The sequence below is a fragment of the Schistocerca gregaria genome, chromosome 2 (assembly GCF_023897955.1).
Source record: "Schistocerca gregaria isolate iqSchGreg1 chromosome 2, iqSchGreg1.2, whole genome shotgun sequence".
Taxonomy (NCBI): Eukaryota; Metazoa; Arthropoda; class Insecta; order Orthoptera; family Acrididae; genus Schistocerca; species Schistocerca gregaria.
The window spans coordinates 657,579,459-657,701,354 of NC_064921.1; the positions used below are offsets into that span (position 1 = coordinate 657,579,459).

The following is a 121,896-nucleotide window of genomic DNA, read 5'->3' on the forward strand; positions in this document are numbered from 1 at the left end:
TCTCTAAACATTCATGGTGGTGTCTGTTTGTCGTATATCGTGTCTCCCTACCACTTTCGCGCAACGACGCTCTGAGCGTGTTTTTAAGGGAATTGACTAGTTTGAACCTGGGACCTGTTGCTGGTAAGGAGACACCAGACCACACATGACATATAGAATTCAGAGGAGTTCAGTGAGACTAGCGATGATATAACCAAATACTAAATGATCTCGGCGTCAGCTCCACTGCACTCCCTGTAAAAGAATCTTAATACTAACTAAATTTAGTGGAAAGGGTTCAAGGCTTTCTTATTTTTAGTTAGCTGGTAAAATGACGTCGAAAAAGCAGTTAAGTTTACCATTGGAAATTTTATTCCACTCACAAAACATCGTTTATAAATTGCACTATTGATTAAAGGAAATGTTTTAATACAGGATGGTAAAAACCAACTGTGTTCAACAAAAATGTGAACGAATATTCCTTGAATGGGTTTACAAGTTCTACAATCGATCGAAGGATGACCTATGCCATATCACATCTATAATCTATGTTTAATTTAAGTTTCACAAAAGAGAAAACTATCAAAGTGGTCTACAGTGACCCTCAATTATCTTTAATTACTTATCTAACTTGTCGTAAATTAAATTACAGTGGCTGATGTGGCTTCTCAATAACTATATAAAAGAAAAATCATCGCGCTTCAGATCTGTTCTTCAAGTAGCAAATGTGAACACCATGAGTTTTAATTATCGATCGACACTAGTATTACGCAAAAAGGGGTTGTAACTGATGAGACTTCTGCAGTTCTGAGTGAAGCCTTATGCGCTCAAGAATGCGGCATCGCGTGCGTTCATTACCTTGTCGGTTTTTAGGCAGCGTCAGGGCAGCGGCGGGCAGCACAGCTCCGCTCACCTCGCCATCTCGGAAGCAACTCTTCTCTAACTTCTCCTTAGTACATTTACCGAAGTTGGTTTAAAAAAACTATCTGGTTGTGTTTTCATCTGACCAATCAGGTTCTCAATGTTAACCTTAAGCTCCTCCTACAAAAATTCTGTTTATCCAATGAGAAACGTTATACTTTTCGTGGTGGGGAAATGTTTTTAAAGTTGGCAACGTAACAGAGACGCGAAAAAGTCACACGCTAAAGCCTGCAGCTGGTGTGGTCCTTTTAGCCTTATCGTGAGATCTATACTGTTCTTCTGGAGGGCTCTATCTTTTAACATGGGCTGGGGGGTGGTCCTAATGTAACAGACACGCGGAAAGGCTCACGCTAAAGCTTTCGGGTGGTAGTGGCCCTTTTTGTGTTATCGTAAGATCTATACTGTTTTTCTGGAGGGCTCTAGCTTTTAACATGGGCTGGGGGTTGGTCCTTGACGTAACAGAGACGCGAAAAAGTCTCACGATAAAACGTGCATGTGGTAGTCTTAGCGGTAGATTGCCGACGTGGGTGTCCAGTCCGTCCCTTATCGTAGGGCCTTCTAGCTTAACACGGTTCTGCTCTCGGCTTCTGTTCTCGTTTCTCCCCTCGGAACTGCGTCGGTCTCACGGTGGGAAGGTACGACATGCATTTAGGCATTCTTGTGTTAGTCTGTGGTATTCCATTTGCTCACTCGTTACTCGTACTACTTTGGTTAATTTAATGTCACGATTTATTTGGAGCTATGTGACATACTACTGGATTTGCTTATCATGTCAGTGTTTTCATGGAAGGTGCTGGATTTGCCTGACACCTTACAGGTCCAGAGAACGGGTGCATGCTGCTTATCGCCATCGTTTCGATTGACTTCGAAACAGGCCGAGACACATAGCAGAGGGCCATACGAGTAGATCCATCATACCGATGTATCTCACAGACTGCTGGCTTTGGTGAACTAACTGCTGAACGAGTGGTGACGAGGTGCACTCAGGACACAGTGCGACAAGGAAAGAAAACGCAGGTGCTTTTTGCTATGAGACTGTCAGCGGAATAGTCGGTAACAAATTGCTCGGAGATGGGTTGAGGTCTGAGCTGCCATGAGTTATCTATCGCTGCCACCATACTACAGACGGCAGAGAGAGAGGCAGGGTGTGGATCCAGAGTCAACTAGGACACTGATTGGCATTCTGTGGTGTTCAGCGATAAATCTTGCTTATCTTTGTGACGGCCAGATCGAATAGACGAGCTGCTAACAACCAGTATGTGACAAGAATGGTAAACCCTGTTGTCATAGGATTCATCTCCATGGTAGAAAATGGCATATTCGGAGAGGAAGATGTAGAACGACAGACTGCACTTAACACCACAAACGCCTTACCGAATGTACGGATCGTTAAATGGTCTGCACAGTTCACTGATTTGTTGATACTAAAGAGCATGGCCAGTTTTCTGTGTGAAGTCATGTACTTTCATACCAGTCCTTAGCTGCATTAGCCGTCACAAAATTAGACACCTCAAGGCCGCACCCGCTCTTCGCAGTCCATCAGCATCAAGCACTGTAGTTCGTCCGCCTCATGTACGCTGTTACTTATGTGTTAGGTCAGCGCCATCTCAATATTCTGTTTTCCCCTGCGATCTTCTGTGTTCACGTTTCAGTCTCCCGTGGAACGGTGCACTGGTGTGTGTTTGGTACTGAGCGAAATGCAGGAGCAAGAACCTACGTGTACTGCTATCCGATAGTTCTGCGTAAAGGACGGAAAGACTTTCGAAAACAATATGAAATTGTCCTGTCGAACGTACTGGAGATTTTTTTTCTGCTCTGTGGCACAATGAAGAGGCCAGGAGTAATGTAAATTTTCTGCAATTTCATAAAATTACAACAGAACTTTCTGGTACTTCCTTACAAACTGCGACTCGTATTAACATTACCGGAACATCGGCGGAATCTCTAGATGGGAGCAAATGTTTTGATTCTCCAAGAAAGCGGTAAAAAATTTCTCGATTTTGACAAAATGGTTAGTGAGTATCTCTGTACTTCGATATTACGGCAGAGGAGAGTATTCGACGTCTAGAAAAATACAGAGTAATGTCCGTGAAAAGTTGCATTTCACATAATAACAAGCAAAAATACATTTTACTCGACTTCAGTGGAAATACTGGCCTGAAAGAACAGACAGTTTTTTTTCATATGGTATATATCAGTGGTCTTGGTGATGCGTGCAGTGACGAAGAAGCAGCAAGAGGTGCCATTAAAAAAAAAATTCGGGAAGGAAGGCAATATTCTCGATCCTATCAAAGCGAGCTGTATAAGTACTCGAGTGCTGCCGCTCACGGCGTCTCTCGTAAATAAAATACGTTTATACGTGGCACGATAAAACAATGGCTTGTCAGATATTACGAAAACTCATTTTCTTTACACAGACGGAACATTTTCACACCGCTTACGGTATTTTTTTTATCACGAAATGCTTTTACGTTTACACGCTAAAATGCACTCCTGGAAATGGAAAAAAGAACACATTGACACCGGTGTGTCAGACCCACCATACTTGCTCCGGACACTGCGGGAGGGCTGTACAAGCAATGATCACACGCACGGCACAGCGGACACACCAGGAACCGCGGTGTTGGCCGTCGAATGGCGCTAGCTGCGCAGCATTTGTGCACCACCGCCGTCAGTGTCAGCCTGTTTGCCGTGGCATACGGAGCTCCATCGCAGTCTTTAACACTGGTAGCATGCCGCGACAGCGTGGACGTGAACCGTATGTGCAGTTGATGGACTTTGAGCGAGGGTGTATAGTGGGCATGCGCGAGGCCGGGTGGACGTACCGCCGAATTGCTCAACACGTGGGGCGTGAGGTCTCCACAGTACATCAATGTTGTCGCCAGTGGTCGGCGGAAGGTGCACGTGCCCGTCGACCTGGGACCGGACCGCAGCGACGCACGGATGCACGCCAAGACCGTAGGATCCTACGCAGTGCCGTAGGGGACCGCACCGCCACTTCCCAGCAAATTAGGGACGCTGTTGCTCCTGGGGTATCTTCAGGAACCATTCGCAACCGTCTCCATGAAGCTGGGCTGCGGTCCCGCACACCGTTAGGCCGTCTTCCGCTCCAACATCGTGCAGCCCGCCTCCAGTGGTGTCGCGACAGGCGTGAATGGAGGGACGAATGGAGACGTGTCGTCTTCAGTGATGAGAGTCGCTTCTGCCTTGGTGCCAATGATGGTCGTATGCGTGTTTGGCGCCGTGCAGGTGAGCGCCACAATCAGGACTGCATTCGACCGAGGCACACAGGGCCAACACCCGGCATCATGGTGTGGGGAGCGATCTCCTAAACTGGCCGTACACCTCTCTGATCGTCGAGGGGACACTGAATAGTGCACGGTACATCCAAACCGTCATCGAACTCATGGTTCTACCATTCCTAGACCGGCAAGGAAACTTGCTGTTCCAACAGGACAATGCACGTCCGCATGTATCCCGTGCCACCCAACGTGCTCTAGAAGGTGCAAGTCAACTACCCAGGCCAGCAAGATCTCCGGATCTGTCCCCCATTGAGCATGTTTGCGACTGGATGAAGCGTCGTCTCACGCGGTCTGCACGTCCAGCACGAACGCTGGTCCAACTGAGGCGTCAGGTGGAAATGGCATGGCAAGCCGTTCCACTGGACTACATCCAGCATCTCTACGATCGTCTCCATGGGAGAATAGCAGCCTGCATTGCTGCGAAAGGTGGATATACACTGTACTAGTGCCGACATTGTGCATGCTCTGTTGCCTGTGTCTATGTGCCTGTGGTTCTGTCAGTGTGATCATGTGATGTATCTGACCCCAGGAATGTGTCAATAAAGTTTCCCCTTCCTGGGACAATGAATTCACGGTGTTCTTATTTCAATTTCCAGGAGTGTATAAATCACATACATCTCTAAATTTAGAGATTTTTCATATATTATTTTCAGTACAAATATAGCAGTGTTTCTGTTGTTTCTTTTTTTTTCAGAATAAAGCAACATGCAGCAACTGGGAAGATTTTCTTTTGGAAAATACTGCATAAATTTGTAAACTAAAAGCACAGATATTTGACAGTTTTTTCGGTATTTTTTACTAACTTTTGAATTACCACTAACTGGTCGTGGGGTAGCATTTTGAGATGGCCTTGATGGGCGCTGTATCTCAGTGCACTGCGACAGTGTGTGTGTTTCAGCAATGGCACGAAATTCCTCAAGATGAGCTTCGCAGGGGTATTGATTCTATGGCACAACAAATAGAACGTACTCGGGTCTGTGGGGGTCACACTTCATACCGATACTGACAATGGACACAGTTTTGAATAGCATGAAAGTTTAATCATTTTCTCCATTAAGTTTCAGGCATGCAGCCTCGCATACAGCCAGCCGGTGTGGCCGAGCGGTTTTAGGCGCTGCAGTCTGGAACTGCCCGACCGCTACGGTCGCAGGTTCGAATCCTGCCTCGGGCATGGATGTGTGTGATGTCCTTAGGTTAGTTAGGTTTAAGTAGTTCTAAGTTCTGGGGGACTGATGACCTCAGATGTTAAGTCCCACAGTGCTCAGAGCCATTTGAACCCTCTCAAATAAAATTTCTTCCTCTGATATTTCGGCAGTGTATTGTCCAGCCATCCTCAAAGTGAGTCAAAGACTGACGTCAAGACGCCAAGTGCCGTCTTATGCTCCACCGTGGCAGTACTGCGCGTGCGGGTGACAGATGCTGGTCGGCGGCAAAGAAATACACTTAGACATGAGGCGGTTGTGGCGAAGGGGTACAGACATTCGATCCGCTTGTAGATGTATGTTCCTCGGCGTTGATACCATGATGACTTCTCTGCAGTTTAATTACCCCAAGAGCCAGTTTCCATGCTTTGTCCAAATTAAAACAGTTATCTCTGTTTATTAAATTATTAGCTAATCTAATCTCTATAGCTTCCTTGAAAACAGATCCCCCAAAAAAAGAGGTGGATGTTAAAATCTTCACATCACTGAAATTAATGGAATGCCTTGTATCAATACAATGTTCGGCCTCAGCTGACTTGTCTGGCTGTAATAAGCGTGTGTATCTTCGATGCTCCACACATCTCTTATGAACGGTGATTGTTGTTTGACCTATATGACTTCTCACAATTTCCGCAAGGAATCTGATACACACCCACTTTACGAATCAGTAAACCGTCGTTTACAGTGCCGAGTAAAGCTGCAATCTCCGTGGGGAGCCGGAGGATCACCTTAACACAGTGTTTCTCAAGAATACGGCCTATCTTGGAGGAAAGAGCCCCCACATAGGGCAAAATCCCACTTAATCTGAAGGAATAACTATCTTCTCCTCCGTAACGTACCAGAATTATAGATTTTGTGTTGAATATTCAACGAATTTGTTTCTGAGAAAATTTATTCGCTTTATAAATGCTATTGAGGTATGTGAGCTCTTCTTGCAGATTATCATACAGTGCGCCCTATGCGCTAAGGTCTTAATGACGGACACCTTCGGTCTGTGGAGAGTGATGGCAGCTACTGGCATATAGATACAGATTTGTATGTATTGGTTTCCGATATACGGCATGTCCTAATGTGCCATCAACTTTACAGCGAACGACAACATCCAAAAAGGGGAGGCAGCCGTCTTTTTCTATTTCCATAGCAAATTTGATACCAGCATGGATAGAATTCCAATGCTCAAGAAATCTATGTAATTTTTCTATCCCGTGCGGCCATACGACAAATGTGTCGTCCAGGTACCTCCACAAGAGCGTTGGTATAACACTTGCTGAGTCCAGTGCCTTGTCTTCGACGTTTTCCATAGATAAATTAGCTGCTAGAGGAGAGAGGAGGCTTCCCATAGCAACGTCATCAATATGCTCATAAAATTCACCATTAAATTGAAAATAAGATGGTAAAAGCACATGTTCAAATAAGGCAGTAATGTCCTTATCCAAAAGTTGGCCCATAAGAGTTAAAGAGTCATTTAAATGTACCTTGGTGTTTATTGATAACATGTCAAAACTAACAAGCACATCCGTACTATTTAGCCTGACATTGCTAAGTATCTGAATATAACCCATAGAATTACGAGTGTGGTGACTACATTTTCCTATCGATAACGTGACGAAAGCCTCTTCAAAATTTCGTAAATATCGGATAGGTAATTGATGGTGTAACACTTGCAGTTTCCTAGAGTGCAACTGAGCCGTCGTCGTATCCTGCAAGACTGTTCAACAGAATCTGTAGGGAACTTAAACCCGTAAGCCTAAAGAAGTAACGTAATCTGTACCCAAGACTTGCGGTCCGCATAGCTGAGCGAGGCCTCGGCCCGCTGCCAGGTGTCCGGCGCGGCGAGGGCGGCGCCTTCTGAGTGCGAGTAGATCTTGCAGTCTCTGGTGACCCTGAGGAAACGGCCTGCCTCGGGCACCCAGCTGGAGGGCCGCTCGCAGACGAGGGAGCCCGCGCTGCTCGCCAGACCCTCCTTGTCCAGCAGCACGCGCTCCTGTCCCTTGCGCTTACTTGACTAACCCTTGGGCTATGGCAGGCCGGACGCTGTCTTCCGTGCATACAGTGTTCAAGAGTGCATCATCAGTACAACAAATAAAGTAGCGCATTGCTGGACAATACGTAAAGAAATATTAACAAGACATTATTTAGTCTAAATTCTTCACTACACAATCAGACCACCCATGAATACATAGAAAGATACATAGAAAGATAGTTCCCTTATCATTTAGCTGCAAAATAGCAGGGCAGCAACTGGAAGCAGTTAATTCCATAAATTATTTGGGAGTTTGCATTAGGAGTGATTTAAAATGGAATAATCATATAAACTTGATCGTCGGTAAAGCAGATGCCAGACTGAGATTCAATGGAAGAATCCTAAGGAAATGCAAATCCGAAAACAAAGGAAGTAGGTCACAGTACGCTTGTTCGTCCACTGCTTGAATACTGCTCAACAGTGTGGGATCCCTACCAGATAGGGTTGATAGAAGAGATAGAGAAGATCCAACTGAGAGCAGCGCGCTTCGTTACAGGATCATTTACTAATCGCGAAAGCGTTACGGAGATGGTAGATAAACTCCAGTGGAAGACTCTGCAGGAGAGACGCTCAGTAGCCCGGTACGGGCTTTTGTTAAAGTTTCGAGAACATACCTTCACCGAAGAGTCAAGCAGTATATTGCTCCCTCCTACGTATATCTCGCGAAGAGACCATGAGGATAAAATCAGAGAGATCAGAGCCCACACAGAAGCGTACCGACAATCCTTCTTTCAATGAACAATACGAGACTGGAATAGAAGGGAGAACCGATAAAGGTACTCAGGGTATCTTCCGCCACACATCGTCAGGTGGCTTGCGGAGTATGGATGTAGATGTAGATGTAGATGGAGCATGGATCTTGCTGCAGTGGGATGTTTTACTTACCTCAACGACGCAGAAAGTCATAGCGCAAGTGCCGAAACGTACTTTTGGAAAGGGTCGGTTAATGTATGGTTCCTGAAGACGGGCAGCACGCTTTCCAGTAGTTACTGCGAATAATTGACATATCTAGGAAAACCTCCGGGATAGCAGTGCGCGCTAAAGCAGCGCTTGCGAGACAGGTAGATGTGCCGCCCCTGGTTCGATACCTCCTGGTAGATGAACGACAATGATTGTGTGCCTTTAAGCCTGGATGCGGTGTATGTGGTGTACAGGCGGTTTTGTACATACAAGAAAGGCTTCCACGATCGTATGTCACAGTTGGTGACGAAGCCACTTTACTTGCAGTAGGTTCCAGTCGGACGATTAAAAAGGAGCAAGATGATGATTTCACAACGGGTAACCCAATAGGTCTTGCGATAGCTGATTTTTATATGGAAAAATTCGAACAATCTGCTCTACAAAATGCAAATAACGAATTCTGGCGATGGTATCGGTTTACATCCGTGGTTTTCTAATTTGATAAAGAAGCTTTAGAGGACTTCTTTTGGTATGTGAATGGTATAAAACCAATGATCCAGTTTACCATTGGATGGATGAAGACAACGCAATAGGGCTTATGCTTCTTGGATATTTTAGTCATGAGACAGACTGATGACAGGTGAAAAATAAACTATTTCGTAAGGTCTCTCATACTCATAGATATATGCGTAAGATTTCCGATCATCATCCTCAACAAGAAAGATGTGCCATTAAAAGCTTTGTTGATAGACACGAAAGAGTTTTCACGCCCGAACACCTGCACGCCAAATTAAAATATCCGAAACAGGGCTGTTTGTGTCACCAAACCCTGAACGCCTGTATCATATTCATTCACCTCTGATCTTGCTTCTCTGAGTTCTGAATTTTTTGCCAAAAACTTCTTTCCTGTTTTTCGTAGGTGCATGAAGCTCTGGTTTGTGTCGCATGCTTTTTTTCTATGTTATTTACTGCTCACTTTTTGCCAGAATTTACTCGATCTTTCGGCGTCCACCTGCCTCCTCGATGGTGAATTATGTGTCTTACACAGACAGCACTACACTGAGACTCTAGAGTGCTCATTGCTTTCTAGTGTTATGAGACGTTCTTAAAATCTGCCTTGTTAGAAGGATTTGATACGTGTGGCATTCATCTCTGCTCCCTATAAACTTTTTATCCCTATATATACATGGCAAACACACACTGCCGCTTCTGTGATTTTATTGCAACCGGCTCTGATGTGGCTTTCTTCCCCACAACGTCCACATATTACTATCTGTTTAACACAACAACCAAAGTCTTGGCATTGAACGAACCGCGCCAGTACTGGACTGTGTGTTTCTCTGAAAGCGATCGTAACCCAACATATACTTTTTGTCCATGTGAGATCTAACGTCAAAGCTTACTTCAATTACTTGATCGACCACTTGTCTTCCCATTTGTCCTGTCCTGAATGGAACTGCACTTCCGCTTTCAACGCTATTCTTACTCAGTCAATCTTCAAGGTTCTCCATGAGTGTTGTGTTCAAAATGGCTCTCAGCGCTATGGGACTGAATATCTGAGGTCATTAGTCCCCTAGACTTAGAGATACTTAAACCTAACTAAGAACATCACACACATCCATGCCCGAGTCAGGATTCGAACCTGCGACCGTAGCAGCAGCGCGGTTCCAGACTGAAGCGCCTAGAACCGCACGGCCACATCGGCCGGCGAGTGTTGTGTCTTTCAATGTTTTTGCATCTGTGCCCTCTGGAATTTCATACCGTATCATTAAACGTCTCTTTTTATTAGGCTGTTCACAAATCAGTATCTCTTGCCCAATGTCGTTGTTCATTATCTTTTCCGTGTCTCATTTTGTAGCAGCTACATAATTGGTTTGCTTGATTTTCCTTGTTCTAATTTTCTCTTTGATGGGGTTTATTAAGGTCCTTAGTTTTTGTACACTACCTTTCCCTCTTCTTTTGTTATTAACTTTATAAACAAAGTATTTTGTTGCACTGTTTACGTACAGCTATTTTAGGAAGGAAGGAATGAAGATTGGGTTTAACTCCCCGTTGACGTCAGTAGAGAGGGAGCAAAAGCTTGGATGGTGTCGAGGGTGGGGATGTGAATCGGCAATGCCCTTTCAAAGGAAACATTCGGCAATTTGCCTGGATCAGTTTGGGCAAATCATGGAAAACCTAAATCAGGATAACAGGAAGCAGTTTTGAACCGTCGTCTTGCTAAACGCGAGTCCAGTGCGCTAATCAGTGCACCACATCTCTCAGTGCTGCGATTTTAGCTGCAGGAGCTGGTTTGGATACATTACTGCTAGGTACCATCGTTAGCGCCAAACTTCCACGTGTTTTTTTCTGGTTTTTGTGCAGTTTCTCTATATGTTTCGTGTTATTTTCGTAGTTGTTCCAACCAGCTAATTAAATCGGCGAAACAGTAATGTGAATAATTTATGTATATTCAAGCCATTTCTAAAGTAATAAATTGTTATACAAACTGTTTGTGGTTGGCATTTCAACAGTACCCGTTGTTTACCCGTTTCTTTGCGTACGAGGTAATTAAAATACATAATAGAACTACACATAATTTATCTATTCCGATAAGATTTTTTAGGGAATACTGTCAGTTGCAAGGGTACTTTGTACACTTAAATAATTGTGACGTACCAGAATCAATGTATTCCTTCTAACAACAAACTACATTTTAATTAAGAGCTGAGTAGAATTGCCGTCAGCAGGGCCTTCTTCTTTATGAGTTCTAGTATGGGTACTTCATACTAGTTAGTGGTTTAGGCTGCAACTGAGTTTTAATATACTCCTATGTCAAAACGTCTCTAAAGTTTTGATGAAAAATTAAATTCACTTACTAATGACAAAATCTACATGTACATTCCTGTTCAGAAATAAAAAACAGAACACCTTGAACGACTAGAAATAGGACGTGTACATTAGTATGTTTTATAGAAATGATCAGCATTTCAGTCACCTTGTTGCAGCATGTCTCGTGTTGACGAGTATGCACAGCGTCCACCATAGTCCCTGATAACTTGCTCCAAGCTTGATCGCATCGACGCGTCCTGTGCTGTAGCAATCCATACTGCATTCACCTGGTTCCAAAGTTCATCTGCGGTGGTTGGCATTGGGTCACATCTCTGCACCTATTGTTTCACCGTATTCCACACATTTTCGAATGGCAACATCTCTGATGATATGGCGGACCAGTCCAAAAGCGTGACATCCTGTGACACCAAGAAGGCACGTGTCCATGCAGCAACAAGTAGTCGTGCATGGTCTTGCTGAAAAAGGTGTTTGGGGTGTTACGCAGAAAGCGTATGGCTACAGGACTCAGGATATCATTCACGTAGGCCACACTGATTACATTGGCTTTGACACGCACCAACTGCTATCAAATAGAACCTGGATTCGTCCGGAAACACTATGTGATGCCACTCATGCTTCCAGTGGCGTCGTTCCGTACACCATTGCCGTCTAACATGTTTCTGCACATTCGTCACAGGTATGCGCTGAGTGGACGACGTGCACATAACCCGTACCCTACTAAACGGCTGCGGCTTGACACCCGTGGCAGTGCACGAAGCGTTCCACTGTTGCTGCAGAGCCGAGAAGGACGCAGATCTGTCATGTGATGCCAACCGTTGAGGTGACGATCTTGTTGGAGGTTGTCTGGGTCCCGCGATCCGACCCAGGTAGTGGTTTTGTACAGCACTCTGGAAACCATTCTGCACACACCCGTTCGTCCCACACGACCAGCTATTTCCCGGATAGATGCATTACATACTGTCATGCCAATAATGTTCCCTCTTTCAAACTCACTGTTTGAAGTGTTCAAGTCACACTTATCTATTACCCTCGGTTTATAGCAACAACGAGAGCCGCAGTCACATTTTACCAGCGAGTGGTGTTGCCCGCGATATCGGTGTTGACCTTGAACCCGCTGGCCGACATAGTTCAAAAGGTGATCATTTCTGCAAAACATACTAATGTGTAAGTCGTGTGAATAAGAACATCCCATCTCCAATCGTTCAAGGTGTTCCGTTTTTTCTGAACCTGAGTGTACATTAATGGGATTATACAAAAAAATTTCATCAGTTACCTTTATGTTCTTCTTTAGTGGAATAGCTCCTGTAGTCTAAGCGTTTCGAGGTACGTTCTCAGAGCCAGAAACTTCTTTGGGCGCTGCCTACGTAGCAGTCTCCTACTGACAATAGGGAACTGACTTTCTTGTTTTTCGTGTTATTTAAATACAATCTCTTGCGGTACACGTCGCAAGCTATAGGCAGCATATCGAAACGTGTGAAAAGTTGTCATGTGGTTTCCACTTAGTGAGGAGCTGCGTAGAGTCATGTAGAGGTGCCAGCAAGCAACACGGCGACTTCGTGTGGAGAACTCAAGGGCACAGGGCAGGAGACGAGTGAGGCCTCACCTCGCTATACAGTATAAGGAACCTCACTCCAGTACCAGTTGCTTCTCCGTGCTCAGCCACCACTTCTGATAGCTCGCCGGCGTCTTTTTACGCAGAAACGCAGAGTAGCCTATCGCATGCTGTCGTTATTTCGCAGAAACTCCAATTGAGGTAGAGACCGGAAAGTGGTTTTCTTGAAACTGGCTCTGAGAAGGCACACGGATGGGCAACGAACATAAGTAATCAACAGTAATAAGAAATAACAGAGCGTAACACAAGGTATTTGCAGGACAGAGTACGAAACGAACGTGACCGCAATTATCTGATGTTAGCCAGAGTATTATATCAAAACCAACAATTCTAGGAAATCATACACAGCGAGTCGATTACATACCATTCTGACAAATCACATTACAGTACTGGATGTTACATTATATTTTAGCCCAGTTTTTCACAAACTTTTAAAATATGGCCTCTATAAAGCAGTGGAGCAGATTAATGGTCGGCGATAAATTGAGAAGAAATGAACAAATATGAGAGCAAGGGGAACAGTGGTTTATAATTTAAATAACTTACTTATATTTCTATGCTTGGCACAACGCTTTTCGAGAATTTATTCTTATTCTCAGGTGCATTTGTTTGCATGAATATTTTTTGTGATTTCAGCGTGTGTGATTTTCTGTCTCTCTTGTACTGTCGTTGTCTATTTGAGATTATACTAGAATCGGAAAATCGGACGACTGAATCTTCGATAGTTGAAGTTAGAGACAGTGTTTTTCCTACTTACAAGTTTCCGTTACATATAATATCATACATACACACACAAATTACCACTTGCACTGTTTGTTTTCGGTATGGAAACATGATATAGAGATGGTTTCACGAAGAGTTTGTGTGTAGACAAAAGTATTAAATTTTCTGTGGATTCATTATACACATACAGTTATTAATCACAAAATTTATTTTATGATTATTAACTATTGCATTAACGATTAGGTTCCCATTTTTATTTTAGATGTTGAGTAGAGCCTATAGTGTAATCAACATATTCATTGGAATTTACTAGAGTTATGTAGGAGAAACATTTGAAAAAATTAACTGATTTATTAACTAGTTTGTCACTGGGAATATTTTATTCTTGCTTTCAGTGGTGTACAAAAATTTCCAGCCTCTACATTAAAGCCATTACTTGTGATTCTTAGAAAGTGGTTGAGTATTTTAATATCTTCTTCTACGTTTTTGAATTTGTGTGCAGTGTTTTCTATGTACGTTGCTGTTGCAGATTTTGTAAACTGATTATATGTGTATGGGTTTATGTGTTCACTTTCACTGTCAGCGGGATATTGAATAGCAGATCGTTAAACACACAGTGCATATAGTCAAATAGTATTTACATGCTCAGGTAAAGACGGCGGCATTAATAACTAACAAGGGGAGGCCACAACGTTCGGAACGCGGATTTACTGTAATCTTCATACACTCGTAGTACTCCATGAGGAGAACGAAATGTTTAAGCAGTAGCGCGTACTTCTCAAGCGTTACTGAGAAAACCTCAAGATAATTTCGGTCGTCAAATATATATCTGTGCGTGGCCATTTTTACCATGAAGCGGCTGCAGCCTACTGGTGCCGGCACGATAGCTCAGTGTGTTGGTCAGAGCGATAGCTACCCTTCTTAATAAAGAAAACTGAGCGAACGGATCAACGAACAAACTTAGCGGATGTTATCGGACGTCTGCCCTGAACAAATTCAACGAGAAATATAGAATAAAACTTAAAAAGAAAGTGGTTCGCGTTCAAGCCGTTGGATCGAGTTCCGTTCGTCAGTTTTTTATTTGCAACACAGTCATTTTCTTTACTATTTATATTACAATTGATATAAGGCAAAAAATACGAGTAATCGGATGAACTTTTATTAAATTTGCAATGTTATTTGGCACTTAACTAATTTTTGTCACAAATAACATAATATTCATAACTATCGACTGGTAAACGATCAAACGCATGAAGTGATACTGAAAATGTATGCTTGTCCGTGTCGTCAAAACTGTTCGTATTTAGTCAGAAGAGAACAAGAAATTGCTTCTCGGAATACGCTATTAAAATACACTTGATACTGCATAACCAATTATCAGCGCCAATTTTTAAGGAAGTACTGCATGGTTTGCTTCCAAATTATCGTCTGAAAGAGAGGTTTTTGTAACTGTTAACGAAGTTTGTTTTTTCACTTAAAACGTCAAAAGACCTTGCGTGTGCGGAAACATAGCATTTATTCAACGCGACTGGTGCTGTTTAACTTTATGTTTTCCATGTTTTTACGAAAAATACAATCCTGCAACTTGTACTCGTAATGTCGAAAGCGACGATTAATTGTACATCTTTCGAAAGACGTTTGTGCAGGTCAAAACGTAACAAGTGGTTTTGGGCTCCTTCCAGGTATAAAGGATTTCTCAAATCACGGACAAGCATATATTTTCAGTATCACTTTCTGCGTTTGGTCGCTTACTAGTCGATAGTTACTTGTGATAATAAAAATTAGTAGACTGCCAAGTAACATTGTAAATTGAATGAAAGATCATCTGATTACACGTATTTTCCCCATTATATAAACTGTAATATAAACAGTAAAGGAAATGACTGTCTTGAAAATTAAAAATAAAAAAAACAGACGAACAGGACTCGATCCAGCGTTTACGGGCCTTGAAAGCTAACCACTCAGCTGCCGCTGCTTCCTGGTGAAAGTAGCCACGCACACGTATATATATGACGACCAGAATTATCCCGCGATTTTCTCAGTAACGCTTGAGAAGTACGGGCTACTGCTTACACATTTTGTTGTCCTCATGGAGTACTACGAGTGTACGAAGTTTGCAGTGAATCGGCGTCCCAGCCGTTGTGGCCTCCCCTTGTAAGTCTCTTCCTGTGCGGGAAGCACAGCGATTTTGAGAGTGCAGAACGTGGAGACAAAGTGACATATGCAAGTACTGTGTTGGTCCTTGGAGCTTGCTCAGATAGCCGAAGATGTTAAGACGACCGCTCGCGTAAAGCGGGGAATCCGCGTTCGAGTACCGGACCGGCACAAATTTTCATTGGTCTCGAATAAACTGTACAACTGGAAACCCATTGTATTCGAAATTCTGGGTACTTCTATTGTCCTATATCATAGCGTGCATGCATGTCTGAAGGACATCGCGTAGTAGACGGTTAAACAGATACTGCAAAACAGTATTTACATGCCTATGCAAAGATCGCGGTAATAACAAGTACGTCTCATCCCGAGCGGGAATAACAGTGACTGTGTGACTGCAGGATGGAAATTTTTGGAAATTTGTTCCTGTGGGACCAAACTGCTGAGGTCACAGGTCCCTAGACTTACACACTACTTAATCTAACTTAAACTATCTTACGCTAAGGACAACACGCATCAATACCCGAGGGAACCCTCGAACCTCCGATGGGAGGAGCCGCGCAACCGTGGCAAGGCGCCTGAGGCGCGCGGCCGTCCCGCGCGGCAGTGCTGGATGAAGACACAGAGTGACATCCGGTGGTGTTTGTTGGACCTGGAATCGAACACAGACAGCCAAAGTGGTTAAAGCGACTGCTCTTGTAAAGCAGGAAATCTGGGCATGAGTCCCAGTCCGGCACACATTTTCTTCTGTTGGCCATAAGTAGTACACCTGAAGTTAATGGTATTCGCCGTTGCGAGTACATTTCTTGTTTTTCTTTTCCAACATTACTGAAGCCGTGCTGACATTTTTTGTTGCCTCAGACGTATTGCTCTATCTATGTTGATATTTGTCTTACTGAAAAGAAGGCCTTATTCCGATTCGAGATATGTGAGGTGACTGTACGATCCTGGAATCTTGATGTCCTTACGGGCGCTAGCCGTTCTGCCTAAGTGCTGAGCATGGCCCTCATGAAGTCATCGACTTTATATTCTCAGGACAGTCCCGGTATGCGCGACCAGCAGTGCCTCAGAACGATAAACCGTAGTGTCGATATTCTACGATTCTGCCACTGTCGTATTTTGACAAATGTTCTAAGCATTTCTCCTTCTTACACAGACAATCTACATTTGTATTGATTTCGTAATGAGAAACTTGCTACAAAATCATTTCTTATGTACACATTGTAGGTAATATTACTGTTACTTATTTTGTGTGTTTGCGCTTAAATGATAATCTTTTGTGTGCCAGTATGTAGTCCATTTCGTGCCCATACGAATTTTGTTGCATGCTGCCTCCATAGTTTTATTTTCACCTACTTCAATGAATCGCCTGTCTATCTCTCATCTACACTGTCGGAAAAAAATTACGACACCTAAAAGGAGTTTGTTCGACACATACGGAAGTCGGTAGGTGTGGTTCTACATCTGAAAGATGATTCTAGAATGAAATTTTCACTATACAGCGGAGTGTGCGCTATGAAACTTTCTGGCAGATAAAAACTGTGTGACAGACCGAGGCTCGAACTCGGGACTTTTGCCTTTCACGGGCAAGTGCTCTACCGACTGAACTACCCAAGCACGACTCACGCACTGTCCTTACAGCTTTAATTCCGCCAGTACCTCGTTTCCTACCTTCCAAACTTCACAGAAGCTCTCCTGGGAACCTTGCAGAACTAGCACTCCTGGAAGAAAGGATATTGCAGAGACATGGCTTAGCCACAGCCTTGGGGATGTTTCTAGAATGAAATTTTCGCTCTACAGCGGAGTGTGTTTCTGCGAAGTTTGGAAGTTAGGAGACTAGATACTGGCGGAATTACAGCTGTGAGGACGGGGCGTGAGCCGTGCTTGGGTAGCTCAGTCGGTAGAGCACTTTCCCGCGAAATGCAAAAGTCCCGAGTTCGAGTCTCTGTCCGGCACACAGTTTTGATCTACCTGAAAGATGATGTTTATTCAGATTTCACGCCATTGGTACAAGAGTGGCGCTAGTAACGTTCCTGTGATGCCGCAAATCAGGTTTCCTTTACATACTAGCTGTGCCGGTCGTGAGCTTTAATTATCTTTAAGGTTGGATGCGGTCAGTTGATGTTAGTCAACGGTGCCTTTCAGGCGTTAAAGGAGTCATTATCAATACCACACTGAATTTAAGCGAGGTCACGTAAGAGAGCTTCGAGAAGCTGGATGTTGCATCCACGATATTGAAGAAAGACTTGACGTAAGTCCACCCACTGTACGTAATTGCTGACAGAGGGCTCACAAGAATATACGGCTGCAGAAAGGCCGGGCTCCGGACGGCCACTGCCACTAACGAGAGGTAAGACCATCGTGTTCGGCGTGTGGCTCCGTAGCATCGTAGTGCGTTTGCAGCAGCGATTTCAGAAGCAGTTCGCATCACAATGACACAACGAACTGTTAGAAATCGGTCACTTCGAGGACTACTCTAACCCAGACGCCCTGTAGCGTACTTTCAACTGAAACCATTGGCGATTTCAGTGGTGTAAAGCGAGAACTCACTAGAGGGCAGAGTGGAGGTGTTTTGTGTGCAGTGTGTTGCTTAGAAAGAGACCAATTGAGGGACTGCAACTAACCTGTTTGCGTGCTAGAAACTCCCAACTTACATCTGGCGTTGTGATCTGGGGTGGGATTTCGGGTGCACCCTCTTGGTTGTCCCAGGCAACCTGGGTTCATTGCACCTCAGTCTGATGACTCGACATGCTGTGCTGCCATTCCTGAACAGAATTCCATGGGTGTTTTTCCAGCAGGATGTCACCGCTCTTGTAACCCACCACGTTCGACAGTGTGTCGACAAGCAGTCTTGACCTGGTGGATCACCAGATCCCTCCGCAATCGAGCACATATGGGACATCATCGGAAAACTCCAGTGTCATCAACGAACAGCATTAACCGTCACTGTACTGACTGACGAAGTGCAATAGACATGGAACTCCATCCAGAAATCTGACGTGTGGCACCTGTACAACACAGTGCTTGCACGTTTGCATTCTTGCATTCAACATTATGGTTTTTCACCGGTTATTAATGTACCGGCAGTTATTAATGCACCATCAATTCACCTCTGCAGTGGCTTATCACGCGCAAACATTGACCTTTAATCTTGCAACGTTAATCGTTTAACTACTTTACCTGGACAAATGTATCCCCGAGATTTTTTTTTATGTGAGATGTTTTTTTCACCAGCGTTCTGATGAAAGCTTGTTCTGTAGCGGAGCCAAGGATAGCCGTTTGTTGGTTAGTGTCTGTAACCTACCTGTCGCCGGCCGGAGTGGCCGATCGGTTCTAGGCCCTTCACTCTGGAACCGTGCGACCTCTGCGGTCGCAGGTATGAATCCTGCCTCGGGCATGGATGTGTGTGATGTCCGTAGGTTAGTTAGGTTTAAGTAGTTCTAAGTTCTAGGGGACTGATGACCTCAGATGTTAAGTCCCATAGTGCTCAGAGCCATTTGAACCATTTTGACCATTTTGACTCAGTGGACCTACAACTGGAGTTACGGTCTGGGGTGCGATTTCTATGACAGTAGGAGTACTCTCGTGATTATCACACACACTCTGACTGCAAGTTTGTACGTCTGTCTGGTGATTCTTCCTGTTGTGTTGTCATTCGTGACTAGCAATTGGAGGATGTTTTCGACAGAATAACGCTCACCCACGTACGGCTGTTGTAAGCTAATATGCTTTGCAGAGTGTCGACATGTTCCTTGGAGCCGTGCGGGATTAGCTGAGCGGTCTGGGCGCTGCAGTCATGGACTGTGCGGCTGGTTCCGACGGAGGTTCGAGTCCTCCCTCGGGCATGGGTTTGTGTGTTTGTGCTTAGGATAATTTAGGTTACGTAGTGTGTATGCTTAGGGACTGATGACCTTAGCAGTTAAGTCCCGTAAGATTACACACACATTTGAACATTTTTTTGTTCCTTGGCCTGCTCTATTACCAGATCTGCCTGCAATAGTGCACATGTGGGATATCGGCGGACGACATCTGCAGCATTATCCACAAACAGTATTAACGGTTTCTTTATTGACTGACAATTTGCCAACAGACATGGAACTCCATCCTCAAACTGACATCCGGCACCTGTACCGCACAGTGCATATACGTTTGCATGCTTGCATTCATCATTGCGGCGGATACATCGTTCATTAATGTGCCAGAATTTCAGATTTTGGGTGGTGTATCACGCTAACTTGTGATTTTGTAATGTTAATCACTTAAATATGTTACCTACACAAATGTATTTCCGTAATTTCATTATTCTATTTTGATCATTTTTTCGTGTTGCGATTTTCTCAGTGAATGTATATTCGTATGTCATTCGACAAGTGAATGCAGTTATTGATATGTGATTATAATGCGTTTACACAATTTGCAATCAGGTACTTCGGCCTGGAACTCAACAGTCATCAGTAAGAAAGTGTCCTAAGGTTTTCAGTACCTGTATAAATTAACTATTCACAACAATGAAATATGATTTGTAAGACTAAATTGAATTTTTATAAATCTGTTACGAACAAGCAGGTACTTTTTGGCTCTAGGAAGTACGAATCAGCTATTGCATGCTCTTTTCCCATTATTAACATAGTGCTTCCTTCGGTATTTTTTTCAGGTAAGCACATACAACAAACACATCTGGGACACGGAGAGGCTTCCACATTAACAATTGAAGAAGGTAGTAGTAAGGTAAGTGATGAGATTAATAGCGGTTTCCATTTCCACCCATCTGGCGTCTCAAAGCACGGTAATGCAACATAATAAAAATAATGAGAGTAATAAGAAGCGAGCACAATTACTGTGCAAGATTTTGAAATCGAAAATGATGCTTAGTCATTATTCAAGCGACTATACGTTTCGTTTATTTCCACAAAGGTGTTTATTTGTACCACTGGCGATTTCGCATACGTACAGATAAACTAGTGAATTTGGATTTTGCCAATCTTCCACTGATGTCCTATACGTATAAAAAGCTTCACTAGTATAATCTTTATAATTGTTCTTGAAATAAAGATTATGATGAACCTGGACAACGTTTAACACACTATTAACGAAAACAGTGCAACACACAAAAAAGTTAAGAGGGACATACTCTCTTAACCAAGACTGTGTCAAAATAAAGTGGCTTAGTCAGTTTTTGTTTGTTTGCAATTACCTGTGTGCAGTCCTCGTGTGTACCGAAAACCACACGCCACGGTACCACAGCAAGCCACTACAGCAGCCTAGCTAAACGGCTCAGCTCTTTGATGAAGTGGAATACCGTGCAGTAATTTGTTTTCTGCATTTGCGTTGCAGCACTGCACCGCCATGTGGCATAGTGATTAGGTGGCCCTTAGGCTTCCACTGTGGTCAGACCAGTCTGTGGCGAAGAACGAAATGGCAGACCATCTCTCTGTAAAGGAGCGGTAATCACAAGAGAAATGGCGGCTCTGGTGCTCGAACACCAGGCACATCAAAATGGAGGTGATATAAATAAGGGAGAATCAGTCACGGATGATTTCCATAATTTGGCCCTACATTGTGAACAGGAGAAACGTCGATGCCCGCTGGTTTCCGAGACTGCTCACACCTACGCGAAACGTTCGCCAGACCTACAGTAGGCTGCAGTGGAAATTTTTCACTTGTTTCAGGCCAAGTCAGATAATTTCATTTGCCACCTGATCACCGTGGACGAGGACTGGATGTATCGCTATGACAAAGGAGAAAACCAAGCTGCGAAAACTTGTGGATTCGCCACTGCCGAAAACGACTGCCTTGCTCGTAAAGGACCATCCCTCACAGGAGCATACTACCGAAATCTTCTGACGAAGATTCAAGAAGTTGTCGGAACGTAGCGTCACATGAGAAGCTGTCAAGGGGTTGATTTTTGATGCACGATGACTTCCCAGCTCAAACTGCAGACATTTGCAGAGTAATAGCGAGATAATTTTCTATACGGGACGTTTCCGATGAATCAGAATGATGACTTATGCAATCGAGGCCTCTACCGAAGCATGCAACATTGGAAAAAAAGTTCACATGGAAGGACGTTTTACCGCAGTTTGATTTTCTCGAGGTAATACCAAAACTTTCGATTGCTTTAATTATACGGGCTATTGTGTTGAGTGGTGTTGTGCAGAGTGGCCTTGCTGATCTGAGATAATTCATCGTTACCCTCCAAAATAATCAACAACTAGGTTCTTATCTTAGAAAGCAAACAAAAGTCATAGTTAACTCAATTTGTTACATTAAAATACTTGGCATGTCATCAGACATACATTGACAAATCGAAACTATCACCTTGACTAGTTTGGTTAAGGGATTTGGCGCCTGATTCTAATTAATTCATATCAATATAATATATTTATATTCGCATATTCGTACCATGATTGACGAATCGTTAGTATTAAAAGGCAAGCAGCATTAGAGAAGTTGGTACTTTTGCATTTGTGGCCGGAGTTAAAATTGTAAAATCTCCAAGCAAGTCTTCAGTATGAAGCTTAAAATCATTGAAACTCTCTAAAATGAGTTGTTTCTCCAGATGGTTCGTCTCACAGTCGCAGCTGGGCCTCATAATGATAATCTGCAGCTGAAGGCTGAAGTGGCTGCAAAATCAGTCATTGATGTCATTCCAAGAACATGCAACAATAAGTTCACATCAGCCGGAAAATTTCTATAACTCTCACTCATTCGTTCACAGAGACGCCTGGCTGCAGAGACGCTCGGCTGATTATGTGTGAAGAAGAAGTGTGGTGGAGATGGATTGTGGCGAAGAAGAAGACTGGCGGAAAGTGATTTAGTACCACCTGCTTTCTAAAAGGAAGAGTCATGTACTCACGTTTCTCGTCCGTCACATAATTTCGATTGGATACGGGTATTCTGATCGCCGAAAATTCCAAACAGTAAAAAGAAGCTTTAAAAAAACTTGGTCCTCGTCCTTCACTTATATTTCAGGCACTTAACTAATAATATGCTGGCTAACATTTGGTGCTGAAAAACTGTGTTTCTGTCTCTGTCTATGGCCGATGACATGGGACCTCGGTAAAATAGTAGAGTTTCTCTTTGTAAGTTCTAAACTACGTATGTTTTCCGGTCCTGGCTGTTCTTATATTGTGTTTAACTACTGGTTCTTACTGTGTCTCAGCTCGGCGGCTTCCTACGCCCTGAAAGTTGTGTAACTCCTGGCTTTTTACTCCGCTTTGTAAGAAATTATGTATGGAGCTATGTATACTTCGAAAAAGCTCTGCTTCCTACGTTCTGTTTAAAATAGAATTCTTCTGAGCCCTGCCAAAAGTGGTACATCACCTCTTTCCTCATGCATATTGTTAAAAGAGATTCTGCAGATGGGCCTGCTCTGTGGGAGATCGTATCTTCATTAACTCCTGGCGAGCAGCACCAAGGGGTGGTTCTTTAAAGCAAAGGTGGAACTGACCACCACAGCTGCTGCCGAGTCCATCCAGGAGATCTCCCAGCCAGCTAACGGTACCTGCTGTACACCAGTTGGCTTGCAGCCCAGCTCGACATCTTTACATAATGATCTCTGTTTTAGGTTAACCGTGCAGTTCTGTATGAAAAAGTAATCTATGTTAGTTAAGTTCTGGTAATCACTGGTACTGATACAAATCTGATTTATTGAGTGAGGTCTAACTATTCTTATTTGATTGCATGTTTTTTCAACACTGCCTCTTCCATATGTCGGTAAGCAGACAATATCTAATAACATACAATAAGATATAAGTTATTGAAAATCTCTTCGGGTTTGCCTTGTAGAGACAGGCACAAATACCGGATGATCAAAACGTCAGTATAAATTTGAAAACTTCACGGAATAATTTAGATAGAGAGGTAAAAATTGACACACATGCTTGGAATGACATCGGGTTTCATTAGAACCAAAACGCAGGATGGTGCTCCACCTCATATTGCTAGAGGCGTGAAAGATCTCTTGCGCGCGTCGTTTGGTGATGATCGTGTGCTCAGCCGCCACTTTCGTCATGCTTGGCCTCCCAGGTCCCCAGACCTCTGTCTGTGTGATTACTGGCTTTGGGGTTACCTGAAGTCGCAAGTGTATCGTGATCGACCGACATCTCTAGGGATGCTGAAAGACAACATCCGACGCCAATGCCTCACCATCACTGCGGACATGCTTTGCAGTGCTGTTCACAACATTATTCCTCGACTACAGCTATTGTTGAGGAATGATGGTGGACGTATTGAGCATTTCCTGTAAAGAACATCATCTATTCTTTGCCCCACTTTGTTATGCTAATTATTGCTATGTTGTACAGATGAAGCGCGACTTGTCGGATATTTTTTGTACTTTTGTATTTTTTTGGTTCTAATAAAACCCCATGTCATTCCAAGCATGTGTGTCAATTTGTACCACTCTATCTACATTATTCCGTGATTTATTCAGTATTCAAAGTTATACTGACTTTTTGATCACACGGTATTTTGCCGAGTTAGCGCCATCTTGTGTAATGCACCTACATAATACAAAGAAATCGTAAAAATAGTGTGTTAATTATATACTTCTACACTTTTACTACAATTTTCACACCCTTATACCTGAGTCAGTTTCTTTATTTTTGTATACCTGTCCCATTCTGTAAGTTACATAATCAATGCGACAAAAACACCAACAGCAAACATACAGGTAAGTCACTTTTATAGATAATTATAACAAAAATTTGAGAGGTAACTGAACAACACATCTCTATATCTACATCTATATCTGTGACCTGAACATCACTCTGAATTGCATGAAAGAGAGTACTTCCCATCTTCCTATGAATTACGGAAACTTCCCTTTAAATTCACACAAAGTGCGGGGCAATAATAATTGCCTAATTATCTCTGTGAGTGACGTGATTAGCCTAATATTTTCTTAGGTTCGCACACTGGAGTTATATGTAGAAGATTTTAGTATTTTTCTAGATTTTTCTTTTAATACTGACTCTTGAATCTTTGTAAGTAGGGTTTTGCGTCCATTATGAATCTTCTGTCATTTCATGTTGTTCATCATCCGTGAGACTCTATTCAGTGGGTCAAACAAACCTGTTACCATTTGTGCTGCCTCTTTTGTATACTGTAAACATCCCCTGTCAGTCCCAGTTGGTGTGGGTAGCACACACTTGCGTATTATGTACTCAATGTCTGTGTAAGACATATGATTTTCTCAACTGTAGTTCAGTACCTTACACCGGTCTTCGTGATACGGATTAAAGTGGACCGATATCTGAATTATTTATTTTAGGATCATAGACATTAGATTCTGGAAACGTAAAATGACATTCGCGTATCAAACCACGAGTGGTAAGACTCTACTGATTCCACCAGACTGTACTGATTTCTTCAAATCATGGTAAAATCGCAGTCTGGCTGGAACGATGTAGCTTTTAATATTGAGATATTGCTAGGGAAATCTCAAATTTCTCCTGAAGACATGTATGTTGGGTTCTTAGTGACATCAAATTTCACACTTCGTGGAATATTTCATGTTTTATTCACGACAGAAAGAAAACCAGATTTGTTAGTCCAATCACGTATTAAAACGATCTTCTTGCTGCTGAAATATTTACTGTTGTTCTGGTTGCGGTTTCAACTGTAATATTTTGATAGTACAGTGGGATTATCAATCGGGAATAATTGAAACCTCATAGAACCACATCGTTATCCGTCTCTTCTCCGTCTGTTTTTCTCAGAAGCAGATAGAGCAATCAAGTTGAAATTTACATCAAATGTATAGATACATGGTCCCTTGGCAGTTTAAAAAAATTAGATCTGTAAGTCAATGTAATCAAAACATACGGCCGTTTATGTCACATATTTTGACACTCGCAAACTCATCCTTCGGAACCTGTAGGGTACTTCCCGTTGACCTAGCATCATCAAATTCGGAAAGAAGCAAGGTTTCGCAGTACAAGTAAAGCAAAAAAATCCAATCATTTTTAATATGTAATTATATCGCTTAACAAAATACTGTTTTGCCTTTTTTGTCTGTATGTCTATCCGTTCTTCCATTCTCAAGAAGGGATATAGTTATCTAGTCGATACTTATGTCAAATACTGAGGTCTACGGTCCATTACGATGCAAAACAAATTAAGATTCCAAGTCAAGGCAATGAAAAGACATGGCTATTTGTCTCACATGCTCTGGCGCCCGCAATATGACTCATCAAAACCTATAGGTAAACTATCTATATACAGAATTAAATTTGCCCTACTTCCACTACGAAGAGTAAAAATGTCAGATTCGCATGCAGATATGTCAACAGAACGTCCAACAAACTCATCAGAGGACATCATATCAGTTACTGTAGAACTGCTCGGTAACAGTCGCAACAAGGAAACTATTTGTAAGTACGCTGTGATTAACAGGGAAGAAGTCCAGTATCCTTTCACAGATGACGCGAATGTATCACGAGATACTGTCTGCCGCACTGTTTAATGTGTGAATGGAGCATTGACTATCACTGAATACGCTCGTGAAACATCCGCAGTAATGTGAATCTCTACAGAGAGGTGATGAAGTCACTAAAATGCAGATTTAAGTTTCTTTGTTCATTCCTGTAACATGCTAGGTATAGCAAAGAGCAATTCAGAATTTTCTGTTAGCTTTTGTTTGTGTCATATTACTTTAATTATCTCATTATCGGATTTTTTCCTACCATTAGACCAAGTGCAAGCGATCTTCAGAGGTTTCTATGTATGGACAGCTGTTCACTGGAGGATTTTCTGCTACAAAGGTATTTGTCTCGTTTATCCTGTTGTGTTACCCCTACTTCTGCAGCGTGCCTTTTATTGCCGCGATCCGTTTTATAGTTTGTTTCAACTTTTCTGATAGCATAGCAGTTCACAACTTGTCTGGTTAACCGGACTCCCTTCTTTCAATGCTCGCATTACATTTTAGCGTGTATTGTTTCATATCAGAACAGGTTAAGTTTCCTTACTTATTCTTAGGTTTTATGTTCTTCATTAGTGTTTAGTGAATCTAAAATTTCCTTGGTTACTTTTTCTTCTGTCTCGGATTTCTTCATTGTCTCTGTTTCTGCTTCATATAACTTTTTCCTCTCCAAAACTATAATCTGGTTTGATGACGTTCTGGTTGTAGTGTTTCAGTTATGTACATTTTGACAATATGGTCTAAATTTGTTTGCACTATAAAGCACAGCAATAACATTCGTTTCCAACGCAGAAGAAAAAGTGTCTGCCGCCATTTTCTTACAGGCTTTCTGTACATGGTTCTTAACACAACGCCATGAAATTGTGTCTACTGAAACGGAAGTTATTGAAAGTAAATACGGGAGCTATGCTAAACTGCATGTTCATCACAAGTACCACCGAAAAATTGAAAAAGGTATTTGGAGAATATAACTTATTATTTGAAACACAACTGTGCAGTTAATAACGCAATAACCTACTAGTATCTGAAACATGAAATTGCGTACCAGTAAATACCTAGAACGGACCTCTTGAGTACGCGTTCGTGAAAGGCACATATTACCTACCATGCAATCACAATATAAGCTGCTAATGGCGGGAATGGAAGTATCTCATGGTGAACTAAGCATGATGGTGGGCGTCAAACTTGAACTTCTTAGTCGACAGGCGACAGTGCTAAGGTGTTGATACAAAATAAACAAAGAAAACATTGCATTATATGAAACTTCCTGGTAGCGTGTGCCAGACCGAGACTCGAAATCGGGACCTTTGCCTTTCGTGTGCAAGTGCTCTACCATCTGAGCTACCCAAGAACGACTTACGACCCGTCCTCACGACTTCGATTCTGCCAGTACCTCGTCTCCTACCTTTCAAACTTCACAGAAGCTCTCCTTTCTTCCAGGAGTTCTAGCTCCGCAAGTTTCTCAGGAGAGCGTCTGTGAAGTTTGGAAGGTAGGAGACGAGGTACTGGCAAAATTGAAGTTGTGAGGACGGGTCGTGAGTCGTGCTGGGGTAGCTCAGATGGTAGAGCACTTTCCCGCGAAAGGCAAAGGTCCCGAGTTCGAGTCTCGGTCCAACACACAGTTTTAATCTGCCAGGAAGTTTCATATCAGCGCACACTCCGCTGCAGAGTGAAAATCTCATTCTGAATTGCATTATATCTTCAGCAACAGTTGCCGAAGTTGACATTTCATCAGAGATGAACCCAAGAAACTTCGCAGAGTGAGAAAGAAGACAGCCGATAATCTCTAAGCACGTCCACTTTACCTAAATGACACATTTCAGACGCTGGATTGAAAGAGGAGAAGCAGAAGATGAACATTATCACCGGTGGCCTGACAAGTCTCCAGACCTCACACTCTGTGGCTTTCATCTGTCTGATAAAGAAAAAGACCGCTGTCCTCCCCTACCCCCCCCCCCCCCTTTTGCCTGACGCTCTTGAAAGCCTGCGACATCGCATTGGTGAAGCTGTGAATTCAGTAATAAGAGACGTGCTGCTTCCTGTGTGGCAGGAAATTAGATACAGTTTTGATATTTGTATTGTAATTCATGTTGTTCACATTGAATGCATAAAAATTTGAACTTTTCTCTACCCAGAAACATTGGAATTGTTTTTCTACCTTTAATAGTTTGGAAACAATAAACGTTTGAAATCTGTTCCTTATTTTGAATAGCCCTGTATAAGCATTTCTGCAAGATGAGTTAGTGGAATGTGTGGTAACGTATACGCTACACTGTGCGGACGTTGTACATGCAGAGTACGATGATGACGATGCGTGTTCAACAAGTGAAAGCGATAATGAAACAGGAGTTGAGCCATGCAGTTCATCGTCCTTCCAGACAGGTGGCTACACATACCGCTCCAATGAAACTTAGTAAAGGACAGTCGTTGTCCAAGGGGCAGGTACTAAGCATAATTACCTACATGAAAGATCATCCGCAGCATTGTTGTTGTGGTCTTCGGTCCTGAGACTGGTTTGACGCAGCTCTCCACGCTACTGTGTCCTATGCAAGCTTCTTCATCTCCCAGTACTTACTGCAACCTACGAGGGGAATGAAAGGGAATCAGTAGTTGGGAAGTTAGTGAGACAGGGTTGTAGCCTCTCCCCGATGTTATTCAATCTGTATATTGAGCAAGCAGCGAAGGAAACAAAAGTAAAATTCGGAGTAGGTATTAAAATCCATGGAGAAGAAATAAAAACTTTGGTTGGCCACACAGTTTTAATCTGCCAGGAAGTTTCAAAAACTTTGAGGTTCGCCCATGACACGGTAATTCTGTCAGGGACAGCAAAGGACTTGGAAGAGCAGTTGAACGGAATGGACAGAAGTCTTCAAAGGAGGATATCAGATGAACATTAACAAAAGCAGAACGAGGATAATAAAATGTAGTCGAATTAAGTCGGGTGATGCTGCAGGAATTAGATTAGGGTGTGAGACACTTAAAGTAGTAAAGGAGGTTTGCTATTTGGGGAGCAGAATAACTGATGTTCGAAGTAGAGAGGATATCAAATGTAGACTGGCAATGGCAAGGTAAGCGTTTCTGTAGAGAAATTTGTTAACATCGAGTATAGATTTAAGTGTTAAGAAGTCGTTTCAAAAAGTAATTGTATGGAGTGTAGCCATGTAATGGAATTGATACATGGGCGATAAATTTTGGACAAGAAGAGAATAGAAGATTTCGAAATGTGGTGCTTCAGAAGAATGCTGAAGATTAGATGGGTAGATCACCTAACTAATGAGGAGGTATTGAACAGAATTGGGGAAAGAGGAGTTTGTGGTACAACTTGACTAGTAGATGGGATAGGTTGGGAGGAGATGTTCTGAGGTATCAAGGGATCACCAATTTACTATTGGAGGGCAGCGTGGAGGGTAAAAATCGTAGAGGGAGACCAACAGATGAATACACTAAACAGATTCAGAAGGATGTAGGTAGCAGTAGGTACTGGGATATGAAGAAGCTTGCACAGGATAGAATAACATGGAGAGTTGCATCAATCCAATCTCAGGAATGAAGTCCACAACAATGTTTCATAACACTTCACTCACTACATACGCAAACATGCACACGCTGGTGATTTCTGGGGCATTTCCTGTACCACATCTTCCCATTTGCTACAGTGAAAAAAATCTATAATGAGTGAGATGTTGAGCCCAGAAAAAGGAAGAGGTGTTAGTATTGTGCTGTGCATAGCTTGGGGGTACGTTTTCTAGGAAAGGAAGAAAGAAGGAAAAAAACATGATATGAAAGTGTTATGTGGAATGTTGGACGTTTTATTATCATTATTATTATTTATTTACATAAATTTTTTACCAACCTCCTACTGTTTTATCTAAGTAATCCTTCGATGTATAAAATGTATTGTTTAACAGGTACCTTTTAGCTGCCTTTTTAAATAAGTGTATTTTTGCCATTTCTTTAATCTCTTTTGGTAATTTATTGTACAGTTGTATTCCCTGGCAGAAAATGCTGTTTTGAGATTTATGTTTATATTTTCTTGATAAATGTTTGTCTAGTCTAGCTCTTCTTCTCTTGTCATGGAGAGGGGTGTTTGCGCAGTAATTACCAATGATATTTTTGATGTATACAACTGACTGGTAAATGTATTCACATAGAGCAGTTAAAATCCCAAGGCCTTCGTGCCGATCTCTTCAAATGATATACTTTCATACAAGCGAGTTGATCACGAAAATATCTAGATAAGAAAATTCTTTAAGCACCATTAGGACATTTTTCGTTGTTTTATCACATCAAATAGCACCAATAACGACGCCGTTTCGAGAAGTCCTCGGTGTGTTGATGTTTAAAAACAGCATATATTCACAGGGTGTACGTAATAACATAAATCACACCAAATATGTGTAGTCATCAACGGAGAGTGACAAATACAATTTGACCTCTCAAAAATGGTTCAAATGGCTCTGAGCACTATGGGACTCAACTGCTGTGGTCATTAGTTCCCTAGAACATAGAACTACTTAAACCTAACTAACCTAAGGACATCACACACATCCATGCCCGAGGCAGGATCCGAACCTGCGACCGTAGCAAGACCTCTCACTAATTCTGCTGGTGATGTCGGTTTAACCTTTCGTAGCACGTTGCCAAAGTATCTCAGATATTATTTTGAATTTCACGAGAGGCAATGTCTCCTGAAAGTGAAATAACAGGAAATGACGTCATAAAACTCGTGCAGCCCCACATCATCGTTAGCTTCCTTGTGAGGACGGCTGTAGGAACACACGATGTTTCCCGGTCGGTGTTACAGTCTAGTGAAGAAGCGCGTAATAGAGACCGCTATAAGGTGTTTCCGATATTTTCTACAAAGTATTTTGTTGTGAGACATGAAGTTGTGGAAATTCTTGCTATAATCATCTACTTCAAAAAATACTTGTCAAAATAATATTATTTTGAACAGATATGCTAAAGCGGAAAAAAGTAGGGTAGCCTTAGAAGGCTAAGCCCTTTTTTTTCTTTTCTGTTGCTTCTTTGACCTTATTCAAAAGGTCCTGTGTTGTTCTCTGGGTAAGATCGGCGTCGCGTAAACTCCACCGGTATTCCGCACAAATGCATAGAACCGCAAGCGACAAAATTGATACACTGGGAACCGGTTAGGCACAGGACAATGATCCCTGGCAGCAGGATGTGGCTGAGGAGTCTCTGTCGAAATCCGATTTATGTCATGCTTAACGTCTCTGTCTACCACATACCATCTTCCGCCACATCTTCCTCTTTTCCGGCCTGTGCTGCCACAGCTGTGCGTCTCTCTCTCTCTCTCTCTCTCTCTCTCTCTCTCCGTGTGTGTGTGTGTGTGTGTGTGTGTGTGTGTGTGTGTGTGTGTGTGTGTGTGTAAACTTCCGTATTGTGGTTTTACCATGTTAACATATAAAGACAAACCAGAATTTTCCAGTTGCGCGACATTCAGTTTTGTGCCGTTCGAGGGCTTGTGATGGAAATCGAGATTTTGAAATCATCATTCTACATCTACATGGATACTCCGCAAATCACATTTAAGTGCCTGGCAGAGGGTTCATCGAACCACCTTCACAATTCTCTATTATTCCAATCTCGTATAGCGCGCGGGAAGAATGAACCCCTATATCTTTCCGTACGAGCTCTGATTTCCCTTATTTTATCTTCGTGATCGTTCCTCCTTATATAAGTCGGTGTTAACAAAATATTTTTGCATTCGGTGGAGAAAGTTAGCGATTGGAATTTCATGAGAAGATCCCGTCGCAGCGTAAAACGCCTTTTCTTTGATGATGATTCTTTTTTCCTTTTAATGATTATTAGTTTTGTAATTAATATAATAATGTGTATACAATGGCTGCTGCTGAAATTAACACTTTTAACAAGACAGAACTCGAACTCTTATTAATCAAATAATAAGAACAAAACTTCCTGGCAGATTAAAACTGTGTGCCAGACTGAGACTCGAACTCGGGACCTTTGCGTTTCGCGAGCAAATGCTGTACCAACTTTTCTTTTAAATTTGTTCTCTATTATTTGTTGAATTTGTTCAGGGCGGACGTCCGATGGTACCCGTTCAGTTTGTTCGATGGTCCGTTCACTCACTTCTTTTATTAGAAAGGAAAGCTTACGCTTTGACCGAACACGCCTTTTTTTAATCTCATTTAGGTCGAATAACTCAGTTTTTTATTACAGAGGGATCTAACCCTCTGACCGAACACGCTGCGCTACCGCGCCGGCTACTCACAACTGTACTACTGGCAATATCTCGTCTCCTGCCATCCAAAACTTTACACAAGCTTTTCTGCGGACATTGCAGAACTTGCTCACGAAAGGAAAAGGTCCCGAGTTCGAATCTCGGTCTGGCATACAGTTTTAATTTGCCAGGAAGTTTCATATCAGTGCACACTCCGCTGCAGTGTGAAAATCTCATTCTGGAATAAGAACAAAACTCACACTTTTTCTGCAACGGAATTAATCTATTAGAAAACATTAGCCATTAAATATGAATCCCAGCAGTTCCGGTGGAATATGAGCAACGTTTTCGTGCATACTAGCCTTCGGATCAGGTAGAAAATCAACGTTTCCCTGGTAAACGCGTTTTTCAGATATTCTCAGAGTCGAAAGTCACATGTATTCAAATCAGATAATCTCGCAGGTTCATCTGGAAAATCTCTGAAGATATCTCGTTCGTATTGGGTTGCATTAAGCAGGTCTTTCACTGAGGTGAGCGACATGAGGTGTTGTTCCATCTCGCACAAAAACAATGGTTTCTTACGAAGAGGGAATCGCATGTTGTGTAAGAAGGGCTCGATAACGTGTAGGCGTCGTGGTACACTTGACAAGTCCTTGGGAGTATTTTGTTCTAAGAAGAATGGAGAGAGAATAAAGATGTTTGAGAGATCACTGCAGAAACATATACGGCAAGTGCAATGGCTCCTGACGCGCTGCATGCGATTTAACAGTACCCCAATTCCGGCTGTTTTGTGTATTCACAACAACCTGCAATGTAAGATGTGCTTCGTTGCTCCAAAGACTATTGCCTTGACACATGGAATCAACTTCGCTCTGTGCCAGAAATCGAAAACTAAATTTAGAACGTTGCTGCGGATCATGAGGTTTCAGTTGGTGCACCGTCTGGATCTTGTACAATTACCAGTGTAAAATAGCCTGTAATACTTACCGTATCGCTGACCATTGGATGGATAATTATCGTGGTACATAATGCACGATCACAAGCACCGCCCGGAGCTCATGCTGCATGGTTAACTACAATAACAGCTACCTCATGAATAATTTGCGCCGAGATACGCTACCCTCCTCTTTCTGCTGACACACCAATCTCGCTCGTGTCTTCGAATTTCATAATCATCGTCTTTAAACCTGTTAATAATATCGGACCCCTCCTCAGATCCTGTAGTTGACTCCATACAGCACTGCTGCCGTTCACATAAAACAGTTTCACGAAAAGTGTGCTGTCAGTTTTCTCAGTTCTCAGTAGACTCGTCATTCACTTTTTTTTTTTTTTGTCATCAGTCTACTGACTGGTTTGATGCGGCCCGCCACGAATTCCTTTCCTGTGCTAACCTCTTCATCTCAGAGTAGCACCTGCAACCTACGTCCTCAATTATTGCTTGACGTTTTCCAATCTCTGTTTTCCTCTATAGTTTTTGCCCTCTACAGTTCCCTCTAGTACCATGGAAGTCATTTCCTCATGTCTTAGCAGATGTCCTATCATCCTGTCCCTTCTCCTTATCAGTGTTTTCCACATATTCCTTTCCTCTCCGATTCTGCGTAGAATCGCCTCATTCCTTACCTAATCAGTCCACCTAATTTTCAACATTCGTCTATAGCACCACATCTCAAATGCTTCGATTCTCTTCTGTTCGGGTTTTCCCACAGTCCATGTTTCACTACCATACAATGCTGTACTCCAGACGTACATCCTCAGAAATTTTTTCCTCAAATTAAGGCCGGTATTTGATATTAGTAGAGTTCTCTTGGCCAGAAATGCCTTTCTTGCCATAGCGAGTCTGCTTTTGATGTGTTCCTTTCTCCGTCCGTCATTGGTTATTTTACTGCCTAGGTAGCAGAATTCCTTAACTTCATTGACTTCGTGACCATCAATCCTGATGTTAAGTTTCTCGCTGTTCTCATTTCTACTACTTCTCATTACCTTCGTCTTTCTCCGATTTACTCTCAAACCATACTGTGTACTCATTAGACTGTTCATTCTGTTCAGCAGATCATTTAATTCTTCTTCACTTTCACTCAGGATAGCACGTTATGGCTTGTCAAATGACAGTGTGAATGAGTACAGCGCCAGATTTGCTCATGGTAGCCACAACTGGAACTAATTTGTTTTCCGGTGTAAATCGATTCCGCACCAATGCGTTACAATGTCTATCAAATTTCGCTGCCATACGATATTTACAGCTCTGACTGGACAGCCGTGAGCAGCTGCGCTTTAATTATAACTACGCAGTATCATCGCAGTCGAAGAAGACTTGAAGAATGAAAGGGTGCAAGTGGTCCTAAAAAATGTTCATATAGATCACAGCAATCATGGTCCCTTCGTTTGGTACCATGGAAGGCCTAGTAACTGAAGAATGACGCTGCCCTCACCGACCTGTGTCCGTGACGTTGTAGATATTTCGAGCAACTGTTCGCCCGGATGATGGAATAAAGCGATGTAAAACTTAAAATAACTGACGACTCTTACCGTTGATGATTATCGTTTTATAAAACAATTAAGAGTGTAATTTGATTTCTGTACTAATGTACTGTCTCATTAATTTTACATTCGCTTAGCTGTACTCAAATATATTTAGTATTTCAGTGCTTATTACGTTCAACGGAACTGCTGTAAAAAATTATAGGTTTTTGCTCCAGTCAAGCTAATTGACACCCATTTACCCGTACATTGCTCGGCGACATCCTGCTGCTACTCTCTGTCCAACCTTTAAATAACAAACACACCACCACAAAAAGTCACTCACTTAACTTACACAGAACGTAAAATAAACCCCAATGACTTGCAAGAATAAAGATATTACTAGGTAGCCAACGTTATTTTCCCCTCAGTTTTGGATTGAATGCAGTAAACGTTAAGTAAGATTTTCTATTGCGATTGGTGTGTTACCCACTCTCTGGCCTTTTAAAATTAGTATTATTTAAAGTTTTAACCACAAAAAGTTAACACTACTACGTACCCTTCTACATAATATTAGCTGATAGCACGTAACTTAGATGCAAATAAACACTTAATGCAGTTATGAATGAAATAGCTTCTTTTTTACTCTGAAACATGTGGACGTATTTAATATTGAAAAAGTGTTCTCTGTTCCACAGACTCACTAGGAAGATAGATGGCTTGCTTTATTTAATTACACCGAGATTTTAAAATCTTTTTAATTACTTACACGATGAGGTTTTTCGACTTCACTACTCCGTTTATTGTTACTATTTTTCACCAGCTTCTAAAGATATATTATCAAAGATGTCCAACCACGTAATGTAAACTGTCGTCTGCCACAGATAGTCATCTGTCATTGGCAGATTATTTGTGTTCAAAATACTGCTACGAAAACGTGAAATGTTTTTAATAACCCAGGACATACTTATGGATGGGGATCGATGCTATCTTTAGACAAAATTCAGATATTTTCTTCACAATGCATACACGTCAGCTGAACTTTCATTATGATGGAGTGTGCATGTTTATTTAGCTTCATTTTCAAACACAAACATGTACTCTACCTTCACGAAATTATTTTAACTTATTTGTGTTGTGAATTATGTACTGAGGTTTAGGTGTTCGTTTTTCCCGCGCGCTGTTAGGGAGTGGAATAGTAGAGAGATAGTATGATTGTGGTTCGATGAACCCTCTGCCAAGCACTTAAATGTGAATTGCAGATTATTCATGTAGATGTATTGAGCTGCGGACCAAGAAACGACGGAGAGGCTTCGTCCCGGCCGTAGCCCTCAGTGGTTCATAGACACACAACAGGCTGCAGCAGTCCAGTCACCCCACCTCCGCCCCACGCCGAGCCCAGGGTTGTTATTGTGTCGTTCGGCCCCCGATACATCGACCCCCCCAACCACCCCCCCTCCTCCCCCCGCACTACGCACTGGGAACGTCTCATTACCAGACGAGTGTAACCCCAAATGTTTGCATGGTAGAGTAATTATGGTGTACCCGTATGTGGATACAGTGTCTGCGCAGCAATCGCCGACATATTGTAACTGAGGAGGAATAAGGGGAACCAGCTGCATTGGCCGAGGCAGATGGTAAACCGCCTAGAAACCATCCACAGAATGGCCGGCTCACCGGACCTCGACACAAGTCCTTCGGGCCGATTCGTGCCGGGGACCAGACGCTCCTTCCCGCGCAGGAAAACCGTGCATTAGACCGCTCAGCTAATCGGGCGGGAGATTTGTAGGATACCAAAACATCACGTAAAACTTAATTCGTCCCTCCGTGACACGATCTACGGGCCTATTTACAATTAATTCACCTCACCATACTTCACTGACCAATAATATTAATCGTGGGTGCATTTGAAGCTTCAATCTTCTTTCTCTCCTTTCACCCATACGTCTGCAATCACTGTACAAACAATTATTGACCTTCTTCACGTATGAAGTAGTTGATCTCAACCATTAACAACTCTCTATGACTTTTGTGCACCCGTCTGAAACAATTTTTATTCAATCTTCCATTGCCCAGTCCTCTTCTCATGTTTACTGATGCATACCATCTCTTTCGCAAAAATTAGAGATTTAACGTTCTGACAAAAGTTTCATTCATCCTTACTTGCATGACGCCATTACCTCGTCACTGACCATTTTTCTCTCTTCCCTGCGTCCGTAGCTCGTGGTCGTGCTGTAGTGTTCTCGCTTCCCACGCCCGGGTGCCCGGGTTCGATTCCCGGCGGGGTCAGGGATTTTGTCTGCCTTGTGATGACTGGGTGTTGTGTGTTTTGTGATGTCCTTACGTTAGTTAGGTTTAAGCAGTTCTAAGTTCTAGGGAACTGATGACCATAGCTGTTAAGTCCCATGGTGCTCAGAGCCATTTGAACCATTCTCTTCTCTGCCGTACTTTTGCCAAACCAACTTCACCCTTACCTTCTTACAGTTCAATATTTTTCTTCCTCCTCTAATATCGTTCTAATCTCCCCACTCCCCCATAAAAAAGCTTTGAAATACTTGAGACAAAATAATGCAGAAGTGACAGACAACTTCCGATTGGAATTTCTAAAATAATTGGATGAAATGACAACAAAACGACTATTCACGTTGGTGTCCGGAACGTGTGAGACTGGCACTACACCATCAGACTTTCGGAAAGTCGTCATCCGCGTAATTCTGAAGACTGGAAGAACCGATAAGTGCGAGAATTATCGCGCAGTCGGCTTATTAGTTCATGCATACAGGTTGCTGACAGGAATAATATACAGAAGAATGGGAAAGAAAACTGGGAACCTGTTAGATGACTATCAGTTTGCGTTTTGGAAGGGTTAATAATGGAAGCAATACTGAACAGAAATCAGGGCAGGTACACAGGGTTTGTGTAAAAGACATTCTAGAATGTAAAATGTTGGAAGATGTACGGAATTTTGTGAAATATGCTTATAAGCTATGGGCAAAGACGCTTAATATACAGTAGGTACAAGAGGGACAATAAGATAGGTAGACCAAGAACGAAGTGCTGATATTAAAAAGGGTAACACAAGGATGTAGTGTTTCGCCTCTAATGTTCAATCTATACATCGAAAAGCAATGTCAGAAATAAATGTTCAAGAGTGGAACTAAAATTCAAGACGAAAGGAATGGCTAGTGATGTTGATATCCTCACTTAAAGTGAAGAAGAATTACAGTATCTAATAACGCAATAAACAGTCTACTAAGCACAGAATGCGGGTTGAGAGTCAATCGAAGAAAGAGGAAGTTAACGAGGAGTAGGAAAAAGGAGAACAGCGAGAAACGTAATATAAATATTGGAGTGAAGAAGTTCTGCTACCTTGGCAGGAAAATAACCCGTTACAGAAGGAGCAAGGAGGATATAAAAAGCAGTTTAGCTCTTGCCGAAAGGTCATTCTTGGCCAGGAGAAGTCTACTAATTTCATATATAATAGTCTCTCTCTCTATTCGTTTAGTCGGTTCCGACTCTTCGTGACCCCATGAACAAAATCACGCCACTTTTTCCTGTCTTGCACTTTCTCCCGTAGACCTTCCAGGATTATGCTGAATGTGAAGAAAACGAAAATTATGACAACTACACCTACCAATTCGTGGGATATAGCAGGAGAAACGATGGAGGTAGTGATCACATTCAGTTATCTCGGTTCCCAGATCACTGCTGATGGCGACTGCAGCCATGAAATCCGGAGACGCCTGTTGCTCGGTAGACAGGCGATGTCAAACCTTGACAAGTTTATAAGGTCCAGAGATATAACACTAGCAACAAAGGATGACAAGACTGTAAAGACATCAAGTAATAACTTCTATGGTACTAAAGGCAGCAATTAAAAAAAAAACACCTTAGAATATGATTTTGGAGCACAGCATTGTGCGATAGTGAAACATGACTGTGGAGAACCGGAACAGAACATAATCGAAGCGATTGAGGTGTGGTGCTACAGATCCGGTGAATAATGAAAATAAGTTGGGAAGATACGATGAGGAATGAGGAGGTTCTCAGCAGAAGTGGCGAGGAAAGGAACTTACGGAAAACACTGACAACATGGACAGGATGACAAGTCGGTAAAGACATCAAGTAATAACTTCTATGGTACTAAAGGAAGCCGTAGAAGGTAAAACCCTTACAGGAAGATAGAGATGACAACACGTTAAGCAAATAACTGAGGACGTGTTTTGCAGTATGAAAAGTTTCGCTCAGGAGAGGAATTCTTAACGGGCAACATGAAATCAGATCAATGATGACTCTCAAAAATTGATACACCCCCATCGTTCAAAGAACCTGAAAAGAAAAGTTTCAATAGCAAGACGTTGGAAATCACTCATTAAGCAGTAACTTGCGCAGCCTTCTTCCATGAATACCAGCTGATTCAGCACGAGACGTTACAGTGAGTGGGTGACACACAACAAATCCAACCCAATTCATCATGGAAGGAAGTAACAGAAGGGAAACAAGAGATGAGTTCAGTCAACAGCCGGGTAACATTACATTTCACTACATGAAGCGTCACAACAAACGGTGGAAGCAAGACAAGGAGATTGTATCCGTTACAGCAGCACAACATGATTTTTCTGTCTCCCACAATCAAGCGAAACCGACTTCCGAGATGGCCGAAAAGAAACAAAAAAATATACGATATAACATTGTCAGAGTAGGTGCGGAATATGAGCTTTCCGACGACTTCAGTAAGGTACGAAAGCGCCGTGTTAACGAATAAAGTGAAAATAACTACAAGTTGACCAACTAGAGGAACGTAGTGCGAAAACTGACAAAGAATTTATTTTCTTATAGCTTAAAAAGAATTTTGACGTAACCTCTAGCGATGAAACAGCCATTCGTGGCTTATGACAGGTCCAAAGATATAATTCACTGATGCAAGTGTAGTCTTACAACGATATACATTAATAAAATACGATCAGAATCGAAGTTAGTAGTTCACAAAGAATTATTGTAGGACTCTAATACCGATATCGCTTTTCTCCAAGAAGTTACGACGACGGAGTGCGTGATACCAGGGTAGGATGAAATTGTTAATGTCTAACCATACAAAGTAAGAAGGAACTCCTGTGACTAAAATGAAAATGTTATAATCTGGAAGGGCTACAGAAACAAACAACTAAGCTATATTAATTTATATTCCCAATAGTGAATTTAACAGGTTAAACAGAGCAACGTTTTATGAAGAAGAAATTATTTATTTATTGTGTAGAAACTCAACTAGCCTTACAATTGTTGGTGACTTCAAATGTATTCTAAGCCAAAGGATCAGATAATAAATCGCTTCAGTTGTATAGCTTTATAAGCTTATAAGCGCCCAAAACCGGTCATGACTGAACCAAAAAAACTATTTACAACTGAAGCGGTTCATTACCTGATACTACCACGAAGCTAACTTGCGAAAGTCCTTTTAAGATAACCTCTTGCTAAATCATAAGGATAAGAAACCAAATGCTTCCGGTCAGTGGAACTGAAATACTTATCTAATGACTTGAAGATGCATGGAAAATTGAACATCATTCCTCTGCCGGGTACATGTATCTAACGCCAAAACGCTGCTGCAGACTTGACAGAACTGATGTTCGCTAAAATTTGTATAGATCTCCACCTGAAGCAGAAGTAATACAGTATATTTTAATGATCATTGTAGCAGTCTTTCAACAGATTAACTGCACACCACACTATTAATTGTTTTCAAATGGAATTTAAATGTTTCTCTGTTGGAACAAAGAAACTTAGAAGACGAACTAACTCAAGCATGGTCAATGTGCCTGATATCGACGTGTAAGCACACTGCAGTGCTAGACGAGTGGATTAAGTATGTCGGGTTCTTATAAGCTACAGTGTCCAAAGAAAATAATTGAATATTTTTACAAAATGCTAAGAGACCTACAAGAACAGGCAAAAGTACCCATAGTAATGTAACAACAAAGAAACCAAAGCGTTATTTCTCGCTATTAAGAGGCAGCAAACCGAAGATCTCAAAGTCAAGACAGAAACAAAGTCACTGTTAGAAGGTGAAACATCCTATTTAAAGCAATGTACACCTCTTTATTGTTCTAAACACGCAATGAACGGAAGAGCTTCAGTCTGCGAAATCCAAGGAACAGATGCTACAATATTGTTCTCCCCAAGAATAAAGGCAAATAATATAAATAACTTCCGTTCATAAACGCCCATAAACTCCGATAGTAAATTTGTATGAGTAATTAGAAAAAGAGACTTTCGCTTTCATCACCGAACTACACTGCACAACAAAGTTAAATATTCACTTTTTCGAGACACCGTATTTGTTTCCCATTGCGACGCACAAGTCTGAAATCTGGCTCTGTGGCGTCACCTCGGGCTCGTCGACGCTTCAAACAACAAGGCATCAATACTTGCGAAATAAAAAGGCCAGAGCTTAGAAGGTCATCTTAAGTGTAACGTGGGGTAATGGTGTCCCATTGGCACCAAATTTCACCACAGTTCTGCTCAAAGGGACAGGAGATTTGTCACACTTTGGGAAGATCAAAACACCCCTTATTACCCAAATTTCACCCTTCTTTTGATGCTTCTGTAGTGGAGGTCAGAACCGCGACGCCCAGGGTTGAAACCACGCGGTTTTCTTATGAGTGGCCGAGGAAGACATTTCAGACACACCGCCGCTCAGGATCCATATGGCCTCAGAGTGGACTAAAGGGCGTCAATGGAAACGCCCTTTTCCTTCGGACATTGATTCCCACACACTTTCTGGTTGACAACGACAGTTTGCGGTGCAATGAACAAGGGGACGTTCTTGACAGTCTTGGTACTGCTGATATCTTCCTAAGGCTTAATACCTTCTCTTTTTACCTGGTGAGTTAACAAACCAACTGAACGTGATCTCACCCCTTTGGAGTGCAGTACAAACTGGAACACTAGAAACCGTTCAAAACCATTCGCCGAAATCTGAACGCAATCCAAAGTAGCAAAGGGTCTTACACTTTCTTGGTGCTCTTGTTTCACGCCCTCCTGCGGTGTGATCACGGAGGGGCGAGGCATCGACATTTGAGCGAATAAAGTGGCAAATGTTCCTTCTAAACCACTCCAGTTCGGCAATCACCACGGTTTGCAGCCGTCTAATTTAGTGAGAATTCTTAAAATGTGCGTTTACAAAGAAAGTCGTCGAATTAATGCTAGGCGCCGGCACGAAGGCAACTGCTACTGGGGGTGTAATTTCTTAGTAGTTCACAGATTTCAGAGGATTTAGAAATCGAAGAAAGAGACTGAATTTGTATGTGGTTACTTGGAAGGTAAACCTGCTATGTGTATTCACGTGTTAGATTGGAATTTCAAGTTTCGTTATTTGTCTGAGGCAGCTCAAGACAGAGTAAAATATGGAGTCTTGCCGTGTAAAATTTTACTTAATTGGATTCAATAAAGTGTGATGTTTTGTTTGAAAATATAATCCTGAAAATCGTAGAGTCTAAATAGTCCTGCTGAGTTAATGGAAAATTTGTTTAATGTAAGTTCCTAGTCGCGATCGGTCTTCTTATCTGAGGACTGTAAACATGATTTTGAAGATTTTTAGAATCTTTTCCAAACGTTGGAGTGTAATCGTAATAGAATGGGACAATGTCTGATAGCACGAGGACCGGTTGATTCACGTACATACAGATATGGTAACCAAAAAAAAAAAAAAAAAAACGATAGTTATAATTTCACGAGTAGCTGGAGAAGTTGGAATAATCTGAAGTTCCGAGGAACAGTGAAATCAGTTACTAGGAAGTTAGTCATTTAGGTCTGCAAATCATTGGAGTGTGATTGGCTGATATGTGAAATACTGAACATGCAAAGAGCTTCCAGCCAATATAACGGCATTCGCCGTCAGTATATTGGACAGGTGCTGCAGGGGGGACACACGAGAGTTCTGAACAACTGAATACGTTAGGTTTCGAAAAGTCATGAAACTGTTACTTAATGAGAAACAGCAAACTGTAAAGTCTCAAACGAGTCCAGTGCTAAGAATAGATACGAATAGAGTTGCTTTGTCGTGTTTTGTGCATACAGGTAGCGAGGAGTCTATTGAGAGAATCAGTGTTTCCGAGTTGGAAAGGGGTAAGTTGATGGCTATTCTTCCTTTACTATGGACCAAGGTAAAAGGGTCAATTACGTGAAAAAGTGTTGAAACGGGAAGGCAAGCAGGTATTGAATTTCTGTATCACGGTTTTACGATTAATGTGAGTTTTGCGAGTCTGTTGAGTTTCGCTATTGATGTGATTTTGAGGGTAACTTTTTTATCAACGAGCCAATTAGTGTTGGAATTGGTTTTCGGTGATGTGCGTTTCGAGAACAGTGAGTCCACGTTCAAGTTGACAATGATGAATGTGCTGTTAAGGAAAACGGTTCAAATTATTGTCTAAAGTTTCCCACCAGGTCTGTCTGTTGGGCCCAAGCCTATCGGAAGTGAGAGTTGTGCCCCACTAATTCTAATGCTAGACTACAAAGGAAAACTTAATACTTTGCAATAGATATGGTATTGGGTTGAATGCGTCGAGGTGGTAGATGAAGTAACAATAGGAGAGTTGTTTAGTGTTCTGAGAGGTAATTATTATTTTTTCAGTGCATCCTGGGAAAATCCGAGGTTATTCTTAAAGGTTTCACGTCAAAGAGCACAGTAAGTTCTTTGTCAAACTCATCCCATAACATTTATTGATAAAATGAGAGTACAGGCAGAGATTGAGAAGATTTGCAGCAGGCTCTCATTGAGCCCATTGTCAATTCCTCTAATAATTTACTGTTCCAAAGAAAGGTGATGGTATTGGGTTGAAGCTATATCCGTGACAGATAAACGAGTTAATTTATGCTATGTTATAGTGACAGACCATTGCTCTTGGATGAGCTTTTGCCAAAATTTTATGGTGTCAGAATTCTGTCCTCAATTTATTTATGTGCAAGCTATTGGAAAATTGAGTTACATTCCTAGTTGTGGAAATATGCAGTATTTTATGTTATGGTTCTTGTTATCAGTTCCACAAGCTACCTTTCAGAAAGATTGCTTTCATAACAGGTTTTTACAGTGTTTTTCCTCCTGATCTAAAAAAGAGACAAATTATTATGTTTATGATATGTTAATTTCTAAGATAGTTGGGAAAAGCATGATGAGATAATGGACAAATAGTGGGGGGCTTTGAAGATGTTGGTGTAACAGTGAATCAAGAAAAATCAGAAGTTGGCAGAAAATACGTCTTATCTCTCGGCCATATTGTGACTATATCAGGGGTTCAACCTGATTCAAACTAGACTGGGGCGATTCATGGTATTCTTACTCTTACTACTGTTAACGGTTCACGAACTTGAACATGTTGATTACACCACATCTGAGTGTATTAATGGATAAAAATCCTTCATAGAACTGGGGTGCCGAGGCATAACTGGGTCTCCAATAGTGAAACAGTCTATTCACGACTCTCTCCTCCTGTCATATCCTGATTTAAGTAAAAATTTTCGTCTTGCGATGGACAGCTCGAAAACTGGTCTTGAAGCAGAAATCCTCCAGAAATCTGATGTAAACGGTGTTCAGATACATCAAACAATGAATGTAACTATTCCATTTTTCACCTGGAAGCTTTGTCTGTCATGTGGGATTTTATCAGTGTTTGTTGTTCGTGGTCAGGTAGCCAATATACAAACTACCGAACTTTACAATTCTTTATGAGTGCAAGGTTAGCTCATAGGGCGTTTAGCCAAATGAGTGGTATATATCACAAGAATGTAATTTCACTACTGTTTATATTCCTAATAAGGATAATGTCATTCTGGCACTCTTTCAGGATCACCTCTTGGGCTGAATAATGGGACTGAGGATTATCATAATGAGAATAATCTCAATATAGTTTGCTTAAAAGGTGTTGCTTTTTGCGGTTTTATCACATGTTTGCTTGCAGATATTGGCAAGCGACAGGATAAGGATCCACATGGAAATACGTGAAGTTGAAGTGGAAAGACAATACTTATGTTGCAGTTAGATAGTATTATGTACTAAAAATTGGATGGAGGTCAGGAGAAGAACTGTCCATAGTCCACACCGTGTTTCTGAGGAACTGATTAACAAACTGATCTGACATACTCACTTCAGTGATGTGCACTGCTGAACAAAGAAATGTTATACAAGCTTTGAGACATCTGTTATTTCTTTGGCATGGGGAAAATAATTTACAACGTTTTGGCTCCATGCAAAACTGATCAGAAAGTGGAACCACAGATGATTTCTCGTCTTTCTTCATTATTCCCTCTCATTTGTCCAAAATTAAATGAACTTGATGCAGAACATTTCTTCTTTACATTTACAAGTATCAATCAAAGTTATTTGTATGTCTCTGTGGCATCAGAACTGATGTCTGTGTCCCTCATGCCACTGAGGAGAGTCACCCATGAATCGGTTATGCACACTTCCAATAAACGTTTTATGCCACAGCTGATCACGACGAAACGATAATTATTTGACGCTGCGCCACAGTTTAGCTCCAAATTTTGGAAGCGTGCGCTGCAGTGCAGAAGAATTTATTGCTATCGTTTCCATTGATATTGAGATTTATATATTCAACAGTCCGAACAAATCATAAACGAAATTATGAATGACTCTGTGACGAGCAGTCAAACGAAAACTAGATAGCGGGAAAAAAGTAAGGAAACTATTTATAATTACAAAATGGTCACCATATCTGTTAGTACATTTAACTACCGTGAGACTGGTGAATGTCTTCGTGGGAAAACGTAGCCTTCAGTAGTCGAAACAAACTAAAGTACGGTGCAGAACTTTTGCTGGGAAGCCCTTACACATTCTCCATAAAGTCCCGATCTCTCGTCACGTGATTTCCTTGTATTTCGAGCCACGAGGAAAGCCTTAGATGGTCATCACTGTGCTGCGGCTGAAGTGGCGCTCATGATTCTGTAGGCAACCGCCGCGAGGGCACTGACAATGCTGTCTCACGGAAGCATAAACGTATTGGCAGTTATGGTGAGTACTTCAGAAATAATACTTACTTTCTGTCTATCTGTCTCGTTTTCATTGGGCTGCTCTTCTACTTCACTACTATAGGGTGTGGAATAATAGGGTTCCCCAAGATAAAGACATGGAGACTATTCCATAGTCTGCTTTATCCACATTGCGGCATATTAACTTTCTAAATTTATCTACGGTAATGTTTTTAAGTTGGCAACTGAGAAGCGAGGTCATTAAGGTTAGTCACCATGGGATACGAAGTGCTGGTGAAGTTGTACAAGTTACTAAGCGAGTAACTCTTTAATTCAAAGGTTCTTTTTCGTCTACGTGGGCCGTTCAGAGTAAAGTAAGGCGTGCATCAGAGTCCCATCAAAATAGACCCTTAGAAAAAAAGATATCGTAAAAAATTATTTCGTGTAATGTAATATCTTAAGTGGAAATGGTAAACTGCGTCATGAAGTTACAGAAAATGTTGTTGCAATTAAATATGGATATGTGTGTAATTCTGTTTTCTCTGCATGTTAATTATGACTTTGAGTGCTTCTATGACTATGTACATTATGTTTGTGGCTATTGGGTGAATTGTGCCAGCACAAGGGCTTAATGGATGATATGAATTAGTTGACATCAATAGGAGGATGTTAATGAGTATTTCAGAAGCCATCTCTTGATAAGGTGTCAGCAATAATTTCAAATTAATGAGGGGAGAGGATTAGACGTTATTCTGTTTCTGATTCAGTTAATGATATTTCTGTGTTTATGTATTAGATTCTTTTGATTCTTTTTAGTTGTACAACATAATCTAAATGCGTTATCTCTGTCAAATAATCCTTTGGTTATGAAAGTGTTGTAAATGAAGAGATGGGTGGAGAATTGGGTCACGTAAGTCTTGTTTACCATTTTATGATGTAGGATAGGAGTGTGTGGCGTGGCACTGTTTAAACTGATGAGTAAGGTAAACAAAATATAATGTAATGCTTTACACTGATCGATGTTTCACTTCGACAAAAATCAGGCTTAACACAGATGTTGTTGCAGTGGTATGTATATGTCTGCATTGTGTTATTTTGATTATATTTTATTTAATTATGTTCTTTTGAAGTCCATATGTTCCTACAGGCTTTAATGACCCTGTGTGCAGGAAATCGTCCACAGAATGAGGAATATATAAAAAGCGGAATGGTTATGTAGACATACTTTAGTGTTATCAATAATTAATTATGAGATGAATGGTGGTTATACATAGTAGCAAACTGAAGACTAATATAGTAATGAGCGCTAGAATTCGTGATCTTCGGGTGTAAGAGAAAAGACTGATCTTGTAAAGATTCATAAATAACTACTAGGAACCTAAGGCCTTTAAGAACACATTTTCTTATGGATGCATATCATGCGCTGAACTCTTATACTGGACATTTGACTTACGTCCTTGCAAGTCATCATATTGTAGGCGATGTTTGTTACTGAATTGCGATTTGGAGTTACTCTCACTTCATCTACAGACGAAAATTTATCTTACAAGTCTTACCTTCTACCAAATATTGTATGCTCGCCTTGCAATATAATTACTTGGTAATTCGTGCCATACGCATCTATCGTTGGTACTGAAACATCATTAATTACAGCAAGAAATACCTCTGCTCAAGCTTGAGCAAGTCTCCGACTCTTAGACGTCACTCTGATCCAGTGAGAGTGTCACTTGCCGGCTGTTGTGACATTCTAGGAATGCGTGACACTTACTCCAATGATTGCAGGTGTAAACTGTGTGCTGGTTTGTGCAAATGTACTTCTTGGCGCACAAAAAGTGATAAGAAGGAAAATGCTGTGTGTGATAATATAATAGAAAAGTATTACATGATTACACTATGCTACAGTGTCTTGAGCTGTCCTGCATGTAACCGATAAACCTAGCGTTTGGAAGAGTCAACTACACATTGCCATGAAAGCTAAAAGCTACGCCTACTTCTTATTTTACCTTTTGGGTACAAGTATATATGTTTTTTGTTACATAGAATAGTTGTCGATGAATTTTCGGAGGGTGTTGCGACATTCATGTGTGTGCTTCTAGTAGTGTATGTTTTATGTGTAATGTTATAATTGTGAATGCAGTGTAACGTTTGGACTGTAGTTCCTGTGAAATGTTCCATGCTGCAACTTTGTAATAATAATGTGACTACGCAGCCTTTCAGAAACGGAGTGGCACTTATCATGTAAATTTGAAATTTTTCACAGTGAAGTAATACTGAACTATCTAAGTACAGTCCTCTGCATGTAATGGTATTAGTTTGAACGTTGTTGTTAATTATTGATACTCTTACTGCGTCACTGAAAACTGTTAGTGTCCCGTTGGTTTCACTCTGCGTCTGAGAATGGCTTCACTGATAAGAATTTAATAGGTGAGAATGACCTAACTCTGCCGTCTCTTCGTTCAGATTCATCATATGGATTAAACATTAAGGGTTTCAAACTAAAAGAAGCTAAATACGCAAATCTATTTGGCAAACTATACCGAAATGTCTGTTATCATTTAGTTTGTTATCTTCCACTTACCTCTCCTTCTGCATCTACATGTTGTGTAAACATCGGTCGCTTCTAAATGTTAAGTAGTCATACTACAGTAATAATTATATTAAAGACAAAACTTAATTTCCTGGCGTTTTTTGTGAAGTATTTGTGACAATACGTGTAGCAAAACGCTAAGAATAATTATCATGTGATTCTAGATACAGTACAGATGTGTAACACACTTGTAGTAGCTGCAAAAAGCTATGTAGCAGTATCTCAATACCAGAGTACGTGTATTTATGTGTATTACCATCAGTGGCAAGAACAATAGGTTGTGGTCGTTATTTTTCGTTAATCAGTCGCTAATGTTTCAAGATTTTCGTGTTGGTTAAAAGCACTGACGTCATTAGTGTTAAGCGATCAGTTCTTCTAGATTAATTAGCAACCTGCGACTAGCTTCTACTACGGATAAGTGAATGAAATAATTTTATTGCGCTGTGTCATTCAACACCATTTTTAACGTTATTACTTTAGTAGTATTAGACGGATATCTTTAATACTTGTAAGCAGATATATGAGATTGCAAGACTCTGTTGTTACTCGTAGTACTGTGAGGTCACCTATGATGTCGGCGAAAACACATTTCTCAAGTTAAGTATTTTTGAACTATAGTGAATAAAATAAGGAGTGAATGGAAAGAGGGCGTGGCGTTTAATATTAAAAATTACGGAAGTAGTAAACGAATAATTTGACCCTGTCACCACGTATTATTTATGAAATGATAATGAAATGATAATAAATGTAGAATGTACGAAATTCAGGATTTAAAGTAAAGTGCAAAGATAGTTCAGTTCTATTCATTTGCAGGAAAAATATTACTAATGTGGCGGTAATCAAACAGGGCTATTTTTATGGATATTAAACTATAGGAAAAACAAACAGCAGTTGTCAAGACTTACCCATTTTTAGAGTAAATCCCGCTGCTTGAATCATCAGAAAGCGGAAAATCAGCCATTACTAACGAAATGCAGAAAAATATGAAATTTGTAATCATTTACGAAATTCAGAGGTAATTATTACAGTGACAACACACAAGAAATCTTTTCGTGTAATCTACTACTCTCGACATATTCTATACGCTCGCTAAATAACAATACAAAGCGTGTTCTAGACTTCCCATTAGGCCGCTCTTTGAGGGAATGACTCCCTCTTTGGCTAAACGGCAATTCGAGAAATTAGATATGTATACTCTACTGCTGCCTGCGCAGCGCTTTTCGAAGGCCTCTTTCTACGCCGCTCTAACAGGGCTTTGAAGCCTAGCCGGCGCGGCGAGTTAGTTTCATATTCCACGGATCATTTTGCACGATAAATTATCGTAATGTGGAACGAGTTGTTTTACATTTATATTACAAATTAATTTGTAGAACTATTTGTACTCTAAACATCACCATATAATTTTTTTTTATTTTACTTTTTTCCCGAAATGAAAAGAAGATCTACAGATTGAGTTAGTAATTCCTACCCACCACCTTTAACACGTTACAAACATAGAAATTCTTCTACGGAATAGAAGGAGCTCTCAAGGAGAAACTTCTTAAATTTATTTTCAAATTTTACGTTGCTGTCTATTACAAGTTTTACATCACTAGGTAAGAGGTTAAAAATTTTTATTGTTGCATTGTGCACTCCTTTCTGTGCTAAAGACTAACTTAATGTTGAATAATGAATGTCATTTTTTCTTCTAGTATTGTAATTATGTACCTCATTGTTCCTTTTGGATTGTAATGGATTATTTACAACAAATTTCGTGAGGGAACGAACATTCTGTGAAGCAGTAGTCAGAATGCCCAACTCCTTAAACAGATGTCTACAATATGATCGCGGGCGAGCACCACATATTATTCATACACTTCGTTTTTGGGCAACGAAGACTTTCTTTGTTAAAGATGAGTTATCCCAGAACATTACTACATATGACATTACTGAATGAAAATAAGCAAAATGCAAAATATGTCAACTTACTGATTTCTCTCTACACTAAGTTTGTAATGATTCTATGTTCAAATGTGGCCGAACTAAATTGTTTTAGGAGTTCCAATTTTTTTTTTGTATTTAATTTGTCATCAGTATGGACACCCAAGAAGTCTGAAGTTTCCACCATACGTATTATTTCATCACCATGGGTTACACTTACCACTGGTGCAATACCCCTAGAAGTGCAGAACTGAATATGATGTGCTTTGTGAAATTCATTCGCGGAAAACCAGTCAATGATACTTTTGAGAACTTTGTTCACCATTTCTTCCATTTCTGTATGTATACTGCGATTGAGTACAATAGTGACTGGTGTCATCTGCAAAAAGAACTAATTCTGCTTGTTGTACGTTAGACGGTAGATTATTTACATATATCAGAAACAATAGTGGACCTAAGACGACGGCACTTGGTCGTAATAGGCAGCACCTGATGCGACACCAGCTCGAAGCTGTCGACAGTGAAAGATTAAATGAACCACCACAGCTTACTGATTTCTCTTCCTCGTTTCGCTTATAGCCAGTTTGTTGCTTTTTCCATCACTCTCTACGTCCAACCAGCAGAGTTATACAGTGATTTAGGCATATAGGTATTAGTCTACGGAATCCATTCGCACATGTAGCTACAGTTGGTACATTTAGTAAGTAAATCCATCCACTAAAGTAAATACTTAGCGCCTATAGATGAGATGAGTCGTAGACTAAAAAAAGAAAAATATTCTAATACGAATCTGTTGGTGCAATCTGTAAAGTTTAGAAATAATCTGCTCCAGGGCAAACACGGTCGACAGACGCAGCCAGTATGGTCCATGTCAGTAAGTTATAGATACAAACCAGTCAATAAATATAAAACAGAATTCTGTTCAGATTCTGTGAAGCATCGATGAAAATTTCATGTAGTGACTTAAATGGATACAAGATTTTAAATTCCAGAATATTTGTCTTCAAAGACTGCATTTGCTATTGTACATATTCAGCGAACATTCTTCTGAATACAGAGCCTTAAGTCTGAAACACACGGCACTATTGTCAATCGACGTCATATTCTGATTAAATATAACCGACACAGCAAAACGTTACCTGGTGTCCAGTATCTCAGTTTCAGGTTGGTATTTTAAAACTGAGAAACTAAGATAATAAAGCAGTAATAAGTTGTATTCTTCTCTACACTTAACACTTCATTCTCACAAATATTTCTATCGCGTCACATAAACCAGCGATTTCGACCACTGCGTTATACGGCAACTGTGCCAGCACAGAGGTACGATCTACCTCGGGACCTACGGATCACTCGGGCAGTATTTCACAAACGAAGAGCAGCTTCAGATCACAGCGAACGTCGCTGTAGCCTTTCACAGACAGAGCCAAGCAGTTCTCCTCTGCGCCACCGTCGTTGTTATTCGGCTGATCCGGCGCCCACAGCTGGAACTCCATGTCACTTAGGTGCCTTCCTGTAAACAGAGCGCAAAGATCCATAGTCTGGGTCACGTTTAACATGGTAATACGAACTGTACATTTTACCGATGCAATTTTATAGCTTCTCGGGGAGTGGCAGTTGATGGAAGGTATGAAGCATCATCCGAAATCGTGCTAAATGCTTTCTCCGAAAATTACTTTTAACCAATAATTCAGGAACCCACTCGAGGTGTGTATCGTTGTGAAAACGTGATTACCCTCTGAGCAATAAACAATCTTGAGCAAATAGAGACCATTATGATGGATACATGCATTAGAGGTGACCACAAGGTCGTTGTATCGATACTGAATACCGTAACATACAAATCCACCAAAAATAAACGTAAACAAAAATTCGATTAAAATTGGCTTGACTCCTTCCTGACAGACAGTATCCACTTCTTCCAAACTATGTAAGTGTACACCAGACAGGATTCACATTCAGAGAAATAGTATTGGCGGTGATTTGGAAATTTTTACCAAATAAATAGATTTCCCTTGGTACACAAAACAGAAGCGAACACTTTGCAGAAGCAACGAAAAAAGGATGCCAAAGTCAAAAGTACACGATATCTCCTATTGGAAATACCTTACTGAACCTCCGAAGGTAGTACGGACTTCAATGCGAAAGGATTTAAACAGCTTACACAACGAAACACTGTCGGTAATGTGTAAAGTACACTAATAAGACACGATCAACAGACTCATTGCGGTATACTAGTGGTAATACTACAGATGACGGGGCAGCTCAACTACTAAAAACGTTTTTTGGAAATTCCTTCATCCTAAAAGACGAACTACACTGCTGGCCATTAAAATTGTTACACCCAGAAGAAATGCAGATGATAAACGGGTATTCATTGGACAAATATATTATACTAGAACTGACATGTTATTACATTTTCACACAGTTTGGGTACATGGATCCTGAGAAATCAGTACCCAGAAAAACCACCTCTGGCCGGAATAACAGCCTAGATACGCCTGGGCATTGAGTCAAACAGAGCTTGGATGGAGTGTACACGTACAGCTGCCCATGCAGCTTCAACGCGGTACCACAGTTCATCAAGAGTAGTGACTGGCGTATTATGATGAGCCAGTTGCTCCGTCACCATTGACCAGACGTTTCCAATTGGAGATAGATCTGGAGAATGTGGTGGGCAGGGCAGCAGTCGAACATTTTCTGTATCGAGAAAGGCCCGTACAGGACCTGCAACATGCGGTCGCGCATCATCCTGCTGAAATGTAGGGTTTCGCAGGGATCGAATGAAGGTAGAGCCACGGCTCGTGACACATCTGAAATGTAACGTTCACTGTTCAAAGTGCCTTTAGTGTGTTCAAGAGGTGACAGAGACGTCTAACCAATGGCACCCCATACCATCACGCCGGGTGATGACGCCAGTATGTCCCCAAACACGGATGCGACCATCATGATGCTGTAAACAGAACCTGCATTCATCCGAAAACTGACGTTTTGCCATTCGTGCACCCAGGTTCGTCGTTGAGTACACCACCGCAGGCGCTCCTGTCTCTGATGCTGCGTCAAGGGTAACCGCAGCCATGGTCTCCGAGCTGGTAATCCATGCTGCTGGAAACGTCGTCGGTCTGTTCGTGCAGATGGTTGTTGTCTTGCAAACATCCCCATCTGTTGACTCAGGGATCGAGACGTGGCTGCACGATCCGTTACAGCCAGGCGGATAACTTGCCTGTCATCTCTACTGCTAGTGATACGAGGCCGTTGGGATCCAGCACGGCGTTCCGTATTACCTTCCTGAACCCAGTGATTCCATATTCTGCTAACAGCCATTCGATCTCGGCCAAAGCGAGCAGCAATGTCGCGATACGATAAACCGCAATCGCGATAGGCTACAATCCGACCTTTATCAAAGTCGGAAACGTGATGGTACGCATTTCTCCTCCGTACACGAGGCATCACAACAACGTTTCACCAGGGAACGCCGGTCAAGTGCTGTTTGTGTACGAGAAATCGGTTGAAAACTTTCCTCATGTCAGCAGTTGTAGGTGTCGCCATCGGCGCCAACATTGTGTGAATGCTCTGAAAAGCTAATCATTTGCATATCACAGCATCTTCTTCCTTTCGATTAAATTTCGCGTCTGTAGCACGTCATCTTCGTGGTGTAGCAATTTTAATGGCCAGTAGTGAAAATATTCCAGAATCCGAATGAAGAACAGCAGCCAAGACGAGTAGCTTAGACGAAGATATCGTCAGTGTAGTGGAGCAGCTTAAATCACTTAACAAAGGTAATTCTTCTGGCCCAGATGCTATACCAACTAAGTCATTTTGTAAGAGTATGCTGACACAACAGATCCAAACATAGCTATCATATACTCATATAGCCCCTGGCTCGACGAAGCATCCGAGCCTGAAGTCACGGAAGTTGCACAGACCACACCAATACCCAAACAGGAGTAGTCCGATGAATTGAAGACCAATATCACAGACGTTGATTTGCAGTAGGATTTTCGAACATATACCGCATTCAAATATTATGAATTATCTGCAAGAAAACGATCAATTGACACATAGCACGCAAGGATTCAGAAACAAAAAGTACTGTGAAACGCAACTAGCTCTTTATTCGCACAAAGTAATAACTGTTAACAACATGGGATCTCAAGCAGATTCCATATTTTAGGATTTCCAGAAGGATTTTGATGCTGTTCCTCACAAGAGGCTTGTAAGAAAATTACGTTCCTATGGAGTAAAGTGTCAACTGTGTGACTGCATTCCTGCCATGGAGGTCACAGTTCGTAGTAATTGACAGGAAGTCAGTGAGTGAAACAGAAGTGACGTCAAGCGTTCTCCAAGGAAGTGTTAGAGGCTCTGCTGTCCCTAGTCTAACGATTTAAGAAACTATCTGAACAGTCTTAGGTTGTGTGCTGTCGATACTGACGTTTACCTTCTTGTAAAGTAATTGGAATTGAAAAGAACAGACAGAAATTGTTGTGGGGAAGGCGAATCAAGCCTGTGTTTTATTGGCAGAACACTTAGAAGATGTATCAGACCTTCTAAAGACACTGCCTACGCTAAACGTGTCCGTCCTCTCACAGAAGAGCTTCTGTAATGTTTGGAAGGTAGGAGGCGAGGCACTGGTAGAAGTAAGGCTTTGAGGACGGGGCCTGAGTTGAGCTTGGGTAGCTCAGATGGTAGAGCACTTGTCCGCGAAAGGCAAAAGTCCCTAGCTCGACTCTCGGTCCGACACACAGTTTCAATCTCCCAGAAAGCTTCACAATTAATATATCTTACACCTCACAAGAATCTCTGATTGTATATGTGTCTCGACACCTAGCTGTTCCAACAGTCGCTGAGCCCGTAGTTGACGTCGCAGGGTTCCACGCTTTTCGTCCTTACAGAGGAAAGTTGTAGGCAAATTTCAAACTTATGCGTCGCAATGGGAGACAATTACGCGATTTAGAAAAACTGACCAATTCTGTACTTTACTGCCGTTTAAGCTGAATATCAAACTGAAACGTCCGCTTAAAAAAATTATACATGACTGTGCTTAAACTGACACACAATATTTTTTAGCGCAACGCAATCTGACTTTCAATAATCCCTACAAGAGAATGGCCCTGACTAACATTAACCTATACCTTTCACAAATCACTTACCTCACCAAAAATCTTCGTTACTCGAACTACTGCAATACAGCGAGCGCCACTACTGCCAGCTAAGCAAAGATTCAAACTACGGAAGACACTAACTACTGATTGGCATAGTTAGCAAATGAAAGATTTTAATAGAGAACAAACAATGTATTTACCTCAATAGTGTTCAAAAGTCATAATGCATATAGCAGTTCATGACATCCAGTCTTACAAATTGCAAAACTCCGCCATGTCTCTCCCCACGTCCACCACTGCTGGCGGCTCACCTCCAACTGCGCAATGCTACGCGCTGTTAGCATCCAGCTGCCCAACGCTACAATGGTGAGTATTACAACAATGCCAACCAGCCACAGACTGCACACAGCACAGCCAGTGATTTTTCATACAGAGCGCTATGGGGCGTTACCAATAAAAAATCCTAAACAGCCTACTTACAAAAGTTCTGACCGTCTGCGATCGGTCTCAAAACGAAGATTAACAGCACCTTAATAAATTTATTGAAGTCACTGCATGCACAACCACACGTACTACGACTCGCGACAATGGCGCACGCAGTAGTTCACTAGACTCCAGAACGCCGGAACGCCGCTTTTCTAATTGGTTTATTCCAGTGACGCCTTCAGTCAAAATCTTTTCGTGTTTCATTTAATTACACGACGCAGTGTTAATAGACAATTTATTTCTGCTCTTGAGTGTGGTGAAGTGTATGTTCTTGTTATGAGAGGAATAGATGTCAAGTTTTGTATTAGTGAATCAACTGCGGAAAACAATGTGATAACCGTGAAGAAAACAGTAAAAAACTTACTGAGCAATCACGGAGAAACACTTTTATCATTTTTATCATTCCATGAACCATAGACCTTGACGTTGGTGGAGAGGCTTGCGTGCCTCAGCGATACAGATAGCCGTACCGTAGGTGCAACCACAACGGAGGGGTATCTGTTGAGTGGCCAGACAAACGTGTGGTTCCTGAAGAGGGGCAGCACCCTTTTCAGTAGTTGCAGGGGCAACAGTATGGATGGTTGACTGATCTGGCCTTGTAACACAAACGAAAACGGCTTTGCTGTGCTGGTACTGCGAACGGCTGAAAGCAAGGGGAAACTACGGCCGTAATTTTTCCCGAGGGCATGCAGTTTTACTGTATGGTTGACTGATGATGGCGACCTCTTGGGCAAAAGATTCCGGAGGTAAAATAGTCCCCCCATTCGGATCTCCAGGCATGGACTACTCAAGAGGATGTCGTTATCAGGAGAAAGAAAACTGGCGTTCTACGAATCGGACCGTGGAATGTCAGATCCCTTAATCGGGCAGGTAGGTTAGAAAATTTAAAAAGGGAAATGGATAGGTTAAAGTTAGATATATAGGGAATTAGAGAAGTCAGCTGGCAGGAGTTTTAAACGGTTCAAACGGCTCTGAGCACTATGGGACATCACTGCTGCGGTCATCAGTCCCCTAGAACTTAGAACTACTTAAACCTAACTTACCTAAGGACATCACACACATCCGTGCCCGAGGCAGGATTCGAACCTGCGACCGTAGTGGTCGCACGGCTCTGGACTGAAGCGCCTACAACCACTCGACCACACCGAAAGCGTGGCAGGAGAAAAAAGACTTCTGGTCAGTTGAATACATGGTTATAAATACAAAATCAAATACTGGCAATGCAGGAGTAGCTTTAATAATGAATAAAAAAAATGGGAGTCCGGGTAAGCTACTACAAACAGCATAGTGAACGCATTATTGTGGCCGAGACAGACTCGAAGCCCACGCCTGCCACACTAGTACAAGTTTATATGCCAACCAGCTCTGCAGATGACGAAGAAATTGAAGAAATGTATGATAAGATAAAAGAAATTATTCAGATAATGAAGGGAGACGAAAATTTAATAGTCACGGGAGACTGGAATTCGGTAGTAGGAAAAGGAATAGAAGGAAACGTAGTAGGTGAATATGGATTGGGGCTAAGAAATGAAAGAGGAAGCCGCCTGGTAGAATTTTACACAGAGCATAACTTAATCATAGCTAACACTTGGTTAAAGAATCATAAAAGAAGTTTGTATACATGGAAGAAACCTGGAGATACTGACAAAAATGCAGTAAATGAAACAGGCAAAAAGGGATACAAACGTCTCAAAACTGAGATTGAGGAAGTGCAAAATGGCTAAGCAGGGATGGCTTGAGGACAAATCTAAGGCTGAAGAGGCTTATATCACGAGTGGTAAGATAGATACTGCCAACAGGAAAATTAAAGAGACCTTTGGAGAAAAGAGAACCACTTGCATGAATATCAAGAGCTCAGGTGGAAACCCAGTTCTAAGCAAAGAAGGGAAAGCAGAAAGATGGAAGGAGTATATAGAAGGTCTATACAAGGGCGATGTTCTTGAGGGCAATATTATGGAAATGGAAGAGGATGTAGATGAAGATGAAATGGGAGATATGATACCGCGTGAAGAGTTTGACACAGCACTGAAAGACCTAAATCGAAAGAAGGCCCCGGGATTAGACAACATTGCATTAGAACTACTGACAGCCTTGGGAGAGCCAGTCCTGACAAAACTCTTCCATCTGGTGAGCAAGATGCATGAGACAGGCGAAGTACCTTCAGACTCCAAGAAGAATATAAAAATTCCAATCCCAAAGAAGGCAGGTGTTGACAGATGTAAAAATTACCCAACTATCAGTTTAATAAGTCACGGCTACAAAATACTAACGCGAATTCTTTAGAGACGAATGGAAAAACTGGTAGAAGCCGACCTCGGAGAAGATCAGTTTGGATTTCGTAGAAATGTTGGAACACGTAAGGCAATACTGACCCTACAGCTTATCTTAGAAGCTAGATTAAGAAAAGGCAAACCTACGTTTCTAGTAATTATAGACTTAGAGAAACTTTTGACAATGTTGACTGGAATACTCTCTTTCAAATTCTGAAGGTGGCATGGGTAAAATACAGGGCGCGAAAGGCTATTTACATTTTGTGCAGAAACCAGATGGCAGTTATAAGAGTCGAGGGACATGAAAGAGAAGCAGTGGTTGGGAAGGGAGTAATACAGGGTTGTAGCCTCTCCCTGATGTTATTCAATCTGTATATTGAGCAAACACTAAAGGAAACAGAAGAAAGATTTAGAGTAGGTATTAAAATTCAGGGCGAAGAAATAAAAACTTTAAGGTTTGCGGAAGACATTGTAATTCTGTCAGAGACAGCAAAGGACTTGGAAGACTAGTCGAACGGAATGGACAGTGTCTTGAAAGAAGGATCTACGACGAACATCGACGAAAGCAAAACGTGGATAATGGAATGTAGTCGAGTTAAGTCGGGTGATGCTGAGTGAGTTAGATTAGGAAATGAGACACTTATATTGCTATTCGGGGAGCAAAATTAACTGATGATGGTCGAAGTAGACATGGTATAAAATGTAGACTGGCAATAGCAAGGGAAGCGTTTCTGAAGATTTGTTAACATCGAGTATAGGTTGCAGTGTCAGGAAGTCGTTTCTGAAAGTATTTGTATGGAGTGTAGCCATGTATGGACGTGAAACAGTCTGGACAAGAAGAGAATAGAAGCTTTTGAAATGTGGTGCTACAGAAGAATGCTGAAGATTATATGGGTAGATAACATTACTAATGAGGAAGTATTGAATAGAATTGGGGAGGAGAGAAGTCTGTGGCACAACTTGACCAGAAGAAGGGATCGGTTGGTAGGACATGTTCTGAGGCATCAAGGGATCACCAATATGGTATTGGAGGGCAGCGTGGAGGCTAAAAATCGTAGAGGGAGACCAAGACACGAAACCACTAAGCAGATTGAGAAGGATGTAGGCTGCAGTACGTACTGGGAGATGAAGCAGTAGCATGGAGAGCTGCATCAAACCATTCGCAGGACTGAAGACCACAACAACAACAACAACATATCATTCCACGCCAGCAGACATTTGTTTGTTATTTCTGTCGTCACTCATCTTGTCACTGAAGGCGTATATTTGTTTATACATCTTAAAAACGTTTCACAGTTGCGCTTTAACATGATACATTCAAATATGAAGTTTATCACGAAGTGTCAGATATATGAGTATTAAATAAATGTATACAAAGAATAAATTTAAAGTACCTTTTTTTAATAATTAAACTATGTATGGATAGCGAAATCTATCTTTTTCTTTTATCATATATTCAGACTTTCTGATTTTATGGAGGCATGATGTTAAGCTACACCTATTAAATCTTTCTAAAATGTACAAGCAAATGTCCACCTTGAGTGACGTGATGTGCTATGACAGAAAAGATAAACTGATGATGGCGTGAAAAGGTTAAAAATATTCTTTCCTGATTGCTCGCCAAGTTGTTCAATGTTTGTTTTGTACATCTACATCTACATCTACATCATACTCCGCAAGCCACCAAAAGGTGTGTGGCGGGGGGTACTTTCGATATCACCATCTGATCCCTCCAACCGTGTTCCGCTCGCGAATAGTGTGTGAGAAGAGTGATTGTCAGTAAGCCTCCGTATTGGCTCTAATTTCTTGAATTTTCTCTTCGTGGTCAATACGTGAGATGTATGTGGGGGGAAGTAATATGTTGTCTCACTCTTCCCTGAAAGTGCTCTCTCGAAATTTCAATAGTAAGTCTCCCCGTAATGCACTACGTCCAACGTCTCTCTTGTACGTCTGCCAGTGGATTTCGTTTAGCATCTCCGTAACGCTCTCTCGCCAGTTAAACGATCCCGTGACGAAACGCGCCGCTCTTCATTGGATCTTCTCTATCAACCTCTATCGGTACCACCCGATTGAGATCCCATATAGATGAACAATATTCAAGAATAGGGCGAACATAAGCCACTTCTTTCGTGGATGAGTTACATTTCCGTAAGATTCATCCAATGACTCTGAGTATTGTGTCTACTTTTCCCACTATCTGTTTTATAAGGTCATTCCACTTAAGGTCGCTCTTGATTTTTACGCATAGACATTTTAAGGCAGATGCTATCTCCAGCTCTTTGTCATCACTAGTGTAGCAATAAAGTAGTGGATTTCGTTTCCTATGCGTGCGCAATATGTTACATTTATTTACGTTCAGGGTCAACTGCCAGAGTCTGCACCATTCAACAGTTCTTTGCAGATCGTCCAAACAATTTCATCATCTGTGAATAGCCTTAAAGAGCATCCGACGCTTTCTACTAGGTTCAAATGGTTCAAATGGCTGTGAGCACTATGCGACTTAACTTCTGAGGTCATCAGTCGCCTAGAACTTAGAACTAATTAAACCTAGCTAACCTAAGGACATCACACACTTCCATTCCCGAGACAGGATTCGAACCTGCGACCGTAGCGGTCGCTCGGTTCCAGACTGTTGCGCCTAAAACCGCACGGCCACTCCGTCCGGCTGCTACTAGGTCATTTATATATATTGTGAACAGCAACGGTCCTATCACACTTCCCTGTGGTACTCAGGATATAACCTTTACATCTGTCGATTTAGTTCCGTTAAGAGCGACGTGTTGAGTTCTGTCTGCAAGAAAATGCCGGCCAGAGTGGCCGAGCGGTTCTAGGCGCTATAGTCTGGAAACGCGCGACCGCTACGGTCGCAGGTTCGAATCCTGCCTCGGGCATGGATGTGTGTGACGTTCATAGGTTAGTTAGGTTTAAGTAGTTCTAAGTTCTAGGTTACTGATGACCTCAGAAGTTAAGTCCCATAGTGTTCAGAGCCATTTGAACCCTTTTTTTAAATGAAAATCTTGAATCCCATCGCAGGTCTGCTCAGATACTCCGTAAGCTCGTATTTTTTTCATTAAACGGCAATGCGGGACTGTGTAATCTGCCTTACTCAAATCAAGGAACACGGAGTCAGCCTGAGCGCCGTTGTCCACTGCGCTATGGATCACATGCAGGAACAGATCGAGCTGAGTTTCGCAGGATCACTGTTTGCGGAGTCAGTGTTGATTTTTATAGAGGAGCTGTTCATTTACCAAGAACGTCATACTTATTGAGCATAAAACAGGTTTCATAATTCTACATTAGATTGACGTCAATGATATAGGTCTGTAAAGCGTATCTTGCAAATCATATGAGCAGCCGTCTGATGATGAACTTGCCAGTTTCAAACTGGTTACGGCGCTATTTACCTAAATAAATAGCAGTATTAATAGTGGCTGGTTGCTGTCTTCCTCTTTGTAAGAATTAATCTACATTACTTTTCAAAACATTACCTTTTAGGCACTGCTGAACTCCAAGCACCAGCTTGCTAAGTAATCCTTCCGACATCCTGATGAGGGAATGTGACCTCTTTCCGTGATTGTGCTTAACTTTTGGAAACTGATGTAGATAAATATCTTTTAACGGAAATTATTTGAAGTTTCAAAAATTCACAATTATTTGATGAGAAAATATTTTTATGTGTCATTTCGCATTTAATAAGAAAACAGAAAACGAAGTATAAAATAAAAAGACGTTATTTACTGCTTTGGTGCGTTTTCAATTTTACAGTGTGATACAGCTTCCCCAAACTAAGGGTTTTATGCAGCCCACAATACTTTCAAATACCACACGCAAGATTTTCCTATGCCTCGTGCCCCTTAGATGCAAACTATTAGTCCTATAGGAAACATGAACAGGACTTTTGTATAAGAAATTTAATTTAGTTAAATTTTGTACCGCAGTAAGTTTTCGCTAGAGGCCATAGATTTCAAATTATTCAAGAGAAACATACAAAAGTAACCTTATCACGCGCTTTTATTGAATAACTCGAAAAGTGTTGCCTAGAGTCGAAATGTATCCCAGCGCAAAATTTAACTACATCATATTTTGTACAAAAAGATCCTGTTCTTTTTTCCTGTAGTACTGATAGTTTGTACATAGTGACTGAGAAATTATGAAAATTTCGTGTGTGGTATTTGAAGGGGTTGTGGGTTGCATAAAACCCATTGTGCAGGGCAGATGATTCATCCTGCATATTTTCTGGTGTTCATGTATATCTTTTGAAATGTTTGATGACAGTTTTCTGAGTCTTTCATTTCTCAGGAGAGCAGCACATGACAATTGCCGAAGAGCAATTATTATGAACTTTCCCTCCGTCATTAATAAACTCCTTTCTCATTGCTCGTTCATATAGTCCGTTATTATACACACACAAAAAAAGTTTCGCATTACCTCGGTTCCGAGATTTCCGGATCCTGTACAGAAATTGGAATAGAGATCAACATAAATATCATTTCTGCTCTTTTTATTGCTCATGAAAACTACACATTGCATGTTGTACCACCAAACACAGAGACCTTCAGAGCTGGGGGTCCAGATTGCTGTACAAACTGGTACCTCTAATACCCAGTACCACGTCCTCTTGCATTGATGCATGCCTGTATACATCGTGGCATACTATCTACAGGTTCATCAACGCACTGTTGTTCCAGATTGTCGCACCCCTCAACGACGGTTTGGCATAGATCTCTCAAAGTGGTTGGTGGGTCACGTCGTCCATAAACAGCCCTTTTCACTGCATCCCAGGAATATTCGATAGGGTTCATGTCTGGAGAACATGCTAGCCACTCTAGACGAGCGAAGTCGTTATCCTGAAGGAAGTCATTCACAAGACGTGCACGATGGAGGCGCGAATTGTCGTCCATGAAGAAGAATGAATGCCTCGCTAGTATGCTGCCTATATGGCATTCATATATTGTACAGCTGTTACGGTGCCTTCTATTACCACGTCGGCAGCACATAATGCCACCCCAAAACATCATGGAACCTCCACGTTGCAGCACTCGCTGGACTGTGTGTCTAAGGTGTTTAGCCTGACCGGGCTGCCTACAGTCACGTCTCCGACGAGTCTGGTTGAAGGCACATGCAACAATCATCGGTGAAGAGAACGTGGCCAATCCTGACCAGTCCATGTGGCATGTTGATGGGCCAATCTGTACCGCACTGCATGGTGTCGTGGCTGCAGAGATGGACCTTGCCATCGGGAGTGAGCTTGCGCATCATGCAGCCTATTACGCACAGTTTGAGTCGTAACACGACGTCCTGAGGTTGCACTAAAAGCATTATTCAACGTCATGGCTTTGCTGTCAGGGTTCCTCCGAGCCATAATCCGTAGGTAGCTGTCATCCACTGCAGTAGTATCCCTTGGGCGCCCTGAGCGAGGCATGCCATCGACAGCTCTGTATCTCCATGTCCGAACAACATCGCTTTGGCTCACTCCTAGACAGTTCTCTTGTTGAGAGCCCTTCCTGACACAAAGTAATAGTGTGAACGCGATCTAACCGCGGTATTGACCATCTAGGCATGTTTGAACTAAAGACAACACGAGCCGAGTACCTCCTTCCCGAAATAATCACTGGAACTGATCGGCTATCGGACTCCTTCCGTCTAACAGGCGCGGCTCATGCTTGGTTCTTAACATCTTTGGGCGGATTTAGTGACATTTTTGAACAGTGAAAGAGAGTGTGTCTGTGATACTAAATGCACAGTCAACGTCTATCTTCAGGAGTTCTGGGAACTGAGATGATATAAAACTCTTTTTGATGTTTGTATTTCGAATCTTCTTAAGAAGGGTAGTACTTCATAACCTCACTTTTACAGTTCAGGTCCCAAACTGCGCAGCTGATAGCTACCAGAACACACGAAATTTTTGTCCTGACCGATACACGGAAACGTGCACTCGGCGCAGCGTGGGTGCTGCAGTGGAGTTACTAGTGTAGACTAGTCAACTGAGATAAGAAATGGCCGCGCGGTCTGAGGCGCCTTCTAACGGTTCGTGCGTATCCCTCCGTCGGCGGTTGGAGTCCTCCCTCGGGCTTGGTCCATAGCGTAAGTTTAAACTTAAGTAGCCTGTAGGCTTAGGGACGGATGACCTAAGTAGTTTGGTCCCGTGAGACCGTACTACAGAAAGAAATAAAGAAAGAGATAAGAAAGTCTATGGTGCAAAACGGGCTAAATATCTCCTAAAACTAAAGTGACCGTCACAGTCACCACAATGTAGCGTACCTGCGTCTGTGACGAAGTCGCCCTCGTGCTCGTGGTCGGTGAAACCGACGTAGTAGAGATCTGCGCTGGGCTCGAGGAGGCGCAGCAGCACGGCGGCGCGCAGCCACGTGTCGGGGACGGCGAGCGTCGCGCTCTCGCGCCGGCACTCTTCTGCGGCTCGCGCCCGCGGCAGGCTGCGCGCGTGCGTCTTGTAGAAGCGGCCCGCGTCCTCCTCCCACTTGTAGGTGCCCGGCACGCCCAGCGACAGCGGCCGCTCGCACAGGAACGGCGACATGCTGTCGCACCGCGCCTCGCCCATTACCCCGTCGCTGCGCAGGATGCTGCAGTTCTCCCGCGTCTCACTAGGCTTCAGCGTCAGATTCGCGTCCAGACTACCTATAAAATTGCAAGTATAGGTGAAGCAAAATATGTCCCATTCAACGGAGACACTACTGAGTCACTGAGACTGGTAACCGAAATAAAGTTTCCAAGCGCAACGGCTGATGCTATTCATCACTACTACGTTACGCCTCCAATATCTTAATTTGTCGTCTCAGTTAACAATATGTTGAACAAACTGTATAGCCGCTGTTAGGAATATGGAATGAGGATAAATTTGGAGATGACTGAGGCGATGATTTTTACAAAGGATTTAGGGAATATAAAAGCGATGATCTGTAATGAGGTACTAAAACATGTTCATAAATTCGTGTACCCTGTAGGTGAAACGGCACTAAAACGGCAAGTAATCAAGAATTAATAACAGAAATAGCTGCTGCAGAACAGTCCGCCACCGTAGCTGAGTGGCCAGCGACACTAACTGCCATGCGGAGGGCTTGGCTACGATTCCCGGCAACGCCAAAGATTTTCCCCTGTTGGCAGGACTGTTAGAGGGCGCACTCAGTTTCGTGACACCAATTGAGGAGCTATTTAAATGAAAAGTAGCGGCTCCAGGTCTAAAAGTCAGCAGTGGCTGGAAGAACGATCTGCTAACTCCATGCTCCTCCATACCGCATAAGATGATGCCGTTTGGCGGAGGATGACACTGCGACATCGCACGATCTACAGCGCCTGAGTTTAGTTTAGTTTTAGCTGTTGCAAAGTAAATCTGTTACAGATAGAGGAGTATGTTCTATTGTCCATTCAATAAGTAATTATCGAAAGGATAATGTTGCTCTCTACGGTGCTGAAATTTAGACACTGAATCGGAGAGGGCAGAAACGCTTAGAAATTTTTTAGTCTTGGATCTGGAGAGAAATGGCAGGTGTGAAATGGACTGTTAAAGTAAAGTTCAAATGGTTCAAATGGCTCTGAGCACTATGAGACATACCATCTATGGTCATCAGTCCCCTAGAACTTAGAACTACTTAAACCTAACTAACCTAACGACATCACACAACACCCAGACATCACGAGGCAGAGAAAATCTGTTGAAGTAAAGGACGAGGTTATGTCACAAACGGTGTGCGACTAAAGATAAACACTGCAAACAACGACGAGATGGAAGCAGTTGAGTAGGACACTGTGCGAGAAGAGGTGGCTAAATAATGGATGCGCTAGAAGGGATTGTGACCTGGAAGACGAGGGAGAAGAAGACACCATTTCATTTACATCAGGATGAATGCATCATACGCAGCTAAGAACAGGATGGAGGAACTTTTCCGAAGGGAACCGCTAGTGACAGACCTTTATAAGGAGCAGAGCCTATCATCTCATAAACGTGCATCAACTCGGGTTGTGATAAGAAAATAAAATTTTCGTATTAGGTAAGGGTAGAAGTTGAATTTTTTTATTTTTTTTGGTCATCAGTCTACTGACTGGTTTGATGCAGCCCGCCACGAATTCCTTTCCTGTGCTAACCTCTTCATCTCAGGGTATCACTAGCAACCTACGTCCTCAATTATTTATTTGACGTATTCAAATCTCTGTCTTCCTCTACAGTTTTTGCCCTCTACAGCTCCCTCTAGTACCATGGAAGTCATTCCCTCATGTCTTAGCAGATGTCCTATCATCCTGTCCCTTCTCCTTATCAGTGTTTTCCACATATTCCTTTTCTTTCCGATTCTGCGTAGAACCTCCTCATTTTACCTTATCAGTCCACCTAATTTTCAACATTCGTCTGTAGCACCACATCTCAAATGCTTCGATTCTCTTCTGTTCCGGATTTCCCACAGTCCATGTTTCACTACCATACAATGCTGTACTCCAGACGTCCATCCTCAGAAATTTCTTCCTCAATTTAAGGCTTGTATTTGATATTAGTAGACTTCTCTTGGCCAGAAATACCTTTTTTTGCCATAGTGAGACTGCTTTTGATGTCCTCCTTGCTCCGTCCGTCATTGGTTATTTTACTGCCTAGGTATCAGAATTCCTTAACTTCATTGACTTCGTGACCATCAATACTGATGTTAAGTTTCTCGCTGTTCTCATTTCTACTACTTCTCATTACCTTCGTCTTTCTCCGATTTACTCTCAAACCATACTGTGTACTCATTAGACTGTTCATTCCGTTCAGCAGATCATTTAATTCTTTTTCACTCAGGATAGCAATGTCATCAGCGAATCTTATCATTGATATCCTTTCACCTTGTATTTTAATTCCACTCCTGAAACTTTCTTTTATTTCCATCATTGCTTCCTCGATGTACAGATTGAAGAGTATGGGCGAAAGGCTACAGCCTTGTCTTACCCCCTTCTTAATACGAGCACTTCGTTCTTGATCGTCCACTCTTATTATTCCCTCTTGGTTGTTGACAATATTGTATATGACCCGTCTTTCCCTATAGCTTACCCCTACTTTTTTCAGAATCTTGAACAGCTTGCACCATTTTATATTGTCGAACGCTTTTTCCAGGTCGACAAATCCTATGAACGTGTCTTGTTTTTCTTTAACCTTGACTCCATTACTAGCCGTAACGTCAGAATTGCCTCTCTCGTGCCTTTACTTTGCCTAAGCCAAGCTGATCGTCACCTAGCACATTCTCAATTTTCTTTTCCATTCTTCTGTATATTATTCTTGTAAGCAGCTTCGATGCATGAGCTGTTAAGCTGATTGTGCGATAATTCTCGCACTTGTCAGCTCTTGCCGTCTTCGGTATTGTGTGGATGATGCTTTACCGAAAGTCAGATGGTATGTCGCCAGACTCATATATTCTACATACCAACGTGAATAGTTGTTTTATTGCCACTTCCCCTAACGATTTTAGAAATTCTGATGGAATGTTATCTATCCCTTCTGCCTTATTTGACCGTAAGTCCTCCAAAGCTCTTTGAAATTCCGATTCTAATACTGGATTCCCTGTCTCTTCTAAATCGACTCCTGTTTCTTCTTCTATCACATCAGACAAATCTTCACCCTCATAGAGGCTTTCAATGTATTCTTTCCACCAACCTGCTCTCTCCTCTGCATTTAACAGTGGAATTCCTGTTGCACTCTTAATGTTACCTCCGTTGCATTTAATGTCACCAAAGGTTGTTTTGACTTTCCTGTATGCTGAGTCTGTCCTTCCGACAGTCATATCTTTTTCGATGTCTTCACATTTTTCCTGCAGCCATTTCGTCTTAGCTTTCTTGCACTTCTTATTTATTTCATTCCTCAGCGACTAGTATTTCTGTATTCCTGATTTTCCCGGAACATGTTTGTACTTCCTCCTTTCATCAACCAACTGAAGTATTTCTTCTGTTACCCATGGTTTCTTCGCAGCTACCTTCTTTGTACCTATGTGTTCCTTCCCAACTTCTGTGATGGCCCGTTTTAGAGATGTCCATTCCTCTTCAACTGTGCTGCCTACTGCGCTATTCCTTATTGCTGTATCTATAGCGTTAGAGAACTTCAATTGTATCTCGTCATTCATTAGAACTTCCGTATCCCACTTCTTAGCGTATTGATTCTTCCTGATTAATGTCTTGAATCTGATTTCGGAATCTCTGTCTGACCATGATGTAATCTAATTGAAATCTTCCCGTATCTCCCGGCCTTTTCCAATTATACCTCCTCCTCTTGTGATTCTTGAACAGCGTATTCGCTATTACAATCTGAAATTTCTTACCGAACTCAATTAGTCTTTCTCCTGTTTCATTCCTTGTCCGAAGCCCATATTCCCCTGTAACCTTTTCTTCTACTCCTTCCCCTACAAGTGCATTCCAGTCGCCCATGACTATTAGATTTTCGTCCCCCTTTACATACTGCATTACCCTTTCAATATCCTCATAAACTTTCTCTATCTGTTCATCTTCAGCTTGCGACGTCGGCATGTATACCTGAACTATCGTTGTCGGTGTTGGTCTGCTGTCGATTCTGATTAGAACAACCCGGTCACTGAACTGTTCACAGTAATACACCGTCTGCCCTACCTTCCTATTCCTAACGAATCCTACACCTGTTATACCATTTTCTGCTGCTTTTGATATTACCCGATACTCATCTGATCTGAAGTCCTTGTCTTGCTTCCACTTCACTTCACTGACCCCTACTATATCTAGATTGATCCTTTCCATTTCCCTTTTCAGATATTCTAGTTTCCCTACCACGATCAACCTTCTGACATTCCACGCCCCGACTCGTAGAACGTTATCCTTTCGTTGATTATTCAATCTTTTTCTCATGGTAACCTCCCCCTTGGCAGTCCCCTCCCGGAGATCCGAAGGGGGGACTATTCCGGAATCTTTTGCCAATGGAGAGATCATCATGACACTTCTTCAACTACAGGCCACATGTCCTGTGGATACACGTTACGTGTCTTTAATGCAGTGGTTTCCCCTTGCATTCTGCATCCTCATATCGTTGATCATTGCTGATTCTTCCGCCTTTAGGGGCAATTTCCCACCCCTAGGACAAGAGAGTGCCCTGAACCTCTATCCGCTCCTCCGCCCTCTTTGACAAGGCCGTTGGCAGGAATGAGGCTGACTTCTTATGCCGGTAGTCTTCGGCCGCCAATGCTGCTTATTTTTCAAAATTGAGGCAGTGGCGGGAATCGAACCCGGGACCGAAGAGGTTTTTAATTATGAATCAAAGACGTTACCCCTAGACCACGGGTCTTTTTGTCTATTTGTGCCAAAACAGGGATTTGAACCCAAGTCTCCTGCTTGCCAGGTAGAAGTGTTATTCACAACAGCCTCTGGCAGAGTGGTTACCAAAGCAGCATGGGTGGTGTAGTAGAGAAGATCTATTTAGGAAGAGGGATACCTGTGCTCAAGTCCTGGCCTTGCTACTGATTTTACTTCAGCTTTTATCTTCTCGAAGATAAATATGAGACTCGTATGTCTCCAGGAAAATGTAATTATATCAAAGTTTTCATCAAACAAGGGTTCTTCTACCACGTCATACACTCCTGGAAATTGAAATAAGAACACCGTGAATTCATTGTCCCAGGAAGGGGAAACTTTATTGACACATTCCTGGGGGCAGATACATCACATGATCACACTGACAGAACCACAGGCACATAGACACAGGCAACAGAGCATACACAATGTCGGCACTAGTACAGTGTATATCCACCTTTCGCAGCAATGCAGGCTGCTATTCTCCCATGGAGACGATAGTAAAGATGGTGGATGTAGTCCTGTGGAACGGCTTGCCATGCCATTTCCACCTGGCGCCTCAGTTGGACCAGCGTTCGTGCTGGACGTGCAGACCGCGTGAGACGACGCTTCATCCAGTCTCAAACATGCTCAATGGGGGACAGATCCGGAGATCTTGCTGGCCAGGGTAGTTGACTTACACCTTCTAGAGCACGTTGGGTGGCACGGGATACATGCGGACGTGCATTGTCCTGTTGGAACAGCAAGTTCCCTTGCCGGTCTAGGAATGGTAGAACGATGGGTTCGATGACGGTTTGGATGTACCGTGCACTATTCACTGTCCCCTCGACGATCACCAGAGGTGTACGGCCAGTGTAGGAGATCGCTCCCCACACCATGATGCCGGGTGTTGGCCCTGTGTGCCTCGGTCGTATGCAGTCCTGATTGTGGCGCTCACCTGCACGGCGCCAAACACGCATACGACCATCATTGGCATCAAGGTAGAAGCGACTCTCATCGCTGAAGACGACACGTCTCCAATCGTCCCTCCATTCACGCCTGTCGCGACACCACAGGAGGCGGGCTGCACGATGTTGGGGCGTGAGCGGAAGACGGCCTAACGGTGTGTGGGACCGTAGCCCAGCTTCATGGAGACGGTTGCGAATGGTCCTCGCCGTTACCCCAGGAGCAACAGTGTCCCTAATTTGCTGGGAAGTGGCGGTGCGGTCCCCTAGGGCACTGCGTAGGATCCTACGGTCTTGGCGTGCATCCGTGCGTCGCTGCGGTCCGGTCCCAGGTCGACGGGCACGTGCACCTTCCGCCGACCACTGGCGACAACATCGATGTACTGTGGAGACCTCACGCCCCACGTGTTGAGCAATTCGGCGGTACGTCCACCCGGCCTCTCGCATGCCCACTATACGCTCTCGCTCAAAGTCCGTCAACTGCACATACGGTTCACGTCCACGCTGTCGCGGCATGCTACCAGTGTTAAAGACTGCGATGGAGCTCCGTATGCCAAGGCAAACTGGCTGACACTGACGGCGGCGGTGCACAAATGCTGCGCAGCTAGCGCCATTCGACGGCCAACACCGCGGTTCCTGGTGTGTCCGCTGTGCCGTGCGTGTGATCATTGCTTGTACAGCCCTCTCGCAGTGTGCGGAGCAAGTATGATGGGTCTGACACACCGGTGTCAATGTGTTCTTTTTTCCATTTCCAGGAGTGTATATTTTGCACAATATTCATTTGTTTGGCTATGTCTTTTTTAAGTCATTACCTATAATACGGAGGAGTGCTACTTTTCCACCGATATTTACATGAAACAGTGTATTCCTTAATCGATTCCCAAATTCATTGTTATTGTAAAGGGTGCCTTCTATCTTTGCACTAGTTTCATCTGCTATTTGATTTGCTCTGTATTTTGACACAAATAAAACCCAAAACAGTGTTGTTACGATCTCATCAAATACATGGCTACGAGTCATAAACTTTGGCTGTACAAAGAGATAATAATTTAAACTAGAAGATTCCTTCTAGAATGAAATTTTCACTATGCAGCGAAGTATGCGCTGCTATGAATCTTTCTGGCAGATTGAAACTGTGTGCTGGACCGAGACTCGATCTCGGAGACTTTTGACGTTGGCGGGTAACTGTTCTACGACTGAGCTACCGCACCGCGACTTTCAGTCCGTCCTCACAGCTTTACTTCCTCGTCTATCTTCCAAACTTCACAGACCTCCTCCTGTGAAACTTGCAGAACACCTGCAAGTTCCGCAGCCGAACTTCCGTGAAATCGTGAATCATGCATGGGTAGCTCGCACGGCTGTCTGCCTTCGGTAGGTCCGCGGTCTGGACGGTGCTCAGCCGTCCACGCTGCTGCGCATGGATGCTGTTTGTTTACTATCGCGTCACTGCGCTTCCAAGCCGAACAAACTATCATGGCCAACTCTTACAAGGAGAACGCTCGTAAGTTCACCTTTCCGAATGCATACGCATAACCCAAAGCACCGGCCTTCCAGCACATCTTACGTGATAATGCTGAGGTGCCCTGCGACGGATCGCTAGCATTCAGCTATCAAGCGTCACCAACGTCGTTTACGTTCAGAGGATTTCCGACACTACTTGTAACGAGATTATCCAACGGACGCCATGGTGACTGAAATTTCGCCACTCAGACGGCAACATCAGGCCATTGGAAGTGGACAACTCTGAACCTTGTACAAAAAATCTGCATGAATGAATTCTAATTTCAACACATTAATCTGTCAAAATAGTTATTTATTAATAAAAATCAATAATATAAAAATATTTTAACTTACCTTCGAACCATCCGTTTTTTCGAACTGACTTTCGACGTACAGGTAGACGAAGTCATCGTGGCGATAGGCCCGTATACGAAAGTCTATAGTTATTTCGCCGTAACATGGGCACCATTCAGAATGTAACCGGTACAGAGCGGTATCAGACAGGTCGGAATAGATCTCAAAAGTCGTGTCCCATGATACATTTTTGTAGGTGGATGCCGAGCAGTTGTAATTTATAATGGACAACATCAAACATGTTCTAATTGTGGCTAAGATGGTCGTGTCCGTAAAGTATACCTGCAACGCCGTATCACACAACTGCAGCACGATGACACAAACACCGGCCGAACCGCAACCGCTTTCTCCATCCACATACACGGCCGCACTGCACGTTAAGCCCTCACAAGACTACAAGACGCAGTTCATTACCATCTCCCAGGACCGACACTAGACGTCACCGATGTGGATGAGCGGACTTGGCCAGTATCGCCACCTCTCGCCTGTGTTGAAACTGGCTGACCGTTTCCATGAACAGAACATGGGGATTTCCCGTCTCCACCCGAGTCGTAAATGGGATGTGCTCGTACGCTAAGCTAACACTAAAATTGGGCATCTTCCCATGACTACCTTAGTGACCGATATGGACTGCCAGTACCCTCCACGACAACCTTCGTAAGCTATGAGTATACCGGCAGCACGGATCTCCCACTGGGGAAACCGAATAGCTACTTTCAGCACCGTTAAACGTATTGCTCCGCAACTTGCTACGAGTAGCGGACGTCGACGTCACCCACATACTAGAACTGAAGATGGCGACTTGGTCCAGGTCTTATGGATATGAGACATACTGGAAGGGATTGCAGTTTCCGATTTAGCTACCAACGGAACGAGGGGTGCCCCTGAAAGCTGAGGGAACTATAAACACAAATCTGTACATATCATCGGGCACAGATAAACGGAGGGACAAGTTCTACTTCTATGAAGAAGGCATCACGCCTTTATTTCTCGGAAGATATGATCACCTCATCGTAGGTGGAGATTTCAAATGCTTTCTCGAGAGGCAGAACAGTACCCACATTTCACCACATTCCCGGAACGCTACTTCCTCATCAGCCGCCTCGTCAGCGCGTGGAGAGCGGTAGACTGCGACCACTCGGGGAATACACGCATCGTGAACCACGCTATCCTACATACATCGCTGATGCGCTAACTGTGTGTTCGAGCTTCAGCGATATATATATTGGAGCGAGGATCTTCTCGACACAGAACGTTCGTCGTCTGCCTTCACAGATCTTGCAATCTACATCTGTACCATCAACTTTCGTAGACCATGTACATTGAGGAAAAAAGTCACAACACAAAAAAATAATTAATGTAGAGTAACAAAATTTCAGGAATACATTTTTCTAGTTAACATATTTAATTGATTAAGATAGCAGGATTACTGGTTAATGTAAGAACGAGGTAAGCCGTTGAAAACGTTAAATTCTGGTACATTAATATCCGGCGCGCAAGCATGAAAACGTGCAAGCATTGTGTTGTACAGCCTATGTCCATTTTCTCAGCGATGGTTGCGGGACTCGGCTGTTCGATACAGAATGTCGGATGAAACACCTTACAGCCATCTTGATTCCAAACTTATTTTATTTGGCTACTAATTTCGGCGATTTACTACGTCATCTTCAGGCCCCTGACCGACGTGTCGGAAGATTCCACCTCAGTTCTGTTCAAAACAGGGGGCAGCATTCGAATACTGGTACCTGTAGATTTCTGCTTGTTATATCGATCGTTTCAACCATCATCTGTCGGCAAATCGCCGAAACTGGCAGCCAAATAAAACAAGTTTGGAAACTCGACGGCTGAAAGGTGTTTGATTTGACATCGTTGTGTTGTATAGTTGCCGTATGCCAGTTTGTTGGATGGAGTTCCATTCCTGTTGCACCTAATCGGCTAGACAGGAACGGCTAATACTTGTTGTTGATACCTCTGGCGTTGTCGTCCGACGGTGTCCCATATGTACTCTACTGAACACATCTGGTGATCGAGCTGTCCAAGGTAACATGTCACGCTCTGTAGAACATGTTGGATTACAACAGCGGTAAGCGGTCTAGCGTTATCTTGCTGAGAAACATCCTCTGGAATGATATTCATGAGCGGCAACACAACAGGTCGGATCACCAGGCTGACGTACAACATTTGCAGTGTGAGTGCTTCGGATAATCACGAAAGTGTTCCCGCTGGGCTATGAAACAGCACCGCAGATTATAACTCCAGATGTGTCTAGCATGCAGACAGGTTGGTACCAGGACCCTCACTGTCGTTCTAAGCAAGACGCGGCCATCACTGGTACTGAGGCAGAGTCAGCTTTCAGCAGGAAACACAACACACCTCCATCCAGCTCCTTAATAGGCTCTCGGTTGACACTACTGAAGAAACAAATGGCTGTGATTTTGGGTCAGTTGAAAACACGTGACAGGCAGTGTGGCCCAGAGCTGTTCTTGAAGTAGTTCAGTGTTACAACAGTTCAGTGAGTCACTGCGGTGGCACCTGCTCCTTGAATTGCTACTGCAGATGCAGTAAGGTGCACAGAGCCAAATGCTGAACACGACTGCTCTCGCTCTTGGTTGTGCCATGTGGCCGACTGGAGCCTGATCTTCCTGCAAGCATACCTTCCTGTGACCACCACTGCGGGCAATCATGTACAGCGGGTTCATTCCTGCACAGTCTTTCTGCAAGATCGCAGTCTAATTTTGCATAGCCCTTTTACACGACCTCTTTCAAATTCAGTGAGGTGTTGATAGTGACGTCTTTGTCGTCCTATAGGTATTTTTGACTAACAACGACTCACCACATCCGATCTCTAAGGTAACTGACGCTTCCGACCATTACCGTGTGTATTTAAAGCAAATCTGACTTACATCCTTTTAGTGGCGATACTAGAGCCATTCTTATGCGAATGGCGTGACATTTCGTTTACGTCGCACAACTCCTTCTTGGTGCTGCGATATTTTTCCCGTCATTGTATAGGGCTTAATGCTCAATCCTGTAAACTCAACGAAGTTCTATTATGAGAAGCCGAATTTCGACAACAGGTCACGCCACGTGACAGCTTTGTGTTAAAAGCATCAGACGATACAGGACTACACTGCAGTCGTGGATACTGTTCGCCAAACCGGCCATCCGCTGCATCCTGGCACATTACGTTAAAGTCAAAGCCAGGTAGAATCACCACCAACAACAAAATTGGTTCAAATGGCTCAGAGCACTATCGGACTTAACTGCTGAGGTCATCAGTCCCCTAGAACTTAGAACTACTTAAACCTAACTAACAACTAACCTAAGGACATCACATACATCCATTCTCGAGGCAGGATTCGAACCTGCGACAGTAGCGGTCGCGCGGTTCCAGACTGTAACGCCTAGAACCGCTCGGCCACTCCGGCCGGTACCAAACAACAGATTTTTACCGTAGCGCTCTAGGCGATCTCACAGACCTTTGCCCGTCACCAGATTGTCCAAAAGAAGCTCAATGCATCAAAGCAAAAATTTTAACCTTGACCAGGGGCCACTTGGAGGGAGCCGCTGTACGAGCGTGCATCCAAAACAGGATTAGCGGTGAATGCATCATATAGTTCAAAATTTTCGATGAAGTCGATAGGTTTTAATGTCAGCCTTAGAAATACCTGACGGACGATGGATGACATCGCAAGCTCCTATCAACGATGCCTTCACAACGCACTACACACTCCTCCATCAAGATACACCGGCCGATCCGGTGGCTATTGCCAAAGTTCGCCAGGAGATCAACGACCGCAACCCTCCTCACCGCAGAAGTGACTACTGACGAGTCCTTGCAGTTGTGGCGAAGGATAACGAAATCAGTCGACTGGCCCGGATGGCTTACCAATTGAGTTTTACACAACCATTGTTGAATATCGAGATATGATCGTCGGTGCAACACACCCGACTGTGAGGCTTATTAATGTCCACCGTCTTCAACAAAGCATTCGACTGTGTCAGCCATGCATTACCCAACGCAGCTATGGACCCGATGGTGAATCCCAAACAGTTCACGCTGGCGATCATGCGCCTCTTTCGAGAGACGATGTTCAGGCTTCTCATCAGCGAAAGACTCACAGAACCTACACTGATCGAATGCCCAGTACAGCAGGGTTTTCTGGTACCGACCATGGTTGACGCCACCGCGATGGAACCACTTATCTGCGGACTACGGCGATACTTGACGGGTATTCCACTCTGGGAGCACGGTTCCCGCTGTCGCGCCTATGCGGAGGACTTGGCTCTTGTCGAACGTTCAGCGGCCGAAATGCAACCGACGATGCAATGCCTTACCCATTACAGCACACGGGCAAAAAGCGCTACCAACGTCGCAAAATAAGTCGCCATGAAGATTGGAGGATGCATTCCCACAGATAGCGTAGCCCCCCAGTAGACACCCCCCGCCGTCTCTGGTTGGTGTACGCGCGACACATTCGCCGTACCTCGGCAATCAATTTTCGGACATACAGAGCCATCTGCTACGCCCGCTGAATATGTGATAGAGGGTCGCTTTTCCCAACACATATGTGGCAGTCCGGATACCCCATATGAAACAGATTCTGCCCATCACTGCGACAGTGGTAGACCGACTGCAGGCAGCTATCTGGTATTTTATACGTTCCAGACACATCTTCAAAGTCCAGTATGATGCTCACTTGTTCGAAGCGGGATGTTGGCCTAGTTCTGTTTAATGTTAAGAGTTAAGACATCGGCACTTTACACCAGTACCATGCTCCGGTTGTGAAAAATCCAGAATAATAGTTTCACTGGAACGTTGACCGTTGATTTCACACCTATTTCGAGACGCCCACTGACATCATTGGCATATATCCCACCAGTTTCACACGTCGGCGGTTTCTTTCTGGTAAACAAATGCAAATGCGCCGAACTCACTACGGCCAGGAAGACGACGAATAGTGACTTCTACCATTCCCGCCCCACAACCCCTTTGAAGCACGTCGCCTCCAGGTTTCGTGGTGCAGTTCGGAAAACAATCCATTAACTATATTATAACACTCCACTAACACCACCACGAACTGGTACCTTCTCGTCAAGACAGTTTGTAAGTAGGCTGTTTAGGTTTTTATACTTTTTATATTGGTAACGCCACGTAGCGCACTGTATGAAAAACACTGGCTGTGCTGCGTGCAGTCTGTGGCTGGTTTGCATTGTTGTGGGCTATTGTAGTGTTGGGCAGTAGGCTGTTAACAGCCCGTAGCGTTGCGCAGTTGGAGGTGAGCCGCCAGCAGTGGTGGATGTGGGGAGAGAGAGATGGCGGAATTTTGAGAGCGGATGATCTGGACGTGTGTCCATCAGAGACAGTACATTCGTAAGACTGGATGTCATGAACTGCTATATATATTATGACTTTTGAACACGATTAAGCTGGCAGTAGTATCGCTCGCTGTATTGCAGTAGTTCCAGTAACGAAGATTTTTGTGAGGTAAGCGATTTGTGAAAGGTATAGGTTATTGTTAGTCAGGCTTATTCTTTTGTAGGGATTATTTAAAGTCAGATTGCGTTGCGCTAAAAATTTTGTGTGTCAGTTTAGTATTGATCAGAATAAGTGAAGAGAGTAATGTCTGAGAACGTTCAGTTTTGCTCAGCTGTTTGAAAAGCAATTAACGTAAGAGGTTTATCAGCACAGTAATTCATTAATTTTTTCTAAGGGGACGTTTCAAGTTATATTATAAGACAGAAACTGCACCGCATTGTGCTGGTGGACTCACCGTTGTGCCTCAAGTGCAATGTCGAAGACACGAATTTACACTTTTTCGAGTGTGAGGAACCAGTGGCCTCTGGACCCTTATACAGAAGATGTTAGATGTCGGTCTCCAAGCACTCCCACATAACGTCTCTCCAACCATGCTGATATATGCTGACACGACTTGTCTCCCATCATTTAAGTGGTTCGCTGTCACATGGATTAGTGGCATGCCCATCAACTACCGCTTCAGTTACGACACCGTCAATCCAGTGGACTTCTGGACACATTTCCAACATCACCAGCAGCGCCGACATCGACGATATCCGGTCACTGTTCACAGAAAACTTTCTCCAGCCAGCCCAGGAGCTGGAATTTCGAAGAACACTGCAACCAACACAAAATTACGCCTTCCCCATTCCTCTGCCGACAGAACGGACATCTTTTTGACAGCGAGACACCATGCAACATGCCGCTGCAAGTGTTCTTAATATCCTTAACTTTCCCCTCCCTTTTTTTCTCTTCATTTTCTAAACATTTTCCCTTATATATGTTTTTGCATCGGTAGCCTTATTGGTTTTTCTTGTTTATGTGCACTGTCATTATAGCAATTTAATAATCACATAAATACACAAAAACTAAATTTGCGTTCCTACACATCCCAGAGTCATCTGCTCCCGATTCACATTTGCGTAGCCGCCTACTGTACCTCTTTCGTGATTATTTCCTCTACACCAACCTAATTCTGTTTCATTTCTGACTGTATTTCATTGTACTCTGGGTCTTTAAAATGATTTTCCCACTCTGCCAGACCGTTAACCGGTACGTCCGCTCATTTTCTCAGGTGTTTCCTCAGCCCATCAACCATTTCACACGGTGCCACCACTTTTGTATCACCGGGTATAGATCGACTTCCTCGCATTCATCCTCCTAGATTACATTTTCCCTTTTACAGATGTCCTTTCTTAATTCCATATTCATTCTAACATACAGGCTCTTTGCTGTTTGACCCGTTGCTCCAGCCATTTGTTGTACATCTGTTTTATGCTTTGAGTCCACCATTGTTGGGGCCGATTTCCTTTTTCTGTTTACTGCCCCAGTGCTTCAAACGCCGATTCACATAGGCATTTCTTAATTCTTTGGTACAGACACCTCGACGCTCCTTCTTCTATGTGTCTCAGTTTGAATGCTAACCGTAATTTGTAAAGACAATTTACAGACTTGTGTTTCGAACTGTAAGCTGTATTTAATAGTATCCACTGTCCTTGTGATAACATTTGGCTTTGCTCGCTTAGCTGTTACTACCGACTTTGCACCCAACAAGGCGTGGTCTGAATGAAATTTTGCGTCCCTATAGACTCTAAGATCATTTGTTCCTATGTTGGAATTTTTATTCTGAACGATACGGAAAGCGTTGTGCCTTGAAGACAAATGGTTCCAATGGCTCTAAGCACTAAGGGACTTAACATCTGAGATCATCAGTCTCCTAGACTTAGAACTACTCAAAACTAACTAACCTAAGGACATCACACACATCCATGCCCGAGGCAGGATTCGAACCAGCGACCGTAGCAGCAGCGTGGTTCCGGACTGAAGCGCCGAGAACCGCTTGTCCACAGCGGCAGGCCCATGAAGACGTGCTTGAAACAGAAGTTTCCAGCTTAAGCTATTATTTTTGTGTTCTAAGAGATGAGACTGGGTCTTGTGCAGCGTTTGTATATATTAAGAGTTGTACATATTCAAGTGCTGTGTTATTGATTAAAGTTATTTTGAGGATTCTTAATTAGATTTCACTTATTGATTGTTTGTATGTGGTAGAATAGTAATGTAAGACATAGATTATTAAATTCATTATTGACAAGAATTTCTCTGTTGCAGCATTTTAAAATCTGAATACAATATTTGTTCGTACGTACACGGCGATGTTGTACCACTGAACAGTATTGCACGTTAGTAAAAGCCTTATTATTGGTGAGCAATTTCTGCAACTACAGAAAAAGGCAGCGGCGCACCTAAAATGTTGCTAGGCACAACGTTCTCCCCTATAGCATATTACTGACCAAGTACTTTCAGAAGACTCTCCCGTATGTACTTGAGGATCTTCTTATGAGTAAAGAAACCATTTAAGATCCTCAAGAACAATGTCTCACATATCAGTTACCCTTCCTCCACTGTCATTTAGTGTGTCATCTTCAAATATTCTATAAATTTTACAACATTTAGTCTTATTATGGATAACTAATACTTTCGTTGTTATAAAGTATGAAATTTTAAAGGAGATTACAATTCATGTCAGGGAGATGAAGACAGAAAAGTAATGAGAATCCGTCCCCTGTATTCAGAGTGATGGTGGTAAATGGCCTTCCCAGTAGGTGTTTCTTCTGCACCCCGTTGTGAATCTGTCAACCTACCATCCGTAGAGAGCGGCAGCTGTGCTGCATCGTTTCTTTTCAGAAATCCTGTTTCATGTGTTCGACCATTTTCCACTTGCTAATATGATATAACAACGCGATAACATCCACAGGAAGCCCAGCACAGCTGCGGCTGGCGTTTGAGCAGCAGGCGTTTAGCCTAGCCGATTCATCACGACAGCCGAAAAATTAAACAAAGGGATATACAAAAAAATTTACAATAATAGTTCCCATTCCCAATACAAATAGGATTGTCTGTCAAGAATTTATCAACAGCGGTAGGATCCACTATAATCGTATCACCTTTTATTTCGTAAAAGGTGCATCAGCAAAGTTGTAAATAAATAATGAATTCTACCCAGAGTGTCAGCATTAAAAGGCAGGACAGAACTTGTACTTAAACTCTTAATAATAAGTCCCATGTACGTGTATAAAAGATGAGTCCATAAAAGTCGAATAACATGAAGAGAAACTAGGTTCAAATTGTGTATCCCAAGTTTACGGCAAATAACAGGAGACCCTCACACTTCCTTGGTCTGCAGGAAAGCCTCTTGCAGAGGAAGAACTACATAAAAAGAGACAGATCCACAAATTGAAGAGCGCAACCACTGTAAATATAATTCAACTATGAGGTATTATAGTATGATACCAAATCCAAAACTTACTAAGTTGCCGGCTTAAGTGTGTGCCAAACATGGATCCGCATGGAAAGGTGGTCTTTCAGAAACTGAAACCCTCATAAAAGGGGGCATAGAGCCTTTGCACCTGTAGACATGTGTGAATATATAATGTGACCCGATAGAAAAGGTTGCGACTTACCACTGCTGCATACACACCCATCATGACTGTGACAAGCACGCAACAATGTAGAAATGCCGGCGGGAGAGTGCACTGCTCGCGCCAACATAGGGTCAGAGTCCTGTCAAGGGAAACATCATGAATTTGATCTTCTAGCCATGCATATTATTTTCTGGTTCTAAGATGACTGAAAGCTCTTCCAAGAAGCAGCCTATAATGAGGCGGTCGAAAGACTGTCTTCTCACCAAGCGTTCTCGCTTCTCGCGCCCGGGTTCCCGCGTTCGATTCCCGGCGGGGTCAGGGATTTTCTCTGCCTCGTGATGACTGGGTGTTGTGTGATGTCCTTAGGTTAGTTAGGTTTAAGTAGTTCTACGTTCTAGGGGACTGATGACCATAGATGTTAAGTCCCATAGTGCTCAGAGCCATTTGAACCAATCTTCTCATCACGACAACATAGCACTGATGTCGGACAGTATTTGGCCCAAAACAAAATATGTGAATTAAAGGTGGGGAGAGGAAGAAAGGAAAGGGAGGGGATCACTGCCGTCAGCTGCATCGGGACATTACGCATAATCTGCGGCGACGAAGGAAAATGTGTACTGGACCAGGATTCGAACACGGTATCTCCTTCCTTACTAGGCAGGTGCGTCAACTGATCGGCCATCTGGGACACACTGTTATCGTACCCGTGCACAGTATCTCGGCGCGCCGATCCACATTCCCACCGAGCGCCATCTATCCGCAGTCCCTGTCCATTATACTCCATATTCGTTCTGTGAGATTCCCGCAGGATTACGGACGTATTCGTGCATCCGCACTGAAGAAGGTGGATCCATTACCCAGCTAGACCCTTCAGATAATATGAACGCATGGTGTATGTTAATTTGGACGTGTCCCAAGAACAGACAACATGAATTCATAAACATATAATGTAAACGAAATGACAGTAACTTTTTCTTTATCCTACTCAAGCCAACTCAAGTTACAACTTCCATCCTCCAGTGACCTTTTCCTCGTTCCTGAAAAAAAAGAGAACTACTGAGGAAGAAAAACTGGATTCACTAAGTATAAAAACTGAAGAAGTTTTATAACCCATTTCCTTCAGTTAATAACACACTGAGATTAGCGCGTTACCTCTGATGGATCCTCTTTTAAAGTTGATGTAGTTTTATAGATTTTCTACGAAGTACAGAATACTAACTAAATTACTCTTTTTACTTTTGAGTGTGTCTTGGTACTAGCATTTAATGTAACCAGCAGTGTCCAAACTTGTGATCACTTTCTGGTAGTTACTAGCACTTCTAAATTCTGCGCAACTCAAGTAGTAATAATAATAATTTCGTGTGGCCCGATGGCCGGATGTAAATTATTTCAACTGGACACCACCTTGGCGACATGCGTGTCCCTAATCTGCCCCAGTCATCCAACTGGGGAAAGAGAACCACGTGTCGTTGCAGCCGACTCCTCACACCGTTGAGCAATTTAACAAATTCACCGTGTAACAATCCCCTCGTGTCTCATCATTAGAACATCCAAGAAAAACCTGTGATAAGCGTTGTCAATGCCATTTACAACTAATTGTCTTCCGTTGTATATTCACATATAAATGTCCAATTCTGCCATGAACTGATAGGCATTCAAATAACGTAAACATCCAGAACTAGCTGAATACATTAAGAGTTCTATAGATTATTTCACCGATGAGTGTGAACCTACCCTGCTGTTTATCATCTGAGAAGCCGAGGAAAGCGTACCAGATGCCCTTCTCCTGCCCGAACACCGACTTCAGCCCATCGAGAGCGTAGCGGTCCGGTGGAACGGCGAGTCTCGAGCCATCGGCCTCGCAGCTCTCCTTGGCGGCCGACCAGTTCTTGAAAGTGCGGTACAGCTTGACCACCGAGTAGCCCGAGACGAACTTGTAGCCTCGCGGAACATCCGGCACCGTTGGCGCAGGAACTGTTGTCGGGAGACAGACACACGTATCAGTCGCGACTGGTAAATAGGTGTATATTCTGTTCTGCGTAAAGTCAATAAAACGCTAGATCTACAACAAAAACATGTTGCGTGTTTTTTTTTGGGGGGGGGGGGGGAGGGGGGAGGTAGGTGGATGAGAGAATGGGGGCGGGGTAAGTGGGCTGTTGAATGGGTGGGTCGGTTGGCGCCTGTCTGTGTGTGAAAGCCATAAACAGTGCTGTATGTTGGAGAACAACGACAAACAGAATGAGAAATAGATATCTGATATGCAACAATTGCAATGACAATGGGTAGGGGAAATGCGTACTACAATTATGTAATTCCAAGTCGAATAACTGCTTGCATAAGGGACAGAGATTGACCAACATGTTACTGGATTTCTCGATTTGTGAAGCGCTTTCCCTTGAATAGATATTGGACTTTTTCTGAAAATTTAATCACTTATTTATCTGTACATATATATCACAGATTTCCCTCCCATTCGCATAATTTCTTCGTGGTGAGTCATTTTTTGTCTTAAAGAGTATTATGAATAGATTTAATTTTTGCTCTGTAATGCATAAAAGTACAACGTGCAGAATTACGTACATCCACCTAAGTTTGTGAAAGAGTTTGTAAAACTGAGGTTACGTTACACTCAAGGACAGTTATTAAGGACATGATTTTTCAATAATTAATGATGAAATAACCATTAGTGAACTCATAATCATTATTGGAAAAAGCATTCTATCCGTTTGTTCGACTAGTTCTGCCAATCACCCGTAATTACAAAGGGCTTTCTACGACCAGTTATAATAATTCAGTATTTTATTGACAGTTTGGGTGGCTGCACAAGCTGTGTGAAGAAAAAAAAAGTTAGCACTGAGACTGCTAGGAACAAATAAGAAGGGTGGTACACAGGTATTGCGTGTTCTTTTTCATATAACCGAACTAAACGGCAACCTGCATAAAGAAGCTTAACCAAATATATCCTAGATGAACACCGATTAGCGATGATTGTATGGGATCACCTACTTCATTAATAAACGAGAAACGTAATACAACAAAACGAACTCCTAGCAGTTTTGCGGTACTCCTATAAGCGTCCAACTCAACTGCCTGCGAGTTCCTAGTGAAATGAAATTGTCCCTCTTGGCAACAAAGATGCATTGGAAGTCGGCGTCATGTATGTCATCGTAACAGAATATAATGTTATTCAGCATTTTTTCTTACGAATGAATTTAAGAAATTAATCATTGATGACTTCATTCGGTCGGGCTACATTTCTCAAATGTTCTCCTAATCTTTTCGCGAAAGGGGTTGAAGAATATGATATTCATTAAGAAAAAATAAAAGATGCAGGTTGTGGTAAAAAAAGTGTGCTTGGTGGTATCTAAAAGTTCCCGAATTATGCGCGCAAACCGTTACGTGGGCACTGTAATGCCGCTAGTTGTCTCCCAGACATCCTTCTTGAGTCACTGTGGCAAGCGTCTATGAGCCGAGTGATTCGGTTAGTTGCTGGTGAACGTATTTACACTGTCGTGAGTCAGACAGCTTGCAATTTTGCGATGGCTGAACTCAGAGAGCAGCGTATTTTATAAAGTTTTGTTTAAAACTTGGCGAAACCGTTCCAGAAAAGCACCAAATGTTGATGCAAGCTTCCGGAGACACGCTTTAGGCCAGACACACCCCTATGACTGGTGGAAGCGTTTCAAAAATTTGTTAAAATTGGCTGATGATGACGACCCGCCAGAAAACGTTTAGTAAGTGAGGGACTGTGCAAGATGGTAAACAATCCATCCAAGAGCACTAAAACTGTTTGGGAATACTTATCACACATGAGAATGGATTACGAGAAGAAAAACGCAAATAACTGCAACGACGTTTGTACCACGGTTTCCTTAAAACTATCAGAAGCAGCATCGCGTGAAAGTCTGCAGGGAGAAATCAACTTCTCCAAGACCACCCAAACTTCCTTTCAAAGTTTCATTTCAAAATTTGTGTTTCAGCTTATGAACCTGAAACTAAGTAGCAGTCGTAATGGCAGAGTCCTCCTTCAGATCACCTAATATAAGCCCTATATGTCAAGGGTGACATTAAGTCCTTGTTGACTGACGAGTTGGTTCATACACAGTTCGTCCTCTCAAGAGGACTGACTTTAGATGCGTACATGCATATTTGAGGACTTTCAGCTAACGTAATAGTAATTTTTGTTTTCGGCAGAACAAAATACACAGAAAATCAGCTACACCACTGATGTTGGTCGTCCAACGTCTCTTCATGAGGAAGGTTTACATGAGCAAATAAACGAACGGGGGGCGTTCAACAAGTAACGCAACACATTTTTTTCCTCGACCAATTCGGTTAAAAAATATGCGGAATTTCTTGAGCAACGTCGTACAATGTTTTCACTTCAACCCCTACAATTTCGTAAAGTTCGAATAGGAGCGGAACTATTCGTAGCTTTCAAAATGTTGTCTCTAGCGGAGGTGCGTTGCAACTACAGAGCCGTCACGGAGATTCCTTTGGCGGAAAACCAGAGCATTGCAGTCATTCATACAAGCTTGTAGAACGTCTATGGAGACCTGGCAGCCAACAAAAGCACGGCGAGCCGTTAGACGAGGCGTCTGTCAAAACCTATCCGACCTCCTGCGCGTCGGCCGGCGGCACACAGCTGTGATCCTGGCAAAGTATAGGAACGTGTGTTTGACGGATCACAGTCAAACGCCTAGCTGCGTAGCTGCACATCTCTATTGGTAGTGCTAACACACTCTTCCACCAGTTGGTTTACTCACAGGTGTGTGCACGCTGAGCTTTTCGCCGCACAGCAAAATACCGTAAGGAACAACGAAGGACCACCTGAGCGAAATTGCTTGCGCGCTACGAGGCTGATCGTGACAGTTTTTCTGTCGAACGTCGTTCGTCCCAGGTGATGAAACGTGGGTCCACCACCTCGAACCGGAAAGAAAACGTCAATCCATGGAGTGGCGCCGCGTCACCCGCACTCCGAGGAAAGCTGCATCCCCAGGCGGTAAAGTTATGGCGATGGTCTTCTGTGACTCTTAAGGGATTATCCTGTTTGATGTCCTCCCTCGTGTTGCAACGATCAGTTCTGAAGTGTAGTGTGCTACCCTCAGGAAACTGAACAAACTACTTCAACGCGTGCATATCCTCAAAAATGCGAACGAACTTCTCCTTCTACATGACAATGCAAGGCCTCACACAAGTATGCTCACCCGAGAGGAGCTCACAAGACTTCACTGGATTCTTCTTCTCCATCCAACATGTCGCACCTTCCGATCTCCACCTGTCCGGCCCAATGAATGATGCACTCCACGGGAGGCAGTATGTGGATGACAGGCAAGTTGTTGATGCAGCGAGACGCTGACTCCGACGACGACCAGTAGAGTGGTGCCATGCGGGCAAATAGGCCCTCCCAGTAGGGCGTCGTATGGAGGTCGCACTGAATATGTTGAAAAATAGGGTTTTGTAGCCATTAGTGCGGGGAAAATACGTGTGTTTGAATCTTGAATAAATTCAACGACCTTAAGAAAGAAGATGTGTTGCTTTACTTACTCAACGCGCCTCGTATGTAAGAAACACTATTTTGGCACTCCACGGAAGCAAAGCGAACATATTTTCTATCTGAAATTTAAGCTTCATGCTAGACTTCTGCCCGGGACAACCACGTTATTGCCTTTGTTTCATTGGTTCACACTATAAAGACCTACTGATAATTCCAAAGAAGAGAAATGTAGCCTACCATGCGAACCTGGGAATCCCAGTCGTCAGCTAATAACACTCTTGAGGGTATTTACGCACGGAGTTTTCACGCGTTTACTGCTCCAAACAAAAGCACTGCTCGCAATATCTGGCAACCCTCCCGTGCATCGGCGTTTCAGAACTGGACGCCATATTTAGAAAGTGGGTGATTACGTTACCGCTAACGTCCGCCACCGTTTCCGATTTCCTTTTCTTAAAATGGTTCAAATGGCTCTGAGCACTATGGGACTTAACATCTATGATCATCAGTCCCCTAGAACGTAGAACTACTTAAACCTAACAAACCTAAGGACATCACACAACACCCAGTCATCACGAGGCAGAGAAAATCCCTGACCCCCACCTGGAATCGAACCCGGGAACCCGGGCGTGGGAAGCGAGAACGCTACTGCACGACCACGAGCTGCGGACGAATTCCTTTTCTCCGAATAGATTGAAGGTCTGATGATGCACCGGTTCTTCTCATTATGCATTTTGCATTCTTGATCTATTCGTGACATCGTCCTCATTATATTGGGATCAAATCGAAAAACATTTTTCTTTTAGTTGCTGCTTAACCTTTCGGGATGCGAGGTCGTGGCCCAAGAAACTCTTCTGTGCCTGGTGTTTCGTCCAGGACTGCGCTGGAAATCCTCGGAGGTGTTGCCCCGCCAACTTAGTCTGTGGTTTTCACACAAGGTTAACACCACAAATTACTTTCGCAAGATCCGTAGTATTTGCATACAATTATTTTCAGGCTGTTGCCAACGTTATAATCGTCACTGATTCTATGTTTTCTTCCAAAAACATTTCGTGTAGCAGTGTTATTGTCTTAACGCAGACGCCGTGAGGTTTTACATTTTCGTTGACTATTCGAAGTATTAGCATGAACGCCTACCTACGTCTTAGTGCTCGGCAACGGTTTAGTTGCACTCTCTTGAAACGTTACTGATAAAGCGTCAGCGTCTCACTGCTATTAGCATACGGACCTATATATCGTTGCTACTTATTTAAGAAGAAACTTTTTGTGCGTGAAAGCTCGTGTTTGAGACCATCAAAGCTTTAGATGAAAAGAACAATTTATATCCTCCTACAGGGAGGATGATATGAAAACACCAAAGTCGCAACACATTGCCATGGTTAATACGGTGTAAGAAAGTATTGGCGTTGAAAGCAGCCTACAATCGTCTCGGAATGGAAAAAAGTGGTCATGTATAGTTTTCAAGTGTATCTTATACCATTCATCCAGCAAAATAGTGAACATATAAAATAACAACGTTGCAGGAAGATAGCGATCACGCACCCTTCTCTCCACAGTAGCCGCTAAAGGCTCGCCAGGGGCACTTGATCCTTCTGCTCGCAAACCAATCCTGGACGATGCGAACTGTGTAAACAGGTGCCCTGTCGCCTTGGAACAGCATCGTCATTAAGGAAAAAAACACTGTAACATGGGATGGACCGGACCAGCCAAAATGATCATATAATCCCTGGCAGAAAAGCAACCTTGTAGAATAACCACGGGACCAATGGAATACTACAATTTTTGGTGTGTGTCATCAATCCTTTCACTGCACTTGCAACCTACGTTGTCAATGTTTTGCTGGATATATCCCAATCTGTGTTCCTCCACAGCTTGAACCCTCTACAGCTGCCTCTAGTGCCGTGGAAGTTATTCTCTGACGTCTCAACAAATGTCTTTATCTTCGTGCCCCATCTTCTTGTGTCATTTCGTTTCCTCGCGATTCTACGGAGAACCTTCTCATTCCTTATTTAAGCAGTCCACCTAATTTTCAACACCCTTCTGTAGCGCGATTTATTACATGCTTCGATTCTCTTCTTTCCTATTTCTCCACAGTCCACGTCTCCTTACTATACAATACTGTGCTCCAAAAGTACCGCCCTTTTAGCCATTGCTAGTCTGCATTTTATGTCTTACTTGCTCTGCCTGTCGTAATTTATTTTGCTGCCTAGGTAGTAGAATTCCTAACTTCATCTATTTAGTGATCAGTTTTCGTGTTAAGTTTCTCGCAGTTCTCATTTCTGCTGTTTCTCATTACTTTAGTCTTTCTTCCGTTTACTCTCAATCTACAATCTGTATTCATTAGACTGTTCATTCCGTTGAACAGATATCGTAATTCTTCTTCAATTTCGCTGAGGAAAGCAATTGTGTCATCGAATCTTAAACTTGGAATTAAACCCCCTCTTTCCTTTATTTCCGTCACTGCTTCTTCGACATATAAATTCAACAGCACGGGTGACAGACTACATACCTGTCTTCTCCTCTTTTTAATCCTTACACTTCGTTCTTGGTCTTCCACTTTCGTTATTCCCTCTTGATTGTGTATTACCCACCTTTCCGTCTAATGACCCCTATTCTTCTCAGAATTTAGAACATTTTGCACCATTTTACATTGTCTAATTTATTCTCCACGTCGACAAATCCTATGAACATATCTTGATTTTCCTTCACTCTCGCTTTCATTATTAACCTCAACCTCGGTTCTCTGGTGCCTTTACCTTTCCTAAAACCAACTGGTCGTCACCTAAAACATCCTCAATTCTACTTTCTGTTCTTCTGTATATTATTCTTGTCAATAACTTGGATACTTAAGCTTTTAATCTGATTGTGCGGTAATTCTCGTACTTGTCGGCTTTTGAATCATGCGAATTGTGTGGATGTGGTTTTCCGAAAGTCTGATGGTATGTCGCCAGTCTCATACTTAGTACACACCAACGCTCATAGTCGTTTTGTTAACAATAGAATTCCCATTGCATTCTTAATGTTACCTCCCTTGCTTTTTATTTCAACGAAGGGTTTTTTGACTATTCTATATGCTGAGTCAGTCCTTCCATCATCTCGGTTTCGATTTCTTCACATTTTCTATGCAGTCATTTCGCATTTGCTTTCCTCCACTTCCTGTTTACTTCATTCCTAAGTGAGTTGTATTTCTGTATTCCTTAAATTCCCACAGAATTTTTGTACATCCTTCTTTCGTCGATCGAATGACGTATTTCTTCTGTTAGCCATGGTTTATTCGCATTTGCCTTTCTTGCACCTACGTTTTTCTTTCCGACATCTGTGACTGCCCTTTTTAGAGACGTCCATTCATTTTCAACTTAATTGTCTACTGAGCTATTCACTATCCCAGTATCTATAGCCTTAGAGAACTTCAAGCGTACTTCATTCCTTAGTACCTCCGTACACCACTTCTTTGACTGGCAAAATCATCAACGAATTCCAACCATGTTTCCATCATGATGCGTAAACTCGACCAGAAGATGCAAACAGTGTGATACAAAACACATCCGACCAGACGACTTTCTTCCATTGCTCCTTATCTACGCTGCATGGCCTCGGTACCTTGTTTTCCTGTTCGGGAATTTTCATCACTGATGAGTGGTTTTCCAATTACAGCTGATCCTGCAATTCGCTTCTTATTAAGCTTCCTTTGTGTTATTTTGGTTCAATGACAGTTCGTCGCCACCACTGAACACAAACCTTCGTCTTTGTTTCGACTTACGGGATGATGCTATCGCGCTTTCGTTGTATGCAGTGCTTATTGTGAAAATTTAGGGAACCGGCATTTGAAGCTGACTGCAGAACGATTTTACCGCCGTCAACATACATTTCGTAAGGATCACGAAAATAAGAAATGAAAAATTAGGGCTCATACGAAGTATCTACAAACTCCTTTTTCCCTCGTTCTGTTTGCGAGTGGAACATGAAAGAAACCGCCTAGTAATGGTACGAGTACCTTCCGCGACGCACCTTACGGTAGCTTTCCGAGATCGTACGTAGATGCAGATGTAGAAATATTCAGACTGCTCCCATCTTGAAACGTCAAACATTTCGGCTACCTGTATTACTGAAGTACCCACCATACGAGCACCAATAATTTGCCCACGTTCGGTTTCACTTCGCTCCAACGCAGTCCAGTCACAGCTATACACTAAAGTTTTCTGACCACCACTGACATTTGCAATGTATTGAGGACATTGCGCAGGTGCCGTTCGTTGTCAAATACAACATTGCATCCTGCAGGTTTGGCTAGCTCCTGCTTTCATGTTCATGCAAGTATTTCTCGTGGTGCTTCAATTTGTCCAACCCATACATGTGAAGCAGATTTTGACACGAAATGCTACACGAGTACCACGAGTAAAGAGAGGGCACGGCCGCCAAACGTCACAATAATCACGCAAGAAACCTGAGGTTAAGCGCATCATAGCAGGCGATGTGTAACGTGATAGGTCGCCTGATGAGGAAGTAGGGCTCGGAACGCCTGTTTTAACTAACGAAGTCACGCAAATTCCATAAAGTAATGCTTGTTTTGTGACTAATTTCGGCATTATACAAATCGCAACTTTCGTTGTACAGCGCTTTTATAAGAATAGTATTCAGTGGCGATAAAGGGGACTAGCAGCGGATAACTAAACTGCCTCAGAGTCTTATGAAGAGATGAGGTGAAGGACCCTCTCTAGGAGTTACGTTCTCCATGTGCGTTAGTTCTGTATGTAAGATGGCCATTTTGTAGTTTCAGTAGAATAATTTTCCTGTTTCTCAGATATAGCTTTCCGAAAATATTTGTTTTTCTCAATCTTAAACGACCACCAAAGTTTCATAGCGGAAGTTCATCTTGTGTCCAAATAAATCAGGGTTTCAGCAGAATGCATTTTTGAAGTTAACGTTACAACAGTTAATTTTGTTTACAAAACTTACCTTGAGCCAAAATAGTTGAACAGTGAAACTTATCCAATGACTTTTAATTAGTGGAAGCATGATTTACGCTATGCAGAAAACCTTCTCAATTAGAGCTTACATTTCCTTACCGTAGTAGTTGGAAGAGTTACTTGCCTTTATGGCACGTCACATTGGTGTTCCCGGCCTGAAAAATAGTAAAAGGAGTAGATTATAAGAGAACAGAATGCCGGGCAAAAGCTTCTCTGTATATCTATCCACAAAACATAGGCCAATTAGTTTCCCATATAACAACTGATGAAAATATGATGCTCCTTTATAATGATTGAAAAAGCCTCTCTGAAGAAAGAACTGGTTGCTGAATGGTAAAAGAATCCTTGGCGTAGGATGAAGAACAGTTCCACCTTAACTTGTCTTCGACAACAAAGTCATTAGAGACGAAGCACAGAGAACAAGATGAGGGACGATGGATGGGAACCGATACTGACTTTGTCCCAAGGGCTGGCCGCGGTGGTCTCGCGGTTCTAGGCGCGCAGTTCGGAACCGTGCGACTGCTACGGTCGCAGGTTCGAACACTGCCTCGGGCAGTTAGGTTTAAATAGTTCTAAGTTCTAGGGGACTAATGACCACAGCAGTTAGGCCCCATAGTCCTCAGAACCATTTGAACCATTTTTTGTCCCAAAGACCACTTTGGTTGTACGCAACTAAGCAAGCTGGGGAATCCCCGGGAAACGTAAATCAAGCCGGGCGACGGTTTAAACTCTTTTCCAGCCCCCATCGCGTCCCCCACTTTGTCTTCATTACTGGACAAATTCAAAATTTTTGGTACAAAATGAATAGTCGATTTGTGCCAAGAGAATACTTTTCAAAGGTCCATACTAGCATTCGTCAATAGATACGCGTACTTCTAATTCGAGATAATTGTTACAAAATAATAAACAGAATGCATTTCTTTAGATGTATCGCTTTACATGACCTTTTTATTTTTTTAATTATTTTGATGTGATTCAAAAAGTTGGAAAGACCTTTCCAGGCCAAGTAAGAGAAATATATCGCCCAGTATAGCGCTGCATATGGGTCTTACAAGCACGAGCAGTAGCGCATTTTATGAGTAACAGATTACCACAGGAAAAATGAATTATAACCGTAACTGAACATGCCGCTATGAACAGGGTAGTTGCGTATTTCTAGTGACGTTTTAATGGCATGAAGCAATGTAACTATTTTGTGGAACTTAAGGCACATGCAGATCTCTTGTGTTAAGATTAATAAATGAGTAAATCCCTATCACAAAATTCAGTGATCCGGATGAGATACTCGTAGGTGATCAGAGCTAGTGGTATGACAGTTAGAGACAAATCAGCTGGCTGATAGAGCAGAAGGCCTGATGTTTTAAAACAGGCGATACTGGACTAGTGACTTTCGTTTAGCGATATGTCATCCCAGTATATCATGTAAAGTATGACAACAAGCTGAAACACCTTTTAACTGTTAAAAAAATGGATAAGTTTCTCCGTAATTGAGTCTTTTGCTTTCCTGGCTATTGTAAGAAAAAGACCTAAAACGGTTTTCGCCATTGCTAAATGTAAGTATGGGAGAGTAAGTATATTTCATGTGTGGTTCACCCACGTGCTACTTTTGAAAGTGCTTCTGTCTTAATGTTTTGCACAAACAACTGAAATGGTAGAATACTAATTTGATTTCGTTTCATGATTAAGGTAATACAACAAAGCTGCTGACTCTTATAATCTCTTCGTGAACGTGAAGAATTAACCTCTCAACTGGACTTCGATATAAGTTCAAGACACTTCACCTGGCAAAGGGACATCATCGTCAGACCTTTTTTTTTGTCAGGTTGAGGTACATCGTCACTGGTGAATATCGGTCTTACTGCCTTGGTGTAAGTGTAAATTTGTTCTATCACGCGACAGTGGGACCTGAAGTCCCATACCACCCTCCGATGGTGGAAGTTCAAGGTAGCAGGCAATAGGTATCACAACTACGCAGGCACTGATATTGGTGGTCGAGACGTATCGAGTGGTCGTATCAAGGCTGACTCTTTATTAGCGACGACAACACGGCTATCGTTAGCCATGTTCTGAATCTGAGTCTTCAAGGACGGTGAGAGGAACAGGGTGGCGGTGCCAATGTTCTGTAGGCCAGTGATCGTATCATGCAGGGCATCCACTTTGTTATAGAGACGCCTCGCCTTTTCTCGAAAGGACGTCTTCAAAGTTACCATGTTTGTAACATGGTAACTACCCTTGTGGTGGGAGGGGCATGTCGGCACTACCAAAGCACCTTATTCCGCAGGTGCTGGAGGGTCTGCATCCGGGAGGCACTAATCGTGGCCCACGCAGTGGAGCCATAGATTATGGAAGGGTGGAGAACCAGCTGGTGCAATCTGCGCTTAGTTTCTATGTTCATTTCCATGCTGTTGAACATTGGGTAGGGTATAACGCTTTTATCAGTTTCTGTCCTTTTTGGGTGACGTAATCTGCGTGTCGATGGAAGAGCAACATTTTATCCATCCAGGGGACCATGGGACGTGGACGCCTGCAGTAGCGAAGTAGTGGCGGAGGTTGGGAGCCTTTTGGTGAAGTAGGCTGCCGTAGTATTGGCGGTATTGAGGGCAATTTTGATCGAACGACAGTAGGTTATTGTCGGATCCACCTGCCGCTGGAGACGAGCAATGAGCTGGTCCGTGTTCTGGCAGGTCGTCAGAGTGCCATATCATCGGCGTATGGCGCCAGGTGGCAGTGTGGGATGACTTGAATTTCACTAATATAAATGTTAAAGAAGATGGGAGACAAAACAGAGCATTGAGCGTTACGACGTAAGCTTGATCATTTTCCTTGCTGAGTAACCAAGAAGCTTCTACCGTGAAGGAAATTATTAACGATCTTGACATAGATGTCGGGGATGGTCGTCTGAGTCAGCATTTTGTACACAAGATTGTTCTGTCAAATCGTATCGTACACGTTTTGTGGGTCAAGGAAAACCGCTGGCGTCGATATGGTGATCGTTCCGTGATCCTAATAACGTGCAGTTCAGCTGACAGGTGGAAAGCAATCAGACCTGTTCTGGATGGATTGTGCCCACCACAACTAAAGGCTGGGAAATGTGGTGGAGGATCAAAGATTCTAGAACCTTTCCCATGTTATGAAGAAGGCTAAGGGACCTGTTATTAGTAGGGACCATAGGATCCTTCGAGGGCTGGGGGATGAGAATCAGTTTGGCCAGCTTCCACTGTAAGAGGGGGGGGGGGAGGACGGTTGTGAGACTGTGGTTCAGGAGGCTGGTAAATAAGACCGGTAGCTTTCGTGGGAGTCAGTGGAGGTGTTCGTTTAAGATGCTAACAAAAACCTGGAGCCGACTGCCAATACATTCGCCACAGGATCCGTTGGATTTCCGCTGGGGACATAAGGTGAGAGCTAGTCAGATGTGGTCTTAGTCTTAAAGCGCCAACGGCCACCAGAATATCGTGGTCATCCTGGAGTTCATCAGGCTTAAGGTCTTCGTAGAGCAGTTGGTTCAGAGCCTCAAACGCATCAGCCAAAGTTTCTACCACATGCAGGGCATCATAAGTTAAGCCATCCATTGTGAGCAAGGGATGGCTGGTCTTCACTGGAGAGTGTAATAGGGCTCAGGCAACAGGCCATTTTGGTTTATGTTGGAGAAGGTGGACCTCTTCTCCTCCCATTGTTCTGTCATCCAATTGGCGAGGCAGTGGTAGAATTCACGTTGGAGACACTTCATGCAATACTTATCCCAAGGGTCACAAAACGCTTCCAACACCTGCAGTAGCGGTGTTTCTGGATTTTGAGTTCACGCAATAGGGGAGGCAAGTTATCCAGTGGAGTTAAAGCTCTTGGGGGAATGGAAGTCAACAGACATCTAAAGACAGAGTGACGTCTTTAAGGTGCAGTAGCATGGGGTCATGGTCAGAGGCCAATTGCTTGAGCGTTTCCAACGAAAACTGCACCGAAATGTTCTTGAAAATGGCCACATCCAGAACGTCTGGCTGCAGTTGGAGCGGACTGTTACTTGGGTAGGAGTGTGGGAAGCATAGACTGACACCGTTAGAGGATCCTACAGCTCAATGTGTAGAGTGCCCTTTGGATTAGCAACGTGTGAATGCCAAGCCAGATGCTTGGCGCTGAGATCTGCTCCAACAATGAGTTTATCAAATGATGTCAAGCTTCGGTGGTCTGCTTCAAGAAGTAGTAGGCTAGGGCTCAAGTACGCAGCGGCAAAAATATTAGCAGGAAGGCGAATAGAAACGTTGATCACTGTAGCGTCTAGATGTTCTAGTGGTTGGAGAGCCTTCTGATTGTAAATGAGTGTATTATGTAGGAACACAACCAGGCTCCCACCTTGGAGATGGTCAGTGCGTTAGCAGACCAAGTTGCAGAGACAAAAATATTTGGTGCATTTCGGATGGGTTTCCGAAACAAGTAAAATCACATGGTGGTCTTAAAGGACGGTGTTCAGTCTTCATGCGTTTGATGCCATTTGCATTAAAAATACAGACAACTAGATCCGAAAGGGGCTGATGGTTGTGCAGTGGGCGATTCGTCATTACAATAAAATCTGTCGGAGCCCATAATCTACGACGATGGGTCTTTCGAGCTGTTTCATGGAGGGCATCTCTGATGTGGGACTTCGTGAACAGAGAGATGACAAGGAGGATCTCTCTCGTGTCATCCTGGAAAGAAGCTTCTGCCTGCACCACTGAGAGAATATCCCAGGTCTGTTGCTTGACTCTGCTGTGGGCCAGGTGGGTGTGGTGACTGGTGGAGAAGATGCCGCAATGAACAGCTGCTGCATTTCAAAGGGTGGGCGTGAGTAGGCTGCAGGGACTCTTTCAGTTTAGTAGTCGTTGGTATTCGTCACAGAAGATGGATGAGCAGGAGGAGACTGAGCTACAGCAGCGAATGTGGTTGTAGGGGATGGTGCCACAGAGGGCTATTGTGTCACAGATGCATCAGATGCCTGAGCATCAGTGGTGGAATGGTCGTCGGGTTTACCTTTTAAGTCGGGGAGATGGTTTCTTCTTGGAGGGCAAGAAGATTTCATAGCTTTCTGGTACATAGGGCAACCCTTCCAGGAAGCCAGATGTAGGGGATCGTGAGAGGCTCCCAAGCAGTGGGCACATGTTGGTTTTTCTGAGGCCGGGAGTATGCAGCACTCCGACGCTTGCGAACTTCACACTTGACACACCGAAAGGGCAATGAGCAGTAATTGCTGATGTGTCACAAGTGTTTACACTACGGATGATGGAGGGGCCGTTGCGGCCTTCATGCGATTGAATACGCACCATGGTACACAGGAGATACCTGTACATATCATACATATCATGTCTGTCCGACTACAATAAGGGCTGCGAGAAACAGCTCTGTTGTCGACTAGCAGGGTTGACTGTGATGCTCCACGGCTCCACGGACATGCCACAGTCTCGACTTTGAGGACGTCATCTTCAAAGTCGAGAGTGTGGCATGTCCATGGAGAACAAGAGCAACGTCGTTCATCATGCAGAAGATAAACGAACGTCGAATACTCGAAGTGTTGCAAGTGACATGAGCTTCTACAGAGCGTACAGGTCAGAGGTCATTGTCCCCGTTGTAAGCGCGCTGTGAAGCGGGAGATTTGAAATTATTTCATTCTCAAACGTATCAGCCAAATCGTGCTGGGTAAGTGACAGGAAAATGGTTCTGAGGAAGCTGATCCTCCAGGAAAGGCACAGTATGAATTGAGGAAGATCATAGTCATAAATTAATATATTGACATGTTTCGATACATCGTCATCATAGATGTGATACAAACAAGAGCAAAACAGTATAAGAAGGTGCCTCAGGAGAAACATATGCACTATGGACAGCAGTTTTCATCAATAATTACGATGAAGTACAAAAACAAACGACATAAAGGTGGGCACATAAGGTACTGAAGCTACTGCTGTCATATATCTGAGGCCTGGTGTCAAACTGACCCACACCGAAAAATGTAGTGGTAAGGAAAGCAACTGCCAATATCAAGTGGTGTAACCTACAAGACAGACATTAGTTGGCTACCAAAGAACGTGAGCACTTATTTTTGGAAACTATGCTATTATCAGGAGAAATAAATCTGGCGTTCTACGAAGTGGAGCGTGAAATGTCAGGGAAATGGATAGGTTAAAGTTAGATATAGTGGGAATTAGTGAAGTTCGGTGGCAGGAGGAACAAGATTTTTGGTCAGGTGAATACAGGGTTATAAATACAAAATCAAATAGGGGTAATGCAGGAGCAGGTTTAATACTGAATAGAAAAATAAGAATGCGGGTAAGCTACTACAAACAGCATAGTGAACGCATTATTGTGGCGAAAAAAGATACGAAGCCCACGCCAACCATAGTAGTACAAGTTAATATGCCATTTAGCTCCGCAGATGACGAAGAGATAAATGAAATGTGTGACGAGATAAAAGAAATTGTTCAGATAGTGAAGGGAGGAGAAAATTTAATAGTCATGGGTGACTGGAATTCGATAGTAGGAAAAGGGAGAGAAGGAAACGTAGTAGGTGAATCTGTATTGGGGGAAAGAAATGAAAGAGGAAGCCGGCTGGTAGAATTTTGCACAGAGCATAACATAATCATAGCTAACACTTGGTTCTAGAATCATAAAAGAAGGTTGTATACATAGATAAAGCCTGCAGGTACTGACAGGTTTCAGACAGGTGACTTGATACCAGTGTCTGAGTTTAATTTGTACACCACAGCTTCCAGCACTGAAGATGATCACTATGTGATCGAAAGTCGATTCTACTATCAATAAAACATCAATATTACGGCCAACGCTGAACCTTCCTTTTAATTTAACATATGATTTTTTGATACGGAATCCATGTGCGGAAATGAAATGCGTAAGTTCTTGGTCAAAATTAATTTATCGACATATTTCGATGTATCATCATCAAACATAGCTGTGGTAACAATTAAGAGAAACGGTGTAAGAAGCTGCCTCAAACCAAATAAATGTGTAAAGGGACAACAGATTCTATCAAAAATTATAATGAAGTACAAAAACAAACCACACAAAAGTGGGTATATAAGATAAATATAGCTCTCATATGTGTGGAACTTGGTGCCAAACTGACCGTACTTCAAGAACTGTAGTGGTAACAAAAACAACTACCGTCAACAGATGGAGTTAGCAACCATACAAACAACAGCTATCAAAGAAAGGACTGTTCCATGGCCATTCATTGTCCACTTCCATGTGACCAAGAAATTCCAGTGCAGACATTTCACCTGTTGGCAGGTCAGCAGGGAGCAACTCATGAACATGGGCGGTTTTGTATGGTTAGCAATGCAGTTTCATAGGACTTTATGCACCGCGCTCGCAGGCAGGTCCAGCGTTCAGGCAATTCGCTGTGCAGTGTATTTTTGCACACCACCACTTGACCCTTCCGGCAAAGCTGTGACAAGATCTTTGACAGACATTGGATCATCTGCTTTCATCCCTCTGGCACATTACACTTCAAAAGAATTTTGTCATCAATTTCTCCAGACACTTAGCAGACACCGGAACAATTCAGTTTTATCACAGCCTTGAGTGTTCGGAACTTCTGCAGGGCTACTAGCACACCGTCACCCTTCTTGTAAAAGAGCTTCAGCTGTGTGCCATATATGTCTGTTGCTGTCTGTATTCTGACACAGTACCATCCAATGGGCCAAAATTTCACTAATTTTTTTTCATTATGTTTGCCCGTGCATCAATTATATGCTGTTAAAATTTGACATAATTATGAGAAGTGGGTCTCTTTCTACAGCGTTTTGAATCTGGAACATTAATTATGGACACCCAAGTATATGATTACTGATTATCAGAACAGATATGCTGTTGGATAAAATACTTTAAGATGTTGGTGCAGCATCTCATTTTAAAAACTGCTTTCAGCTTTATTAGCTTGGCCAACAAACATAAAAGCACAAGAAAGTTTAACTGTGTACTCAGGGGAGAAAGAGGGGGAGGATTAGAAATGAAGGGTAGATCATTCAGATGGACTCCAAAATGACAGGAACCCTTCTGTTTTGACAATGAGGGGAGTCAACTGTGTCCTGACACGAGGAGGATCCTCTCATTCTGGGGTTTGTCTAAGTAACGTGCACTTCATTTCTAATGTTCCCTAACCTGTCCCTGTTTCCTCCTCTAAGATGGTACCCATAGTTCAAAATTCTAGAATAATTTCTTTCAACGGTGCTCAGTACTTTGACTCATGAAGGAAAGTGCTTCGCAGCCATTATGCAAATTGCACAAAACATTTGTGTACTATACCAACTTGAAGGCCATGGAAGAACTACGGTAATGGCCGCACGACAGGAATCAACAAACTTTGAAGGCAGAATGGTAGTTGGAGGTAAATGTGTGGGAGATTTCGGAAACCGTTAGCGAATTCAGTACCCCGAGATCCACATTGTCAAGAATGTGCCGGGAATCGGAGGCTTCAGGCATAAAATAAATAAATATAGCAAAATATACAGACCTCATGCTGGATGTTAGTTGTTAAAATTATAAGACATGGAGGGACAGTTAATTGACATCTTCATTGAAACGAACTGCAAGGTATAAATGCAGAAAAATTTTGACATAGTTTCATTAATTATTACGATATAGGGATGGCATGCGACATAAAACAATTACAATATAGGCAGTGATAACAGGTTTTTTTTTTCAAGGATATACAGTAGTAAAAAGGAAAATAGATGTTAACACATCACAAATGTTGGGATGTAGCAAATGTTAAATCTTAAGTTGATGAACAATAAATAGATAAAATATTAAAAGCTTATAAATAAGCAGTGATAAATAAGTAATATATGCAGGTATGCTGAACCCCATATTCAGAACTGGAAATACTGTGTATCATGGCCAAGTATAGCCAATAAAATCATCCTGCCACAAAATTACAAACACATCGTGTCATCCGCAGAGTAAGGAAAAAATATTCTTAACACAGTACATAATCGATATATTCATTACACTGAAATGACAAGAGTCATGGGATAGTGAGATATACATATACAGTTGGGGGTAGTATCGCGTACCCTTATACACGGTTTTCTACTTGGTTATGGGCGCAGGACAGGAATCAGAGACTTTGAGCGCAGAATGGTAGTTGGAGCTAGACGCGTGGGACATTTCGGAAACCATTAGGGAATTCAGTATTCCGAGATCGACAGCGTCGAGAATGTGCCAAGAATAGCAGATTTCAGACATTACGTCTCACCCCCGGCAACGCAGTGGCAAATGGCCTTCACTGAACGACCGACAGCAGCGGCGATTACGTAAAGTTGTCTGTGCTGTGGGATAAGCCACATTGCATGAAATAACCGCAGAAATAAATGTTGGACGAACGACTAGCGTATCCGGTTTATGACAGTGTTGCGAAATATGGCGTTAAAGGGCTATGGCACCAGACGATCCATGTGAGTGCCTTTCCTAACAACACGATGTCGCCTGCAGAGCCCGTCCTGGGATCATGACCATATCGGTTGTACTCTGGACGACTGGCAAACCGTGTTCTGTTCAGATGTATTGGTGAGGGCTGATGGTACGATTTGAGTGTCGCGCAGGACTCAAGAAGGCGTGGGTCCAGGTTTTCAGCAAGGCACGGTGCAAGGTGATTGTGGCTTCATAATGGTGTGGACTGTTAAACGTAAACGTAGGCTTCTGCGGGCGGCTGTCACAGTCAATAAAATACTCCTGGGTTTTAGGCCGCATTGTCATCTGTGAAATTCCAACTTTTCGGGAGTTAGGAATACACCATGAGGCGCCTTGCAACAGCCACCGAAACGTCGGAATTTTACAGATAAAAATGCGGCCTCAAACCCAGAAGAATTTTATTGACGGTGTGGAATGTGTTTGCATGTGATTGATAGGGTCCTTTGATCCAACTCAACCGATCACTGGCTGGAAATGGTTCTGTTCGGCTACATGGAGAACTTTTGCAATCATTCTAGCACTTCATGATCCCAAACAACGATAGAAATTTTACGAATGACTAAGTGTCATTTCGCCGGTCCATAATGGTCCGCGATTTGTGTGAAAAAAATTCTGAACAATTTGAGGGAGTGGATTGGCCACCCAGGTCGTCTGGCAAGAATTCCAGCCGAAATTTATGTGACCTTATCGAGTGGTCAGTTAGTGCACAAAATCCTGCACAGCATCATTTTTAGACTTATAGACGGCTGCAAAACTCATGATTTCTGCAGGGTAGTTCCAACGACTTGTTCAGTCCGTGCCATGTCGATTAGCTGCATCACGCCGGGCAAAAGGAGGTCCGACACGGTATTATAAGGTATCGCTTGACATTTGTCAGCTCACTGTATATGAATAACCACGTTATCCTTTAAAAATACACGGGAAAGGCGACCGTAATATTCTAAAGCATCGGCGAATACATTTCGGGCTTTCCAGTCATTTGTCACATTTAAACGGTCATATCCATCAAATAAACGAGCGCAATAAATATCTTCTTCCATTAGCAAGCTTTTTAGACAAGTGGTGTAGGTGGGGAATCACAGCGTCCAAGCAATTGTGAACGACATAACTTAATCATGAAGCACACCAGGCTACGAGGGGTGAAGAGGCGCCATAAAGGCCTCGTAGGCGTACCTGAGCTTCGTCGCAGTGCAGGGCCACGGTGGGACCTCCGCGGTGCGCGCAGTCGCAGAACAGGTCGACGCCCGCCACCATTCTCAGAGCCGCCACCGCTGCCGCCAGCAGCCACACCGCCTGCAGTCCCATTCTGGTGACTGGAGCACCACAAAAACACAACATTCATCCTGATTTCTCCAGTTGACCACGAGCGTTGGAAAGGGGAGCAACTAGCGTCGGATCTATAAAATTCGTATGGTGCTACGCCGTTTAGGATCATCTTTATTATTCTTGGTTTTTATTTATCTCAATTCCCAATATACGTAAATGACCTTGTGGATAACATCGGAAATTCACTGAGGCTTTTTGCAGATGATACTGTGGTATATCGAGAGGTTGTAACAATGGAAAATGGAACTGAAATGCAGGAGGATATGCAGCGAATTGACGCATGGTGCTGGGAGTGGCAATTGAATCGCAACGTAGACAAGTGTAATGTGCTGTGAATACATAGAAATAAAGATCCCTTATCATTTAGCTACAATATAGCAGGTCAGCAACTGGAAGCAGTTAATTCCATAAATTATCTGGGAGTAGGCATTACGTGTGATTTAAAATGGAATGATCATATGAAGTTGATCGTCGGTAAAGCCGATGCCAGACTAAGATTCATTGGAAGAATTCTAAGGAAATGCAATCCGAATACAAAGGAAGTAGGTTACAGTACACTTGTTCGCTCACTGCTTGAATACTGCTCACCAATGTGGGATCCGTTACAGATAGGGTTGGTAGAAGAGATAGAGAAGATCCAACGGAAAGTAGCGCGATTCGTTACAGAATCATTTAGAAACCACGAAAGCGTTGCGAAGGTGATAGATAAACTCCAGTGGAAGACTGCAGGAGAGACGCTCAGTAGCTCGGTACGGGCTTTTGTTGAAGTACAATCTTTCTGTACACGAACAATACGAGACTGGAATAGAAGGGAGAACCGATAGAGGTACTCAAGGTACCCTCCGACACACACCTTCAGATGGCTTGCGGAGTATAGATGTAGATGTAGAATTGCTAGTAATTTTCTTAATTTCTTCCGCGACCGGCCTAGAACCTCAGAGCGTCATTTTCAGGTGGCACCAAATAATTGCAAAAACATGAATGTTTGGCAGTCGAGCCAATCAGTCATTTTGGATCGGAACCACGCCAAACAAACGCATGGGAGCATAGGACAAGCAATCACAGCCCACGTCTGGATAGCCAGTCATTTCTATGTCGTGCTGTCCGGGCGTGCGCTGTGGTTCCTACTACTCTCCCATGCGTTTGTTCGACGCGGGTGTGATCCGCAATGGCAGTCTGGCCCGACCCCCTCACATTGATGATTTCGCAATTATTTCGTGCTACGTGAAGATGAAGCTTCAAGGTTCGAAACCGGTCGTGGAATAATTTAAGAAGCTTACTAGCAACTGAAATGGAGTTTTAATCTATAACAATGTTCCTCAGTTGCAGTTGCTCATATGATCAAATATTTTTCTTGATTTCTAACCTAAGAACAATCGCGTTTGTCATTTTCACCTTCAGGAAGTGGCCTTTTTAATTCGTCAACCAAAGCTATAAATCTCAAGATCACGCTAATCGATCTGCAAAGGCAAGCATCGAGATGCCATTGTCAATCTCAAATTTAGGCATCCAAAAACGCAAGAGCACATACTATCATCTTCAAAAGAAAGTGGAAAACTAAAAAGTATTTTTTAAGGATTTTGGATACTTTACGAAATATGTCTGGTACACTTTACAATATGAACCTTAAAACTAGTTACAGGCGGTGAATGATAGCAACGACGAATAAATCCGCTTCTTTTCTTTCCTATTTGCGAAGTGTTGCCTTAGGATAGGATGGATTCAAGAGGAACCACCTGATAAAAGCGATTTTCTTCCTTGTGCGTGTACTGCCGTGTCATCTTACAAAATACCGAGCATGCCAGCTACAATTGACCGAAACGCCCGTTTACTATAGTTGGTGATGGGCGCATCAGCCCAGTGCTTAAATCCGACCCTGGGTGTGTTTAAATAAATATCTTATAATAATGTAATATTGCATTAAAGCAAAGGGGTCCAGTCATATTAACGTGACCACTGCGTATGTTCGACATCGAAGTGCAATAGCCACTCACTGACGGCATGTGAGCACTAGCAGTGGAGGGTACATTAACCGGTTCGGGGGAGGGGGCGAAGAAAACAGGGCAGTCGATGCCGTAATGTGGAAATGAGTGATTTATCTGACGTCAAAAGACCCTGTTTATTGGCTTTCGGGTGAAGAATGGAAGCATTTCCGAAACGATTAAGTCTGTAAGGCGTTAGAGCGACGCCTTGATTAAGCATATCGCGCATGGCAAAATGGCGCTATACAAAACCAGCTCCGAGGCAACTGTGTTGCACGATGGGCCGTAGATGATATGGGTGTACGACGGCTGTGGAGATGTGGCTTGCGAATAGTCGCGAAACTGTTGAGCGACTGTCCACCAAGATGAACCGAAAAGCTACCAACAGTATCTTCTCCACGACCGCTAAGCGAACGTTGCTGCGTGTGGGCCTCCGCAGCAGTCGTCTGGTTCATCCACCTGTGCTGACTGCGATTTATCGTCAACAGAGGTTGAAATTTGCGCGCCAGCACTGCAATTGGACGTTCTCTGAGTAGCGACAGGTGGCCTATACGGATAAATCACGTTTTGTGCTCCATCAGACACATGGCCATTGGGGTGCTTGGTCCTTCAACAATCGTCGTAAGGGTCCAGGCCGGAGAAGGGAGGACTATGGTCTGGGGAATGTATTCTTCGGTTGATCTCGTCGTGGTGGAAGACACAATGAATCTACAGCAGTACGCATGTGTCCTTGAAGACGTTGTCCACCCCTACATGCTATTGGTTTTCTCCTCGGCACAGTGGCATCTACCAGCAGCGTATAACGTGTCACATAACTCAGAGTGCACGACCGACGTTCAAAGAGCACCAGCATGAGCTTACCGTACTCCCCTAGCAACCAGACCCTTCCCGATTTAAACCCAATCGACAATCTGTGGGTCCACCTCGCTCGGCTGTTTGCGCCATGGATCCTCAGTAGAGGAACTTAGCGCAACTGGCGACGGGATTGGATTCGGCGTGGCTCCACAGTACTATTAGTACCTTCCAGAACCTCACTGACACTCTTCCTGTACCTCCGCGCTGCGAAACGTCATTATTTAGGCATTTGGCAGGAGGTCATATTAACCTGACTGGACAGTGTATGTCACGAATGAGGTCCGCCTCGGCAGATGCCCTTTTTAGCACGCCACTTACGAGATTCAGGGAGGGGCACCGGACACGGATCTAATCCGTGTGACTACCTACGGACGATGGCCGGTGTATCGGCCAAGGTCGATGTTGCTGTTTTCCACATCCGGGTGGGTTAATACTGTATGGAAAAGTTCCGCCTCAGTTACGTGATTCGGAAACATCGCGAAGAATGTCTCATTCTTTCACGTTGGACAACACGAGGGGGAGGGGGGGGGGAGCGCTTTAAGTCTTTTAGTGCCAGACTGAGAGAGGTGCCTAAGTGCAAAATACGTATACACTACAGAGTGTATCATAACTAGTAGCGACAACTAACACTTGTGAAAGTATACGATAACAAAGAAAAAAACATGGTACCGCTAACGAGCCATTTGCGAGATAATTACGGGTGTTTTACGAACTGCCGCAGTCTTCACTATAAAATGTTGTCGTAATTAGCAAAGTATCTGAAATGTAAACTCTTAATTTTGGATACTAATAACCGCTTCAGGTGCATTTGGTACTTTATTACTATATCACTACCGGCTTCGTACCGCTAAAAGCCACATCTTCAGGTGAAAATATGACTAAAACATGAGCGGAAAAGCTCGGAATCTTTTTTCCCACCATTCGTTGTCCGTCAAAACAAAACACCGCTAAAAGGCGGTATGTCATGGATTAAAAACTGCCAGATTCCAATACAGTCGATAGGTCCAAAACAAACCATTCTGTAATGAGCGTTTCTCCGATCTATGTGGAACGGCGTATAGGGGACGCGGCCGCGTCCAAAGTGACAAGCCCCTGACGATTCGGGATAACTCCAGGACAAAGCACGACTATATGACGAATATCGCTCAAAGGCCAGGTGTGAGTCAAACTACAAATTTTCCGTAATCAGTTATCAGTCGATAACAGGAATTCTTCTCTCACAGCTTATGTGTTTCAAATCCTGCAATGACTTGCTGCGTAAAAAATGTCACGTTCTATTAACGTTGAAATTCTGTGTGCTATATAACTAGACGGATAAGTGAGTTCAATGACCCGAATAAGGCGAGAATGCGCCACCTCTGGAAGGGTCATGCCTACTACTGTTATCGACTGAGGTGACAAATGTCATTAGATAGCGATATGCACATATACGGATGGCCTTAACGTTGCGTACAAAAGCTATAAACGGTCGTGCATTGCCGGAGCTGTGATGTGTTCTCAGGTGATTCATGTGTAAAGGCTAGCGACGGGATTATCGTCGCACGACGGGAGTTAACATGCTTCGAACGCGTAATGATTGTTCGAGCTAGATGCATGCCACATTTCATTTCGGAAATCGTTACAGAACTCAGAATTCCGAGATCCACAGTTTCAACAGTGTGCCGAGAGTACCAAATGTAAGGCATTACCTCTCACCACGACGGCCTTCACTTAACGACAGAGAGGGGCGGCATTTGCATAGAGTTGACAGTGCCAACACATAAGCACGTTGCGTGAAATAACTACAATGCTGGACGTATGACGAACGTATCTGTTAGGACAGCATGGCGAATTCTGGCATCAATGGGCTATGACAGTAAGCGACCCGCACGAGTACCTCTGCTGACAGCACGGCATCGCCTGCAGCGACTCTCCTGGACTCGTGACCACATCGGTTGGACCCTGGATGACTGGAAAACAGTGGCCTGTCAGGTGAGACCCGATTTCAGTCGGTAAGAGCCGACAATAAGGTGGAGTGTGGAAAGGCCCCACGAAGCCGTGGACCCAAGTTGTCTACAAGGCACTGTGCAAACTGATGGTGGATTCATAATAGTTTGGGCTGTGTTTGCATGGAATGGACTCGCTCCTTTGGTCCAACTGAAGCGATCATTTACTGGAAACGGTTATGTTTGGCTACTTGGAGACCATTTGCAGCCATCCATGGGCTTCATGCTCCCAAACAAGATGGAATTCATAGTGATGACGATGGGCCATATCACCAGGTCTCAGTTGTTAAGAACATTCTGGATAGTTCGTATGAATATTTTGGCCAACCATATCGCCCGACATGAATCTCATCGAACATTTATGGTAGATAATCGAGAGCTAAATTTGTGCAGGAAATTCTGTACCGGCAACACTTTCGCAGCTGATATGGACAGCTGTAGAGGCAGCCTCGCTCATTATATCTGAAGGGGATTTCCAGTGCCTTGTTGAATCCATGCCACGTCGAGTTGTTGCACTATGCCGGCCTAAGGGAAGTCCGGCAGGATATTAGGAGGTGTCCCATGACTTTCACCACCTCATTGTATGGGCTTGTCAGAAGTTTCTGCAGCTTGTAGGCAGATCAGTCAACACCGATGCTGCAGCCTTGTTTCCCAGCATTGTCGAAGTGTCATACTAACAGTGAGATGCCTGCTGTTTGCCGGTAGGAGCTGACGACTTCCAATACGCATGCGCACAGATCACTTTGTGTTTCGTGCGCTCCCACCCCGACACCTCTCCCCCCCCCCCCCCTCCCCCCTTATTTACCGCCTTTCTGACAGCGGACATTTCGACCTGCGGCCATAGTAGTAAACGACAGAGATGATCGAACCAACGTTTAAGCTGAGAATATAAAAGTAGATGAGACTTTAGAAGCAAGTTATGTTACAGGGATGACATTCGGAATGCTTGGCCGAACGACAGTCCATCGTCAGGGTGCGCTCCTCTGTCACTAGCATGGACCAGCTGCTTTAGACACACGAGTTGTCATGCCGGGTAAGTCACGGCACCTAAAGCGACACTCAAAAGCCACAATTATATTCTGTCAGTATAGGAAAAGAACAGCAGATCTACATCTACATCTACATCCATACTCCGCAACCACCTGACGGTGTGTGGCGGAGGGATAATACTGCGAAATATTGTCCGGGGAGCTTCAGTTAGAAATTTGCCGTTATAACGGTCGCGTCGGTGTTCGACGATGTGGATCTCTCGTGTATTGTGACTGAATAGCTTGCTGTGAAAAATACAAACAGGAGTTATGCATAACAGGCGAAAAAAGTCTGAAAAGCTTTCTCTGAACATATCTATAATATGTTTCTTTCCGAAATGGCTTCCTCGTCGATGAACACCCTCTTTCCAGCAATACAGAATTGTTTTGTGTTTCTGCCGTGAGATGCTGCGCCACAGAAAACTCTTTCTGTTCCTCTTTAGATGAGCTGCTGCCAGAGGGAGTGCTTTTTTGTTTTGTTTTTATACGATATCGGCACATAATCCCCAGGTTCCGGTGCGAATTCTTTGGCAACAAAGTCGTCACCCACCTCTACTTCTGTGCACTGGTTTTATAATGTTTCTTTTTTTCCGCAAAACAAAATAATAACGAAGATGAAACTTATGGCTTCATGTTCTTGCAGCTCATCTCTTTCATTCATGATTTTATGAAATCATTCGAATGATGATTCGTCTTTCAATCAGCAGATCTTGTATTGCACTGGATGTCACATCCCCTATTGCAATGGAATTAGCAGAAATCGTGCTCGGATATGTTTACCTAAGAAGGTTCAAATCACGGATCAGTCTTTCGGTGTATCTGATGGCGTTATTGAGTGAGTGTACTCCCTACTCCTGATGGATCTTGTTTTGTCTCTCATTCTGTAGAAAGGCTTGCTTCTTTTATTTCACTCTTCTGTCACAAATTGCACTGACGTCGCATCGCGAACAGCTGATGCTGGCGACATGTGCCGGCTGGCCGTTTACAGGGCCTGGGAATTCAGTAACGGTCCGCGAGGGAGAAGGCAGAGTAGGCGGCGTCACACCCACGAAAGGCAGGAAGTTAAAGCTACCCAAATATAGGGAATTTTAACCCCCAACCACAAACGGAGTACGCATTTGAAGAAAGTTTGCTGTAATGATTGATTTATTAGAAAATTACTTCCGCGAAAAAGCCTACTTTCGAATAATTTAGCATGACACATAATACACTACTTAAAAGACTTAGGGAACATGAAATGTCGCGTCTGCTACTCTCCAGTGAGTAATAATTGATGTCTGGGTATGTTACCAGATTATGCTTTTATCTTTTCCAAGTGGAGCACAGAACAAAGGCTCTTTACCTCCTCGATAGTTTACATGCAAATAACTGAAGTGTTCGACTGGTGTTGATAACCATGTGAAAACAGTCGTTCATCGAGTCATCTTCACTGCATTTCATTGAACTTGAGATTTTCAATATCGTATATGCCATTAGAGAACTTTTATCAGTGCCTGACACCTACGTCGCATGTTCCTTGTAAGTTTGCGGAGATCACGCTGTGGTATCCTTTCCCATTCTTCATATAGAACCCATGAGAGTTCTTGGACAACAACAAACTCTTCTGTCAATCATGTCCGACATATTTACAATAGAGTTTAGGTTGAGACTCAAGGCCAGCCGTTCCATTACTTCAGTGTGAAGGCCTCACAAGACATCCCCGCTGACACCCGCCGCATTGACCGTAGCGTTAAAAGGAATTCAGGCCACCACCATATGCAGAAGCTAGCACATGGTCCGACAGAACCTGTTCGATGGACAGCCTGGTGGTAAGGCGACCATGGACAGCGAAATGATCAGTATGGCTGTCAACACATCAATGAACACTGAGAATCTGCCGACTTAGTGGACAATACGGATCTCCGCACACGAATATTTATTTTTTATTTATTTATTTATTTATTTAACCTGGCAAGATTAGGGCCATCAGGCCCTCTCTCACATCTAACCAGGCATTCTACCTATTTTACAGTCATATGTTTCAGTAGGCATGTTAAACTACATCTAATACAAAAAGTGAGATAAACAATTAGAAAGGTACACCTCGAAAAATACATTATTGAAGAGAAAGATTTAAGATAGGAGTGCTGGCAGCAGGGAGTATGAGGGAGACTCATGGTGAAGGGAGGAGAAGAATAGAGAGACATGATGAAACATAATTAAGGAAAATATAAAGGAAAAGGAGACTGCGTGGCTAATAGAGATAGATGAAGAGGAAGGCATCTCAGCAGCAAGATACGAGACGCTAGCTTTGCTATTTGACAGATGAGAGGATTGGCCTTGCACATTAATTTTGTGGAGAATTTTATGCGGATGATAGTAGGAAATGCTTCAACTTCTTCTTAGAAGCCACAGGAGATTGAATTTTCCTCAAGGTAAGGGGCAGTTTGTTCCAGAGGCGGACAGCGACAACTGAGAAGGAGTTTGCAAAAGTTTTTATTTTGTGAGTGGGCACAGTTAGGATACCAGATAAGAGTGACCTCGTGTTTCGATTATGATGGCATGACAGGCTTTTAATCTCTGAAGCAAGGTACTGGGGTGCTTGCGCGATGAGGAGTCTGAAGTAGACACAGAGTGTGGTAGTCACGCAGTTTGTCCGGCCGCAGCCACCCTAGCTCGGAGTATGAAGCACTAACATGATCATATCGGCGAATGTTGCAGGTGTAACGCACACAGGCATTCATGGTTAGCTGTAGCCGTCTTTTGTTTTCACTACTCATGCCTTGTTGAATCACATCACAATAGTGGAGGCTCGGTAGAACGAGTGCTTGCACGAGCTGGCGTTTCAAGTCCTGTGGGAATATGTTCCGAAACTTTTTGAGAGCATAGAGAGAAGCAGACGTCTTTCGGCACACTGCGACTGTATTCTCCGCCCAGTTGAGATGCTCGTCCAAAGTTACACCCAAGTTCTTCACTGTTTTCTGATATGGTATTGGAGTACCTTCGAGCAGAATAGGAGGTAGCCGTTCGCGGAAATCTGAACTTATTAATTTCTGATGGGCTATTAAGATTACTTGCGTCTTTTTTGCATTTAATTTAAGCCCCAGATTTTTCGCCCATGTCACTACTGAAGACAGATCATCATTCATCAGAGCGATTGCAGTGTTTACGTCTTCAGGTCTGACGCTTAGGTAGAGCTGGAGGTCGTCGGCATAGAAATGATGTTTACAGGAGGACAAAACCGACGAAATATCGTTGACATATAAAGAAAACAAAAGTGGTCCTAAGACTGATCCTTGTGGCACTCCCGAAGAAACATGTTTCCAGGAAGATTTTTCATTTGCGCAGACAACACATTGCTGTCTGTCTTTTAAGTAGCTTTCAAACCATCTCATTGCACTATCAGAGAAATTAAGCTGTTGCATTTTTCTGAGTAATATGTCAAAGTTAACAGTGTCAAAAGCTTTGCTGAAGTCCAGTAGCGTCAATATTGTTGCCTTTCGATTGTGGATGGCATATTTCTGGTCATCAGTTACTTTAATTAGAGCAGTGTTTGTGCTGTGATGTTTATGGAAACTGGATTGAAATTTGTCATATAGACTGAATTCATGCAAGTGTCCAGTGATTTGGTCATGAACAATATATTCCAGTGCTTTCGAAACAGCAGGCAGTATGCTAATTGGTCGGTAATCACTAGGCAGTTGCGGGTTTTCGACCTTAGGGATGGGTCGAATTTTGCTTCTTTTCCATGCAGTGGGGTATATTCCGTTCACGAGGGAAAAATTAAATATGTCAGTTAAGACAGGTACTAAGATATCGGCAACATTCTTAATCATGGCTATACCGATACTGTCGTTGCCTATTGCATCAGAAGAGATTCTCATTATTGCTTTTCTTGCCGTATTTGTTGTTACATGTTTTAGATGGAAGGTATCGTTGTTAGTTATCCTGTTTGGGGATTCATGTGGACGGTAATTATCAGCCGTGCTGGTATTCAGAGGTGCAGAGAAGAATTCATTTAATTCGTTAGCTGACACATGAAAAGTAGTTTCCGATTTTGCCTTTCCGACCCCCAAGCTACGGAGATTCTTCCATAGAGTCGTGGGTGTCAGATCGCTGCATACAAGGGAGCGAGCGTGCCTGATTTTGGCATTGCGAATGCATTGTTTCACTCTGTTCCGTAGCTTTCTATATTCTTCAAAATGTTCGGGTTTCGGATCTGCCTTGAAACGCCTGTGGGCAGCATCCCTATTAGTCATCATTTGACGTAATTCAGCTGTCAGCCATGGAGCAGGAGATTTTCTTACACGGACTGTGCGCACAGGTGCATGTTTGTCATAGAGGGCAGTGAGTTTATCACCAAGTTCATTAATTTTGCCGTCGATTGTAGGTTCTCTGATTATTTGATGCCATGAGATTTCTGAGCAATCGGCTGTTAGAGCGTCAAGGTCAATACGTTTCATGTTCCTACAAGTTATGTAACGCGATTTGATCCTTGGGGGCTGCACAGAGTAGGCCAGGAATATTACATCATGTGCTGAGAGGCCAGGGGCCGATGATTGACCAGCATCTCTTACTTTGTCAGTCTGTTTCGTTGCGATCACGTCTATAAGAGTATGACTATGCGCCGTATGGTGTGTAGGCTGTAATGGAAGAATGTTCATGCTACTGCAACTAAACAATCTTCTTAGGTTTATTGCGGAGGGAGTGTCTCTTAGCAGGTCTATGTTCAAGTCACCCATTACGATGACATGTTCGTATTGACACTGAAGTGAATGTAATTCCGACTGGAAGGAACTCATTGAGCTTATTTTTGGCGGCTTGTACACGACGCCAGTCAAGAATTTCCGACTTTGTATATTTATTTCAATGAACATGAATTCAGCCTCTTTTTCTTCAGCAGGATTTGACGTACATAAGACTTTCGCTTTGAGATCTGTTCGTATATATGCGCCGACCCCGCCACCTCGCTTTTTTGATCTGTCTGCCCTAAGAAATGTGTACCCTGGGAGATGAATAGATGCAGAGGATATGTGTGGTTTCAACCACGTTTCGGATAAGAGGATTACGTGGTAGTTTAGTTGGTGGAAGAGGAGGCTAAGTTCTTCGTAATGCGCAGGTAAAGACTGAATGTTGCAGTGAGCTGCTAAAACCTCGGACGCGTTCCGCTGAGCAGCCTGGAGTAGGGTGGCAGACTGGTTTGTCCCTTTGTTAGGCACTACCTGCCGCGAGGGGCACTGACCGGTGTTTCCGCCAAGTGACATATTACAGGGGTGTCCGAGATTTTGCGCGCCCTGTTTGTGACTCCGCGAGAGCCGAAAGAAAAGCGAAAGAAATAAGGGAAAGAGGAGTTATTTAAGAGGCCGATGCTGCCAGCAGAGAGAAGTAAGCTTAATATTTAATAGAGTATCGTAGGAAGCTAGAATTAAATTGAAATTTGCTAAAGTGATACTGATAGTGATTTTTGTTATGAACAATTTAAACCGAAGAGATGGTTGACTAATGAACTAAAGGAGAGACTAATAATTGCAATAGAACTATTACAGAATGGAAGAGAATAAACTGAGAAAATGAAAAAAGTATTAGCAGTAACTAAAACTAAGCAATGGCTACAGCTAAAGACACAAAAAAATAGTAAAAAGTTAATACAGTTACAAAAACAATTAGTTGAAGGTACAAATAATTAAAAAGTTAATACAGTTACAAGAACAATTAGTTGAAGGTACAAATAATTAAAAAGTTAATACAATTACAAGACTATATCTGAGTATAGGACTGTTAAAATTTGCAAATGGTGTTAAGTTTGACTTTTGGCTCGAGTAGGTTCACTTAATACTATTTAGTTCTGTCATGTTTGTGACTGTCTTCTTTCCAGCTGCAGTCTTAATAATTACTCTGCCATCCTGAGTCCACACATTCTGAAGACCGAAATGGGATATGGCACTGTTTAAAATCTTTAGCCGCTCGTGTGTCAGATCTTCCCTTATTGTAATCCCTGTCCTTGCTAACTTCTTCCTCTGGGTAAAGATCTCAGCCCGTTTTCGGTACGACACAAATTTAATTATTATTGGACGAGGTTTGGTAGCACCTGGTAGTTTTCGTCCCACCCGGTGGCTCCTGTCAATGTCTGCCTTGGTCACTTCGACGCCTAATTTTCCACGCGCAACCTGTATAAGCAGGTTGTCCGTGTCTTCTTCTTTAGTTTCTGCTACTCCAAACAGTCGTAGACTATTTCGCCTTTGGTACTGTTCTAGCTCGTCTGTGGCGGCAGATAGTTTCACTTCCAACTCTCGTGCCTTTTTCTCGTATTCAGACACAGACTTTTTTAGTGCTGTAATTTCGGCAGTATTGGCCTCAACAGTTTCACGCATTTTGGCCAATACTGCTGCCGTTACAGTATCTGATATGGTGCCTGCTATCAGATCGAGATTGTTTTTATCGCGAAGCGCAGCGTTTACCTCAGAGCGAACCAGCTCCGCTATACCGGGAGCCGCGGCCGCACCTTCCGGCAGGAGCAGGCCCGCCGCACCTGCTGCTTCCCCGCTGCTGGACGCGCTGCTGTTGATTCTTCTGTTTACCATTTTCTCCCAGATATTGGCGGAGCACAGAAGAAAAATAGCACTACTACACAGAGCACTGTTGTTTACACGATTTCCACTTGTACTAGACAACACCACCTGCGAGAACACCTTCGAATTCGACTAAATTTCGCGAGCCGAACTTAACACGTGTTACACTGCAGCCGCCATGGCCATCGCCTTGCATTAGACACTATCTGGACTCGTCTATGAACAACGCGTTCCGCCAGTGACAACGGTGCCAAATGACAAGGGGAACGACAGAACTGGAAGCGAACTGCAAGTTCTTATCGTCAGGGTCATAAAGGCCTCTCTCGTAGCCCTTTCATTGGAGTCTAATTGGACACAGCGGCTCCAGTGGGCCTTCTGAGATTGTCTTGCAAGGATATGGCGGTAACCGTGCGACCCCGCTGCACAGAGATGGCCAGGTGTCGTTCACGTGGGTCTGTAACATATCGATGACCTTGTCCGACCTGGCTTGTATACTAACCTGACTCCTGTAGTGTACCCACAACCTATGAACGAGAGGTTTGGCATCTGCAGCAACACAACCAAAAGTCCATCCTTTTTTGATCAAACGGACTTGCACTGCATTAAGGTGTCGCATTGCATGCGTTTGATTGAATACACCACCCACAAATGACAACTGCCGTTCTCTAGGAAATTCCGGAACAAACGTACATAGTCCCTTCTGACGGATCGCCTGATACTACAATGCATAAGAAAGCTAATACATGGCAGATGATGTTAGTTGTTACGTACGTTGAAAGCCGTGCAAAAAGACCACAGATACCACCTGTACCAAAATAGATTTAACATACTGGACGTTGATACGTGTCTCCCTAATAGTCTTGAACGCTGTATTTAATGGAATATGTTTGTTGCGCTTTTATGGTTCGTAAAATTGATTATTTCAGGATCATATAATGAATTTCAACAATGTACAGTGTACAGTTTATTGCTGAGATCCTTCTGAATTGGTCAGTACGATTGCGCTTGAAAACGGAAAAAAACTAAGTTTCCTGCTGTTATCGAACGTTTCATTTGAAGAGTTGGACTGCCACACAAATCAGAGCATAAATGGATGAAGTTCACGGGGAAACAGCAGCTTCATTGAAGACCGTTTACTTTTGCATTAATGAATTTACACATCGTCCGAGAAAGCGCGCTCCAGCCTTCCAAATAAGGTTACCTCAAAGGGAAGCACCGATAAAACCCATGACATGGTAACGCAAGACTACCGAATAAAAAGTCGTGGTTGCTAAGACTGTATGCCTCTCAACTGTGAGACAGCATAATATCTTCCAGGAAGAATTGGTTGTGATGAAACTGTGTGCGAGGTGGGTGCCACGATTGCTCGCAGTCGACCAAAACATACCCGGCAGAACATTTCACTGAAAGTGCACCTTGGAAAAAGGCAGAGCCATGACTGGACCCTAGTATGCTATCTCGTAGGGTCGTTCGAAACTTACATTGGCTGAAAAAATACCATGGTTTGCACGTCTAAAAGTACTCTTTCATCAGGGTAGTGCACCACAGCACACATCAGCGATAACAATGGCGTGAACTGGGATCCGCCCTACTCGTCAGAGTTAGCTCCAAGTGACTTTTTCCTCTTCGCTAACATGAAACTGGGTTGATGGAAGGAAATTTCCATCAAATGAGGAAGCGACAGTTGCAGTCAACGGGTATTTTGCAGAGTTTGACTGAACCTATATCTGCGATTGGGTGAAAAAGGTGGAGGCTCGCTGGAAAGAATGTATATCTCTCAAAGGAGACTATGTCGAGCAGTAAGATGAGTTATTTTCGATACAAACATTTCTCCTTGCTTTATTCTCAGACTTTCTGTACCTCCTTTATATTATACACGATGAAATTTAAAAAATAAAAATAAAAGGTACACGAACAGAGACAGAACTCTCACCTCCAGCTCTGTAGTTGTAAGTCTTAACCGCTACAGTACTCTCTGTAGTCTAAACATATAATGGGACAGGTGTAGGAGGTACACACAAAACTTCAACATCGGTTTTCTCGGGAATAGGGGGCCGTCGCTAGGCCGCTACTCAGCTGAAGTCCCTTTACAACATACCTAGACTCACAAAGAACAAGTCTGTTGGTCCCCTTGTCAGACAGTCACTAATTCTGCGCATTACTCAGTACTGAGCGTGTGAGGGCCCCTTTTGTTAGCTGGTGCCTGCGGTACTCACGTGCCGGCACCGCCGATGACCGCGAGCGTTGCCTGTCCACCGCCGTCTGCAGCTCCGGTCATCCCGCTGACGGGGAGCGCTGCCCCCCCCCCCCCCCCCCCCCTCACCGATCTTATTATCTCGTCGCGACTTCCGGAGCGGTGTTTTGCTTAGTCTTCCCTTGACGCAACCACCTTGGGAGACGAGCGGTCTACTACCGCTACCAGAATCGTCATCCTGAGTACTTCCTTGGTTTGCGCGAACACTAGATACGCAGTAAATGGGTGACGTACAGTGCAAACACAATGTTACAACTATCTTTCATTCGTGCCCCTAAGGCAATTTTCAATTATTTTTCAAGTATTATTACAATAAGTTCGCCGGCCGCGGTGGTCTCGCGGTTCTAGGCGCGCAGTCGGGAACCGTGCGACTGCTACGGTCCTAGGTCCGAATCCTGCCTCGGGTATGGATGTATGTGATGTCCTTAGTTTAGTTAGGTTTAAGTAGTTCTAAGTTCTAGGGGACTAATGATCACAGCAGTTGAGTCCCATAGTGCTCAGAGCCATTTTTACAATAAGTTCCCAAACTTTCAATGATAATATCACATCCTAAGTGTCTAAAAGATGATTGAATGAGTGACGCGACCTTTGCTACGCCAATTTTTTGAAACAACACTTCAGTACTAGCTCAGTGAACAACGATTCCGTGGATTACGTTCATAAAAATGTGCACGGTGTACATCTAGCAGACTGTGGACACATCGAGGAGAGAACGGGCTGTAGACTGAGGAAACTTGTCAGTAATACGAAGGGCAAAAGTTAGAAGACGGAAAGGGCATTGACATACACAACAGACTCATAGAGAAGATGATAGCCTTCAAGTGCATTACGGAAAGGCTATCAGTTGGTCTATCCAGTGTAAGTGATAAGAAAAGTGCAGTATGGACTATATATTTCCACATGCTGTCAGCTGTTGAATATCCCATTCGTCTTCTGTGCCACATCAGCTGGAGAAAATACCTGTAGATCAGAGGGTAACAACCATACATTCGGAAGTTGTCGCATCCAAATTGTATCCTGGATATTATGAAGCCCACCTACAGGTTTCTGCCCTATAATCAAGTTGTAAAATCGTATTAATAGCAAAACCCAGAGTTCGCATGGGTAAATGCACTCATACAGAAACCATGCCACAAAAGCAAATTTTTATCTTCTACTGTTGTCAGAATTGCAAGATACCTTGAAAGAAAAAGACTTACAACTGGAAAGTTAGTTGAAGACGATATAAAGGAAAAAAGGCAGAGAACAAGAAGTCAGAAGAGAGCCGTTGAAGGGAAAGAGAACCCTAAGTTCAAATCTGGGTCTTCTGAAGAGACGACATAAGAAAAAAAGGGTTAAATTGTATACAGAATGAGATTTTCACTCTGCAGCGAACTGTGCGCTGGTATGAAACTTTCTGGCAGATTAAAACTGTATGCCGGAGCTTGGGTAGCTCAGTTGGTAGAGCACTTGTCCGCAAAAGGCAAAGGTCCCGAGTTCAAGTCTCGGTCCGGCACACAGTTTCAATCTGCCAGAAAGTTTCAGTTAAGTTGTACTTTAAATTGTATTTCCTGAAAATTATATTTATGTGCATTTTTTCAGAATCTATGAAGCTAGAAACACGATATTTTGTACACTTGTTTATATAAACGCAATATATATGTTGTTTCAAGACTAAATGATGAAATTCTGAATGTAAGCTGAGATAAGGAGCAAAGCGCATGGAATTTTGCATGAATTTCGTATTATGCTGAGAGAATTATAATTTAAAAATTATTAAAATTCTGCTATGTGATGTATTCAAGAAATCTCATGAGAGAAGCTTACTATATACAAAGAGATTAAACAGAAAAAATTTGTAGATTTCTCTTGAATAGTTTCTTAGAAAACGGTTTATATATAATTTTTTTGAAAATAAAATTTTCGAACATGAAATTTTTAAGTATATGTAAGCCAATGAACTTGGAAAGCATGGTATAAGATTTCACTGCTGTTTTTTCAGAATTGTTTTGGTGCATCTTTTGAGTAGTGTGTATTTAACTTAATAAGTATCTGAGAAAGACGAGGCCCTTCGGGGTTAGTGCATTTTTTAGTCTGGCAAACATCAACGCTTGGCGTCAAGGATGAAAAAGATCGTCACTTTCACTTCTTAGGAAACCCACAGGTATTATAGATAAAATCAATCTTTATTTCTCTCCTTATATGTTTTTGTAATATGTTAAACAACAACCACAATTTTATTCTAGTATACATTGATGGATCTAAGAGAATTGTTTTTCAGAATTCGCCTACCAAACGAATTTACGGTCTACAGTGCTCAATTGTAGGCGAGTCTGAAAAAATAGGATAAGATTTCCTCACCTGCTGCCTCGGAGGCCTCCTAGCGATTTCATGGATGTACAGAGCAGACAAAATGCTTCCCAATGGTCATAGCTCCCTGTTGCGTCTACATATCGTCGAAAAGGAAGCAATATACCGCTGGTAGCCAGGGCACGTCGGAATCCAGGGAAATGATGAAAGTGAGGTTGCAGCCATGGAAATTTGTCAACCCCACACTGCAGAGAAGTATGTTGTTCCCTTCCGATCCGTTTCCTTGTTGTTGAGCGAGAAGGTCGTTAACCATTGGGAGGCAGCATGTCTGAAAGTATCGGATGACAAGCCGCATTCTGCGAAACAAACTTTCTGGCCGTGGTGACCTTTCTTCCAGCTGCGGAACCGGGATGAAGTGAGATTCAACGTCCCCATTTAATTCATGGTCTTCCAACCCATGCCGTTTTTGCTCGAGCGGGAGGTCCCGCTAGCCTCTGCAGCTCTTGAAACATATGTCACATTTAACATTGCGTGTATTATAATCTGATTAAAGGACAGGTGGAAATTTAAGCGGAGAACTGTCCTTTGTTTTTTTTCTGGGGTTGGGGGGGGGGGGGGGGGGGGAGCTGAGACGTAATTGGTATGCCTTTTAAAATTTTACAAATTCTCCAAACAGCTAGTTTCGAGATTATATTGTCTTGCAGAGTGAGTGCCGCATTAGCTGGCGATAGGCGGCAAATCCTGCTTCGAGTCCCGATCCAGGAGAAATTTTCATTGTTGTTATTCCATTCTACAACTGATGGTAGTTTCTTATTCGCAATTGCGAGTTCATTTGATGTGTTTCATAACGGCTGTGGTCGCCGCAGTGCCTGTTTCTTTGAGCATGCATGCATTCCCAAAGGAACTTTTCACCGTAATCAGAAAAACTCAGGCATATCGTATAGTATCAAGATGTCGAATTTGGTACCGACAGGTGTCAACTTCCTTGGACATTTAATTTCATCGTATTGGATTTTGCCTACGAGTTAAAACGTCAGTGCAATAGAGAATGCACCACCAATACAAAATAAAATGCAACTGAAAGCATTTTTAGGACTAGCTTCAGTTTACCGTCGTTTTACACCAAAAAAAAAATCATAAAAACGGAGGCCTTGTTAAATTTATTAAAGAAGAATGTGTTATGGCAATGGACTCATAAGTGCCAGATAGCATTTGACGATACAAAAACCACTCTAGTCAACCCACTAATAGTATTGCATCGTCCAGACGTGATGATAGAGTTTGGGTTACTGACAGATGCATCGTCCTCTGGATTAGAAACATGTCTATGTTAAATTCATTTAGTCGATGCAATATCTACTTTTTGCGCCATAGCTTGCGCAAGTCGAATGCTTACCAACTTGAACTGGCGTACATGCCTACAATATTGAAATCATTGGCAATGATATGGGCGGTTAACAAATTTCACTGTTACCTGACTGGAGTAGATATACTGGGGCAGCTATATAGCGATCATCAAGCACCGACCTTTTTGAACAGCTACATCTTGTACATCCACGATTAGCTCCACGACGCTCATTCTACAGGAATACAATTTCGAGATTATTTACGTGCACGTCAAAGAAAATATTATTGCAGACGCCTTGGCAAGACTTCCAGAAGGATTATTAGACGCTATAGAAGTAGAAGAACAAACAACAGAGTTTTAAATTTAACATATGAAGGATATAGAAAATCGTCGAGGCTATCTTACACTACTGAACATTAAAATTGCTACACCAAGAAGAAATACAGATGATAAAGGATATTCATTGGACAAATATATTACACACTCCTGGAAATTGAAATAAGAACACCGTGAATTCATTGTCCCAGGAAGGGGAAACTTTATTGACACATTCCTGGGGTCAGATACATCACATAATCACACTGACAGAACCACAGGCACATAGACACAGGCAACAGAGCATGCACAATGTCGGCACTAGTACAGTGTATATCCACCTTTCGCAGCAATGCAGGCTGCTATTCTCCCATGGAGACGATCGTAGAGATGCTGGATGTAGTCCTGTGGAACGGCTTGCCATGCCATTTCCACCTGGCGCCTCAGTTGGACCAGCGTTCGTGCTGGACGTGCAGACCGCGTGAGACGACGCTTCATCCAGTCCCAAACATGCTCAATGGGGGACAGATCCGGAGACCTTGCTGGCCAGGGTAGTTGACTTACACCTTCTAGAGCACGTTGGGTGGCACGGGATACATGCGGACGTGCATTGTCCTGTTGGAACAGCAAGTTCCCTTGCCGGTCTAGGAATGGTAGAACGATGGGTTCGATGACGGTTTGGATGTACCGTGCACTATTCAGTGTCCCTTCGACGATCACCAGAGGTGTACGGCCAGTGTAGGAGATCGCTCCCCACACCATGATGCCGGGTGTTGGCCCTGTGTGCCTCGGTCGTATGCAGCCCTGATTGTGGCGCTCACCTGCACGGCGCCAAACACGCATACGACGATCATTGGCACCAAGGCAGAAGCGACTCTCATCGCTGAAGACGACACGTCTCCATTCGTCCCTCCATTCACGCCTGTCGCGACACCACTGGAGGCGGGCTGCACGAT

At 43.0% G+C, this 121,896-nt stretch overlaps 1 protein-coding gene across 1 annotated transcript; it reads right to left on the reverse strand.

Annotated features, from left to right (window-relative positions):
• Window positions 1–51,142: 51,142 nt before the first annotated feature.
• Window positions 51,143–117,001, reverse strand: LOC126334699 (uncharacterized). The gene is made up of 6 exons (XM_049997201.1): window positions 116,951–117,001; window positions 102,184–102,323; window positions 91,682–91,712; window positions 82,831–83,070; window positions 64,337–64,711; window positions 51,143–51,730 (listed from the first exon to the last, which is right to left on the reverse strand). Exons 2-6 carry the CDS (start codon window positions 102,313–102,315, stop codon window positions 51,567–51,569), a joined length of 942 nt encoding a protein of 313 aa, XP_049853158.1. The 5' UTR covers window positions 102,316–102,323; window positions 116,951–117,001; the 3' UTR covers window positions 51,143–51,566.
• Between the last annotated feature and the right edge of the window lie 4,895 nt (window positions 117,002–121,896).

Bases quoted from the DNA above. Each gene is read 5' to 3' on its own strand.
- LOC126334699 (XM_049997201.1), bottom strand. From the start codon at position 102,315: ATGGGACTGCAGGCGGTGTGGCTGCTGGCGGCAGCGGTGGCGGCTCTG. The intron at 91,713-102,183 runs GTACGCCTACGA...ACTATTTTTCAG, and splicing joins TGCACTGCGACGAAGCTCAG to GCCGGGAACACCAATGTGAC. The intron at 51,731-64,336 runs GTACGCTACATT...CTCTGTTTACAG, and splicing joins CGACTTCGTCACAGACGCAG to GAAGGCACCTAAGTGACATG.